The sequence below is a fragment of the Zonotrichia leucophrys genome, chromosome 6, assembly GCF_028769735.1.
Source record: "Zonotrichia leucophrys gambelii isolate GWCS_2022_RI chromosome 6, RI_Zleu_2.0, whole genome shotgun sequence".
NCBI classification, from domain to species: Eukaryota; Metazoa; Chordata; class Aves; order Passeriformes; family Passerellidae; genus Zonotrichia; species Zonotrichia leucophrys.
Genome location: NC_088176.1, coordinates 23244797 through 23366692, shown reverse-complemented (window position 1 = coordinate 23366692; position 121896 = coordinate 23244797). Strand labels below are relative to the sequence as shown.

Sequence of the window (121896 nt, the reverse complement as noted above, 5' to 3'; positions counted from 1 at the left end):
AATGTCTCTCTTGTGTACCCTTTGTGGTGTTCAGAGGACACCATGCTACCCTGGCAGGAAAGCTGCCCCCGCACAGAGTGATGCATTATGACATTGATCTAACACAGATGCAGGGCAGGACAGCAGCTCCGTGCTCCAGCCTGGCCACCAGCCCCGGGGGTCCCAGTCCAGCTGCTGATGTCCTGATGCAGCACACCAGGCCACACAAGATCTCAGCCTGAGGTAATACAGCCACGGGCAGATTTTCTGTGATTGTTTTGTTCCTCACTTCCACCTTCACTTCATGCTGAGAATACTTTCATTTGAGTCACTAACAAAGACTGGCAGACCCCAGAAATCACCTGTTGCAGTTTCTGCTCTGACTTTTCTCAGGGAGGACAAGAAATCCCTTATGGGGTATAGCTCATTGCTCCCCCCTCCTACCCCTTCAAATCTGTAAAACCTCCCTGGATAACTTCCAGCAACTGTCCCATATGTCAGAATAGGCTTTCCTCTTTGTTCCAGAATATGTTGAAAAGAACTGACAACAGCAAATAAAAGAATTAAACAACTAGCAAAGAAACTAGAGAGAGGAAGCAGTTGCTAGTGAAGGATATTGCAAGATGGTCACTAGCTCAAACAAGCAGGCCAAGATCTAGTTAGTCTTCAAAAATTTAAAAGAACTGCTTTACAATACTAATACTTTATGGTCAGTAAAATGATTTCTGGAATAAATAGATAATTTTGAGATACAAGTTATTGTCCTGTCCTTGATTTATTAATTCTCAATAACCAGGAGGTGTGAGCAGGAATGTTATTAAAGCCACCTGAAAGCACGTAACTGAATTTCAATTAGATAATGCTATAATTGTGTACTAATTCAGACAAATGCTTTGTTGACTTGTCTCTGAAACAAGAATAGAAAAAGAATATTTTGTTTAATGTTTTGATATATTTTGTCAGCTCAGTAACTGAGCTCATGTTCCTGCTCTGTATATTATCTAGAGATGAGCATAAAAATAAGTGGACATTCATTTCCATAGGTATTACTACAAAATAGAGTGAGAGAGATTTTTATCACATTAAATAAAGCAACTTTCCCTCTTGCAAGACAAAACAAATCAACAAAACAGTTCAATATTTATAATTTGGAAGAAATATTTCGAGAGGAACCTGTTTTAGAATAAAAAGCAGTTCTGAATTCTTTCTTCCTTAAAGGTCATACCTGCTTTAGTAGGCTAATTTTAAATACATCTGAGACACTATTCTAAGTAATGAGATCAGAGCTAATGGGTTCATTCACCCAATCATGAAAATCTCATTTTTCTGTCCTTAATGCATGCTTGGGGAAAAAAAAAATCAGGGTTTTTGTCATCCAAAGAGGAGCTAACAGTGAGCATGACAGAAAAAGCAGTTTTCACAGAGGAGCAGATAGTTTGATTTGGCCTATCTGACTGCTCAAGGCATGAGACATCCCCTCAGCTAAAGGATGCTGGAGCCTCCACTCATCACATCACTGGCTATCTTCTTTGCATGGGTGGTTAAGTGCCATGTGAGCATTGAACAGCCCAGGCACCCAGCAGGTGTGAAGCCTCAGCACAAGCAGGGGAGCACCCTTTGTGTGTCAGCAGAATCTGCCTGTGCTGCAAAGTGAGAGCAGCTCAGCAAGTGTAAGGCAAAGCTTCTCGGGAAGTTTACACTGGTTACTTCAAAAAGAGCCAGCTGGCCACCATCACTGGAAGCTGAAGCCAACATGCAATTTAAATCAGACCACAGGCAGAGATTTATCTGAGCTCCATCTGTAATGTGGGGATGAGATCGAACTGTGCAACTTTGTGTTTGCAAGGTACCTTGAGACTGGGTGGAAGGCCAAAGGGAGTGCCAAAGATTCTGTTATGATGAAAAGCCATTCAACGATAAGCAAATGTTGATGTTAGCAAAAGCATCAACTTTCAAAGCCTTTTTTAATTCTTCTATGAAGTAAATTAATTTACATATGAAATACCCCAAATGTATTTTCTTTGGTAACGGCAAATTATCTTCCTATCAAGTAAGTACAGATTGCAGAAACCTAATTGGACTTTAACAACTTGTGAAAAATTATGGATGTTGTATTTTTTACATGTAAATGTTTGATTTTGTTTAAAAAACAGTCCCTTACCAAAGGAAAAAAATCAATACATTTCATGTAAATGAAGCTAAACATAAGTGTCCCTATTGTAGCCTCAATTTGTTTATGTAACTCCATTGGCAGCAATGGATGCTGTGTACATATCCAACTGAGTGACATATTGTGTTAGCAAGAATCTCACAATTACAGACAATTACCTTCTTTTTTGCACCTGGTGCTTACAAGCATTCTTTGTTAGCTGGATTTCTTGAAAAAGGAAAGATTTTTATGTAAATCTCTAATGTCTCCTGAAGTTGAATAACCCCCAAACCAACCACCACGACCACCAAAAACCCCAGAACAACCCCAGTAGAACTACAAAATATCACAAACAACTCTTAAAACACCACTATGTGATGATGATGGTTTAAACTACACAAAAGTAAAAAAGCTCTAGGTATAAACAGCTTCTCTGTTCAGAAAGAAACAAAAAAGGAATACTGAAATAATTAGCAGTAGTCTAAGTCTCTGGATTATGCAAACATGTACTGCAAGAAATCCTTTTCCACTCAATCTTCTGCACATGTGCCTCCTGCAGCACTTCATATAAAGTCAAATCTGAGTGCTCAGGTAACACAGGAATTACCCTTGTTCTTCAGAGCATGAAAGAGGAAGGTCTGTCAAGAGGTAGAGACCCTTATTCCCCAGATGCTGTTGCACAGAAACAGCAGCAGTCCCAACACCCAGGCTGAATAATAATTTCTGTTGTTAAAGAAACATATGGCATTTCTGAAAGGTTGTAACTTCCACTACTTAAGGTAAAATGCTGAAAGTTGACAGTGACAAATACCTATGATTAGAGGCATGTTTTTTGCCTAGATATTCCTCTTCCAGTTTGGATAAGTTAACTTCTGAACTTCGCCACTTCCTTTACAGCTTTTGCAATATTCCAGAAATGTTGTGTGCTCAGCCAAAACTCTAACAAACATTACAATGTTAGGCTCATGCCTCTGCCAAAGCATCAGCAGTGCCACATGGACACTGATGCAGCAGAGAGGAATAGAGTGAGAAACAGAGAATGTCTCCTCCCTCCCAGAGCTTCTGCTTACCTCTCTACTCTCTGACACAGCTGAACCTGTGGGCTCTGCTACTGCTAGGATGGAGTTCTCTCTCTCCATCCCTCCAACAAAATGAGAAATTTCCTTTGGATTTCCTCAGGGAGCATCCAACACCCCAATACCAGAAACAAATGGGTCTCTTCAGAATCACAATTTCTTCTGCAAACCAATTTCAGTTTAATTGAACTAATTTCAACTCAATGGAATATTCTCTCTTTGGAAAAGTACAGAACTGCATACACAAATGTATATTTAAAATAACCTTTCTAAAGTAAGTTTAGGTACTTGAAATGCACAGAGTAGCAGATCAGTCTGGCACTTGACCTCAACTCAGCCTTCTTCATGTACAGAGTATGATGCAGTCTTTAATTATATGGTTACATAATTATATTTCCACAGAAACCCAGATTTCTTCGGTGGAGTGGGGTATAGAATGAAAGCATATGGCTTTAAAAATGTATTTATGGTAATTTAAAGAGATTAAAAAACAACCAGTACTGAAAAGATCATTTATCTCAGCAGTAGCAGATGGGGCTCCTGCTGAGATCAGGACTTCATTGTGCTCTGCTCCGTACATGCACATTAGATCAGACAGCAGTTGTTCCAAAGACTTTACAGTCTAAGTAGGGCAGTCAGGCAAAACTACAGGAAAAGGAATTATTTCCTTCATGTTACTGAGGGGGAAGTGGACGTACTGAAGCACAAATAAGTTAAAGCAAGGTCAAGTGAGTGAATTCAGCTTTGCTAAGGTGAAACCAATTTTAACCCATTACTACTGGCCTCCTGATCTTAACTGGTTAGTGCTACTGCTCTATAAGAGGAATATAGTTCTAGACACTCACAGATTTAGAGGTTGGGAAGACTAACCGTGAGCTAGGTTAGTATTAGTAGTTCCCCATTACTCCAGATGTCTCTAAATACCTGAGGGAGGTCTCAGAGATGGAGCCGAGCCCAGCTTGGTGGTGACAAGCAATAAGAGGAAATGGGCAGAAACTGATGCACAGGATATTCCACCTGAGCACGAGGAAGAAATTCTTTACTGTACAGTGACCATGCACAGGAAGAGGGTGCCTGGAGAGGCTGTGGAATTTCCCTCTCTGGAGACATCCAAGAGCTGTCTGAACACAATCCTGTGCCCTGTGCCTGAGCAGAGAGGTGGGACCAGGCTCACCCCCTGTGGTCCTTTCCAACCTGACCCCTTTCCTGATATGCTGCTGTACTTGTTATCAGTGTTGCAACTGTAACACTTTTGCTTTTCCCTTCATAGCCATGACATGCCAAGCTGTTCATTAGCCTTGGCCTAGTAGTTAAATTTGTTATATAAAATTAAAAACTATCAACCAATATTTCCTCTTAAAAGGAAAAGTTCAGAAATGGCTTCACAAAATAAACTAAGATTAGCAGCCTTAGAATTAGTAACTAACAGGGTAAGCATGTTCCACAAGTGTGACTTGTTTTAATTGAACTTACAAGTCCTTTGCAAAAGAGAGGCAAAGCCCTGCTAACAGAGTGCTGAAGGTCAGGACTAGAGATAATTTGTCTCTTCCAGAATCAATAGTGTCTAATAAAAAACATGCAGTGGTCTAGACCTAGTACAGTGGATTCAAGAATTTCAAGATCTGAAAAAAATCTGATGAAAAAGGATCACTAAAGTTTTGCTTATCCAGGAAAAGGTTTGTCAAGGAACAGAGATTTCCTTTAGGCTAGTAAAACCCTTCAGCTGACAACTCCTAGACAGCCTGCCTAAAGATTTCTTAGTTCTCCTTCCTCTGCTTTCTCTCACCCAAATATGCTGCAGAATAGTTTGTTAAAGGAAGTTCTTTGGAAAGGTGCAAGTGGTTTAGGGAAGACTTTGAACAGAAAATCAGTTAATAATGTAATGTTATTTCAAAAGAATACTATGCAGTATTACAGAAATACAGTGTATTTCTTCTTCTTTTAGGAAAGCTGAAGCAAATATATTTTTATTACATGCATGTGCGTATAAACTAGTAAGATACAACACATTATTAAATTAGTATGGTTAAAAAAGTTTTGTAACACAGATCTCACATTTCCTTTACACATATGAATTTCCAAAAAAAATTTCATTTATAAACCAACATGAACAGCTGCAGTGCTTTTCAGGCCTCAATGATATAGGCAATATAGAGAATATAACTAAATTCATTTGCTGAAGCAGAAGAATCAGCCTCTCCTATTCTGCATGCATTCAACCATCTGCATGACATACCTGAAGAAATCTTGCCATTGTAGTATTCTATAATTTGTAAATGTTACTATATATTTAAAAAATGAAAACCTGTTTCAGTGCATAAGGAAAGCCTTTAGTCTGAACAGACTTACTCAGACTTTCTCTAATCGTCCTTATCAGACCTTGACTCAGAAAGAACATTCCTAATACAAATGTCTTAATGAAACTGTTAGGAGATTCAGGGTCAAGCCTTTGAACCTACAAGGTAATCTTGAAGGCCAACTCTTCTTTCTCACAGCTCTTTGCTATAGTTTATGGCAATAGAAGTGGCAATCTTCTCTTACACTTACCCTGAACAGCTCTGAAAATGAGACTAGGTGGTTTAAATAGAATAGGAAATGATGTGGGGAGTGTAGAAATTCCCAGTGTTGGCAAGATCCCAGCATTTATAGGATGGGTATATAAAATTGTTACTTCTGGTGCAAAGTGTTGCAATCAAAAGCAGATTTCTGAAGGCAAGAAAGTGACAAAACAATGTTTGGCATTTTGCAGCTGATACACAAAGTAAGATTAATATATAAGAATCAGAAAAGGCAGAGACAATTATGATGCATAGTATTTCAAAAGACTTCTAAAACTGAGTCATCTTGAAGCAGCATCAAAACAAGCAAAGAAAAAAAACTCTCACCACCAAATTAAGTCCCTTATCTGTTTTTTTATATGTAAAGAAAAATGAGCCTGGAACTCTTGTAGTAAGAGGCCTCCATTGTTACAACACAAGTTGTAACAGTTTTATTTCTTTGTAGAATTGCTGGGCTAGAAATGTCTGTAAAATATTAGAAAATACTGTTCAATTGCTAAGTTACAGAGCATTACAGAATAGTATTGTTATACACAATGCAGTTATATTCTACAAGATATTCTTGAACAAGAGTGGTTGAGCCTCTCCCTCAAAACTGAGTTATCAATGCAAGCTTGAAAAATTTAGCAAGAAAAACATGAACAAAGCCTTCAAGAGAAAAGAGATACACCACTGTCTGAAAAAGTTGGTCACATAATTTTACACAGGTGGTTAATTTCCCATCACACAAACAGAAGAGATAACACATTCTACTTGCAGAGCAGCACAGTGATTGTCTTCAAGTAATTTGGAACTAAATTTAGTTACATGTATATTTACCTATCACAGTGAAACATCATCATGGTACTACTTTGGTTTTTACTCTGAAATTTCTGCTGATTAAAGAACTTGAAAGACTATATTTGTCTTCTCATAGGTTTCTGTCTTTCAGATTAAAAATACAAAATAAAAACTGCTTATGATTCATATGTGTTTGATTCAGAACTATGTTACTCTTCAGCAGGTAATTAGATGTAAAACAATAAAGGCTGCTCATCTGGCTGAAGTGAGGAAAATACTATACTGAAAAAAAGCTTGATGAGCTTCTTGAGTAGCAGTACTGGATATGAGCAGAGAAAGTCAGCTTTGCATAAAGAAGCAGAGACAGTATCATCACAGTTAAATCTTCAGAATAAAGAAATAAAAATGCATAATATATTAGACTGAATATGAATAAAAAAGAACTCTTTTATCCACAGTACAACTTTGGCTGTCTAGATAACCCCCAGCACTGTCTCCTTTACAGTGTATTTAGTCCATATCTGTACCTGTTTGATCGGCCTCTCTACCAGCCAAATGTTTCAGATGGTTTTCAAAGGAACACATCTGCTCATGGACACAAAGTCACATCTCATGCTCTGATGAGGACAGTGGTGCTGTTAGAGCCAGCAAGCAAGTGGCAACCCACAGCTGATGGCAGGAACTCTCTCTTGGGGTAGTCACACCAACTCTCTGAAACAGAGAATTGTTTGTTTTGAGGGAAGTCGGGGAGGTGGGGGGCTGATGCAGCAAACCAGAGAGAAAATGATGTGAGTTCATTTGTGATGCCTTAATCCACATTAACTATGCCAAGGGCATAAAATGAAATGGAGTGAATCTTACTTTTAGAATATCTTTTTTTTGGTCAGTTTTACATCCTGCTCTGTTTGTACTATGGGATTTTATTTACTCAGTAATGTGTTGATAGTTGTGCTGGTTTATATAACTGCTGCCCTGAGCTGTTCCTTGCTGCCCCTGTGTTACCCCTCTCTCATGCCAGCATGATCATTTCTGCAGCTGATTTTCTCAGTTCACTTTACTGTGCAATCTGGCTTATAGTTAGCAAGAGAAAATGTGTTTTTTTCATGAACCAGTTTCCTGAACTTTTTCACTATGAATATGCAAAGAAGGAAAATGCTTCTGAATACCTAAATTCTTCATGACTGCAAAGGGAAAGAAAAGCTTTTCTAGTATTATCCTGAAGGAAATATTCCTTCAGGATATATTCAAAGTAATAGCCAGCCTGCAGGACTGACTCCTGAAGCACTACTACCTTTAACAGGCACACAGAAATTTTGCCCAGTACAAAGCCTGGTAGGGGTAATGGCTATCACACCAGTCACAAGGGGAGCAGAGCCCACTCTGTGGAGGAGAAGAGCAGAGCCTCGGTGGAGCAAGGAGCCATGCCACACAAAATGTGATGGGACACCTCGATTTGTACCAGCTCTGGATCCAAGCCTGTATAAGGGAAGGCAAAGTTTATCCTAGGCTGGTTCTAACTTTTATCTGCATGAGATTTCTCAAGTAGAAGAAGAGCCAGCTAAGCAGTGAAACATGACAAAATGCCTAATTCCAAAGCTAGCACTGCTAACCCACCAGCAGAGCACTAGTGAAAACAATCTGCTACACTTGGCTATGTATTCATCCTAATATTTGGAAGACAGCATGCAGGGGGCCTTCAACAGGAATAAGCTCTTTCTGTTTTTTGCCTGTTTCTCATCCCAAGCCTCAACTCTCAAAGATCTAATTTCTCCTGCTAACGTAGCTTAAAAACATGTCTGCAGTGCTTTCCTTAAACTAAAATTAATTTTAAAAACAATTTTCTGTCTAAAAGTCAAGGTAGATTTATTTTTCTATTGAAAATTAAAGTTTACTTTTGGCAGATGATGAGGGAGAAATGGGTTAGTGGAAAGCAAAGACATATTCTACCCTTGACTTCTTTTGTCCGGTCATCTTTCCTCCATTTGCCAGAAATTACAAAGCTGTTGAGTTCAAAGGCACCACACATTGGGAGTCAGAGACTGGATTTCCAGCATGTTTATGTTGGATTTATTTGCAGAATGGTTGCAGTGAGCTCTGTGGCCCTACACCAGACAGACATGCCTGCACTTCCATAGCAGACTTCCAGCACCTGGGTGAAACAGGAATTCCTTGCTGGGTGGGACTCCCTCACACCCTGCATATTCGGAAGAAAGCACTTTCATACTGGCATAACAGATTCCTCAATAGTGATTTTTCTTAAAACACAAGACCTGGGCCAGGCTCTGGGCTGTTGTCTGTACTCTGAGCCCATATCAGGTGGTGGAGCAGCACGGCCGGTGCAGGCAGGCATGGAGCTCCTGTCCCCAGTCCTGCCACATCTGTGCTGGACAGGCTGATGGAGCTGCAGGGCTCCTGCCCCTATTCCTGCCCCATCAGTGCCAGGACAGGCTGATGGAGCCGTGGAGCTCCTGCCCCATCAGTGCTGGGACAGGCTGATGGAGCCGTGGAGCTCCTGCCCCATCAGTGCCAGGACAGGCTGACGCTGCACACCTCGGCCCAGGATCATCCCAGCTGCTGCCAGGGCCCGGGGGAGCGGTGGGGCAGCAGGACTGTGCCAGCGTGAGATTAAACCAGACTAACAAGGAGCCTTGCCCTGCTCCCCGCCCTTGGCATGTACCTCTGAGCCAAACCTTGCACTCTCTAACCCCACAGTGAACCTGCTCAGAGCACAACACTGGCAGAAAACACCCTACCAAATGAACAAACAAAAACTTGACAATGTTTCTGCCAGATTTCCTCCCTCCACCGCTTCAGCCAAGCACGGGTGCTGCAGCAGCCAGCCAAGGGGCAAGGAATGCAATGTACCATTAGCTGAGTCCCATTCTGATAGCAGCCATCACTGCATCATCTTGGTTAACGTGTCTAATCACATCCTGACAAGACACAGGCGTTCTTAGCCTGCTGTAGGCCTTAACAAGGAGATGGACAAACATAGCCTTGAAAAAGCTGCCCTGGCAAGATTTAAACATATAGAGGACATTCAATCTGGCAGATAAGCTCTGCACTTCCTTTCTAAGCAGGGGAAAACCCAAGTTCTTTTGAATAAGTAAGAGTGTTACAAATAGAGGAGGTGCTCATACATGACAACAGATGCTATGGCAAGGCCATTTTAAAGAAGCTTTCAAATTCTGAATTTTTACAGTTGTATTTGTGGCCCAAGGATGCTTGAGAGAAACAAGAAAAAAACCACAGAGACAAAGAAAGCAATAGTCAGAAGTGCAACCCCAGGGAAGGGCAGGGAGGGAGGGCTCTGTAGCACGAAAGTAGCTGAGGAAGTGAACATGGAAGCTGAGAGCACAAGAGTACCCATTTGGGGCACAAGACACTGTTCTTTAGTTTTGGTCGATGAACAACCCACACAGGAGAGACACATACATTGTGCACACAGAATGCTTCCTCTCTCCATTCAAAAGGCATGCTTAGGTCAGGAGCTCTCTCTGGGCTAATTGCCTGAGCCTGAAATGGCACTGCTGGTGTCTGGGAAACTGTTTCTATTTATTACAAGCCTGTCTGCTCCCCAGGCTGCACCAGCACAGACTCCACAGGCAGGATCAGACCTTTCAGGAAGGGCATGTCATGCTGCAGTGCCGGGCAACCGATGCCACTGCCTCCTCTACTTGTCAGGCTCTTGTTTCAATTATTCTTCATGCAAGCTGCTTGTGCTAACCAGCTGTCATTATTTCAAGTGGAAAATGTGGTGAGTAGAACAGGTTAGCAACTTGTGTTGTCCTGTTTTTAACTGGTATCATGTTATCACATGCTAGTGTCTGCAAATGTGGACACAAAGGCACCTGATGCCAAAACACTGTATTAATATATGAATTCCTGCATGGCAGCAATACTAAAAAACAAAGCTGTTCTGTCTCTTTATAAAAGAAAGAAGGAAAAAGAATCAGTGTGGGTCAAAATCCCCCACCCCTAAGGTTTTTCTTTTCTACCCTGATAATATTTGTGTGTGAACTATAGTAGCTTTTTGTATTGAAAATTGGCCACTCCTAACAGATGATCTCACTGCTGTTTGCATCCTGAAGAGACATTAGGGCAGAAACTCAGCAACAGCAAATCAGTTGCTTCACTGAAGAAAAGTGAACAACAGTGATTTATGTCAGCTAAGAGTCAAGATTCATCCTGCTTAAAGACACAGCTTGTTCCAGTAAGGAACCTCACTCAGGGGAGGGAAGAAGCAGCACTTAACCAGGCCAAAGGGCATGTGGGGAACCACAGATATTTCCAAATATACAGTGAAATAAAAGCCCCACGACTGGACTTGAAAGATGCATAGTAAAGAAATCACTGATTATACCAGTACACTAGTCCTGTAGATTTTTCAGGAGGAGGCTCACACAGGCCAGGGCACATTTGATTACTTCATGTTGCAAGTGCAAAAACACATGTCCAGGAGAAGCAGCAAAGGCACAGCTCCTCAGACAGCAAAATGCCTCCTGGAGTGCCCTGGTACTGGTGGAGTGAGCAGCTCAGGGTGGAGTGACTGCAGATTTCTACATTTACTGAAGAGGTGCAGTGCTTTTTCCCCCGCAGGGGGAAAGGAATAGGTGGCGGCAAACCCTTCTCATACCAGCTGTCTGCTACCCCTCCCCTTTGGAAGTCACACCTTGTTATCAGCTCCATCTCCCCCCTACCCAAAATGCAGATGCTGCAGTTTGTACAGATGCCATGTGGTTCATGGCATAAGACCTTGGGGGAAACAGGAAACAATACATTCCTGTTGTTCACCTGATGTTAACTCTCTGTGCTCATTGAAGTCTAAAAATCCTTTCTTGGATCAGTGATGCCATTACTGCAAATATCAGTAGAACTACAAGAGACTCTCTCATTCCTTCCTGCATTTGAATTTCAGCTTGGATTGATTGGTGCAACTTTTTCCAGGAGGCCACAGCTAGTTCCCATTGTTTTACTCTATACAGTTACATTGGTATTTCTAACTGTTTCAGGACAGCAAAAACTTGTTTGCTTTTATTTCATCCCCCTCTTACTTATGGATGCAGTCATAGGTTTAAATGTGCTATGGCTTACAGTTGACAGCTGTGTAGGTTTCTTTTCCAGTATTCTAAAAATTACAGATTGCCTTTCACAATTTCTACTACATGCCACTCCTACTGCTCAGCTGTTAAGCAACAAAGCACACACACACACAAAAAGAGAGAATTAAAGGGTGTCAATTCAGTTTAAAAGAAAAAAAGGCCATTGAAAAGCCACATCAGTTAATTCTGATTCAGAAAAGATGATGTTCATACCTGTGAACAGGTATGAACATTGCTACAGTGTGCAAGGACTGTGAACCTACACCATAAACCAGTATTTCCCTGCCATGCTTGCAGGGAAATACCACGACATACTGTTAGGCAGTCATGATAAATGTATGTCTTTGAAAAGTTAGTTTCTTTTTGAAAAGTTAGTTTCTTCAGCAAGCAGTTTTCCGCTAAAAAAAAAAAAAGCTAAGAATTTGGCATTTTCCCCCACATTCTAGGAATATTTTGATTTTTTAATTTGACAATTAATTAGTAATTATTCAAGTCTGACATTATGAAAATTAATGTTATTCCATAGTATAAACTATCTTCAGAGGTCAGGTGGGAAAAGAGGATATAATGGTGTCTTTGAAATATACTATTTATCATTCCAAATTAGAAAAAAACCACAACAATTAAAAAAATGAGAGTTCTCTGAGTAACAATTTTGCCTTCTGACTGATAATCTGTTTTTAAGACCTCTGCACTTTTTGCTTTATGAATGATCTGCTGAATGGCCTTGTACAAGTCACTTATCCTCTTTATGCCTCAGAGCAGATACAGCTGAGAGAGATACACACTAGCTATAACCATGTGTCATTATGCTGGGGCAATGCAGTGTGTCAGCCTAACTATTATCTTATGCGCCCTACATGGGGTGCATCCATGCAGATTTTGCTTACCTAGACAAGTCTCCCATTTGCAATTTCTAATAAATGGGGTAAGGAACATATACTGCAACTGCTCAGAGTTTAGAAAAATAACTCCTCTCTCCCTGCCCCAAACAGCAACAATTATTTTCCCCTCAGTCTCTTGTGACTGCAGTTCTTGGAAGCAGAGCTGCATACATGATGCAGCTAAAGGCGATGGGTAGCTGTTTTCAAATATCTGAGGTACTGCTTTCAGCTGCATAAGGTGTTGTGGTCTCCTGTTTCATGACAGCAAGAAAATTCAATGCCTGTTTTTATGCAATGGCAGAGAGATGTGATTGAAATGGCGATACCCTCGAAAAAGAGCAGCCACATCCAAGGAGGGCAGGGGGCACAAGTGTGTGGGCAGCAGCCCTGGGGGTGGGTGTCTGAGGGGCAGGACCATGTAAATAACATTTTCAGATGCATTACTGTCAGCTGCCTCCAAGACTGTCAAGTTGCTACACCTCTGCAGCCAAAATACACCCTGTAGTTATGATGCTGCATGTTTAGAGGAGCTTTCTTGCTTGAGTGAAGACCTTTCCTGCTAACTACAGATCTATATATGTGTTATCAATTGTGCCACCCTGGAAGCACTTAATGTGTTATCAGCAGAGTGCTACAGGATATTACTGCACACAAATGCAAAGTCAGAAAGATTATATTAAGCACACATTAGGATACCTGACATTAACTACAGCATGTTTACATGGTATATCTTCCCACAGCTTATATGCTTTAAATGCCTTTGCTAAAGTGGCAGGTTCCCATTCCACAGTTACCTGAGAGAGATGTGAGTAGGAGGGAACTCTTGAAGCTGCAGCTCTGTGCTAGCCATATGTTACTTGCAGATGCAGAAGACTTTACCTATTGAAATTCAGAGCAGCTGTGTTCAATGATAAAATGATAACTAGTATCAGCTCTTTCTCCAGGGAGCTGAGCCACCATCGTCTGTGTAAGGGAAAAACAGTAAACTGGATGGAAAGTCATGGAAAGCGAATGAAGGGCACAGAATCCCAGGAACTGGTTATGTTTACAGCATTTATTCAGGCCAGCTCATGAGGTGAGAAGTCCTGCACACCCCACAAAATCAGACCTATTCTAGTATATCCTTAGTACTTCCTTCACTCTGTGTGCATGGGAAGCTCCTTTTTAAAGTTGCCATTCCTATTAGAAGCACTTTTTATAATCTTGTCCTTCTAGTTTCAGCCTCAGCTCAGCACTCACTATTTAACTGGCAGCTGATCCTTTATAGCTGTGTGAGCAGCCAACAAAGGTCTTCCCACTTTTTATCTGCTGCTCTTCATTACAACTGGAGCTGAAAAATGAGATGACACATCAAAAGGATTTGGTCTGGATTTCAAATTTCACACTATTCAGGGTTTTGTTGATTCCTTCATTTTGGATTCAGACCACTTTAAAAAGTCAATCACCAATAGCTCATTTCACCTCCAGATATCTAGTTCCCTCACATAAACTCACAGTACATCTGGCTACACAGCCCTAACCTATTTTACTCTGCATTGCCCCTTACATGCTGCCCCTCACCCTGATGACAGGTCTCTGGTACCATTTGACAATGATATCCACTATGTACCCTTACTTTGCTCTCACAATTGCCCTTTCCACAGCTGCCCTTTCTGTGGCAACAAGAGAGTGTTGCATGGGCCAGCTGATCCTTTTGTGCTGGGCTGCATGCCCTCCACACTTCTGATCCATCTTCTTTTGAGTGATATTGTTTTCATTAAGGATTCAAATCCATTAGTGGAAGGAGGCTAGGGACATAATGCATCTTCAATGTTTCTTTTTTTTTTTTTTTTTTTGTGAACACTTCTTTTTCCTTCTCTCTTATAATTCTTACATTTACTTTAATTAAGCCCTGAAACAAAATCACTCAGGCTTACTCAGCAAGTGTGACTGGTGTTCTCAAGATGAGAGTAAAGCACAGCCAGTAAATCTACAAGCATACAGCCCAGTGGACACGTGTCAGCCTCCTGCCAGGGTAGCATGGGCTATAAGGGTTGGAGGAGCAAGCAACAAATTCCTTTTTTCATAGCACTGCACATAGGTGCACTCTTTCCTCTGAGATTTCTGATGATTTTCTTATTTCTGCCCCTTTTGGGCAGTGAGTCCAGGGAGGGGTAGCAAGAAAGCAGAATAAGTTCTCAGACTTACTCCCTGCTTTGGGCACAGCAGTCTACACTGTCCCAGCGCACAGGACACCTCCATTTAGCTTTCTCCAGGATCCAGACTCCGGGTGGGGGAGGTCTCTGCTACTTGTGTCTCACTGTGAGCTCCAGATCCAATGATGCCCTCAATCAGTGCCTGGGATCATTAAGTCACGATCAACATGATTTTGATCAGTGCTTAATCAAGTGCAAATATAAAGTCTTGGAAATGAAAGATTTCCCCCACATGCTGTGCTTTTGCATAAATGCGAAAGGCTTCAAGAAACAGAGCTAGGGATGGATGGCTGCAGCACAGACAAAAGTCTGTTCCCACAGATATATTGTATATGCAGGGCCGCTGCTTTTTAAAATTCCCTTCTCGTGTCAGAATAGGATACTTACAAGCCTTTCTTAATTTAAATATGTGTTGTTGCCACCAGATTTCTAAATGATAACTTAGACCTTTGCCTATTGATAGTAGCATTCCAACCAAAATGTGAAGGTGACACACTATCCTCTGCACCTTTTTATAGAATATTTTTGTTCGTTGGTTTTAGCTGAAAGCTGGTGTGGTCAGGAACCTTGCTTCACTGGCCAGTCAGTATCTGTCAGTGACTGAGAAGTAATTTGTGACTGGGAATAATGACAGTTTTTCTCCATCACGGATTCAGTGGAATTGCAGCATGGTAGGGGCCAGCAAAGATGTTTCAGAGCAAACCACAGCCATCACAAATAGGGGCATGTCAGAAACTCTGCCAGAGCCCCAATGCTATCACAACCACAGGCTCTTAGCAATTCTTACACTTGAAGGCTGTTCAAGCACCCTATGCCAGTTTTGTGCTATAATTTACTAATGTTTTGTTATTATGAAGATCAACAACCTTTCCTTCATATAAATATAGACCCTTAAGCTGTTGTCCACACCTACTAGCCTTACTTTTCTCATGACCTAGGCATCAATTACACTTCTTCACTTTTAACCTGGAGACATCCCTAGTTTTTGTTCTTGTAACTGCTCTCTACAATTTGTTCTGTCCCCTCAGAAGCTTCCAACCTACAGAGTATTTCACTTAACTCCCACCCCCTCCTTGTAAATCTGCCTTTCTTCTGTGGTCTTGTGCCAACACACAACCTGAAAATTCCATGGTTTTTGGTTTTCATAGCAAGTTTTATCACTTCACTCTGCCATTACCAAACAAGCAGTGCAAGAAAATCTTCATTTGTGCCTTGTGAGACAGGGCTCAGTAGTGATGCCTCTACAGAGAGTCTCTCTCAGTACAGACAAGCCAAAAAACAGCAAGACAGAAGGAACCAAAATGTGCAATTAAAATCAGGGGAGGAATGAAAAGGCCAATGGGGTGAATAGTTAAGACTATCTTCTTAGTACAGAATTTGACCAGTTTTTCTATTCAGCATTTGTTTCATGTATGCTTTAAAAAAGTATTAATTTCTATTCATCTGAGAAAATTCTAGTAGCTGTTAAATAGTATGTTCAGAAAGTCTTTTGCCTTGCAAGCTTAGAAATGTTCCCTCCTCCTCTCAACACTGAAATATGAAACCTGAGAAATTGCAGATTTTTAGATGCTACTGAATCACTTCAGAGGCAGAAGCCCAATGCATCTTGCCTCTGAACAAAGTTGTAATAACTACAAGAAACTCCACAGAATTTAAAACTAACATCTGCAAGAGCAGGCCATTTTTATTATGTTAAATGTATGGGAACTGTTGGTTTTGGTTTTGTTGTTGTCATTTTTAAAAGCAGGTTCCATATAGGAGAAATTCATATTTCCTTCTGAGGCACAGCTAATCCAAAAGTTAAACTTAGAGAGCACAGCACACCAAGGAAGATGGGACAGGAGCCTTGCTAAGACCACAGTTACACAGAAGCAAGATGAAAATATGGAGAAAAGGGAAACTCACTGATTATTTCCATTTGCTTTCTCTTTTTCAGGGATAATCATAAAAGATAGTGGTGGAGATGGACACATTTTAAAAATCATAAATGTAAGGTGCAATGAGGCAGCAATCCACAGTTGCAGAACATAATAACACAAAACAAGGAAAACATAAGTATAATATAAATTCCTATGCAACCAGTGAAGATAGAAAATATTAAAACTGTAAATGGGACAAAGAGTGGAAGAACATGGATTACTAAATCATTAATGTGCACTAAAACTAATTTTCATATCAGTTAAAATGAAAGTTGAATTTCTCCAATTGCAATTGATTAGCAGTAGCAATTGCTGCTTTAGAAAACCAAACAAACAGCTCTCCCATCTTCCCCCCCCCAAAAAAAAAAACAAACAAAACAACCAAACCAAAGCACCCAAATAAGCAAATCTCAACAACCAAAACAAAAAACCCCAAAGGCCATCTAACCCTCTCATGTTTTAGCATGATCCCATAAAATAGTTGTTTTATGATTAGAAATGCAGCCGTTAGTTTTGATTATAATTTTTTTCTCTTTCATAAAGTCCACAGAAGACACTTAAATTCTTGGAAAGGAGATAAAAAGAAAAAATCAGCTATTGGTGTTTCAGAGAGCTCTGGATGTAGTCAAAAGATCTTGCAGTTCAGACACAGAAGAGTTTAGAGGTGAACTTTTTGTTTGCTCCTGGAGATAGTCTGGATTGTTTAGGAGCAGAAATTTATTACTGGCAGTGAGGATGCATCTGATTTTCCATTACCTGCTATTACTGGGCAGAGGAAGGGTGACAAGCAAATAAAAGCTTTCTGGTCTGCCACATGTCAGGTGAGTTAACACCAGCCTGAGTACGTGGATTTTCAAGTTTTGAAGAAGACCAATAGCCTTGTGGCCTCCCCTGGCCCTGCATCTCCACTTCCCTGCTTGTGTGACAAGGGCAAAAATGAAACAATGCTTCATTATCACCCAGGGTGAGGAGCAGAGGCTGAGGCTCAGCTACAGGGCAGGAAAGGAGATCCATTTTATGAAACTGGGAAGCCACACACAGTGAGCCCAGGATGCAGCATGAATGATTTTGTTTTCCTTTGAAGAAGCAGCCAAGTTCTTTTATAAAGAACATTTGCACCAGCCAGCAGTAATACACTCCCAGGCCTCAATGCATGGCTGACATTGTCCTTACCCCCTTAAACAATGGGTCCCACTCCAGATCCTCTGAGGAGAGCAGAAGACATTTGGAGAAAGGCACAGGGGCCTGAAGCCACATGACAGAGCCTATAAACACAGCAGTAGGTGCTCAGGCTGCTGACAAGTGTCCAGGCAGCACTGAGAGCTCTGCTCCCTAAATAGACAAATCTAAGTTACAAGTCTGATGTTTGTGTTTGACAGAGCCCTCGATAAATGGGTCTCTCCCAGAAGCAGCACAGCGAAAATCAGAGCACCAGCTGAACACAAAAATTGCTGGTAAGGCAGGAGATTGCAGAGGTTTCTGGGGATATTTTCCAAATGAAATATTTTCATGTCCTCTATGAACCCAGCTCACCTCCCTATCACTGAACATGAAGACTGGCTTTAGTCATCAGTGACTTATGTGGTTTTAAATTGATCCAAAATCAGTGGCCTGGAGCTTTTCCTGAAAGATCATTTAAGTACCACAACTATGTTTTCATCTCTGCCTTTAGTCTTTGCTCATCTCAGACAGTAAAGGCGTTCAGTAAAATGTCTTCTGGGTAATGGGGAAAGGAGGAAATAAGCTCTGCTATCAAGGACAAAATCATCAAGTCATAAAAGCTTTTAGATTGAAAGAACCTTTAAGATGACTGAGTCCAACCATTAACCCAACATTTCCAAGTCCACCACTAACCCATGTCTCTAAGTGCCACATCTACATTTTTAAGTATTTAAAAAATACTTCCAGGGACAGTGCCTCAGTGAGTTTGCCAAGCAGCCTGTTTCAATGTTTGATAAACCTTTCCATACAGAAACTTTCCCAAATATCCAATGCAAACCTCCTCTGGTGCAACTCAAGGCCATTTCCTCTTTCCTTGTGACTTCTTAGCTGAGGGAAGAGGCTGACCTTCACCTGGCTACAACCTCTTTTCAGGTAGTTCTAGAGAGCTATGAGGTTCTCCACTTCCATATAAGCCCATAGTAATTACAGCTGATCTCAATTTGTCCAGCTTAAATTAATGAGCTATGTGCTAAAATGTGAAGTTGAACAATTTTGAGTACACTTGTTTACTGAGACAAGCAAGTCAAAGTCCAATAAAGGTCATAACAACTTTATGTTTTAAATATCGAGTTACAACATTTGCATCCATCATGAATTCCATGTCTGTGTTCAAGTACTCATATAGGGCTAAGATAAAGCTTTTGCATAGGATTTAAAGAAAACCATTTTAAGCTTCCAGACTGTTTCTTAGCTTTCCAGAGAGCTAAGAAAATTCTCTGCCTCACAGTACAACTTGTTATACAATTAATTTGATCTAGGAACAGAGTATTTACAGGGTAATTTGCAATATGTAAACTGTTAAGCACAAAATGGCACTCTTTAAGTCATTAAACACAATTCACCTTCATTACAGGCACAGTTGGGATCCAGGGATTTCTTTTTTTGTGAGTGCTAGCAGAAAAAAAAAAAGGTTGTTGACAGAAGGATGACTTCTGTAGAATTTAATCAGGTCTAATACCAAGTATAAGTGATCAAAATTATGTTTGATCAACACAACTCACAAAATATTTCTTCTCAACAAGACTCTGATATTACGTTTATTAATGCACTCAGGAATTCACCTTTAATGTGCAACTCCAGGAGCACAAAGCAGTTAATGTGATCACAGTCAAATTGCAATTAGGTTTCATCAAGACTGATATAATGGTATTTTCCTTCATGCTAGATAAACTGTTAGTTAAGGGACTATATCATTGTTTCACATGCTTTCTGGTTTTAATAAGCATACAGACTTGAAAAATCCCAATAGTGGCTGCTTTTTAGCATGTTTTAGTCATCCCAGTCATTCCTAAACAGAAGTCTAGGACTACATACAGATTTAACTGTTTCACTGAGTGGTTTTAAAGATTCAAATTCAGTTTTTCTTTCTGTGATTTATACATCTGTAAGGGCAAATAACATTTTCCTAAAGATCCTGGGCCTAAATAAGTAATTCAGGTATAAATTACCTTTTCTCATGTGAAATTCATGCTGATTTCTACCAGCAGAAAGTTTGGGTGCAAGAACCAAACACTACAGTCTTGTCTGTAACTTTAAAAAGATGGCAAATGGGCAGGTTCACTCTTGTGTGCAGTTTCCAAGTGCTCTCCCAAGCTAGATACAGGTAGCCTGGGCATGTGATTGCCCATCTGCATTCACAATCTAAAGAATAAATTCAAAACCACCATTGTTTTGTACAAACAGGAACAACTCCAGTGTCAGTACTTGTGTAGAAAGCAGCTGACCCAAGTCTTACTCATGTGGATAACAAGAAGAAACAGGAAAAGTGTTTCTGACTAAAAGAAACCCTCAAAAACTAAACTAAAGGAAACCCAGGTCAAGTCAGTCTCCTGCAAGAACTCAAGAGACTTTCACGCTGGAGTATAAAAGGTATAATGAAAAAGTAGATTTTTCTTTTCCTGAGAGATGTGAAGCTGGATTCACCATTGTCCTACCATCTTATTTAGAGCAGATATCATCTAGTGAACCTACAGCACACAACTCAGAGAACTGACAACTGCTAGGGACTTTGATTAAGAGAAAGAAATAAGTTATTTCCCAGTATCCAACTGAAATATAAATCTTAGAACCTGGACTTTAAGAAGTGAGAGTAGGTTTCCAATACTCTCCTTGATTATTTTTTAATTTTAGTTGAACTAGATAATGTGTCTTGAGGTGGTATTTCTTAGACTACATGATTATAGCAAGCTTTTAAAAATATTTGTATCCTAGCTCATAGAGTTATTCACCTGTCTAACATTTTTGTTCGATGTATAAAAGATTAATATAATGACCCAGATTTTTTAGAATTCCATGTAAATTAAAATCACAGAAATGCAGGACAGAAAAAGGATCTCAAGAGAGCACTTAGTCAAACTCTCAGCACGAAGGAAGAATCAAGAACACTTAAATCATCCTTACCATAGTTAAACTGTTCTTAAAATTGTTGGTTAAGGAGTTTACTAGAATGTCTCCATGTAAAGCACTGCAATTTCTGAACACACAGAATTCAGAAGTTAAGCACATTTATTTTTGATATCATTGTAGGTCACTAAGCGTAAATATTCACAAATTAAAAATATCTGGCTTGTACATGAAAGTTCAATTTTTTTGGTAAATATTTTACTTTCTGGGATAATTAAGCAGTGTTTACTCTAACTTGCTCATATGCTATGCCTTATATACATCTTATAATTTTTCTATATGTACACACCTTCTGTAGGGTGTGGTGTCCAAAATTATTTACCGGCTGAAGCCTCAGCCATGCTTATCACAGCGATACAGATAATTCTTATTTCTAATGTGACATTTCTGTTAGTACACCCCAAAAAAAGTTCTTTTTTTTGCAACATCATCCCATTCCCTGCTTATAACTTGAACTTTCTACCTGCTGTGTTTCTGACTGCACCTATTGATTTTAGTCTTGTTGACACCAAACCATTGCCTCAATTTATCAAAGCTGTCTTTGAATTACCATTTTGTCTCTCAAAGAGCTCATGGTCAAACCCTTTTGGTGTCACCCCCAAGTCATGTAACTGTATTCTATATTTCATTGTACAAGATACCAGTGAAAATAATATAAGAGCTGAGTGTAGAACTGGTCCCTCTAGATATCCACTTGAAATTTCCTAGTATTTGAGAGAATCTTTTAACAAGCTGTGCATTCCCATTACAGTCATCACATCAGGACTGCCCTTTTCCAATACCCCTTGAGAAAGCAATGTTAGACAACACCAGATTCTTTATGAACGATATATCTTATCTACCATTTTCCTCTGAATCACTTATCACAATCTGATAAAGAAGGGAATTGTATTGCTTTGATATGATTTATTTCCCACATATATATCCACCTATATTTTAATAATACTATTGTCTTCCAAGAAGAAAATAGCTCCTTATAAGTAGGTAATTCTGGAATATTTGTGGAGATTGATTGGTCTATATCACTCATATCTTCACTTTTCCATTTTTTTATTTTTGAAAGGAAGATTCCATATTTACTCTTTCCTAGTCTCTCATAAACTTGCCAGATTACTCAGAGGTTATTTTGGTTTGCTTTCTTAGGTAGTCTAAAATGAACACACTGGTCCCTCACAAACTAGTGATTACAAGAGTGTCTTTCAATTTTCTTGTCTGGTTCTCTCTGGTCCTGTAGAAATTTACAGTGTAAATAAATATGAAATATGAAATTGTTTAATACCTATATAATGATATATATTTACACTAGTGACTTGTGTGACATGGTGCAGCAACTCATGAGGCAAAATTACTCTTCAATTCCTATTTTAGTGATACAACACCACTTGTCTGTGGCTGAGACACAGTTACAAGAAAGGTAAACTAGAAGTCAGGTGTAGATGGTGTGGAACAGAAAATTGTAGATTGTTGTTGCTTTGCACTGCAGTAAGAGCACAATAGAAAATTTAAAACATTACCAGTTTCAAGTCCAGTTATCTGCTACTAATAAAATAGTTTCAGCTGATGCATTTGCCCTAGAATTCCTTGACATGTTTTTGTACTGCAACCACATTTTTTTCTCTCTTTGAAACCAATTTTTTCCTCTGTGGTCCTCCTGTCCCCACCTTGAACCAGAGGGAGTACACTCACTGACTGAACACGGAAGGTAGAAAATGTGGAAAATTTGTCATGCAGCAATTGTACGGAATCTCTTTTTTACCAGCAAGCTAGAAACTTCATTAAAAATTGAAGAACAGAGTTTCTATTCCCATTCCCACTTGCAAAAAATCCCCATGGAAATTGCTGGACTTCTGCTTAAAGGAAAATTATTTTAACTCCTCATACTTTTTGTCCTGGAGATATACCCTTGATAACTGAAAGTTTAGTCTGAATGTTAAAATGTTTCTAAGTGTTACAATGTCCCTTATTAAAAGACAGTTAAAGTGCCAGAATTTCTTCGCCCAATGAGTAGAGTACAAGTGTGCACAGGTAAGAAGTGGACAGTTTTGTACAAAAAAGATTTCTAGAAGGTAGAGTGGAAGGGGGAGGAAAGGCAGGAAAGACTGACGCTACATTGTGCAAATTAAGGAAGATGGACTGACACTGCATTGTGCAAATTGAAAAGAAAAATGCCCTCTTCTTCCTTTCAAAACCAACCCAAAGTAAAACCAAAATTCATGACAAAGAAACACTGCCAGAAGTGTTTACCAGCATTTTTAATACTTGTTTCCCAAAAATTATCTGTTCACTTTTTATATATCTGATTCAAAAATCTCTTCTTATACTGTACACAGTATATGCTGAAATCTAGGTCCATATGTGGGGCCTAATGATATCAATAAAGCTGTGCTTCCTGTGGAATTACAGTTATACTACATAGACAATAAAATTAGGGATGTTTTTTCAAAGTAACCAGAAAATGTAAGCATAAAGTGTTTGGTCACATACTCATGAAGCTTTGAATGGCATGTTCCTGCTTTCAGTCATGTAATCCTCTGTGATTTGACATAAAATAGCAAGTTTGATAAACCTAGAAGTGGATATATTTCAGATGAAGAAAAAAGCTATACAAATATAGCTTTTTTTTATACAAATATAGCTTTTCTAAGAAAAGATGGAATCCTAGGAGTACAGAAAGGGATATCAGCATTAGAAATTATTTCAAGGCCTAACATCGCAATTTTACAGATATTTTAGACACTACAGACTTCATAAATTGTTATAATTTCAAAAACCTCCAAATATTTCATGATTTAAATTGTATAATCTGGCCAACATTTACTGTAAACCAAATAAGTAACTAAGCTGCCCATTAATTCAGAGAGCAGAGTGTGATAATAAAATTGCTCTTAAAAATGGGAGTCGTCATGAATGACTGCTTTTAACGTTTTAATAAGCATCATTAACTTCATATGAAAGGTTTATAAACATTTACTTTGCAAAACTTCTCTACTAGCAATAGGATAGATTTCATTGCTTGTTCTTACAGAGGTTCCTTTCTTAAATCATGAAGTGTAAGCAGGCAATGTGCAGCCCAAAGTTCACTGCAAACCTTCAGACCGTATAAAATATTATAAACCTTCTCCCATTCCTGAGACCTACTTCCAACACATACCATAAGATGGTCACTTATATTCTACAGAGCTCACTTTTCTTTGGATATTTTCCTTCTTTGTCTGTTTCACTTCAGGCAAAACCTCCCTTCTCCCCATATTTAATGGGATAAACCTATTAGCAGTCAATCACTAATTCCTAGGGGCTCAATTCAGTAAAGAAAAAATTACCTCCACAGTTGTCTGCTATGAGATCTCCCGATGGCTGTGCAGATGAAGAGTCTGATCAAAATAGCTTATGTGAAAGGAAGAAAAGGAATACATTGCAGTTACACGGTACTTTCTGACTTAAAAACATTCACATATTAATTAGGAAACTTCACAACATCCATGTGAAGCGGGTAAAGACTGTGAATGCTTCATGAAAGGATAACTGAGGTATAATGAGTTGAACAGTACTTCCAAGGGAAAACAGTAAATTGTTGCTGGATCAGGGATTAAAGTTGCTCAGGAAGTCACTCGGTCTGCATTTCTGCAGGTAAAAGTTTTAACCCCACACAATTCTCTTTTTTCCCCCTCTGCAATGAATGCCAGCTCTTCACTGCTCTTTCCTATGCCCCTCTGTCACCCACGCCCAGCTGAGGGTGCGTGCGTTGCCCCTGATGAGCAGAGGAATGTCACCAAGTGTGCTTGGTACAGAAGTCTAAATATCATACACTCAGCATTTCCTGACCAGTGTTATGGAAACAGGAAATTTCAAAGAACACTGGGTGCTTTCTGTGCTGGGCTGCACTGGAAACAACTAACACAACTAAGTTTACTGTCAGAGAATTTCTAATGAAGTCATTGCTCTTATTTGTTCCTTACAGCATGGTCTGTTACTGCTGGGGAGGCATTTTATCTGCTAATTAAAATTTGGCCCGGAGTGCATTTTTACTGGTAGCAAGGACATGATCCTTAAAGAGATGTAAGAAATACTAGCAAAAGTCTAACTGCAAAAAAACAAATATCAAATTAAAGGCACTTTTGTTGGTATAACTTATTTGCTTACACCACCCAGTACCAACTATACTGTCAAACCCCTTTTCAGCCTGGTTTCTAAGGAAAAGAATAATGAAATCATGCTACCAGCCTGTCTGTCAGCCCTGACCCTAATGATCTTGAACATGCCAGCCAATTTCAGCCACATCTGACAATGCCTTCAGGACACAGGTCTCAAAAATCTCCTCTCCTAGGAGCTTAATGAAAATGGGGCGTTGGTAGAGGAGAGAAAATGGCTGTATTATTCCTTTCTCTGAGGAAAAGACAGAGAGAAAGGAGGCTTTCTTTATTCACTTGGCAGCAGCTAGCTGGGCAGCCGCATGTTGTGTGGACTGCCTGATCAGCACAGCTCGCCAGTCAGCACAAATATCCGCGCTCCGGGTTTGCAGAGCAGAGCCACAATGTAAATAGAGGGAGGGCAGGGAGAGGGTGGGAGTGGCACAGAACTGCAGGGAGCCAAGCAGAAAACGCGTGACATCGCAATAGGGAGCGCTTTTAGGAACAAGGGATGGAGGAGGGGCACGGACAGGGATTTAGGAAATGGGGGGGGTGAGGAGGGGGGCAGATTGTAACCATCTTTGGGAGAGGGGGAGGAAATGGGGCACTGGGTTTGTGGGGGAGACCTGCAGATACTGTAGGCAGGGCTGGCTCACTGAGTGGAAGAGATGTAGGTTAATTAAACCTGCTGCTTCTGGAATCATTTATGAAATTACCTGCAGCTTCTTCACTAGAAAGGTTGCTGCTCTATGCCTGGATAGTATATTGTTTAGGACAGGCCTTACACAGGAGTGGCTTTCAAACACAAGAGGGACATTAAAAGGACTGTGCTTTTTGCTTTTTTCATGGTGGGCAAATAGGCAATGAGTCAGTTCAGCTAAGGGGAATGATTTACTGATTGATCTAAGTGTCAGGTTTGAAATCACTGCTGTAGACTCCTTGAAGTTACAAGGTCATCTCAGCCCTTCATCGTTCCAAGGAAGAAAAATTAAGTGCCACACAGTTACCACATCTGGCCCTGGCCTTTAAAAATGAAAGCCTATTTGTTCTACACAGATTTGAAAGAATCTGAGGAACCTGCTCACATTTTCACACCCCCTAGTGCTATGTAGCAACCTGCATAACACAGATTTGTGTGTTTACCTACATCCAGCTGATAAAGTATATTACAGATAGATAAAATATATACATATATATTACAAAAAGACCTCTAATGCAGATTAAAATATGAATGAGCATACATTTTGCACTGCAAAATCAAAGAATACTATTAATATCAGTGCTAAGCATCATTCTTTGTGAACAGATTTTTAGATGACTGACAATTCACCCCTGCTATGGTACACACATAAAATTATCCTCTTTTCTTACTTTACTCAAAGTAACAGTATAATGCTGAAGCCAAATATAAAAAAAAATATTTTACGACAAGCTCCCTGCCACAACGACAATCATAGAGATTCAGAAGAAGCAAACATGCTCACAGGGCATTTCATTTGAATTTTATCTAGATCCAGATATTTGGGTGTTCATGAACTATCCTGTTCAGGAGAATATCTTGACTGAAAGCACCCAAACAGCACCTCTTCATCAGCTCTGCGCTGACTCTGTGACAGCTGAGTTGCACACTGGCCAAACATGGAGCTGAAACCAGACCCTTACTACCAAAGGTTACCTCGCCACTGTCTGTTCTTACTTCTTGTTTGTTCAGCACACAGTGGGGCCCTCCCCCATGGCTGAGAGTACAATGTGCTGCAGAAACTGCACCTGCACTACAGTACTGATCACAAACACTGGCCTCTGGAACTGTCAGTGCATCAACTTTCCATCTCAGCTGTACATTCACTACTGCCAGATTCTCAGTTTTAGAGAAAGAAGTCAGATTCAACCATTTCACACTGAAAACTAATAAAAAAGAAATAACCCAAAGTGGAAAAATTAATTTCATGCCACTTTTAAAATAAACTTAACAGAACAGAGAGTAAGCCAGGTAATAGCTACTTGTGTTTTCTGTAAGCTACTTTGACAAGAAATCAAATCAAGTCAGGGAAGCATGTTTCTCCAATATTGAGAATGTAGCTATAATAACTGTTACATTAGCTAACACAAATTGAGAAAGCTTCCAAATCTGTGACTTGTCTCCACATGTCAAAAGGAGCATCTGGTCCTGTGATTTGCTGAGAATGAAAAATACAGCTCAGTGTAGGGGGAGGGCTGTAAGTGACTTCTGAACAAAGGACAGCTATCTGAGTGCAGAAGGTGTCTGGTTTAAGTTCAGTTTAATCTTTGCACTTTTGCCTTCTTTGTTTGAATGTATCCCTTCAGATGGGGGAGGGGAAAAAAGTCTAAATGAAAGGAACATCAGGTACTGTTGAAACTCATTTAAAGTGCAATCTGCAATAGGCAGGGACTTAGGCTGCTGACAGAATTATAGTGTCTGAGGGGCCTGGAGAGAGGGGCCTTAGCAAAAATGTGTGTGCTTTCGATCACAGATAAGCCTTGTCTTTTTTCTTACATGGTCTGTGCTCTGTAAGAAGGCCTTGCTCCTGAAAGAGATAAACTCATAATAATGAGTTGGGCAAGGCACAGAGCAGACAAGGAATGTGCAAACTAACCACACACTCAGAGGCCTGCAGGGAACCTGAGCTGCTCCTGCTCCATAGCAGCCCAAAGGCCCACTGAGCTGCCCTGAGCTTCCCAGCTCTCCCTCTTAAGGGAATGGCTGACTTGAGAACTTTCACACACTGTTTTACTCCCGAGTAGAGTAAATGTACTTCAGTGTATTGCCAGTTTATCCACAGTGTACTTATTGTCCCTGGATTTCAAAACTCATCTTGAAGTATCTCTCCGTATTCTTCCCAGTCTTGTATCACTTAAACCCCACATTTTAATATTGGCCTATAATTTCTTTGCATTTATAGGACTCCCATGAATAATGGTTATTGATATCACCCTCTTTTTTCCCACTTATGTGCAAAACACCTTCTCCCCTTCCCATTCCAGACCACTGGGCTAGTTCTCATGTAAAACTTTCCTCTTTGCTTCAACCAAGGCTGATCCTATTCATCATCTTTCCTTTCTCTTTCCTCTAGCTTGCAGAAATCCTGCTTGCTTGCATTTTTTGCTCTTTGAAAACTTATTTTTCTTTCCTCTTCCTTGACTCAACTTTTCTCTTGAGATGTTTCTCTGCTTCTGCAAAGTTGAACTATGATGGGACTAGATCTGCAGAAGCAGTTTAATTCACTCACTCATTTTGTGAAGGAATGAGATCTATGTCCCTTACAAAGTTGGTGGGATAAAAGGTAAAAAACAAGGAACATGTAGAAACACCCCATAAGGAATATAAATGAGGAATTCATCTTTCAAGGAAAAGAAGTCTGGAGTGTCTCTGCCAAGAATTCAGAGTATGTGGAAAGCCCCAGAAAGATGGATGCAGTTGATTTCTTCAATAAAGAACACCTTCAGTTTTACAAACATGGACTCTTCTCATGCTGTTTTCTAAGAGAGGAAAATAAAAAAATGTGGCAAGGTATATAATTACTAATTTTCCAAATCCTCAGCATACCACACAACTCCCTATCCCTGCATTTTCCAGCATATCCAATCTCCTCTAATTCCATGTGTTTTTGACTCAAAGCTAAACTCCAAATAAAACAAATCTATGCAGTCTTTTTCTGCTGCCCTCATCTGGTTATCTGTCCCTTCCCACAGCCTCTTGGAGGTCAGACATCAAGACTTCAAAGTTTAGCTGTAGCTTAGCTTGTGGTGGTAAGTGCAAGGGCTAATACTGAAATGCTTTGAGACTGAGACTTGGAAGATGCCAGAAATCCTTCAGTGATTTGTATGCATTGTTCCACTCAACTTTTCTCCCAATATCCACAATCCTAAACATGCAATTGTTTTTATTAAAAGTGCTTCTGTATTGTTTATCTATGTTGTAATTTCTACTGATTCCAAGTAAGAGATTATAGAAAAAAGGGGAGAGAAAGGAATACACATCAGATCTTGAGCTGGTTTAAATGGCTATTGATTTACTGAACCTTTACTTAAGCTGATGAAGCCAGGCTAATTTACTCCACATCAAGATCTAGACCAAAACTGTGCAGGGCATTCCCCAGCTGAGTGTCACTGAAATCTGTTTCTGGATGTGTTTTGGTATGGACAGGAAAATATTTTATGTGCAGTGAAGATATCACAACTTGAGAAAAAAGCACACATAATGCTTTTAGAGTTTAGATGTAAAACCACTTTGTGGCCTCATTTAGGTAGATTTATTTCAGTGCTGACTCCCTTCCTGCACATTCAGTCTAATACTATAAAAATCCAGCCTGTCTTATGGAAAGATTTGATGTCTGCCAAAAATACCTGAAAAGAAATAAAATTAAAAAGTTCTCCCCTCCTCCTAAAAAAATTAGAAAATTAAGTCTATTTTTAAAGATAATTTTTTACTCAGTTGTAATTATTGTTTCGATAGCATCCCTTGTGAATAGTGAATTTTATAACAGAGGGTTGTTAGCCTGTGTCAGTTTTGAGGGGAAAAGATAGTGCGATCTAACCTCCATTAAGTTAGTAAACATCTTTATGCAGAGAAATAAGACAATCAAAAATAGAAAAATTCACTGGAGTGATGCTTCTTGGTACATTTTGGATACGCATGGTAAATTATGGATATACATTTGGATATTACTTTGTCTATATATTGATAGCCTTGAGCCAGGGGATGAACAATTACCCTGCATCCAAGGCACTGTGAGTAGTTGGTATTCTTACACCAGCATGTTATTAATCTGTCAACATAATTTAGAAATAAGGCTCTTTGTTTGAATATATTCCCTTCTATTTGGTTCTGCCTGGACAAGCAGCTTCTCACCTAAACAAGTGACCTTGAGACCTCTCCAATGAAATGTGCACAAGGCAGGTCCCTCCAGGATGCCACAGGATGCTACATGTGCTGCACAAAGTGCTCTTCTGGCTGGGGACAACTGGCCAGAGAATGGGAATTCAGTACTGAAAAGCATCCAAGTGAGACCTGAGACAGACTATTAGTCCTCACCTCAGCTACTTCAGCCCTATGTTCATCACAGCAATTAGGCAAAGGAGTAAAGTGAAGGTGAAATTAAGGTGGAATGTCTCTCATCTTGAAGCCAGTGTCAGATTTTCCTTTTCTTGAGTAAAGACACAAGGAAATACTTTTTAGCATACTTTTTTCACCACAAAGTATACTAAAAGTTTAATAGATTCTGAAAGAATTTTCTGAGTACTTGCCTTTTTTGGCAAGTGCAAGCCCTGCTTTTTAAATTTTATTTTTTTTTTTTAATTCCCAATAGGGGATCTATTTCTGAAGCCTCAGATTCATGATACTGCTTTTGTCATTTTCTGGAAAGTTCACATTTATCTGGAACATAGCTAGCACTGAGACTAACAAGAAACATCTGAGAAATGCTGCTTTCTTATCACAGTAGAGCCAAAAAACCTTAAACAAAATAAACTAGCTCCTTTTTTGGGTATGGAGTGTCCTCTTTTATAGAAACTGTTTCCCATTTTATGTGTTGAATGGAGTCAGTCAAAAAATCCAAACAGATAATTCATTTGATAATTTGAGAGAGAGCTAGTAACCACTCTCTAAATATGCAAGTAAAAAGCAAATAGATTTCATATGAGTAGGGACTGTAGCTTCCTCATTGCCAGAGCAACAAAATTGATTAAATATCTAAAATAATGGAAGTTAAAGAAAATTAAAAAATCCTATTTCCAATATTTCCACTTACTATTTCCAGCCCACATGTTCCTGTTACCTCTAATCAATTCCTTTATCCTTTAATTCAAATAAAGAGCATTGTGCTGTTCCCATACTATTACACTGCCCAAAGTATTCTTTTAGAACCTTAAGTTCCATTAGAACACATGCTAAAATAATCGTCTTAATCAAGAGTAACCCAGCAGGATCTTGTACCCCAGAGGATGGCCAGGCCTGCAGAGCCTTGCCACACATTTTGGAATGCCTTTGATGGGGCTGGAACACGCCAGTGCAGCAGCTCCCACCTTCCCTGCACACCCTGGCTGGCACAGTGGGGTCTCTGGGCTGCACAGGGAGCAGCCAGGCAGAGGCTCCTGGTGTCCCCAGTCCCTTGCAGGGCCAGGGCTTTCCATGGCTCCTCATTCATTCCCTTCTGCTCCTCACATAGCCAGTAAAACCAGTGAGATCTGTACTTAAAATAATTTCTAAATAGGCTTCAAGACTATTTCAATTAAAAACTTTGTATTTTTATATTGCATTCTTTTGGGGAAAAAACCCTACTTTGGTACTCAAACTGGTTAATGCTAAAACCAGATGAATTTGAAAAAAATCAGTGAGGTGTGCTCTGTAGCTTTCAATGCAAAACCAATTAAGTTCCTACTGAGTTCAGTGGAGATTGTGTCTAGCCTACAAAACTTGTCCCCTGCTAACCAGTCTTCTTTCCAATGTGAGCAAGGTCTGCTTTTTAGAAAAAAAGCAGTCTTTTCTTAACTTTAGAAAATGTCCAATATGTTGAAATAATTTATAGTTTTGTTACACTTCCTATTAAAATTTCATATTTATAACCACCAACCTTTTCACTCCACAGGAGGTTCAAATTTTTCTGTCCCACATTGTACACACACACACGCACATACATATGTATATATCTATGTATGAGCCTAAAAGGTTTCCTTCTGCGCATGGCCTGAGGCCATAGCTGTCTATACAGTGGACTGAAATCAATCAGAGGCTGTGTGATTCTCATTTTTTCAGCAACTGCATTTAATTTCTCTGGAAAATAGCAAATATTTTAATTTTATATCTTCCACTCTCTGCAGCCATTGATTTGTCAGTAGAATGGAATGAAAAACACTATCAAGCTCTGGCAGCAGAACTGCAGTGGTGATGAAAGGTTGCCCTGCTTTTACTCTTTTATTACACCACTCACTACCTTTCCAGTGATGATTTGTCTGCACTATTGTTTTTACTATCTTTGGTGCAAAACAACGAATCCTCTTCTCAGGTCATAGTTAGAATGGAGAAAAAAAAGTAATCCTTTCATTTCCATCAAGGAGTTTCCATAATAAAAATAGTTGAGAAGGAAAATCCTTCCAATTTGACGTCTAATTTCTTCCCTGGCTATACTACACTTAAAATATAAATTACAGCCAATGTTATGGATAAATTAGGCAAGCTGAAAAAAGAAGATGGGGAAAAAAAGCAACTTTTCACCCTGTTCTTATCAATATGTTGTGCCCACAGACCTTGTGACTATCCCTTAAAACTTAATCAATTTTGAATTAAAAAACCTCACATATCCCAAAACACTCTGTGGTACAACATTTGCTTATGTGTATTTTTCATACAACAGTAGCAAGAGAAAGAGTTGGAAAATCATTCAGAGTTTTTGCAAGTAGTCCACGTCCATAGGGATCAGTAATAATCTCCCTGCCTGGAGCTTGAGCCAAAGCTGTTCTTTATTTCACTCTGCATCTCCTCCAAATCAGAGTCTCTTACTGAGCATTTCAGGAATGTAACAAAAACATAGGTTTTGGATTGATTTGTAGACTAAAATTGCTTCCAACTCTGAAAAGGTCTTTATTTCATACTGTATTTATGGACTTTTGGGGAGTGGGCAGGGACATTGTGCTCAGTAGGAGAAGGAGGAGGGGTAAAACCCCCGCTCCACATAGAGATATTAACCAAGCCTGATACTCTGGGTCTGTAGCCTGGGTATTTACTGATGCTGGGAAACAAAAAAAAAAAAAGACTTAAGGTTTAAGGTCTACTAGGCTAACGTAGATAAAGCACTCAGTCATGTCAGGATGAACTCATTGGAAATTGTACTCAAGAGAGCAATCCCAGTGAATGCAGTGGACCTGCTCAGAGGAGTAAAGCAACCACAGCTCTGTTTTTGGGCTCAGACCCACACAGGATTCCCACATAGAATAGCTGATAGGACAAAGGCACACGTGCTCAGCAACAACTGATAGTGCTTAATGAAGACCATGTGTATTAATAGGCCTGAGCACAGGAAATGAGAGATTTCCCCCTGCTCTTCTAATGATGTCTAAGAGCAAGTTCTGTGTAAAGAAATATTTCTTTAGGAAATAGCTGACTGACTGGAATCCTTACGAAAAAAGAGACAGATTTCCATTACTTTTTTTCTTGGATTAGAGTTAGTCTTGGTTTATACTCCCTTCCCAGATTTCTTAAAATTGTTTTCCAGACATTCCCACGGTGCTAATGTCAGACCAACATCTAATAACTTTTTCCTGAACGCTGATATTCTAGCACAGTATCTTTCAGCTCAGAGTGCATAAGCCAATTACGTTACTCTACCAGCCAACACTCAGGACACACAGAAATACCTTCCTGCTTCTGATTAGTAGCAGATATGGTTTTGTAATGGATTGAGACAAAAGTTTCCAAGTGCTAACAAGTTTTCAAGACATGCTACCCATATATATGAGTCAAATAAAAAGTCTGATCCATGCAATTAGTTTATAATGTAAATTCTTGAGCAGTCCAGGTTTAGTACTACAGAAAAATATATTTGTTGTTCTTCGTAGTTAATTATTGAACAGAAGCTGGAATGTTTATTCTTGTACAATTGCCTATTATCACAAGTAAAACTTTAAGTGTAGTCATAATTTTTTACTATTATTTTTTTATTGCTCTATCAACATAACTTGATTTCCTTGAGATGTGTCACTGCACTACCAGGAATTAGGTATAATTATATAAGGAAAAAACCCAGCAAGTTATTCCCAATTGCTTATTTATTAGACAGCACATCAAATTTCACTAGCAAATACGACAACTTATTTTTCTTAAGCAAGGCTGTGCACAATATTTATAATGCCACTTCATATGCAATTTTTATGTACCTGTTAATAGAGAGATCTTGAGGGAATCCAAAATCCTGTGTAGCACATTCTTACATATAAAGTGGCATCTATCTTGGAATACTATTACCTGTATTAAGAAAATCTTATACTTCACACCAGATTAACCAAGATGTGTCTCAGAGTAGTTCTAAGAGGTCCAAGAATTTCATATATAATCCTAGCCTAAATCAGGAGTAATGTGGCTTTCTTCTTCAGACTGTTTTTATGGGTCTTTATACTTTACATGTTTAATACATTGTGAATAGCATGAGGCAATTTCTGTGGAAAATGCTATCTTTTCACAGGACTCTTCATAGACCCAATTGCTCCTTAAAGAAGACGTTTTATGTTATCTTCAGGAGCTAGAAGAGATATAAAATGTATATTGCAAAATGATGGAATACAGTTTATTTTAAAATCTGTTAAAAAGCTACCAACTGTCACAATGAAAAGCTAAATCAAACACGGTGATCTTCAATTTTCTGTTGCCAGCCTTTAGAAAAGCACTTTTGAAGCTACTCCATTCAAGTATTTGGCCATGCCAGCATTAGTCTATATTGTTATGCAAAGTTCCCAATAGCACTTGGCTGATGTGATCGTGATGCTGCCCCAAATAAGTGGTTGCTCATATGTGTTACAGTTCTTAATCTGATTTTTCTTCCCTGCATTAAAAGGAGTATCCAGCCTTTTTTGATACCTTATCCTCTACACTAGCTCCAGATCTGGGCAGGGAAGATATCCAGTTTTCTTCATAAAACTGAACCTTCGGAAGCATGCAGATTTGTCTTTTTCTGGACAAATCATAATAATTTCCTTAGTAATCTCAAAAGAAAATCTTTGGAATGGTCTGTTGAATATTTTTTAAGAAACTGTTTTCTTAAGAAAAGAAAGAATTTTGTCCAAACTTCTGAACAGTGGTCATTTATGGAACTAACTGGAGGACCTCTGCATTTTTACGATGTTTATGCCACTAATAGGAGGATCTCCATGTTTTTAGGGTGTTGCTGCCAGATAAGTTCAGCTGTTGTGGAATTATTCACAAATACGATTCCCAGGTAGATCCTAGAGGAATTATTTTGGAGAGATTTACCAAATATATTCCACGACTTTGAGATCTGTTCCTGGAAGTGAGCAAGGCTGGAATAAGTAAATCCCCAGTTTTCATGGGATGACCTTGTAGCCTGTCCTCATATTTCTACAAGACTTTAAAAGCAGGAAAATGATGCAATAATGTGTCAAAAGGATCAGAGAAGATAACACCTCAAAATACAGGCAATTTTAAATGAAAGTTCAAAAAGAATGAGTTTTCAAGTTTCCTTCTTTTGCAATTCAGTTACAACAAATCTTTTACTGTTTTAAAGATACTTGCATTTTGTATTCTGACCTCCTAAAAAAAAAGTTTTTATGAGGTTGAGATAGATTGATGTGACCTTTATTTCTTATTGTTCCTGCACAGGACAAACCTCTGTGTTTATCTTTTGCAGTGTCCTCATCTATGACTAAGCAGAGCAAGGGAGGGACTCAGGGTCTGAACCCCACAGCCCTGTCACTGCTCTGGACTGCAGGAGCTGGTCCAGGCGTTGTGGGGGCCAGCTGGCCCAAGGTGTTGAAGAAGAACCACCAAAGTTCAGTGGTAGGTGTGGCACATTTTTTCAAATATTTTAGGTGCCAGAGATGTGTGTTTGTGTGTGGGTGTGTGTACATACATGGGACACACTAGAGACAACAAGATAGCACCTGCCCAGAAGCTGAGTCTATGTTGTTTCATTTGCTTTTGCTCAGGAGACCTGGGCTGTTCCTCAAATCCATTGCTGGGTGGAAGGTTAGCCTTCTAGACAAATTCCCTCCAGATGCAGTACAAGCAGGGAGAGATGCACTTCCTTCCATGCATTGACCCCATTTCCCTTGGGAGGAACCGTGCCCCCAGAGAGATTCTGCAGAGTCTGTGTCTGACCCCCTCCAAAACCCTTCATCTCATGATGATTTTACTGCAGGAATGCCCAAATAATCTTGAAATGGTAGCAATTCAAAATTACCTCACAGCCTCATCTCAAGTACACCTTTGCAGTTAGCAAAGGAAACTTACAGTCACTTACTGGTCTCTAAATGAGAAAATACATGGTATGCTAAAACATCCAGCAGGCTGAAATCAATTTGTACTTCTGCAGTGTAAGTGGAAAAAAGCCATCCTCAGATCACCACCTCCATGGGCAATAGAGCTCACGCAAAGCCTGGGGCAGACAAATGCTGCTATTGCATGGACGCAGCAAGGAAGGGCCTCAGGACACCAGGTGCCAGGGAGAATGATTTTCAAGTTTAGATTTCAAGAAATCAGCCACTCTGTTTTAAGTGGATGACACTGTCCAGCCTGAAGAATTAAGAAATGTGTCATTCACTGGAAAAAGGTAGTAGAATATAGAACTAATGAGAAATAATATGAATAATAATATGACTGTGAACTGTGCCATGCACTTGACACGGAACCACTGGGATAAGATCACTTAAAACTGTAGGCAACAGCTTGCTTTCTTACCACCAAGGGTTTGCAGCAGAAAGGAAAGGTAAAGGAAGGGCAAAGGAAGAGTAAAGAGCTGACAGGTTAGAGAGGAACATAACCCCAATGAATGCCCTAGCATAGGGCAGTTTTGGGGCTGGCTTTTGGGTTCTGCCTCCCACTGTCGACACCCACTTCCAGCAGAATGACTAACTGAAGGAAAGAGGCTTTTTGCTGCTTTATACTTCTGAAAAAACTGAAGAATCAAAGTTGAGTGGACAAAGTTTTAATTAATTCCTCCCACTGTGCAGAAGTTTCTCCTGAGATGCCAGTCAACTGGGCTGGCTCTGGGTGATGGCAGAGGGAGGGGCAGAGGAACCTTGCAGCTGGCTCCAGTTGTTTGGAATTGCTGAAAATGCTCACTGCATTTTCACGACATTTTCCAGGCAGGGCTGCAGCAGGAGGAAAGAAAGCAGAACATGTGCCTGCACAAGTGCCACTGCAAAACTCAGCAGCTCCTCAGCATTAGCCTGCCTCAAGCCAGCACTTTCAGCTAAGGCCCTGAACTTCCCATTAAAGAGTTAAAGTACAAGCACTAAATTCCTTCTGCTGAAAGGAAGAGGAAGTATCGGGTAGAGAGGCAGACTATAAAACAGAGGTCAATAGACCTTAAAGTTCATTGGCAAGATCTCTCAAAGTGTACTGCCAGACCTAAGGCTAGTCAGACAACAACAAGACATGGAGCTACATAAAATTCACCTCTAGCATGTTATTTGTACACTCACTGCATTAATTAAAAAGACAACCCTGCCTCTAGTAGGATGTAATGCTTGGAATTAAAACAGGAATATATATCATGGTTTCACCTTACAATCGGTTATGGTTCTAAACTAATTAATTAGGCTTCTTACCACAAAGATAAATATTCTCAATGATGTTTTAGATAGTCTGTTTATAAGTGGGCCCAAAAGATAGCTTGACTTTACTTTTTTTGCCAGTAGCTATTAAATGTATAAACTGGCATCCTAGAGACTGGCCTGCAAGTGACTCTGCCTGTACAGCTAAATGGAAAGTATTATTTGTTCTAACTGCTGCTTGCAGATGCTTTCTTTGTGGTTTCACAGCTTGGTCGTAAGGCAAACCTTTTTAATTTTTATTTTTTATTTTTACAGCTGTTTAATTGGGATAGTCCTGCTCTGGTATTTATTTGTGATGTTTATTTACACAGAAGGCTTTGCAAAGGCCGAGTTTTCTGGGAAGGGCCAGGTACAGTGTTTGTGCAGCTGGTCACCAGGTAACCCTCCCAAACACTGCTGGAGACCACTGGAATCAAGCACAAGGATTGGAATGGTGCTCTCCCCAGGATTGCTTTCATTGCAGCACAAGCTCTGATGTTTGCTCAGTTTTGTTTGATATCATGCAGACCCATAATTCTACTTTGAAAAGATAAAAACTGTGAAGCAGCAATTAACTTTCTTCAATAAGCACATTTTAAGCAGAAAAAAATTAACAGTTTTATTACTGAATGTGTCTTGGGAAAACCATGATGGCTTATTAACAAAATTTCAATACATGGTTAAACTGATGCAGTCAAAAATCCCAAATTAGACCTAGATGCTTAAAAAATAAAAAGTAAAAAAAAAAATCACATTCATTCTCAAATAATGAATTTTCAAACTTGACTTTTACGTGATATTAGAGAATTTAGGCTTAGATTACAACATGTGTTTGAGTTTTTGTCTCTCTGGTTGAGGCAGTAAAGAACGTGGGCCTGATTCTCAGCACTAGATTTGTTTCCTGTCCCCAGGATTAGGCACAGCACGTGTGCAATTAGCAGCCAGCCCCGCATGAGAAGTGAGCCCCTACTGTAAAGCAAGACCTGGGGGTGCTGGCAGTGCTGGAGGAGCCTTTCTGGAGGGCATTGTTTTAGTTTAAGTACCACTGGCTGTTGATAAAGGTCTCTAAAGCTGGCAGCTCTGCAAACCTATGTGGAGCACTAACAAAAAGGTTTGAAGTTTGTACCAAAGAATTAGAAAACATCTAGAGAAAACAAACAAACAAACCAAAAACCCCACAACCAATTACCAAACACAGTTGAACACAATTTAATCTGGTTATGACTGTTCCCAGCTGGACGTTCATGGCCCTGGACTGTAGTAAAACTCATAAAAGCAACATCCTATACCTTCATGAGTAGTAATATAAATAGTCTATAATGTAATTATGAAATCCTCTCTTTTCTCCCTCCTTTGAGCCTGTTAGAAGACATTCCCTCCCAGAATTACTTGGGTAGTTTGGGTGCATACTGTCGAATAAAACTTGTTCAGATTTTCAGACAGTCACAGGCTTTCAAAAGCTAAAAGTTTAGAAGACCATTTCTCACCCTGGTCACCTTTAAATAGGCTTGAAATCAGTTAAGTAACTGATTTATTTGGAACCACTGGGAAGCAAAATAAATAATAAATAATATTTTCTTTTGTACCTTGTAACAATGAAGAAGACAGTACAATGCACATTTATCAGGCCTCATATTTTTAATTTTGTTAATGTCCTGAATTTCATTGTGCTTGACATGTTTACATTTTATAGTGCATCTGTAGCATTTGTGGTCATCCCTCTCTGAAACCTGAATTGTCACAATCCCACTGCAATTCTGCACTAAGTGCAGGACAGGCAGTCTGCAGATGGAAAACTGGCTTAGAACAGAACTTACCCTATTGAACATGTCTGTGGGCACATGTGAGACGACAAAGGAGCAGGAAGGCCCTGTCCTTAAGGAATATGTCAGCCACACCCCTCACCCTGAACAACCTAGATGGTGAAAGTTACTTGGTGTAAATTTCTATTTTCTTTTGCCTGGATCAATCACTGTGAGCCTTTTTCCTTTTTATTTTATAGTCACCTTCTGTCTTTTCATCCAGATACAACTTCAAATAATAGATTCCAGGGATTCCACCAGGGATTTTTTCCTGTCTCCTTTTCAACATTGAGGAGGAAGTAAAACAAGGAAAAAAGGTTCAGAGCAAATCAATGAAGCTGAGGTTAGTGGCTTTAAAAACAAAACCCCTATAGTACTCATACTAGTGGGTAATAGTAATTTACCAATCTGTTTCCATTCCCATGGTAACTAATCTTAGTACTATGGTAACAAACCTAAACAAACATAAATATTATCTTTCCTCTGGTCTCAAAATTTTTACATTTAATGCTGTTTGATAAATAGCTGCACTAGCAGTTCTTCAACTATTGTTCACAATGACATAGTACAGTAAATAGTCTCTCATCGTGCCTACCAGAATCTGCAAGCAGTTGTACTGCTTAATAAATAATAGGTGATTATACATGCAGAACTGAAGTTTTTAGGTGAAGGTAACAGTGAGTAGCCATATGTCAATGAAACAGCATTTTAAGTAAGACAGGCTTCATGAACTTAGTGGCATGGTTTATCAGTTTGTTTGACAGTCTGCAAAACTAAAGCTATTTTCCATGTTCATAATGTCTTTCATAAATATATTATGTGATTAACTTATGATTGTAAGGAGAATAGATGCCTTTAAAATTATTATTCTAGTGGAAATTCATCTCAGAGTTCACATAGGCATTTGGCTATTTTCTTCTTGCTCTGTTTCTCAATGTTCTATACACTATTATTTACCACAATTCAATTTTTGTTTGGTAGCTTGATCGTATCAAATCTGAACTTTCTAATACAAATATACCCTGCTGCTCTCTTCCAAGTGAGCTTTCCAGTACACACATCCTGGAGACTTTGCAGGCAGCTGCCTGAGGAAGCCCTTCCTGTGTCCTGCAGGGACCAACGAGCCCTGCCTGCCCTGCTGTGGCCCAGCCTCGGGCTGCTCGTGCAGGTGAGCTGGCTCCAAGCAGCGCCTCACCTGCGCGCGCTGCACTGCCCTTTCCACACTCCTGGATCAGCACTGCCAGCTTCACACAGCTGCCAGCACGCTACAGACACAGCTCATCTGGCATGCAAGTTTCTGCACAGGATTCTGATCACACAGCTTGGGTTTTAAGAAGAGAGAAGACAGCCCAAAATAGTGACTCCTAGAAAAGCCGTTGAAATGCAATAGTTCTCTCACTCATCTTTCCCTCAGAAATGCAGAAAGTTTGACTGTGTTTAAGAAGACATGGATACACCCTCTTTATGAGGGAATATCTCCATCATGAAATAGTAAAAGTGGTTTCCAGAGCTGGGAAGCTCTTGCCCTTTTGTCATTCTGCCATCACATGGGCCTGCTCAGCACCGCAAAGCAAGCACAGACATGACCCAAATGCTCAATCTTGTTGAGAAGAAATGTCTTCCCATAAAAATCTCTTTTTCAAGGTAAGAGCTTGCCTTTAACTTGATTTCAGTGTTAGTCATCAATCAGCGCTATGATTTTTCTGTCTCTGGCTTTCAGTATTCCATCACAGAATTCCAACCAGAGTATGAAGAGTTCAAGATTCATGGTGGAGTGTGGAATTTGTTTAAAACTCCTGCAGAGACCTTGTAGGCTCAGGCAGATTCACATTGCTTGAAGAAAATCCTAACCTGGCCAAAGGGAAAGGGCAAAAAACACCAACTGAAGTACCTAAGTGCAGGCTCACGTCTGCAATGTTTCCACTAGGATTGCTGAAACTACACTAAACACACCAGCCCTTGATCCTGGGCTTGTTTGGGTTGGAGGTCTAATGCAAAATCTGTTCGCAGCTCTAGTCAGCTGCTCCTTGGCTTTGGGCATGACCACAGTTTTGCATTACCTCATTTTATCTGGAAAACACTTTGGGTTCTACACAAATACAGTTAGTCTTAAAATGACAGATTTCCTGCTTTAGATTTATATATTTTTCTGCAATGTCTGGTTCACCAAATGTCAGCAGGGAAAACTGATCACCAGGAAAACTGATCTTGTTGCCTGTCTTTCTTGAGCCAGTTCATAGCTATTGGAGTTGCAATGGAAAATACATTTCCAATGAGGCAAACTGTTATTTTTGCATAATGTGAGCTGATAGTCAATGACTGATAGTCAACTCTCAGTGGTGCTCACAGGCACAAGAAGAGGCAATGGGCAAAACTTGAGACATGAATTTCCATCTCAATGAAAAACCCAAAATCACAACTTGAGTATAGAATAGGTTGTCTAGAGAGGTTGCAGAGTCTTCATCCCTGGAGATACTCAAAACCTGACTGGTCACAGTCCCTGCTGTGATTAGGTGACCCTGCTTGAACTGGGGGGCTGGACCAAAACTGGATCTCAGAAAGTCCCTGCCAATCTCAAATGTTCAGTGATCTCTGTTTCTGGGGCAAGTACTGTGCAAAGGTAAACCAGGAAAGGAGTACTCAAACCTCAGTGAGGCTTTATCTCTTCAATTTTCTGTAGTCAATAGTGATATGAATCATACTATAGCATTTCTCAATCCTATTCTTAATGTGTTGATAGAGAACTCAAAATCCGCTGGGACTTCCAAGACAGATGCTTGCACTGAAGACCATATGAGTGTCTCAAGACAACTATTTTCTTTCAAAAAGTTTCTAAATTCCCTGACCTATAATACAGGTATAGTCACCTAAAGACATCTGTTCTTTGCAGATGTTTTCAGACTTAGACCCAGAAGTATGTCTGGAATGTAAAAATTTCTCAATAGTGGATTGCATCTCAGAGGGACACAACTGGAGACTGTTTGCTTTTCTTTGAAGCAGAAAGCTTGGTTACTTCAACAATACAACTTAGATTGGGAAACTTTCCCTTGGTTTGCCATCTTTTATTTTTATTAGCATTTTTCTTTGCTGCTCTTTGTTGGCTAACACCTCAAAATGTTTCAACATCCAAACATAAGATTTAGCCTTTTCTCAAATCCAAGTTAATAGCTGCAAAGATAAAATCCTAGGCAGACCAACAGATAGTTGATGAACAATCCATATAAGGTATTTCAATAATTTGCAATCCTTTTTCCCCTTTAATTTGGAAATCTAAAAAAAATATTTTTAAGTGGTCTAATCTTCAGATATTTGGTAGAAAAATGCATATGCTCGATTTGTCTCTAACACAAGCAGTCCTGTTTTTCTGTACATGCACAAGAGTGTGCTCTGATGAGCTTGCAGACAGGAAGTGAGGTATTTGCTTACCAAAATGCTTTAAAACAAACCAGAAAATCTGACACACATGTACAAAAGTTTGTTCTACAAGCATATTGTTCAGGCTCTTAAAAAATAAAACTATCATTACATAGGTATTTAAGTGTCACTACCTGCAGTTTGAGGAAAATAGAAACATCTTTTATGGAGTGAGACACTGTAAAGAACTAAAACTATTTGATTTCTTAAAAAAAATATTATAAACAATCCATACTTTACACAACTTGCCATAAGGAATTAATTTTTACTAAATTATCAACTGCAATTCAGTGCAGTTTATTCAGATGATTTTTTTACAGTCACTAAGTTGCTAGTACAATTATGAAACGAAAAACCTGATCTGAAAAACTTCCCATCAGCTGATGTTAGCAGACAGCAGCAATTGCAACAACTACTGCTTAATTTTACAAAAATCTGACCAAATTCACATTCTTTTGAGCAAGTAAGAAGCAGAAACTCCAGTTCCACCCAGGCTGCAAGTAACTGATGAATAGAAAACAGCCACACAGTTCTAAAGCACTGCAGTGTGAACACAGAACTAACAGTAACCCTGTAATTCCCAATGTGTCAGATTCTCTTTCTTAATAGCCTAGTGAACATATTAGAGCTAGTTCTGAGCAATATACACCACCATTTACTACCTCTGTGCTGCCTTTTGCTCTACACAGATCTATTAGCCATTAATATTTTTACCTAAACTACATGATACCTGAAAAATCAATAACCAGCCTCAAAAATAGTAATAAATGCAAAACTGAGAAGTAATTAGCAAATTTGATTTCCTATGAAGGCTGGGTATTAAAGAATTAAGGCATTTTGAACAAAGAAAACCTGAGAATAAGTAAGGAAAAAAAGTGTTAGAAACAGCACTACTAATAATGTAGTCGTCTTGCAGACTTACAGAGAAATTAAAACTATTCTCCCAGCCAGAACTCCTATGACAGAAATTTACTGCAAGAAGGAATTTTTTATGATGGTATTTCAAGGTATGCTCTTTCTTGAAATTCCTAGCTCTGATATTTTTATTTTCAGTCTCCTAGTTTCTAAAGTTCAACTTAAACAAAGTAGCTTTTCCTATGCACTATTATTGTCATTAACTATGGATTTCTATCCATTATCAGGAAATCTGAACCCTGAAAAAAGAGAGGAGGACCCGCACTCTGGCAGTAGAATTTGTCTCCTGCCTCATGGAACTGTGGGTTCTGGTTTTTCATTCCTCTGTTCTGGGGTTTCTCTTATTGCATAGCTCCTTTCTGTTGCTAGAGCAAGAATGAACAACACTGAAAAGAATCAGTCATTCATTATTTATCTCTTCACCCGTCCCTTTTGGCATTAGCATGATATGATACTATGAGGTTTTGGTGAGGGTCCACTGACACAAAGATGCAACACATTGTTTGGAATGGTGGTTTGTATTTTATGTACACATATTGCCAGAGGTGGTTTTGTCTTTATGCCCACCACACCATTGAAAACAAAAAGGACTGTACTCTCTCTTAAGGACTGGATGTATAAAAATATAATGTCCTGTTAGTGGGAGCCTGTGGCACTGAAGTGTTTCTGCTGACAAGGTACAAGGTATTACAGCCTGACTCCCCACAGAAATGCATTTCCACAGCAAATACCCAAATTGTTTACAATGGCAGTGATAAAGAATTTCATGCTTCTCTTCTGTCTTCCTGCTTAGGCCAGAAGCCAAAAAAAAGGCTGAGACCCCTGGATATTTCACTAACCTGGGAAAAAATGACCATAGGAGGCAGAGGTCCACTTAATTAAACTGAGTCAAAGGCTACGTTGGACACTTTTGCCCTTGTCAAGCTTGCACTTCTTAATAGTTTGTACATTTTGTTTATTCCAGCAAGTGTTTATTTCTGGTGATTACTGAAGTGACTGCACTTGGTGCTGCTGGAGAGGACAGAAACCATCAGCCACTTGAGCCTAATTCCCTGCAGGCGGCACAGGGTAAGAGCAAGCTCAGCCTCAGAGATCGGAGCAGGCAGGTGTGGGAATGAAGAACACTGAAGCACAGAGGAATACAGCCCCATGCCTCTGGTGAGCCAAACACAGAGCCTTGCAAGGAGTAAATAAGAAAATGGACAATATAAGCCCTGGCACTCAGGGCTCTCTCTCTCTGCTGCTCAGCCAGCAGCCGCAGATCTACATTGCTCAATACTTGAATGAAGGCAAAGGAAAAAGCAGTTTTCATAATTATGAGGCAAACTCTCCCAATTCAGCTAGCTGCCTCCTCTCATCCTGGCTTGGTACCCCAACTTATCACACCCATAAACACAAGAAAATGGAACAGCAGTTGTAGCTGAACATGTTCATATATATTGGTATATTGGAAACTTTCAGCTTTGCTTCTTTTTTTTTTTCTATTTCACATTGCTGCAACAACCCACATCCCTGCTGGGCTTTGATTGCAGCTTTAGCTAATTATATTAGTTGAGACATTTTGTCATACAGTGAATCAGATCCTCAGATCCTCAACTGATCTAAATGAATGCAGCTGCACTGATGTTAGTGGAGATTTTCCTGTTCATACCAATTATTCATTATCTCCCCAAAAATGAAATGCAAACTGCCATACTCTAAAACACATTTTTTAAAGCAAAGGGGCATACCTTTAGTAGGTCTTTGCAATTTATTTCCTAGAACACTTTGGGAACACTATTTGCACTCTGGAAAGCAGCAGAATAGCATGCTGGCTAACAAATAGGAATGAACTATGCCTTCAGTACATTCTCCTGATGTATTTTCCCATAGAAATAAAACTTTAAGATTATTACAACATCCAAATGTATTACATATATCCAAGAAATCAACAAGCATGGAAGTCTACTAGATGGCTATTTTTATACAGAGTACAGGAGAAACCAGAATAGGGAAGACTGCCTCACAGTTTTCCTCCTGATATGGATTGTCACATAGGGACAACCATAAAAATATTATTTATCTTACACCAGTTCTCTTTGGTCTGAAAATGGTTTCTGGCATGTCAAAGCTAATGAATAAATCCACCTAGGAGCACACTAGCTTTGAAAGGCTCCAGTGTTCTGCAGCTATTGGCATTTAGGGCACTGGATTTGCTTTTTCAAACGGTGTGGCATGAGATAAAAGCAGATTACTTTCCTCCATCAGCTACAGATTTTCTCAGGTTTTTTTGCACAGATGACTGTACACACTCTTCAGCTATCAGCACCTAAGCATTCAAATTCTTCCTGGCAACGTGAACTCTAGGTAAATTTCAGCTGTCATCCTGCCTTGTCCCCGATACCTAGAGACACATCTCTATAGACCCACTAATTTTCCATAGCCTTAAACCTTCTGGAAAAAAAGAACCTACTCAAAACAAGCAAACAAAAAAGGCAGTCTAACAGAGGTTTACTTCTGCTTTGGCATGTAGCTTAAGCTTCATCTATCAGCTATTGAATGGCTTGTTTTCCCCGGCGCTGCTGGCAGCCGCTGTGCCGCCTGTGTTAGCGCAGGGGCTGCTCCGTGCTGGCAGGGCTGCGGGAGGCGGCACACGGCTCTGCAGGGCAGCGCAGCCGGGCCCGCCCTTGGCATGAGCGCAGGCTCAGCGTGTGTGTTCCCCGCCGGGAAGGCAGAGACAGCCTGCAGGGCTGCTGCGGCTTTTGCAGCCGCGGAGCTGACATGCGGTACATGGGCTGCTGCTGCCGGCAGCCCGCGGTGCCCGGAGAGCCCGGCAGAGGAGCCGGGCCCCGCTGCGGGGCGGGGAGCGGAGCGGCGGCACCTGCGGCAGCAGCTCCTGCTCGTTAGCGCAAGGAACCCTCCGTGCTCGGGAACGGAGCCTGCCGCCTGTGCTGGCTCTGGCACTGGCTAGATACAAATAAAAAAACTGCTCATTGTTCACGTGACTGGTGCATTTCCCCCCTTCTCCTTTCAATTTTGTCAGTCCTACTGGTCCAAGTGCTTCTCAGGCATAACAAATAAATTAATGACAATCCATAATAATCGTCTATGCCTTGTCCATTTCTCAAGGGAAACCCTTGAACACAATCCTTCCTGCTATACGTAAACTGAGAAAATGCTTTCCTCTATTCTTTCCTCTGACATTGTTACACTCCACCCCCACTGAGAAAGTCTATATTTATGAGACCACTATTCTTAAATTGGCGATTTTGTTGACTTTTCCATCATAAATGCAGATGATTTTAAACAGTGCAGTGTTCAATTGCTTGATTGCAAAACTCTGATGTTAACAGGATTATTCATGCAAGCACTCTCTATATTACGCAACAATTGCATAATCGCTGCCTGAAAATTGCCTTAGGTTCCAGCTCCAGATTCTACAAAATCTCATCCTCCCACCCTGCTACAAGTTTTTATGCTGCATGCAGCTATGACAAAAACTCCCTCCAGTAAGTATGAAGATAAAGCCCTTAAATTTGGATTCCTTCAGCTTTCTAATGCACATCTTAACTCTACAGCTCTGGAGAAGGCTTGATGAGATTTGGAGGATTTTTTCATTTGATTCTGTGTCTGACATTTTTTTGTCCGTTGTTGTTTGCTGAAAGGAACAGAAATGGCAAAGACAAAACAGTTTTCCCCAGTTTCTTCCTACAAGTGAAACAGTTTTGTTTTATAGCAAACACAAATGGAAGTGCAGCTGTTCAAAAAAGATTTCTAGACTTTGCCATTCTGAAATGGAAAGAGGAAAGCTAGGTGATCATTGCTGCTTTTTCTCAGCCTTTCACATTTAGACTTAAAATTTTACTACTCTTCTAATAATTACATTGTTTCTATGTGGTCAAAAGGTGGATAAAAGCATTCAGCATTTAGAAGGCACATTGCCCTGTAGGGACCAAAGCTCATCATCCATTCTAGAAACAGTGGTAAAATTAGAGACCATCTGGCCTATTTACCTGCTGATGGAGAAGCCACAGGCCCCAGGCCAGCTGGAGCTGTGTTTGCCAACATTTTGGAAGTCCCCAAAGCTGAAATTAATGACCAGATGTTAGTGGAAGCACAGCACCACCACCTCCACTTCAAACATCCTACTCCTTTCAGTCACAGTTTCAGTTGCCTTTGGGTGCAGAGAGCATGGAAAAGCTGGGCTTAGAGCCTCTGAGCCCTGCTTTGAGGATAAGTAAGCTGATTGTGCATAGCAGTAGGGAAGGGATGGTGTGTGCCAATCTGTCCTGGGTTTGGCTGGGACAGAGTTAAATTTCTTCCTAGTAGCTGGTACAGTGTCATGTTTTGGATTCAGCAGGAGAATGCTGATAACATACCTTTTTTTTTTTTTTTTTGTTGGCACTACTTGGCACTGACCCTCAGTGAAGGACTTTCCAGTTTCCCCTGCCTTGCCAGTGAGGAGGTACTGCAGAAGCTGGGAGGCAGCAGAGCGAGGACAGAGGAGCTGAACTGGCCAAAGGGATATTCCATACTACAGAGCATCGTACCCAGTGTATAAACTGAGACAGTTGTTTGAGAGGTGCCAGTCTTTGCCCAGGGTTGGGTTGAACACTGCTCAGAGAGTCATGAGCACTTTCATTATGCGTTGCCTGTCTTTCTTTCCTTTTATTCATTTCTGGTTTTGTTCCCTCCATTTCCATTATGATTATTTTATTTAAATTAATAAATTGTTTCTATCTCAACCCACAGGTTTTACTTTTTTTCCTATTCTCTTCCCTGCCACCCTGGTGCATGAGCAAGTGGCTGCATGGTCCTCAGTTGCCAGCTGGGGTTAAACCACACCACCATGAAACAATGTCTGTGACAGTAAATCTAGTCTGAGCCTCATAAATATGCTTGCTACTTTGAGAGCTGCATGTATGAAAAGCTGATCAAAATTCAAATGCTGTATACTCCCAGGCTCTATCTGTACTAACATATTTTCAGTTTTTCTGCACAGTATCATTAGCAAGTGCCCTGAGTCTAGGCTCTCTGGTTTCTTTATACTTTTATGTCTGTTTTTCCCCCCCACCCCTTCTGTCATTATATCACAGAGCTAGGAAAATACAGATCATTTCTGTGTGTGCAGTCAGTATGTGCTGGCTCAGTGACACAGATTCCTTCAAAAGACAATATTATCAAATTTATTTGTGAATGCACTTGGCATGCAGTACAAGCTGTTGAGATATGGAACTTGAAAGATGCTGAAGCCAAATCCCTCAAATCTGCTGATCTTTGGGGAACAGGATGGCAATTGTTGTCTGATATCAGGAAGCTGAAACCACCAAACAGTTATGGGCAATCTCAACGGCACAGGAAGAACTGGAAGCAGGGTGGCCACATTGCCTTCCCCCAGCAAGACTTTTCTGCCATCTGACATCCAAGTAAAGGTTGGGGAAAACTGAACTGCAGACAATAACAGAGACTGCAGATTAACACTACAGAGGTTCTCCATATTATTTTCTGAACAAACTAGATTTCAAATATTCAGTTATGCTGATTTCACATCTGTGCAGATTTTTTTTCCCCCCTTCTATCAAGGGCACTTCTATTAAAGTCAGGATAGGGAGACATCCACTTCTCTACTAGTCCACAGAACCACTTATTTCATCCCAAGCAAGCCTGCAGATTGTTCAGGCACAGTTTGTTCTTGTCAATCTATTCGGGCTGCTCCCAAGCATCATCTTGTCCTAGATGGAACTGAAGATGGAAAATACAAAGTGGCATGCTGGTGACAGCCCACACAGATTCCTGAAGACCACACATAATTATTACAATGGCAAGAGTAAATGTGACAAATGCAAGACATGAAATCACAAGTATAACAATACAAGTGACCCAACACTCCAGTTCCAGGAAGCTGTCAGAATTCAGGCCTATTTTGTATATGTAGGATAGCTCAGAGGATCCTACATTTTCTATAGCAACCACTGTTTGTTAGAGTAATACATTCCCAATCTCAGAAATTCCAACCTAATATAAACCAGACAATATCAGCAAAAGCCAACAGAAACCCCTCCCTCTCCCCAGTTCAATTGCTACCAAATGTGTATGGTTTATCTGAAGGGACATGGGGCATCTCCGCATCTCCTCATGTGGGTAGTACTTGTGTGAGAAAAATATGAAATGCTGGCAGCTACATAATTTTATTAGGAAAAACACATTAGTAACTGAAAAGCAGCTTGTCTGTGTTTAAACCTTGCCTTCACTCCTTTCTTGGTGCTTACAGCTTCCTTTGCTCAGGCACACTCCCTGTTAGATTAAGCATGAGAAATTTCAGAAGCTGGCCAGTAACTCAACGAATTGGAAAGCATTCCATGTGACAAGTCATGTTACCCTTTCTCTCCATAACCAACCTAAGGCACTCTTAAAAATATTACAGCTCGTATTTGTGCCTACCTAAGGACTGTCCTAGATTTCTTAGGAATCAGTGGCAAGGATTCCATCAACTGGCGCTGGACTAAACCCCTTCTGTGCATCACAGGATTTAGACACACCCCAACTGTGTACATTAAAGGAATGTGTGCAAAACCTTCAGCTGGCTAAAAGAGAGAGGTCCCATGGAAGGCAAGTCTATAACAGGGTAGATGAATGACTTTGCCCATCTTCTACGCACAACTCCAGAAAAAAAAATCCCTATAAAGAAATGTGGGTTTTATTCTCTGTGTGTTAAGAAGCTCTTGAGGGTGTTTTATTCTCGTACTCGTTTTTGACTCCTGGAAATATTCCTCTCTATACTTGGTCAAAGGGGACTCTGTTCTAAAGAGACTTCAGTTCTGGGGAAAAAAACAGCGTGCTGAGGTGGAAAAGCAAAGGAGGACAGCAAAAATTATGCAGAAAAAAATAATTAAAAAAAATCATGCTTATAGCTGTAAGGGAAACTAGTCAAAAAGTACTTTACCATTCCCAGGAACTATGCCTGCTCTAGAGTTCAGGTTTGGACAAATTTGAGTTGACAGCAAGACATTGTCAAACCCACATTTTTTCCACAGAAAATAACTTCTCAGGACCCTGCATCTGCACTGACTGACTCATTTTCTGTGAGCCTTACAATTCTCAAAACTGATGGATTCTGGACAGACCTGCTGGGAGTGCAGCCCTGGAGTCACAGGACAGCTATTCCCATGCTTTCACCCAATTCTTCAGCCGTGCTTCGCAGCAGGAAGTGGCAGAAGGGCAGAGCCAGGGCTCCAGCTGGATGTGCCACCAGATGCTGCTGCGGGGCCACCCTGCTGGGGCTGCTGTGGGGGCTCCCTCCTCAGGACACAACTCACAGTTTCTGCCACAACCTCCGAGACAAATTTTGCAGGACTGTGCCCAGCTCTGGGGTGACTTGCTTAGGCTCTACACTTGCCTTCACTCCTGGGGCAAATCTCAGGACAGCCAGTTTCCCCAAGCTAAGTATCAAGTCTTTTCAAGGTTGCTGGTCCTGAATAAACCAAATAGGGCACCTCAGCTTCTGTGGTCCTTACTTTGGAAAGGTTTTGTTAGATGCAGAAACAACTGGGCAACCTTTGTGAACACGAGGAGTGTTTGAGTTTCCACAAACTGCCTTTTGGCATTTTTACATAAAAGAAAATTCATTTGCCTGAAAGACATTCAGCTTTAGTTCCTAACTTCCTTCATGGGCCAGGTATTCACAAGCTAAAGCTTTACCCACAGTCCTTGTCAACTGATGGATCCCAAACAAAAACTACATGCAACTAATTTAAGATCTGTTCCATTAGTTCTAGTACAATTATTTAGTCTTTTACTTATGTATTGTACTGCATTTATATTAAATTTCTTTCATTTCATGAAATGAATTCGTGAGGCATCTACTGCTCCCAAGATTTAATTAAGACCTGATCAGATAAGCAGGTTGTACCTTCCACACAAATATAACTACAGACCAGCAACCTAATTTATGAATATAAATGCCTCTTTCTACCAAAATATGTCCTAACAGGTCTCTCAAAGCCAGTTAATAAATATGCCATGAGATGCTATCTCCACTTTACACATACAAGTTTGTGACAGTACTCTTGTGTGTTAGTAGCAAAGCCATAAAAAGGAAAGCATTGGAAAGTTTATACATATATGAAATGCTTTGCCAGGAACACATGGGGAAATGGAATCAGAAGGAAAGTTTTCAGTAAAAACAAAATACTTAAAGGAAGAAAAAGTCATGTGAAATGTTGAATTATTTTTTCCAAAAAAATATTTGGTCTTGTGCAAAATATAGTATGTATTGTAACTAGTAATTTCAAAGTACAGAAACCTGTTGTTTCTCAAAATTTCATCTCTGATGCTTTTTACTTATTTAGTTCACACCAAAACCCATGATGAATTTTCCAAAGGGGAAACCTTAACTTCTGTCTCACTGTGATATTCCATTCCTTTAATAAATCCAAGCACAAAACTTCTATAGGCTATAAAGGCTTTAATGAAGCTACTGCAGTGCCATCATGCTTTTTCACAGACAACACAGAGATATTCTCTAACTAAACAAAGATGAAACATGGATGAAAAATACTAGAAGCCTTCAAAAATACTAGAAGCCTTCAAAAATACTAGAAGCCTTCTGCTTTACTGAAGTGACCAAGAAACCCCACAACTGCACAACTATTTTCCATAGTACATTGCAAAAAACTTGCAATGATTCTGATAGGTACTGTGTGACTAGAAGCTCCCCTTATCACAAAAAGCCCGAGTTTGTTCTTAGTTTATTTTTAAAATAAATTAGTTTAGTTTCTTTAAAATATAAAATACCACAAAATTAACACACAAAAAAAAAAGAAAAACAAAAGAAGTAAAATTATTCCTCTCCATTGATTTTCAATTAATTTTTTGCTAATAAATGTTCTTTTTTTCAGGACTGCATAAACCAGAACCCATAAAACAGCCACAGATACTTCTCAGTCTCTGCAACAGAGTGGAGAGCACAGAGTGGAAACATGAAATACCCCAGTGCTGAGGCTGATGGCACACCCCACTTACAAGTAGTTTCATAACTGCTTTAACTGCACTGCTGGAAGGATTTGCCTGCCTCCTAACAGCATAGAGCTGAGAAGTGGTGAACAGCACTGAATATCTCAGAAGATTCAATCTATCCCCTTTTTTTGTGCATAAAGCATCTAGAGAATCTAATCCATTGTCTTTCCACTGCAAAAATCAATTTTAATTGGTAGCTCTTCTGCCATACCTAAACCCCACAGTTTTACACTTCAATTTATAATTTTGACTAGATATTTTAGTTTTCCCTAGTTTGAAAGCTCTAGGACAGAAACAGTAGTTCCAGATCTGCCTCTCTTTAACTATCAAACTAGCTAAACCATCAGCTAGTGGTGCAGCTTAGGAGTTTGACACATTTCCAGTGTAGACAGTAGTTAAAAATGGATTTAAATTCAGCTTAGCAATATAGACTATCATGCACTCCTCAGTTTATATCTAAATAAGAATAAAATGGTCAGAGAAAAGCCTGATGTGGTTTGGTTTGAGAATGTAGACATATATCCAAAATGCATACCTATATGCAGAATGCACCATTAGTCCCAGTGCCTGAAAGTTGTGGCTTATACTGTGTATTATCTTAGAAAGTAGCCAGTTTGGAGAAGAAAGTTTATTTCTTTAAGTACATAAATAGGAAAACAGTGGATTGACCTCAGCACAACTGAGCCATAATATACAGTCATCTGCACAAAGTTAGTGAACCTGGTAAATGTTTGGTCACTAAGAGGATGGACATTAAAAATTGAACCATATGGACAAAATGAAATAAAAAAGCTTTTACTTTTAATGGAATACCCTTTTGTCAATTATATAAGCAAGGTCAGCATGTAATGGGATAAAACCCTAGATACACAGGAAAGAATAAAATTTTTTACCATCAGGATAACAGTTATGCACTACAATTTAGCAAAATTGAATGAGTGCTTAAAGTCTAATTCCAGCCTTCTTAGGGTGTAGCCACTACTGACTTCATCTCACAAAATTTGGCTTGTAAAGGCCTTCTTCCTTCACAAACACCTGCTGTTGCTGTGTGAGACTGCAGTGACATACTGCAGATGCTACTACAGCATTAGCCATGGATTGTGCAACTGCACTGGGATCACTGTTTTCTCTGTGGCAGGCTACTCAGAAAATGACTTTTTCTCTTGCATATTCCAGGTGTTTGCTGCTATTCATGCAGTGATTGACATTCAGATATTCAGGTAAATTACCTGACTCAGTGGTATAATTTAGTAAGTCTTTTCCCAAAACAAAATAAAAACCAAGAAAGATTAAAAAAAAAAAAAAGGAACACACCCCTAGGTATCCCCCCAAAAATACATTTTCTGCTCTTCTCTGTTCATGAAGGTTTTATTCTGCTCCAGTACTATTACAATTAATTGTACTATTTACCATCTCTAAAAGAAGTGTCTAAACCTTTCTGTTTAGATAACCATGGGAAAGATCCATATATTTTTCAGTTTGTAAAGTTGGAATGATTGGTTTGAGGTTGAAATGTTTTATATCCTCTATCATTTGCATTTTCTGGACCTTAAACAGAAAAATCTCCATTTCATCTAGGTCATTTCAAAGAGTGAAAGAGGAACCTCATCACATTTATATGTTTAACCTCCTTGCTTTAAAGTAACGTGGAATCCTTCCTTGGGATTTGTTACAAGCACTATGCACAAAGGCATGTTAATTATCTGATCTAAGTTTACATTTGCTTTATCTTCCTTTTGTGCAGATTGTAGCATATTAATTTCATGCTGCCTTCTTAAAAATGGTTATTAGAGCAGCAATTGGAATTCAACCCAGCTCAAGGCAGCTTTATACTGGACATGTGCCTTAACAGCACAGCACTGTCCACCACACTCACATGAAAGAAAGATGAGCCCTGTGATGAACAAGAAAGAAATCAAGTCATCTGATGTTGAAGATTTCTTTGACTGTAATTCCTAATATTTGTCTGCAGTAATTTTCCAAGGAGAAAATTTTCTACTGAGTACAAATGTTGTTGATTTTCACTAAGATCTTTGTGCATGGCTCCCTGGGGTGTTTTGCAAATTATTCATTTCAGTGTCAGTAAAAAACCTTGTACCTTTTCTGTTAGCCGAAATAGTAAACTTTGTTTAAAGGGGTAATGGGCTTAATAGAAACTTAAAGCGATCATCCTTGTACTCCCAGTGTCCAGACATTACAGTGCCAAGTGCAGAAGGTAAGTGGCCTTGTCAGCAGGTTTTCAGGTATTAGTCTACCTCTGAGAAAAATTATTGCATTGCAGGACACTAGAGACAGCTGTGAATGTTTTCCTTCATATGAGGTAAGGACAACTGAGGCAAATGGATGAGATTTTTCTTCATTTCTGTCAAATTCCATACACAGAGAAAACATTTCATTTCTGAACAGGGTATGAAGCAACCTGACTAAAATAAACAAGTATAGCTTAAAAAAAAAAAATCAGGTATGAGATGGCAAGGACTGCTGCCAGTATCTATAAGAAATGATTCCATAGAGTGGGGTAAGGTACATCTGAAATGACAGGACAAGATAAATATAGCTGTGTGTTACCAACTTCCAGTGACTCACAGAATATAAAATCTAAGAGTAATGGTTTCTTCTGCTGCAGTTGGTCTAAAACAAGGCCTTCTATGATCAAATATTTAGAGGAAAAGGCTAGGAAAAACATGTAATTCTACTGTGAATAAGTCACTTGTTTTTCAACCTTGGTGATCTCAATTAAAATTCCTGCCTTATGAATGAGGTAATTGTTTTAACTTTCATGACCAAAATACCAAACCTCCACCTTAAGATTTCTAAAGCAAGGAACACTTATTTCAGGGTTAATGGAAAATACACACAAAAACAAGTACCCTCACACATCAGGAGGGCAGCAGATTCCTTCTAGGAATCCTTGGTGTGCTGTTGCATATAGGTGCTGCCCCATGAAACCAGTGTTTTTGTGGCAGCTGGACTTCCTGTTCTGACAATGCCAAACGTTTTGCACATTTTTAACAGAGATGCACATCAAAATTCCAACAGCTGTGATCTGGAACTTTGCAGCTCAAAAGCAATCCTTAAGCACAAAATCTAGTTTTAGGGTAGTGAACCATCTTAGCTAAAAGCTTGCTGATAGTGATGCCTTAAGTTTTAGCTTTCCTATTTTCCAGATTCTGCACTGCATTAGTGTGTAACTCTGAACTTCATATGGAGTGTTAGCAAGTTCTCCTCACAGTTTTCTTAGACAAAACAATCCTTTTCCAGCCTGGGAGCCAAGGACACCACTGCAGCTTCAGGCCTCAAAAATAGAAACAACAGCGAATTGAGGAGAGCAATCTAGGGACTTCATAACCCAAAGCTGCAATTGGACAATTAACCGCAATATGTAAATGGAAAAAACTTACAAAAGTGTGAAAACTCAGGACGCCTCATCCATTTTGGGTGGGGCCATGGCTGGCCTCTTGTACTGCCCAAGGTGTCTCCTTTGAAGGCCTTTTAATAAATCCCTGCTTTATTCCTTTAACACTGTCTAGCCTCTGTTCCAGGTAGCCTCTCAAGGCAGCAGTAGCACAGTGGAATTCATGTCTGTTTGCTTATGCTACAGCCACATGTAAAGAGCTTATGAAAAGGAAAAAGCCTGATAATTATAGAAGCATTATGGTCTTGCAACAATTGTATTGTCTATTTTAAAGACTATACCAGAAATTTCTGTGAAAATGAGCTGAAGTTTCAGCTCTCAAGGAATTTCTAGGTGGAATGGAATTTCCACAGCTCTTGGAATTCCAGACTTAATTAAGCAGGGAGCTTAGAAACCTGAAAAGTTAACTACATTGGCTAAGTACCTACACAGATAAAAGTCTCTGAGGCAACAAACAAAAGCACAATAAAATCTACTGCAAAACATCCTGGAGGCAGAGTTCCATTTGTGTTGAAATAGCACAGGTTTCCCCTACAGGTAGCAAAACCAAGGAGTGCTGAAAGATATCCCAAAATGGATAAGGTTGCAAGAGACCAATGTGCCTGCTCAAGCAGGCCCATCTCAATCACACAGCACAGGATTGTGTCCAGACAATTTTGGTGTATCTCCAGGGAGGGAGACTCTACAACATCTCTGGACAACCTGTTCCAGTGCTTGGCCACCCCCAAAGTAAACTTCTTCCTCATCTTCAGATGGAACTTCCTGCACATCAGGTTCTGTCTGTAACATGAGAATCTTCTAACAGCACCACACCAGCCTTAGACTAGCAACAACAACTGGAAAGCAATGCTACAATTTAAGGCCCTTTTCTACATAGCAATTTAAGAAACAGCTCAATCCCTATTTATTCCAAACTTGAGGATGATTTGCTTTGTACAAGAGTTGCCCTGAAGTCTGGGGAGTGTGTGAACAAGTTGTTTGAAAGAGCACAATGATTAGAGGGGACAGCTCACATCTGGGGAACAAATTACAAGGATCTGCAGAGAAATTGTTCCATGAGCAGTGGAGCTAACTACATCTGGTTTCCACTGGACAAGTGACTTCTTGTTGATTAACTTTTAACTGAATGTGTGAGGTCACCCTAACTAAAGATCCAGTAGGTATTAGATGGAAAAAATAAATCTTTTTCTGTTGCTTTGTGCTTGAAAACTGGTAATTCACACAGGAAAGTAGTTTTCATTGAGGAGGGGACTCTCTAATGTCTGGAACAGAAAACACTCCAAAAGCTGCTTTTTTTTTCAAGCAGCTAAGCATCAATTACATACTATTCCATGTAGGTTTTTTCGCTTCAGCAAGGATTTTAGTGATTCTTATTTTTCACCCTTTCCAATGGACATATTAAAAAGATATTTGCTTTCCAGGAGAAGTATTTGTTTAGTTATTAGGAATTTAATGTGATTAAGAACTTTATTCACAAATATGTCTGATTGAAAATGCAAGATAGGTAAAGATGTTCTCATAAATTTTATTTCCTTAGGAAATCAGGATTCAAATAAATCAGAGATGCAGAGAGGGGGAAACAGCCTAGTGGACTGGGTAACTAGGAATTCATAGTGGTTTCCCTATTGATTAGTAAATCTTATTCGACATTCCTCACAGTGGAAGAACAAATGTCCTGGGAAAACCCTATCACTTCTGTGATTACCAGACCTCCATCTACTCCTGAAGGAGTCTGATCCGTGCCAAGAAAGGAGGGAACAGTTTTGCTGTTTTACAAACAGGAAAGCCTTTGCTGTTGCAATTTATGATATTGATTTCTTTGCATGTTCAGGGACATGTATCTGAATCTCAGAGTTTGGATTTCCACACTGCCATTCCAAGGCCTTGAGCACAGACCTGCTTATGCTCCTGGACACACTCAGGGATACACAAACTCTTCCATATGAGTAATCTCAGTGGGAAAGGAGAGGTCTGTGCAGTAGGACATTGTGTCAGGCAGGCTGCCAGCAAACCCAGCACTGCTGATTCTGGATGTAATTTATAAAAGGGAACTTAGGCTGCCTCATTAGGTTCCAGATTTTTCTCATTATGGAGTGCAACAAAATAGAGAGACTAAGCAAAGACATTGCTACAGAAGATCAGGAATATTGGGTGACAGATAAAAGGCTCAGACACTCCTTGCATGCTTGAAACAGTGCTCCACTACCTTGATAATGACAGGGAAAAACCATGGAAGGAAAAATTTGCTATATTCACATTTTAATTTATGGAACTGTCAACAAAATTAACTTAAGGCTTTACTATGGGCATATTCAGAAGAGTAGTAATGTGTTTTTCTTTTTTTTTTTTTTTAAATATGTGGCAACTACTGGGATCTATTTCAGAGAAACAGTCGGTTTGGAGATAAACTGAGAGCATGTTTCTAACTGCTGCCCTTCTCTTCAAGTAAAAGCCCCTCTTAGCACCAACTCCTGGCCACATAGCATTTCCACTATACTTGGGTTCCAACTTACAAGTGATTTTGTTTCTTTTAAAATGATTTTGTGATTTTGTTTCTTTTAAAACAAGTGATAAATCTATTATGAAACTACAAAGCCTACTACAAAGCCTACTGAAAGGCTTGCATTTATTTAACAGGGAACCAAATTAGACCCTACTTGGCTACCAGGCAAAATGTACTTTACTATTTACACTACAGAATACAAATAAAAATGAACTAACCACTAGAAAAAAGAGAAAAGTTTCCTGTCCTGCCTTTAACACAGTCAGAGAATGCGTAAACAAAAGAAAAAGGAAGGTGTTACCCGATTCAGAATGGAAAAAAGGCAGAATAATCCCAGGGTGCCTCCACTAATTATCTGCTTCAAAAGGAGTGGGAATTATGTAGCCTTAGGAAGTTTCCAAGGTATGAGCTCCAGAAAAAGCAGTAGTTCATTTGCCAATCCTATAGGCTGGAACCAAGAACCTCTAAATTTAAAGTTAAGGACTGATTTTGTTGCTTCTCTCTTTTCATCACTTAACTGCATTAACATTAACCTGTTTGCAAGCAAACATGTCCTAAAAATGTATGGTGGCCTCAATGGCTCCTAAATGCTCTATCCCAGCACAGAGCACCTCAAAGACAACAGGCAGCTGGACACTGACTACCTCTATCCTTCAAATGCTGTGCATCCTGCCTTAAGGCACAGGGAAGAAGAAAAAGTAATTTGGTAACTCTCCTGAAAGCTTGACAGGCAGCTTTGGAGATTAGAGACAATACTGGATGTCTGCTTGGAACTACTGCCTGGGTGATGGTGAGGAAACATTTCACTAATCACAAGCACAGCCCAACTGCATGGAACACTGCAGTCCCTCACCTTCACTCACGGGGGGTAAGCTGCTTTCCAGGGCACTGAGCAAGAGCAAAGGCAGTCCTTTGTTTCCCAGTGCTGCTGTTGTGATTCAAAGCAAGAAACTTATTATTACAATGTAATATCAATTACGTGGAGCACTTGCCCACGTTGAAGAACAAGAGCTCTAAATAGCATAGAGAGCAAGGAACACTTAGGGCAGCCCTGATCATATTGTAATTTCTACTCAATGTTTCCTCATTGAAAAAGGGCTTTCTTAGTTCCAGTTCTAGGCAGAATGAATAATATTTTTTGTAAAAAATATTTTTATGAAGAGATAGCACATTCAAATGCTACTTCCAGGTCCTTAAATGCATTGCTCTGTAATGGGAAAGAGTGAAATCAGGCAGTTGGCCCTATAAGGACCACCATGGGAGACTGCAAAGCAAAAATGAAAAAACCCCTTTACCTGCTTTTCCCATTTCTGAAGTCACATTGGCCATTTTCCATCACATTAGTAACAGCAAGAGGTGATGTCATTTTGCACTGCCTCCACCCTATCCTACTTCTCAGGGAGGATGCTCTGCCACTGAGAATTCAGATCAGTTTTAGAAGCTGCCACCCCCAAGAACTAAATCCCACAACATTCTGTGTTTATCTCTTTTTTTGTCTGGAAGAGGAGAAAGATTCATATGCCTTCAGTATTTAAAGATGCCTTTCCATGCAGTCTGCCAAAACTCCTCTAAGGATTCCCCCCTCTCTGACACAAATAACTTTCATAGGTCCAGAAAAAAGTTGATGCACATTTTCTGTCTGTTCCACACAATCCTTGTAACAACTGCTGCTTTTCAGTGGAAACAAAAGGGCTGTAGGTATCACTCACTAAAATAGACAGGGAAATCCCAGAGCCCATCTTCAACAAGACATTTAACACAGCGCTGATTTTGCTCTCTGGAAGCTATATAAGCAAGTAAATATGTACAAAACAACAGGCTGAGCATTCGATCCTCTTTCCATACTTCTGCTTTTACACATTTTAGGCAAAACTCCAGAAAGTATCTGTGGGAGTCACAGTCTTGAATCCTTTCTATGTTCCTGTGACAGTATATTGGTTTTGAGTCTGTTTTTACTCAGTTTTAGAGGATCCTAAAAGAAATTGCAATCAAATGATGCCACTATGGAATGAGGAGACAATACAGTGGCACTTGGTCCAGCTATGAGTGTATGAAGTGACGTGGCAAACTTATTTAAATCCTCTAATGGAAGTTCTCTTTCTGCAGTCACACCTAGAATATTTTATTTCTGTAAGTGAACTGTTCTGGGACAGAGTTGTGCATAAAGGCATCCATTTTTATGCCTGACTGAAACGCTGGCTGTCCTTTTTAAATATCATCTCATTCCTGCCTCAGGACAAGTGCCACCTACTGACAGCCAGAGCTGCTTCTGCTTGCTTAACTAAATTCATCAAGAATTCTAACCATAGCTCCTGTTGTTTTGGCCAGCTTTGCTTCAAGTCCCAATGGTGAACAGAGGCCTCCAAGATGAAGGAATATTTCAAAAATCTGGAATGGTATGTGCCTGATTCCATTTAAAACCTGCCTGTCCAAGACAGTGATGACTGATAAAGAATTTTCTAACAGCACCATCACCAGTCACTCTACCAAAAACAAAAAAGCAAATCTAACAAAAACATTCATGTTCTACAGATTACAAAGTATTTATTCAAAGGGCAAATCAGAAGAGCCAAAATCAGTAGAAATACATATCTAAACCCAGACAAAGACAACAAAGCTCTATGGAAAGGAGACTGAGTACTACAAGAATAATAAAAATACTGCTGCATAGTAAAAATCAGCTGCATGGCTTCATTTAAAAGTCTTCTGGAAAAAATTTGCTATCAATTACGCCTCTCCTCTACATACAAGCTTCATAAATGAAGTATGGGGTTTTAAGAGACGTTTTCTCTTTCTTTTGTCAGGTCTGGAGTCATTAAACAGAGATTAGCTGGATAAATAGAGGAAGTGATTTTTAAACTGTTTGCAAACTTAATGTGAAGAGCCCAGCCTTGCAAATTATCACATCTAATCAGAGATGCACGCTTCACTGCTCCAGTAATTGTACTAGTATTAGTCAAATTCTTGTTGTCTCCTCATTAGCCATGAAAAGGAGACTCAAGATGTACTTCATTAGAGTATCCTGAATATAAATTTTTAGTGTAAGGAGGAAGAGATGTGTTACATACTGTACTTTATATAGGAAGAAAAAATATTAAGAACATAAACCATGTTGAATCATTTTGGTTTTTGACTGAATATATGTCTTTAACAACCAAACCCCTCTTTTCTCTTTTCATTTTTACTGTCTTGATCCCTTCTTTTATTTGCAGTGAGACTATAGCACTTGAAAATGTAATTTACAACCAATGTCATGAAAATATATTAAGAAATGTGCTGTATTATGCAGCCCTTCCCATTTCCATAGCCAGAAGAACACAGCTTAATCACAAGCTGTCTCTAGTAGAGACTTTCAGTAAATTCTTGACTACTGGATAGGTGATCTAACTTGCATTAAATGTAGATCAAATCAAAAGGTTTGCTCCTTTGATCAGCAAAGCATTTAAGTACATGCTCATGCCCTTCTTTATTTAGCAATGCCCTTAAGTATATGACACTAAATCAAGAGAATTTAAACACATGCCTAACACGTGAAGCATGTGCTTAAGGGAATTGGGGTTTAAAACATTCAGCTTGAATAGGATTTCCAAACAGGTCTATTAGAAGTCTAAAAGCAAAAACATTCCCAAGAATTTCAGTAGAAGGAGAGGCAATGCAAATTTTCACATTTGTTTTTTCACAGCTATTTTTTTTGGTGCAAATCCCAGTCTGAAATATTTCTATTACTCAACAACAGTTAAGGGAAGCTGAAAAGGAACTAGGCAGGTCACCAAATGCTACCAAGAGATGTTTTCTACCTCTCTGCTTTATGACAATTAAAAAGAACCAGAAAGCAAATAACATGCAAAAATGTACCCTTTCACCCCTGGAACTACTGCCCTAGATCACCAAAAAGTCAGATTTGCGCAAACTCGAATCTAAGCCAAATATGGTGCAGCATTTATTTTTGTGGAACACTAGGAATTAGGACTGGAACAATTCCAAAGGGGAGGTAAATCCATAATGCATTGCCCAGCAACTCCGTGTACTGCAAGAAAGTGAACTGGATGTGGAACTTCTAGGCCTGAGGTCTTGCTCTCCAAGTTGTCTCTTGTCAGAACACAGCAATAGCCTCACCCAACTTCAGCTCTATCTCTCAATAAAGTTCTAGAAAATTCAGTGCATTATTATTTACAAATTTATACAGCATGCAGGAACTCATCATGGAAAGGGTGATGCTTACTTGGTCAAAGTATCCTGGACTTGAAAAAAAAACAAACTGAAATACTTCCAGGTGCCTCTTTGAACAATATTAAAACACTTCAGAAACCTTTCATTCAGAATTAATTAACATAAAAAACAGTCTCCACAATACGGCAGAGCCCTAAAGTGGTTTGTGGAATTTAATTAGACTAACCTTCTTTTTACTACACTGGTACCACTCTATAAGAAGTGCAAATCATTATTAAATCCTTTGGTGTTCACTGTAATAACATGAAACATGAACTCTTTTAGTAGTAAAGTGTATGTAGTACGTGAGTCTATAATTTAGCATTAATGTGAAATTAATTTATAAAATATACTATTTGTCACCATACACTGAACACTTGAAAAAATTCTTCCTCACCCTAGTATTAGGATAACAGGATGATATTGAAGATTCCCATCCAACCTAAACTATTCTGTGATATGGTTCTATGAATAGTTCAGTAATTTGTAATTTTGGAAAGATGAGGCATGTCAGTGCAGCAAAAAAAATCAAAGCAAGGTCAAGTCCAGTCAGAGTGACTGTTGGTACTGGACCCCCGAGAGATCTGTGATACAGAGGGTTCTTTGGTCTAACCCCGGTTGAAAGAAACTGAAGGAAAAATTGTTACCAGTTTTTCTGGTTTCTCTGGAATTTGAAATAAATCCAAAATGTTTGTATTTTTAAAGAAACAATTTACTGTCAGAAAACTTCACCTGCTCATCAATTGCATCATTGTGTGAAAAACACAGCACAGACTTTGAAACTCAGGAAAAAGAAAGAAAAAGAGGCAGATACAAAGCACAAGAGCTTGTCAAGTGACATATCTTGTCACTAGAAATGGTTAAATGATAAAGTTTAAGATGATATCAGACACCAAACATATACAAACATCCTCAGTGAATGATACTAATGGAAAACAGTTTTGTCTTTCCACAGATGATTTGTTTTCATCACTGGACAATGCAAAATCTTGTATTAAAAATTCACAAAGGATGCATTTGGAATCCTTTTATCTGTCTGTCTAAAGTATTTCTAAGGTGCCAATCACTACTTTATCTCAACACATTAACAGAATGGCTGGATTTTACTAAATACAAAAAAAGACTCCAAAAGAATTCAAGATGAAAACACCTTATCCAGCTACAGAGAGCCCTTCTTGTTGCTGGGAAAGGCTCTGAGGCTGTGCCTTTGGCCGAGTGAGGACACGAGCAGCACTGCACCCCACGTGCAGGGCCCAGAAGCTGATGAGAACACATTTACTCCCACAGCCTACAGCTCTGAATTCCTTCTGAAATGATGGATATTGCAGCTTTGGGACTATGCTATAGCTGACATAAACTGTGCGAGGGTGGAGCAATAGCACATGGAAGCATATTCTGGGAGTGGGAATGAATTTTAGCATGTGTTTGCACACTTGGCTGAACCACACTCCTCACCACTTGGGCAGACCTTCAGTGGATTTTGCATCAGCATTGCCTCAGCAGTTGCCTCTCCCTTAAATTGGTACAAGTGAGATATGTCCCATAATTTGGGGTGTTGAGAAGTATTTCCCACCTTATATAAAAGAATACTTCACATATATTTTACTCTATGTGATTACTTTCCCAAAACACTAGGTTTACATAAAAAATGATTTTTTAAACAATTTCTTCCAGCCTTCTATTTAAAACTGTACTTTGCTCTTAAAAAGTATTAAGCTAATTCACACAAAGGAAGACTCTTTGGAAAAAGTCAAGGATCCTTTGCCTCACCTATTTCCTTCCATGATTTAATGATAGATAAAATAGACCAGAAGGATCACATCTCCCAGTATAAATAGTTAGCTGCAGACCTTACATAATAAATACATTCCTCTTTTATATAATTGGTAATGTTAATTACAGGAGATCCTGTAAAGAAGATCAGCCATGATCCTGTGGTACAGCCTGCACTAAGCTTCCTATTTAAAATGTACATTCAGCTATTTAGTAACACACAAAAATTCAGTTCATCTGCCCCCAAATCATAACATTTTTGTACGCAGAAAAAATTTAATAATTTATATATTAATATCCAAATGACTTACATTTAAGAAGTCTCCTCAGACCCAGTGCTTAAAGTTGGAACTTGACTGAAGTCCATTTGTGTTCCATGTCAGTGATAATTCACTCTGTGCTGCAAAGGAAAAAAACAACAATAGGAAAAACTATATTCTTTTCCTTTTATATTTGGTATTACAAGTGTGTTCCTAGTCATGCTGGAGAGCTCTTCCTCATTCTGCCTTTTTCTGTGTGCTTCTCTCACCGAGTCTGGAATTTACCCATCAGAATTGGAGAGGGACAAATTTCAATTAGCCTGTCCCTCATTACAAGAGCTGTCAGGGCCCTTTCGTGAACTGCCACAGTCCAGCACTGGCCTAATTCCAGCACTGCTTCAATACTCTTTCTCCTCCTGACTCTGCTCTTTTTCTTAATCTTACTCTCCATTTTTTGATATGCTGTTTTCTGCCTCATTTTCCTTTCCCCAATGCACATTGTTTTTATATCCTTCCTCTATCCTTCTCTTTCCTCAATCCAGTATCTAGCCTTCAAAACTCAAACACTTGCCCTTCATTTTCTTTTCTCTTCCTTCAAGTTTTCCCCTTTGATGAAGGCCCCTCTTGTCTTCCAATCATCATTTTGAAAAGAATTCCCAGCAAATTTGCTCTCTGTACAAACTGAGACTTTCTCTAAAGAGACCATTTTTTTCACAACTCAAAACACACTTCTGCTGATACTACAACTTCACTCAACTCAACGTCATAAAAAGTAGCTTATATATTTTACCAGCCTAGTGATTTCAAGTGTTTATTCTCAACATTTGTGAGCCTGAATTAAAATTTCCAGCACACACCAGAAGTCACAGGTATTGCTCCAAACAAATTACTACTCAAATGACTTCATGACACTGTCATTCCAGGAAAGGTATCCTAGATATTCTATTGAAGCCTGAGCCAAGCACCATTTAGAGACCTACATGCAATATTTATGCACTCTATAAAGTTCCTGTCATCCCCAAGTGTTCTTTTATTTTTTATGAACTATCCCTATGTAGATGTCTCAGGTCTGTGTTTGTTGGACAAAAGTATCCCAAGAAGTTTTAGTAAAGTATACAGGGTTAGATTCTTATAGAACACAAGGTGTAGAATGTCTGATATTTCTGGAATAAACAGAAATCTTGGGACTAGAAAGCTTAGTAGAAAAATACCATATTGCTTGCTTGAAAACTTGACAATTGTATAATGGGAGAATAAAAGAATACAGATTATTTAGGACTTTTTTAAAAGAAAAGACTCCTTGAAAGTGTTCTCAGCAATTGGCTGTGATTTAAAACATCCTTTTGTGTGTGGAATTGACATGCAGAGAAAAAAGCTAAGTCAATTAACTACACACAGAAATTGGGCCAGGTAACATTCATGCCACAATCTCTTTGCATAACACAGAACTCTGGTGAACATGAAAGAAACAGGAAGTCTTCCCAAAATTATTATATCAAATTCTTGGCTGGAATAAATGAGCACAGCTCTTTTGTGCCTCAAAAGTGGGAGGAATTTATATGGCTAAATTGTTATTTAATCATTGATTAATAACAAGAATCATGTCTCAGCAATAAGATTTTATAGTCCTGTCTAATAAGCCCCTGCAGGTTTTAGCTCTGCCTTCAAAAGCAGAGGTTATCCAGCCATTTGGTAGAGCTTCTACCTCTCTTCCATGTTCAGAAGCAGCAGACTCTCCACACAACACAAGGCATTTTAGCTGGAGCCATTTATTTCCCTGGGATAAAAGGTACTTAGATGCTCCCACACCAATAAAATACCACAAGGAGCTCCTTGCCTCCTTTTCCCCATCACACAGCAGAGGGACAACTAGGGTCTGCATTAGCCCAGTGGTCAGAGCATGGTGCTAATAGTGCCAAGGTTGAGAGTGTGACCCATGTGCAGGCCATTCACTTAAGAGTCAGAGTCAATGAGCCTTGTGGGTTCTTTCCAATTCAGAATATTTGGTGTGAGTCAGTGGTTTTCTCTACTCAAGCATCAGTTCCTCTTCTCCAAGGTCAAGGGGGCAATTGCAAAGCTCTGCCCCTATGTAAAACTGGCTCTGTTCTCCAGAGCAATGCAGTCCTTCAGCAAAGTGACTCAGTGCTTTTTGTGCCCAGGACATGCTTCCCACAGCAGACTGTGCCCCACCTGCCCTGCTAGAAAAGCTTGCCTGCAATTTGCAGTTACTGCTGGCAGGGTAAACACTCCTGCCAGTAAGTCTGCATGGTGTGACTTGGTAAGCACAGACTGCTCCCTGCTCTTCAACAACCTAGGGATGTTTTTTACAGACCTCTGTGATTCTGTGCCTAAGCTTCCTTGAGCATTACATATACTAATTCATTAGCAGCATTTTCAGGTAATCCCCATCTAAATACACGTTCCCAGCTACACCAAAAGGAAATTTCGCATGCTGTTAGCTAAAAATCATCTAAAAAAGTAAATGGATTGCTTTCAGTGGCAGGGAGATGAGGGAGGGGGAACATTAGGAAGGGGTTTGGTAGTGATCTTTGCTCATCTTCTAATAATAAACTAACTCAAATAGTGAATATACTGAGATTAGAGATGAAGCTGGAGTAGCTGGTGAGTAGCAAAGATCAATGCAAGTCACTTTGATGCTGTCAACTCACATCTTCTAAAGAACTGTGATGAAACCAAGGGCATAGAGCTACTTGCTGTTCACTCATGCAAAACCAGCTCAAAACCTCATGGATGCTGCACAGGTCCCCTGGTGATGACTTTTGGAGGTGGGAATCAAACTGAAAAAGAAGCTTCACCTCTATTCTAGTGAAACACCACCCACATCTATAAAGTTCATGGCAAGTCTACTGTGCCTCTATGACACAATGAGGAGAATATCAACCTCTTCCATCAGAAAACCCTTCTTCTAAAGGCTGGAGGTGATTGACAGAATCTGGTGCTGCCTTACTGGAGAGAAGGCTGACTGTGCCCTTCCATTAAATATGTTTGTTGCATCAAAGGATATTAAATCATGATTTTATCTACTTTTTTTAGGCTGCTTCTGAGGATGAAGCTAAGAGTTTACTGCATTTTTCAGTCATTTAAGTGAATACTGCAACCCTTAGCAGCTTCAAGGAAATAGTCTTGAAAGGAAGATGTGTTATTTGTTGTTTTGGGCTCACATAAAGTCACAGGATCTCAAGACACCTCTGTGAACTAAGCCAAAGTTCAGATGTGATTGTGTTTCTCACAATTAAAGAAAAAACCGCTCACTTCTCCCAGCCTCACCACATTCCTGGCAAATTCCAGCTCCCTCTCATGCTACTGTTACAGAGAAGCTACTCAGAAATGCAGGCATTTGAGCAGTGGTTGTGATGATAACTTATCTTGTGCATTCAAATCACTCTTCCCTCTTTCTTTACAGGCATATATAACCTTACTTACAGAAATTTTTAAAGCTTAACACACAGTCAGCTTGCCATCAGTACTGAATATATTAGAGAAAATATGCTGGGTACAAACTGGCCTTTCTTGGATATGTAGGAATGGGCAAGATAGAAATTGCCAGAGCAGCTCTGGCCAATACAGCAGCTGCCACTTCCAGCATATCATGAAAATCATCATTTTTCCTCCTTTGTGATTACTCCTACTTCCAGTCATGAAAGAAGGGAGCTACACTAACCAAGTACCAGGTCTCACTAAGGAAAGCAAGGAACAATCTGGAATCAATACAAGCCAACAGCATGAGAAATTATATGAAAAACATTTAGAACTTGAATCCATGTTACAAATAAGCCAACTAACTAACAAAAAAAAAAAAAAAAAAAAACCACAAAAATCCCAGAACAAAAAGAAACAAACCAAAGAGCTAGAAAAAACTTCTCAGAGGCTGCTGCTTACCTGAATTCTGAAGTTATGAGCAGCTGGTTTACCCTTTTGCCAGCTTTTATAACCTCTTCTAACAGCTCAGCACAGGTGTTGGGCATTCCCATTTCAACCTGCTCAGCACAGGTGTTCAGCATTCCCATTTTAACCTGCTCAGCACAGGTGTTGAGCATTCCCATTTCAGCACAGGTGTTCAGCGTTCCCATTTCAGCACAGGTGTGAATCCTTACAAAAGGCTCAGACAAGGAACTCGTGAGGGAAGGTTTCTTGGCTCCAGGAGAGCCCTCAATTTCTTTCTAGGAAGTCTTTGCACTTAAGCAGTCCCAATGTAGCTCAGAGAGCCTAACTCAGCAGGCATGTTGCTCAGACTAGAACCTCAGTTCTGAACTCATGATACAAATGATGTGGAGGAAATGAAAAGAAACTTCATAATCTCACAGAACTGTTGAAATTACTGACAGATTTATTCTATTTTTTTCAAAGAAGAAACACCAAAAGATCTCCTCATAAAAGAGCAGTTATTTCTTTGCAGCCACTATTAGGCACTTGCAGAATAACAGCATTACTAATCCAAACATTGAGTTGGATGCCAGAGAAAGGACTAAGGAAAGGGACTCAGTGAAAATTGTGTCAGTTTGTCTTTGTTTAAGTTGCACCTTCTGAACTCCTCATTGCTGAGGATTTCCCAGCCCCTGGGTTTGTTGATTATTTTTACCCTCTGCTATCCCCTGCCCTACCTGTCTTGGTGGCAGCAGTCCCACAGCCCCACCTGCCATCCTGGCCTTCCCTTCTAAAGCTGCATGCTTCTCTCCCCACTCTGCAGCTAGCCTGAGCAGCACTGTAGGAATCAAGTCCAGCATAATAAATAATCTCATCTAGTGGGTAAAAAGTTTATCTTAAAATCATTAAACCCTCAGCTTAGTTATTTATATTACGTATTTTTGAACAGGGAAGAGAAGACAAAGGAAGATGTTTTGCTAATTTTGTTGCAGGTTTTTTTTTCTTCCAGTACAATGCTTTTGACAAATTATTTTCCACAGGAAAAAAAATACAAAAAACAAACCCAAAAGACAACATAACAACCCTACAGTAAAATTATGGGCAATGTCTTTCTTTTTAATCATCTAAATTATTGCCAGCTGACTGATGAATCCACTCTGGGCAACATGACACAGTTTACAACCTTAAGGATTACAGTAGTCCAGATGCTATCATCTTAATTGGAAAAGCACAGTATTGCCAACTGTCTATGTTAGAAAATGGAAGATTGCATTATTATTATTTTTCCTTCACATTCCCCTGCTTTCCTTTCCTCTATACAGCCAAGAACTATTAGATCTTTTGTATGGTTTTCTTTATTGAAGTCTTTTTATCAGTGTATAAAGACAGCATTTTTTGAGACAGCATAAGTCCCACTGCATGAGAGCTCAGCATTTCCATTCCCTACACTCTCATTTTCCTATCAAGAAGGGGAAGATGGAGGAAAGCCTTTTCAAACATCAAGTTCACCCCAAGAAAGTGCCTGTTCTTAAGCTCTATGTCAATAACACAGTAATTCCATCATATGCAATAGGTCACAATCAGTAATTACAGTCAGAGAGAGAAGAGGGATAACTAAGTTGTTATGGTAATCATCCAAAGTCAGGAACTTCCTGGTCTTACTTCTCTTGTTCTCCTCCTAGCTGTGTGCCAGAACAACAGTTTAGAGCACTTCTAAACATTTTATGCAGTTACCTCATGCTACTGTGAAAAAATATAATTATCTATTTAAGGCACACAGGGACTTTCAGAAACATCTGACAAGGTCCTGATCTAAATTGGCAAGGCTCAGGCTAATGCCCATTGTTCCTTTTCTCTGTCCTTGGGAGAACGACTAAAATCACACAGTGTCTGAATTTCCCATCTCCAAAAAGCCCTGTGAGACTGCAGACTATGTGTCACCAGGTTAGCTCCTTTTGTGAGTGGGGAAGGTGCAGTCACAATGCTTAGTTGCATAATGTAAAATAATTCCAGTTGCATCTATGCATGTGAAGTAGCTGGTGAAAACCTTCTTTAGGTCTGTCCTCCTTCAAAGTATCCAGAAATATTCCCTTGTGAGATGGCCAGTTTGGGAAGGAACAGGGAGGAGGAAGAAGAGGCTTGAGCCAATCTTTTGATGCAGGCAGTAATTTAAGGGGGATTGTTCAAATAGTTCTCTTCTGCACAATTGCTAGGCAGAACAACACATTCCTACTGTTGGGGTGTGCTTATAATCCTTCTAGGACAAGCTTTGAGGATGGGAGTTTCAGAAACATCCAAGGGAGTTAAGGACAAACCTCTTAGATGTCTTAGTCAGATTTCTGCTCCTGAATTCCACAGATACCGTTAAAAACCCCTTTGCTTTATATTTTTTACTCCTTTTAGAGTCTGAGGAAGAAGGGTTGCTTCTAGTACATTTTTTTTTGTGAGATCAGAATCATCTCACAGTAATTCCTAAAGGAAAATCTGTCATTGGCAACTGCCTTATTCCAGCAAATTGAATCATACAAGTTTCTTTGTAGAGAAGGTGGTAAGAGTAGGGACAAACAGTGAGATGCTCTGGGGTGATGGGATCTTTAAGGACTGATGAGATATTTACTACTTTTGAAAGGAAAAAAGGGAGACAAAGCTCTCAGTGCTGGAGGCACTCTGGAGCTCTGCCTGTAGGATAAAATGAGTGGAAAATATACATGGAAATAGTAAAAAAAACCCCACTAAAGTAATTAGAATAATATATGAGATATTAGAAAAAGGCTTAGTTTAGACAGCATTAAATTACATAGATAGCACAGCATGAAAAAAACAAATAAAAAAACAAATTAACAAGTCCAAGATGTTACACTCTGTGGGTTTATTCCAGGAGTCCTAACACCAGTTAACCAATGCCTATGGCAACCCTCATGCCTGATTTCATATTACAGTTATTATATTTTGTATGTAATGTATTACCATGCATGTAAAATAAGTCACCTAGTCACTCTTTCTAACCTTTCAAATTCTCAGCTCCTCATCTCAACACCAGACACAGAGCAGAACTGAAAAAGAGAGAAAGATCATTTAAGGGGTGGAATGGTTTTCATACATGTAATGACTACAGCTCTTCAACCTGGAAGGAAGACAGCTGAGTGGGTGTATGATAGAGATGTTTAGAACATGAGTGGAATGAAGACAGTAAATACAGAATCAGTATTCATTGTTTTTTCCCAAAACAAGGGCTACAGTGTGTCAAATGAAACTAGCAGGTAGGAATTTTAGAAGAGAAGCTATTACTGTGCTCTGCATCATAGTTGTGCAAGTCATAACAGGGCATTAAAGGAGCTACAATTTACATTTGTTCAACAACTGATAAAGTCATAGCAGAAAAATCCACAAAGGGCTATTGAATGGGAAAGTAATACATTTAATTTTGGAAAGACTGAACTGCAAATTGCTGAAGGCTGTGAAAGTGTGTGGACAATATTTTCCTGTTCTGTTCTTAGGAACTTCTGTGGGTGCTAATGGTGTTGCGGGAGACACCTGTAAATCCTACCTAGTTCTGGCTCATATTGTTTCTCAGCATGGCTCCTCTCAGGTCTGAGGTTTCAGCCTAGGAATTCATTTGCTTCCCCAGAGTCAGCAGTGATGGGTTCTGTTTGTTCTGGTTTGCTGACTGGAGAGGAATCCTTTGGCCCTGGTGCAGTCCTGCCTTCAGCTCAGCCCAGTGCTGTGGCCCATCCTTCCCGTGGGCTCGGTCCCACTGGTCTGCAGCCAGGGTGCTGAGCTGCTCCAGTCTCACATGAAACACAAACAGAATCTCTGAGATTCAACAGAAATGCTGTCTGTGTACAGAAGTGTGCTTTGGGCTAGAAGGATGAGCAATTAAGCTACAGAACCAAATGTCTGTATAGAATACATTTTCTAATATGAATTAAAGATGAATATTATAGATGATTATGCTCTATTCTTCTTCTTACTGAGGGACTTCAAAGTGAGTAAACTCTACTATTTCTTAATATTTCCAGAAGTCGAAATGTAGCTAATGTTATTCAAGCTTTCATGGTTTTTTTTCTTTAATTCTTCTCACCCTTCCAACATATGGTCAAAAAAAAAAAAAGTGGGTGTTCTAATTAACCTTTTGCTTAATCAGTAAAAACATAATATTTCACCCTTGCTGACACTACAGGATTGGTCAGAGAGGTCACTGGGTTATTGTGCTGAACACAAGGAGTCAGTGTGAGATGGAATGGGGGACAAATGGGAGAAAGATGAATTTGTGATAACACAATCATTGCAGTGTGACTGTTTAGCTAGGAGGTACATCCAGAGCCACTGTCTATCCTACAGCCAAACAATTTTCCCTTTTTTTGCTGTACTCTGTTGCCAGCTAAATCCTACTACAGTATGTTGGTTCTCTTCACAAGATGTCTGACATCTGTGAATGCATTAAAGATGCCAGCTTGGTTTTCCGTGAATATGAAAAGCCACAATAAATCCAACACTTTACACCTTTGCTTGATGAATGTTGTATAACTACATGGATTTCCTTCACTTTATTATAAAGTACTATAAGGGAAACTAGAAAAAAAGATCAGAGCTTCTTTGTACCAATTTAAAATGAACGCCACAACTTTAATTTGAGATTGGTAGATGATTATGAAGACCAATCAGAGGTCAAATACTTGTTTTGTCATGAGCTGAAATGGGAAATATTATAATTAAAACTTATAGTAGAAAGCTTTTTTGCAACTTTTCAAAGTTCAGTAGGCTTGGGATTTTATGAAGTGCTTAATAATGAAAAAAATCTATGGAGAATTTTAAGGCAAGGAAGAAGAAAGATGACATTTCTTAATTAGTCTGTAGCCTGTTTCCCCATTGGGCAACCACGCCTCTCAAAGCATTTTAAGTAAAGCAATCTGCAAGCAGCTGCTCCTGCGACAGACACGTCCTTGCATATTCTCTGGATGGGTGTTTGATTTGGCATTTCAAAACCAGTCAGATTCAAGACAAGGAGGAAGAAGTCACCCAACAGTATTAAACCATATGAATACCCAGCAGATATTTTAATTTTATTACAGCAGTAAACATAACCAAATAGCCTTTGATTCATCTGCAGTGTTTGGTAAGACATTCACCACCTACTGAGAGATGAATATTCAAAGCTCTTACTATTATTTTCAAAGTTGAGCTGTACAAACCTTTTCACCTGGACCTCACCACCCTAAAGTGTAAAGATTTTCTTCCTAGTAAAGGAAGAAAAGTAAAGATTTTCTTCCTAGTACATCTAAATCTACACTTTTTCAGTTTGGAGCCATTACCCTTTGTGCTGTCACTTTGTCAAAAGTACCTGTCCAGGTTCCCTGTAGGATCCCTTTAGGCACTCAAAGGTGTTAGGAGCTCTGCTGGAACCTTCTGTTCTCCGGGTTGAACAGCTCCAATCGTCTCAGCCTGCCTGCATAGGAGAGGATAAATAAAAACTTCAGCACATAAAGACCTCAGAGCTTAGACCCTTTTAAATTTCCTTACACTTAAGAGCAGGTCTCCAGCTTCTGTAAAATGTGTGCTTTAGTGAATTCCATATAGTGTTTAGAAGATGCATGGAGGAAGAAATCTGTGGTACAGGAAACCTTATTCTACAAGAAACTGGAATGATGACATATATTCTTCAATGCCATCTGCTGGCACTTCATTTAATAGTGAATTTTTCAAAAATGTCTACACTTAACATGCTTGTAAAAACAGGAGTCTGAAGTTTCATATTGTTTAGATTTCAACACCTAGTCAAAGAGAAACATGAATCTGGATTGCTCATGACCGCTGCTCCACTTCCCTGGTTACCTTCTATAAGGATATTTCATGGATTTTTATAGTGGCAGGAATGATTGAACTATTAAAGGGCCTATTTAATCTTTAACTATTTTCAGATCTTAATTCTGTTAGCTATTTCGTACAGTAACAATACTGAATAATTTTTTTTAACCGATAAGGAAACTAAATTTACAGGGGATTTCCTAAATCTATATAAAAATATATAATCTATATTGATATATAAAAATAATGAGAGCACTAATAATTACAACTAATGTGCTTTCAGTCAATGTTTCACCCTCAGCCACTAACTGGAGCTTTTCCTTCCTCTTTTCTGAGCCTGTAGGCTCAGTGCACAGAGCAAAGAGTGACGTTCCAAAGCAGAGATATATTTATAACAGGACCAACAGCTGAAAAATCAGAAGACTTGTAAGAAGCTTAATGTGCAAAAGAGCTTGATGCTGGGGTGAAAGGGAGGGCACTGGGACAACCAGTGCTTCTGATCTCTGCCTAGTCTCCTTTTAACATAATGACAAATGATCCTCAATGATTTCTACATTATGGACTCCTGATTATACTTAAATTATTTTGAAAGCTTAGATTTATGGTAAATTAACTCTTTCTCATGATTTCTAGAATAAGGCTGTCCAGTGCTGTCACAGACTGTAAAGGAGCTTTTGCAGTATTCAGCGTTAGTCTTGAGTGGTCCAAATTCTGTAAGACATTTATCAAGTAGTCATGCAATTAAGATTGTTTTCATACTTCTTCCATTTGAGAGGAGCAGCAAGGTGGTTACTTAAGTTTATTGGCACTTATTGTATTCACCCTTTTGTGTGGTATTTTAATTATTCCAGGACCAACATATTTCAGAAGACCTTCAAAAGTAATCAGATTATAAATCAATGGAAATTATTAACCTATTAATATTTTAAATTTTATGGAAACACTTCAAACACCACATATCAAATTCTGCATTCACTAACTGTCCCTGCAGAGTTAATCCAGGAGGAAAAAGTGGCCCCATGTCACAAGGGACACAACCAGACTAAAATTACTTGAATAGCACAAGAAGATTGAAATGGTTTGTGACATGTAGCATGTCATTCCCCATTGTCTTGCACCTTTTGTAGTCATTTATATCAATACATTTATAGCAATGTCTGTAAATGGCACACACATACATGATTGTATTCCCAGGAAACCCAAAGACACCAGACCCCATTTTACAGATAATGCACAAAGAAATGGACTACAGTTTATACCCTGTTATTCATCCATGAAAGACTAATTTAAGGTTTTGATCTACACAATATTCATATCCTTTTAAATTATGTGAAAGCTACTCCTTTTTAATAATGGTGCCTCTTACCCATATTAATACAGAAAAAATCACTTGCATTTAAAAAATTCGACTTGGTCTTTCTGTGCAATTACTTCCTTAATTTTGTGGAGATGCATTGACTCTTTAATTTCTGAGTTCAGTATGAAACTAATGGATAAATCTTTTCAGGATATAGGCAGGTTAAGAAGCCAAAGAGGTTCTGTAAGCCAAAATGTAGAGGCAATCATTCAGCTCCAAAAAGAAAAAAAGAAACAAAAAAAAGAAAATAAATTTGAAGATAAAATCAAATGCTTGTCAGCTTACCTCTGACCCCATTCTTATTACATTTTAGAAGCTCAACTCCTCCAATTAAAAGAAATTTAAAAAATACAGAAAATATATTTAATGAATGCATTGAATATATTTTTTGTGCTCTCACCAGTAAGATCTGTAGGAGTGAAGTTACTGAGTTTCAGAAGAATTAGCATGGGCACTTGTTTGGAAAGACTGACATTTATACACAAAGGTTTGTATAATGGGAAAGCGATCAGGTTTTGGTGCAGTGCTCATTGGTGTAAGTCACATTTTTTCCAGGAAGACCTGATCCAAATTGTGGTACAGCTATTAATTAAAAAATGAGGACTGAAAAACTGTTGATCTGGTTTTCTGATAAGCTCAAAATTAAATCAATCATATTTCAAACGATTGGAAAAGTAACTTCTTTTTACCAACCTCTAATTTAAAAACTTATCCAAAGATTTTTGGCATAAAGTTTTCAAGAGGGAGAAAGGAATGGTGTGTCCTACCCTAATGATAGTCACAAAAGATGAACCAGGGCTGACAAATCTCCTGACAGAACCAGGAAGCGAAAGTACCAGATGTGACCACAGGTAGTGTCTATGATCTGGCACAGTGCTGTGTCATCAACAGTTTGGCACAACTATATCTTGTTCTGTCAAACACTCTTTGTGATGGCAAGTGAATTGTTCTCCTAGAGTTTAGAGCTAGGAAAGTAAAGGGGAGAAGGAAGGAATGTTCCTCATGACTAAAGCAATAAACCAATATACTCTAAAAACACAAAGACTGAAATCTGCTCTTTGTATAAATCCATATGATTTAATTCAAGAATGAATTCAGGGTGAACATTGCTACCTAGCCTCAAATTAGAATAAAGATTTTTAAAAATAGAATGCACAACAGCCTCATCTCCCTTCATGAAGCTACAGAGATTTACATGCACCTATCATTTATTCCCTTCTCTTGATTAAAAACTAATTTTTTTGTGTCATCCCAAACTCACTTGGGTTTTGCAGTTCAGGAGATGAACTAAAATGTGTGCACTGATTTTGCAAAGATGAAAAAATAAAAAAAATAGGACTCTAAAAACAAAGAAAGCATCTAGGAAAAGTAAAACCAATCCAGTAATTATGTAAAAAAATAGACTGAGGCATTAGGATAGGAGAAAGAGCATACCTTCCTTCTGGGCCCAGCTTCACCTTCTCAGGAGACGGAGTCCCTAGTAAATGCATACTTCCTTTCTCCTTTTCTTTTTTTTTTTTTACACTGAAAATGTAATGTCTGTGACATAAACAGCTGGAATTAATGACAGCTAGAGTCACTAAAAAGCTACTCTGAAGTGCATCTTTCACAAAAAGCTTGATCTTTTGGTTTTGATCAAAACTATCAGTATTTTTATCAAGCTGGTAAAATATTTTGAACTCTCCTATTCTTTGTGTTGACAAACAAAGGAAATATGACATCACAAGCAAATTCCTTTTTGAGAATTAAAAAAATGCCAATAGATCACTCAAAGATAAAAAGTGCTTATGTTACCAGTCAGAGAATCTCTTGAACTAAATGACAAAGAGAACCCTGCCCAGAGGGATTATTCTGTTGAGAACAGTGGTACCACGCATCAGAGAAAAAAAAGAACTCCTTTTCCACAGTCAGGAAAGGGATAGGGGGTATTTCCAAAAGTACTCACTATGTGCATTAAGTCCTTTCTCACTAACATCAATCAAAACTTCCAGCAGGATTAAATTTTTTAGCCTTCTAAAATGGAAACTTGTAATACTCAGAATATTCTGCAAAATCTGTGAGGGGAAAAAAAACCAAAAAGAAATCAAGACTGAGGGAAGGCTTTTGGAGAACCACAGTATGGAGGGCTCTAGGATTACTAATTGGATTTCAAAATCTCCATTAATTTGATCTAGCACCATGAAAAGTGACAAAAGTTGGTACAGGTGGGTTGGAAGTAGTACCTTAATATTGTGATATTGCAATAAGAATCACTGCCCTAGAAGGAAGCACTGCATCTCTACAGCATCACATCTTGCAAGAGGAAAACAATTTTCAAAGTTTTCAAATTGCTTAAGATATTGTTTGGGTTCATGAATATTAGGGGAAAAAAACCCCAACAGCAGGATTTCCTAGCCTATAAGACAATCTCTTAAGAGAAGTAAAGGAATCTACTATGATTTCCTAATTTAGGAAGGATAGGACAAAGTGCTGGAAAATATCCTGTAGTGAACAATATAACATTTGCCAGTGAGTTGCACAAGATGACCTAATTTGCCTTTTGCACAAGTTGTTGATTTAGCCAGATGATCTAATTAAAAATATTCATCTGAGGGTGACCGATTGATAAGCAGAGCTGCACATTTTTGGAAAATCTGTCCCATGAAAAGTCCTATTTTTTAAAAAGAAATGTAGAGCCCAGTGAGTGGACCAAGCAAAAAAATCAAATCTACTGGAGATATTATAAGCAGGGAAAAAAACCCCAAAAACCAGAACAATTAGTTGTTAGGTAATACACTTTTTCCTTTTCTTGAAAATGCTTCAAATTTCTTTCCAGTGTCCCAGTAAAGGGAAGTACCTGGGATCTGTTCTTGCCCCTAGGTGTCTGCTCACTGTTACACTTGAAAACTAGTTTTAAATTATTGTCTAGAGGAGAGAAAAAGTTTTCCTCATGAACTATAGGGGAGGGATAGTAAAATTATACAAAACTATAGATAAATTGAGATAGTGCCTACCTCAGCATCCCTATATCACAAAGTTCTGTTGCTGATGCATGGATCTCTCTCTTATATATTATATTTGGAATCCATTAGTAAGAGTAGGTATGCACTTTGTACCACAGGTACCCAAACTGTTCTAAGCTTTACTACTGCACTGACATGAAGTTTCTAGCAAAAATGTATCCCACTGCTCTAAAAACCACAGCTTGGATGTGTCAGGCAGCCTTCTCCAAATGCACCATTTCACAGGCTCAATTTTTTTATGTGCCGTTGCTAAATCTGAAACACAAAAGTTGGTTTGCTCAAAGCAGATATTTGAGTTTTCAGTCAGGAACACACACTTCTATCACCTGCCCAGAAAAGCCTGGATTAATTTACTTTTCAAGCATTTTTGATCTCTTAACTCCATTTGTCCAAGCAGAAAGCTTAGAGTATTTAGGTGAAGTCATGTGTTTGAAGCAAAGGTTAGAAGTGCCTTCAAATTGATTTGCCTTTATCATTTTTTATTGTTTAATTAAGTGGGGCTACTTCCAGAGATTACCTGCAGGTACATTTTCCACACAGCAAACATTATTATATAGAGAGAAAGTGCAACAAATACAGTGTTGTGGTTTAACCCCAGCCAGCAACTCAGCTCCAGGCAGCTGTTCAATCACTCCCCCCTGGTGGGACAGAGGGAATCAGAAGAGCAAAAGTGAGAAAATCTGTGTGTTGAAATAAAGATAGTTTAATAGGGAAAACAGAGCAAGGAATTTATTCTCCACTTCCCATGGGCAGGCAGGTGTTCAGCCATCCCCCGGAGAGCAGGCTCCATCGCACATAACAGTGACTTGGGAAGACAAATGCCAGCACTCTGAGCCTTCCCCCTTCTTTGCACAGCTTTATATGCTGAGCACAATGTCATATGGTCTAGACTATCCCTTAGGTCACCTGGGGCCAGCTGTCCTGGCCTTGTCTCCTCCCCACTCCTTGTGCACTCCCAGCCTCTTCCCCAGTGGGTGAGGAGCAGAAAAAGGCTTTGGCTCTGTTTAATGCTGCTCAGCAGTAAGGAAAACACTCTAAATTATCAGCACTGCTTCATACCCAAAACACATACCCAAAACACAGCCCATGCCAGCTACTAGAAGAGAATTAGCCACCCCAGCCAAAGCCAGCACAATGCCATGCCAGGGCACAGGGACAGGGCTGTCACCGTGGCCATGTGGGGCCACCTCCTGCCCACAGGCCAGGCTGGGAGCTCTTCTGAACTAGCCAAGCCTCACAACTGAGCCAAAATGCCAGGGAAAGGCTGTGGGGCCTGGAGGGTGATGTTCAGCAAGACAAATGTAGAATTCTTCAAGCAGCTGAGAGAGATATCACTATAAATAATTTGATGGAATTGGAAAAGGGGAAATTTCAGTGTAATATTTTGACGCTCTCATCAGTGTCACCAGGACTGGTGAGACTTGTTCAACTGTGTAATAATTATTCAGGAAAACAGATGAAATTTTGTCACAAGAAAAATGGAATAAAAAAAATAAATAATTTGACACATCATTCAGATGTATACTTTCTGAAGGAGTTCTGTACCAGCAGCTAGATAGGATGGACCAGCTTTTTTCTAGGTCTGGGGCCAACTTCTTATCAGTATCTCTTCTCTGAAATTAGGAAAGCAATCCTGCCTTACATCTGACAACTTGACATTGAATTTCTGTGAGGCTTAATGTCTCCCTACAAAACACCTCCACTGAAGTCTCATAGGGATTTTGACTCTGCAATAATGTGACATGAAAATTTCCAAATTGATAATAGAAAACTCAAATATATCACAGGAATAAGTGGTTATTTCTTGCTAAAACATCTCTATGACAGTGCAAGAGACCTGATGTCTATGACAATTCCATGCCAGCAGTGGCAGGAAGAACACAATCTGTTACTTCATGGATGAGGAGGCATGTTTAAAAAAATGTTTAAACATCCCTTGTTTTAAATGCAAAGCAGTTATCAGAAAAAAAATCTGCTGCTTCCCATTTCAAGTATTTAATCTGTAAGTTGCATCTTTTTCTTTTTAAGAGAATAGACAGCTCTGCAAAAGGAGTCGATATTAGGATACTCATTAGAGGGCAATTATAGTCTACAGCAAAAGCAGTCCTGGAACTTCCATAAAATTCTTCTGCCCCTTTTCCACTGGTCATAGATCACATTTTCCAGGCTCAGACATCAGAAAACTCTTAAGTGAGTGATCCTTAAAGAGTTTGCCTTCATCTTTTGCAACCTGCAGGGAAAGGTTTTCTCTGAGATCCAAAAGCTCACTGATGGTAAATGGTTCAGGTGAGACCATTTTCTCCAGCAGTTTTATCCTTACTGAAGTTAAACCCACTGCACTGAGTACTCAGTTGCTGTTCTGCACTGAGTACTCAGTTGCTGTTTGAAGAGGAAAGGAAGAAAGAAAAGGAATGAAACCTAGTCTTTCTCCAGCTCAATCCAAATGCCTTTTCTGTAGACCTCAGAAACTGATTGCAATTTCAGCCAAAGGAGCTTATCTAGTGGGGGCTACCATTTTCTCACAAAGCCCCCTGGCCAAGGAATTGTGTACAAAATGCATCCCAGGAGGATTAAATCTGAGTGGGAGGCTCATTTCTCTCTGTCACTTCATTTGCTCCAGCATGGGAGGGAGTAGTATGTTATCAGCAAGGGCAGGAGCCATGATCTTAAACCCTTGCTTTGTCTGGACTGTGAGAAGTGAGACCTGAGACTGGAACAGTCACCACTTCCCTGCCTAGGCATGAGCTTGACAGCTCAGTCAAATGTTTCAGCCATGGCATTTCATCAAAGCTCCCACATTCCCCACAACTCCAAACACACACACAACCATCCAGAGAGGAGGAAATATTTAGGAAATAACAGCAGAGTGCTGACAAATGTTCATTGTGAAGGGTGCTGTCATAGCAGCAAAGGCCTTCCTAAATCCACACAAATGGTTCCCATTAGCAAGATCTGATGATACTTGCTCACAGGTGGCAAAATTGCCATTTATGAAAGACAGACAAAGGAAAAAAATGAGACCATGGTTAGACTATTACAATATATTTATGTATTTGGGTAAATTGTATTTGCATCACTTTTTTTCCTCTTGACTATGGAAGAAAGGAGACTGACATCTGCCAGTCTTTACATTGTACTTTTCTAACAGCAGGGCTTGTGGAATAAAATCTGTTTATTGGCCACTCATTTATCACCTCAACTAGAATTGGTACTACTGATGAATGGTACTCATATTGCAGGAGTGGATTAAATTATCCACATCCCTCAGAAGAGATGTGTGAACCTGGACTTTTCCCCAGCACTGAGCTCTCTGGAGCAGCTCTCAGTCAGGAGCTGCAGGTGGCACACCTGCATGGAAGGATGAAACACCTCAGCCAGGGCCAGAGGAGGCATTTTCAGCCTGCTGCACATTTTCAGCCTGTCTCCCATGTGCAGGATGGGGAGCTGGAGCACACACCCTAAATGAAGGACCAAATGTATGAATTTCAGCTGCTTCCTTTCCTAGATTCCTGCAGACAGATCTCAAAGGACAGCTTGGTATAGATTTAAACAGCTCTTCTAGAAATTCAGAGAAAATAAGAAGAAAATAATGCCAGGCTGCTCCTTGCAGGGTCCAGGACACTTGTTTGGCTGGACAATGGGTGCAATCGTTCCTTTACAATGTATGTTCTGATAGGTACTTCAATGTATGCCCTCCCACTGCTAGGGGAGACAACTCCTTGATTTTTGTTTCATTGTAAACAGAACAAATAACATTTTTTGTCATTCATTAACTCTCTAATATTTTCTTAATTTAATCTCTTCCACTTTCAATTATGAAAGCCTTTGAGATTTGAGTTGTTAGTCAGGCAAGGGGGTGCTTAATTTAAGGGCTTTTTGCAATGGTTTAATTAGCAATCAGAGGCTTGTCTGCTTTGCTCAGAAGTAATAGTGATCCTTTGATATTAAATTTGGAGAAGTAGATTTCTGCTGATGTTTGATGAACTGGGACAGTTCTGATTATTTTTGCTTTCTCTATTCTCAACACCACTATCATAAATATGTCCATTTTCTAGTTGTAATCCAGGCAGGTATTCCTTCTCTAACCTTGGATAAGCAGAATTTGAAATTTTCACAATTTAAACAGCAAAATTATTAAATTCTTGAGATGAAGGATGACCAATACAATGCTGGATGAGACATTCACGGTCAGGTCTTTATAAAAAATATGTTGCAAACTGGCATGGCAGTGAGCAGAGATACTTTGTGTAGTCCTACAGCATCAATCAGTTGCTTAGATGCTTGAGATCACCTGCACATGCCAATTAACTGCACAGGCATTTTCTGCCTCAATTTCCAAATAGATTATGAACCTGATGCACTTTAAAGCACCTTTTCTTTAGTTAGAAAAACCAGTTTTCATTATGTAATGATTTTTCCATTTCAAATCCTTAATTTCAACACATAAAACCCTTCCCCTGTGGAAGAATAGGCATCAGAATTCACAGTATATCCACACTGGATGCAGTTGCTTTATTTTAATGCATTTGGTGTTATCGAGGGAGAGCTGGCAGCATAGATCTCTGCTGAATACTGTAGATTTTAATACAGGCTACATTTTGAATTTTAAACAAGACTGTGCATACTATGAAATTGTAATTCATCAAGCTACCTAATTAATGCTTAGATTAGCTGAAAAAATAAGGGCTAGCTTATTTCCTGCAGTAATTTTGACATTCAGAATTATTTTTTGTACTGGGTTTTTAGCACAAAGGTATAATATGAAAGGGTGTTAAGAAATGTTTTAAGACAATTCTAGAAAGATGTTAATGAGATGTTTTGAATTACCTCATTGCAACATTTAGTTTCTGTATTTTCATCAGAAATATAATTGATTTTTTCTCATAGAAAACTGTATCTTTTATTATATTCTGCCGTGAAAACTGACTAAAATATTTTAAACTATGTTATTTCTGGTTATTTAAAATTTACATGGGCTACAGATGCTGTGAAATATCATATATAGAGCAGATAAAAATGTATAGCTTTAAGGCCTTTTCTCCATGTACTACTAAAGCTGTTAAAAACTGATTTATTTCACTGGAAGTGGAGCCTCTGGGATAGCACACTGTTCTGTGCCTAAGTGGCCCGGAGGGAATTGTCACTAGGATTTCAGATGGAGTTAAGATAGCTTAAGGCCATTGCAGGTCACTTTCCGGGCTAGGCCAGGATGCTTTCAATGTCTGGAGCATCATGTGAAGTATTCCAGGTACTGCAGCAGCCCTGCCTTGCCTTGGCTGCTCTGGCTGGAGAAGGGATGAGAGGGCAAAGGAGGTGCTGCACTGGCTCCCTTCCTTCCATCTTGGCAGCTGGGGAGGAGACTCTGGCTGGAGTGCCAGTTATTTCCCTAAGGACATTTTGCTAAAGAGGGGGGTAAATGAAGTGGGAAATACCTACACGATGGCCGGACACTCAGCTTCAGGACATGAGACTGCTCCTAGTGAAATCTGAATTACTCTGAGGATGCCAGCTGAGTACCCATATTCCTTTGGTCTGGGTAGCTGTAGAAAGCTTGATTGATGGATCTAAAAGACATTATCAGAGCAAGAGTAGAAGAGAGTGGCAGTGATTAAAACCCCAATGATCCACATTATGCCTCATGTTTTAGATAGGGTGAGCAAAGTCATAAAGTTTAAGAACCTTTGGTCTATAAAACAGAAAAAAGTTTTAAGGCAGCACTACAGAATTCCACAGGAACAGCCCTCTCAGACTTGGGAGAAATACAAGCAACCTAAAAGGCACTGGTCATGATTATATCTATTACTGCAATTGAATCTTTGGACTTAGAGGAGTGGCAATGATGATCAATTACTGATTTATATTCCAGAAATATGCTGTCAATGATTTTTTAAAAAGTATTTTTAATATATATTAAAATATTATATGTTTATTACCTATAAGGCCTCAGCATTATGTAGAAGTATTTTAAAAATAAATTATGCTGACAGAATTGCAGAAGAGGTTAATATAAATAGCTCTTCTAATGGAAACAAAGTGAATATCTGGGCATCTGAGCTAGATTATAGCTGGCTACTGTGTGTGCATGTGTGAATGTGTGTGCCTAAAACGACCAGTTTCCCCTGCAGAATGCACCACTGGGGAGAGAATGATACAGGGAATGGCTTATGGCCTGTGTGTCTGATGGTAAAAATCAATGACTTGCCTTATTGAAAGGTGCCCTCAGGGGCAAAAAGCAGTGAATAGCTTATTAGTTTGTGTGTGCATGCTGGCAGATGATAAAGCAGCATTGAAATCAGTCATAGACCATAATAAAGTACCATCCCCATCTTAAAGCCAGTGTGTACTTCTGTCTCAGGGGAGAATGCCTCCATTAACCCAAACTGTGCAGTAACTCATCTTTAACCACAGAACAAATATGCAGTAGAAGAGGAACCAATAACAATTTCTTATGGTTACTGATGCAAAAAAATATAGCAGATAAATTACTGATGTGTAGGGCAAGATTTCTTTGGTGTAATATTCCATAATTCTATTTTACTGCTATTTGGAATGGTATGGAAGAGTTCCACTGTGGATCTGGCCTGACACCAAAAATATTTTACTCATTTTCAAAACAATAGAGGAAAACATACAGTGATGCAACAAAGAGTAGATGCAAGAGACTGAATGTTCTGACCTTTTTATCCTGTCAGCGAACTCTGCTTTGGAGTATATTCAAATCATCCTCTCAGATACATAAACCCACAGACAACTATGTTGTCACGGAAGTATTTACTGACTTTAAGATGTTGTCATCCTAGCCATGATATGCATTTGTTGGCATACATCTGATCAATGCCAATAATGCCTTCAGCAAACAAAGGTGTCATTAAATGTGAAGCTTTCCCATAAGATCACAAGGGTAGATCTGGCCTAAGAAGCAGAGGTGATGATTTCTCCTGGTTGCAAGGTAAAAGTACCAACTTCTGTAAGTATTTCATACTTTAATTATTTCCTAAGAGATGCTGAGGGCATCTGGGCTCGCACCCATGGATATAATAAACTAATATAAACTGCGTCTTTTTTAAAGGACTTGGCCCTGCAAAAATGCAATATTTTGCCTTGAAATATGTCATAGTGATGTCTGTATGGGGCAGAATAAATCCCTCAGCTGGAGCAACTCGTGTAGTGTTTATTAAGTAGATGGATAGATACGTGTACACTCACACAGATCTGCTAACATTATGATAGCTGTGGCACTCCCTGAAGGATGTGCCTCTGGAAACCACAGGCAGAAATCCTGTCATCATATTGTTATATAGAAAGGTGCTAATGGCTTCCATAACTGAGCTTTGAATGAAATGCTACAGGAAAAGAGTTCAGCATGGAGCAGTGGCATCCAGAGAGTCAGTAGGACTCTCGCACTGCTTAACCACATGTTCCTGTCTTAGACATTTCTGAACTTCCCGCTGCTGCAGCTGCTGAAGGAACAGTGATTGGGCTGTCTTTGCAACCCTGCTTATCCCAAAGGAGCCTTGTAGCAGGGAGTTTCTCAGGTGTAAATTCAAGGGAAACAAGAGGGAAAGTCTGACTAAGCAGCTGGCTTCCACTGAGATTTGTGCCTTGGAAAGAAGTAGTGGAAGGATTGGTGAATAGGATAGAGATACCCAAGTAGAGAAATCTACAACTAGAAGTTGTCCCTTCTTCTTAAGGAAGCAGTCCTTATCAGGCACAAAACATGTTCCTCTTGGATTTAAAATAATTTTTCACACTTCGTCACAGTGTAAAAGACTACTCCCTTTCTACTGTGGCAGATGTATATGGATTTACTGACTCCACAGAGTAATTCAAAAGAAAAACAAGAAACAGAAACAAAAAATCCCCATCAACTGGATACAAGTGTTTGTTTGTTTGTTTGTTTGACCGCTATACATAATACTGGGCAGTAAGTGGCCAAGAGAGAGAGCACTTGCGCTCTTCTCTGTCTTCTTCAGAAAAAGTCATGTGTAATATTAGGCTGTAAACATTTTCAGTTACTAATTTCTTCATTCCACCATATCAGGCACTATTTTGAGGGTGGTCTACATATGGGAACTTGGAAAAGCCAGTCCTTGTGTGGTATTTTCCCACCAACTGTGTAGGGCAAAAGCACTTAGAGTGGTAGCATGATGAACTGATTGTGAAGAAAGATTGTGAGATGGCAAAATCTTTGGTAATATGGAGAACATATGTATCTAAGACAGATTAATATTGGCATGCTTTATGTGATATATTATATAAAATGTGTTTGAAATTTGTCAACACGGCACTGGTCCATTACGGATCAATCTTTTCCTTATCATTGCATTTTAGGCTTTCAACACAATCATGAAAGACATAACACAGAGAATCTGCATGCCAACAGAAATGAAAGAATGGGAATTGCACTTAGAAAAGGAAGTGGGTCTTTCTGTAAAGAAGACTGTCTTTTATCTCCTCACAGGCCATATGCTGAGGAGGGCAAGCTATTCCCCAGATAAATGTGCAGGAAGGAAAAGCAGATAGAAAGATAAAAATGAATACATTATTACTGCTAATTTTAAGAGAGGAAAGACAGCCTTCCTTGTACAGGGCTCCCCTAGTTCTTCAGAAGATACAGAGTAGTTTTGGACTTGTTGCACTGCACAAAGAGAGAGAGAATCAAAATGCCTGTGCTGCCGGTATGAACAATTTCCAAGACGTTTTCTCCCAACAAAGAGTAACTTGCAACAAGACCGTGCACTTGATATTATACTTCCTCCTCAGAAAATACACACTAGTAACTTCACCTGCTGGGTACCTCACTCTCCTAACTCAATTCTCTCAAAAAGAAAAGCACAACTGACAGCCTTATCAGAGGACTGATCCCAAATCTGCTGCATTCTATGTCTGTATTCATGTTTGTGTTTTGGATGAGACAAGGCTTGTCCTAGAAAAAAATTCTCCACTTTTCCCCATTTACTGGGATTTGGTTTGCTTTTGGAGAGCACTGGATTCTGTTTAAATGAAACTAAATGGGAAATGCACTCCAGGATCATCCCTACGCATGCCAGCTCATGGCAGGTCAGTCCGTGAAAAACTAGACAAGAACTCAAGTAACCCTCCATTCCCAAACACACACCCTGTAGGTGCCTTAGCAGCCACTCTTTCAAGCTTCAGATGCGCTTCTCTTGTGCCGTCCTCCTTGAGAGTAAAGATAGAGCTGAAGAAATTCCTTTCTGGACAACTGACACATCCACAGCCTGACAAAACTGAAGAGAACTCTGCACAAACAAAGGGGAAGATTGGGCAGCATATTAAGTCATGACACAGATTACCAGCCAAAATGGGAAAGTACATTTTGTTTTTCTGTAATTTGACCTTTCTTCAGGAACTGCAATTTTGCACACAGCAAAGAAAATAAATGCAAAAATTACTGAATTGCTGTGGACAGTAACTTTTTTTTTTTGTGCTTTCCTTGTAACCTTATGATAAGACTATCCTAATTCCCCAAGGAGGTAAATTTGATATTTCTCCAGTGAGAATCCAGACCCCTTCTGGATATTAATCCACTTCACAAAGTCATTACGAATAATTTAGCATAAAAGCAGCCTTTTTTCTCACAAGACAAAGCATAGAGACTGAAGCATTTGTAGAGCAGTGTGAAAAACATACTGTAACTGCCTTGGCTCCATTTGGATGGAGTATAAACAAAGATTTTGGCTGCAAATCCTGTCAGTCTCTTAGTGTTATTTAGGACAAATATTCAAGAAAAACAATGATAATATAATTTGGCTTGCCTTTTTTTTCCCCTTTTTTATTTTCGTAGTGCTAAGTCAGTGCATAATTACTGGAAAGAATTTCTGACTGAATTTTAGATGAGCATTTTGATAAAATATAATATTGGAAACAATCTTTATCAAACATTCATGTGTAGTGTGAGAGATAAAAACAGGAATCCATAATTCATATGGCAGAATGTATTACCAAGTGTGAATAAGAGGCTGAATTTAAATGAGGGGGTCTGAACAATATTTTCTGTGAGGCATCTGCTTTAATCATTTACATTATTCACTAGGTTCTCCAGAACTGTAAATCTTAAATATATATTTGTGTTAGTGAGAATGTGTATGTAAATACACACATATATGCACCCATACACAAAGCATTATACACAGCCACACATTAGCACATATTCACACAGATACAGAAATGTGTTTGTATACAGAGACACAACAGCTCAGGGCCTTATTACAAATCATTCTACATGAATGAGAAGACTCCTATTGACAATGATGGATTTTGGGATCAAGACCTTAGTTTCTCACCTCACCCTGAGTTTGCAGTGAGATGAATCAGATTAAGGTTAAAGGAAAGATAAGCCTTTATTTACCTTAAAATAATGGAAACATTTACTTGTTTGACACACATTATAGGAAAGAGAAAAACCCACAGAAAAACCCTACCCTGAGATGAAATCCTTGAGACCTTCATGTCAAATGTTATATCCAACTGATCTCCTCACCCAAGTTTCCAGTACTGGCTCTCTGTCCTTGGGGGTGCAATGACAAGAAAGACCTTGTCTAACTGTCCAGGGCTTGATCAAAGTCTGCTTGGGGCCCAGGCTTCCTTTACCTCACTGACCCACCTTAACTCACGTGGAAGGAATTTTAATCCTCCTCCCAGTGGTTTTCTCTGCCTGGTTCATGTGTATACGTTAATATGTTATGTTTATATGAGTTTATACATTAGTTCTTGCCAAAGTAGCAAAAGGAGTCACTTAAGGATTGCTGGGTGCCTCACTAAGCCCTAGACAGATTTTTGATCCTTCACGATTAACCAGGCCCTCTTCTCATTGTACTTTCAAATACCAGAGAGGCTTTATTTTGTTTTTGGTGGGTTTTTTTTTTGGTTTTGTTTTTTGTTTGCTTGTTATTTTTTTTACAACATAATAATGCCTAGATTTCAAATAAACATCTACTTGCTAGCAATACTTAATGCTTTCATACAGGTATGCTTTATGTATAAGCAACTTCTGGCTCAGTTTTCACTTGTGTGAAGTCAAGTGAGGCTGGTAATGATTTTGAGAGCCTACTGCTCCCCACCCCTCTTCTGGAGGGACACCAAGATAGTCTGTCTTTTCCCAGTTGTGGTTACTGTGTACAGTTCAGCCCTCTTACCGAGAATTCCTTTTCAGGGACTTCCTTAGGACAGTGTAGAACCAAAGGAAGATTCATGATGGCAAATAACAAAAGACAAAGGCCAGCAGTAACCCAGACTCAGGGTCCGATGCTCACATATTCATTCTGACATTATATCCCACATAAGGAGCATCCGCCGTGCCAGCTTCTGTGTAACTATGTCACCTGCATAACTAATCCCTTTATTTCCATGTCCCAGTTTAGTGCCTGGTAAAGCAATGTCACAAAGCAGTAGCTGTCACTTTGTTTCAAGAGAAGGGCAGAGGACTAGAAATGGCTGAGTTCTACTGCACCTCTTCTGACAGGGCACAGGAATTGCCTGTTTAAAGAAATCAGTCTCTGCTCCTTCCATTACTGTTCATTTGCTACAAACAACCCACTTCCCCCCCCCCCCCGCTTTTTTTTTTCCGTTGGAACTCTGTGTGCTTTTCACTTCTCACTCCCTTCTATTTAATAATGTGTTTCTTGATTCTAGCAGATCTGTTTGTCAGGTCAGGAACAGCTGGTATTGTTGCACAGGAGGTTGTCTTACTCTGGCATCTATGTGCTTACTTCAATAATTTTTGCTTTCTTGGAGGGTAACAGTGAACAAATGATAGAAAAAAAAGACTCAAACACTGCAAATCTTTCTTAATACAGCATTCACTGAGTTATATAGGGCATATTAAAAAAATCACATTTTTAAATTATGTACTACAGACAAGTGGATGAAGAATCATGCATGAGATCCAGGCACTCTGAGGACCCATGAAAAGGAATTTCACCTCTTTTTATGAAGCTGAGACCAAGTGATTAAAATGATTGTATCCTATCATTTTAATTCTCTTTCCTCTAAGCTTTATTTAATGGTGCCCTCGTCCTCTGCTTAACCAAAATGATGAATTAATCCAGTTTCTCCCCTGTGGGGCAGAAGAAAAGCAATACTCACACATCCCATTCTGCCTATACTTCATTCACAAGGCACATTACGTTTACCCATTTTTTCCCTCCTTGATTGTTTTATATTGTTATCCTGAGGAATAGACACAGATCATAGAATTTGTGACTGTGAGACATTCTGATAAGACAAGAAATCAGATGCAATGCAAAACTGTGCAATGTAATTTGGAACAAAGCACTGCTGAGAGGATGGGGAGGAGGGACAGACATGTATTTCTAGAAGATAAAAAGGGGCTGGCTTGCCCAGGATGTGTTGAAGCAGTTACACAGCACTTACAGCTCTGTGGCCTTTAGCTGGCCACTTGGGAGTTCTGACACTGCTCACTAAAGTGAGCTGGGAACCTGGACTCTGGCTGTGCCCCAGCCAACCCCTTAGGGCACTTGTGAGGGTATCCTCAAAGCCAAATGCTCTAACCTCTACCTAGTCTGCCCTAACCACACCTAGCTCTTCAGGGCTCTTGTATTTCCTTGCTGGAAGTTCAGGAAGTGTAACTCAGGGCCTTTGAACAATATTCCAGGGCTTGGATGAACCATTATCCCAAAGTGTCCCTGGTGAAGATTGCCTGAATCTACCAGTTTGTGTCCCACAGGGCATTGTGGCATAACTCTTCATACCAGGCCTCACAAAAAGTCCTGTCACTCCAAAGGACACTGTGTCTCCCCAATGGCTCTATGGCACATCCAAAACATTTAACCTTTCCACACACCTGATCCTCACATCAGCATCTAAATCCATTGTCAGCTTCTTGTCCAATGGATAGGAGACAGTTTGGAAGTGGGAGGTGGTGTAAGTACTCCTCTTCAACATTGTGCATTACTCCTAAGATATTTTGAAAGGCCTTTCTGAAGCAGCACTTTCATTCACAGATCAACTAGGTTTAGTGCCTTAGATGAAAAGAAATTTTGTATCAGATTTATAAACAGAGTAGAATTGAAAATAAGACTGTGACAGTCTCTCCTACTTAGATTTAGATGCATTCCTGCCTCAAGAATGAGCAACCACTGTAGATATTGGCAGGGAAGTTGCTGTAGAGTTTATACATTATCCCAAAAGAGGAAGGCAGGGATCCAGTATTTTCACCCTAATAGTTGCAGAGAAGAAAAATCTGGTTTACAGATGTGCCTGTGGGCCTTCTCCAGCCAAAGAATGGCCACCAGCCCAAAGCAAGTTTTTGATGGCCTGGCCCATGCACAGTTTAGGCAGTCTGTGTTGTGCATCTGTGTCTGCTGAGGCTGATCACAAACCTCACTCCAGTAAGAGTTGTTATTTAGGGCTGTGTACTTGGCCAATGGGTCCTTTCATCAGTGATTCTCTGCTCCATCTAATGATCTTGACTTCAGTGATGGAAATAGGTCATCTCAGAAGATGCCATCCTGTCTTGAGTCTGAGTGACAGCTGGCTGCTCTGAGCTGGAAGTCTTGATTAAGACTTTTTTGGTGTATCTTCTCTGAGTAATATTTCCCTAGTGGGAAGCTCCTTCCATCTTCTTGGATAAACCTTAGTGATAAATAAGGAGTAATGCAGGATGTCAGTGAATTTTCTGGGTTATTCTGCTCACAAAAAGGGAAAGACTGGAAGTGGAGTTATGTATTGAACGAAATCTTTGTTACAGGAATGCGAGTAGGGTGAGAGACCTCTGTATTTGGGTCCAAACTTCAGGATCATCCATTATCCAGACTCTTGGCACAGGGCAAAATATTTTCACTCGATGAAGCCTTTGTCATGGTAATTGATTACTATATTGTCACATCTTTTATTTTAATCACATCTTTTCAGACACTGCCAAGGTCTGGGTTGATTGCAGTGGGGTCATGAAAGTTATCATTCAGGGAGAGAATAGATTGTGACAGTAACACAGGGCACCCAGATGTTCCTGAAAAACATCTGTTTGAGCATCCCTTTCAGGAGGCTAAAACAGTGCAGAAAATGAAGGCTAGAAGTGGCCAAGGACTTCTAGATGGCACAGAGTGAGTATTGGGCAGATCAGTGAGGTGAAGGCAAATACCAGAAGGGCCTTGCTCAGGGAGCTTAAAGAACCACCTCTGAACGGTTTGAAGGTTTGTCTAACCATGTGATATGGAGATGTGATTCATTACTGTAAGTAGTTGTCCTAAAAGTCTGAATTTGCAATGTGTAGCTCAGGCAATATCACTGGTGGAGACCCCCCTTCCAGTGTCAGCAAAACCATTAGCACTAAATGATGACCCAAAAACTTGAGATAGCCAGCAGACCTCTTTCACTGACCTGTCACTTTTACCTTGGAGATGAGAGGTTGTTTGAGGCCAGTAAGAAAATCTTCCTTTTATACTTCAGGGCTCAGTAGGCAACACGAAAATAAAGAAAGTGAACAATGCCTTCATAGGTTGACCAACAAAACAAAGGAGATGCCCTTAAATGTATTTTCCAGCCTTAACAATAGCACCTTAAAAGGAAGCAATTTTAATGCTTAGAGCAATTGAAAAATGACCCAGAACAACTAAATCCATAGCAGCAAAGATTAAAGAAAGCACATACCACCTTTTTTGTATGGTCAATTTCTCGTTAAGGAAGATAACTCAAGCCTATGTATACATTCATGAAAGAGCAGATTTAGATGAAATATTGAGCTGCAACTTGAACAAGAGCAATGTTAAAAGGTAGTTTTCTAATAAAGATTCCATCCACATAAATAATGGCATTCTGCAGCCTAATAAAGCTACCCCTCCTACATAATTATGTAGGAAGCGTAATACTGTGCTGCCCTGGTCCAACAGTCTCCTCCCCGTCACACACTCACACACAAATTCCATTTGTAATTAACAGGAAAATTCTCTGTATTAGTTTTCTTTGCACTTTATAGAATAACAGAGAGATTAATTAAGAGGTCTGTATTTCTATTTCAAGGTTCAAGTATTTTCATTGAGCACATTGTGCTTTCAAAATCTGTAGTGTCAGCAGAAATCCTTACTTCAAAACACAGACATTTCTCTTCCTTAAGTTTTACTTTTATATATGCATTAAATGACTGTGAGTAGTTAGGAGGCCCAAATCACACTGTCACCTGTTATGTATCTAAGCTGTGCTGTAGATGTGTACAACATAAACACAGAAAAAAAAGTTTCAATGATGCTCATGACTTACTGCTGTCTTTAAATATCGCCTTTCATTAGCAAACCAGCTAAATGAATAGAGAAACACTGTTTTCCCTCTAATTATTATCTTCTGTGACATGTTTTTTCTACTTTTTCTTTTTTTCCAGTGGGTGAACCATCCCATTGAGAGGACTATTTATGTAGCTGGTAATCCTAAAAAATATTTACTTTTGTGACTAATTTCCCTACAGGAGCACTGCCTCTAGGTGTGAGAGTTAGTTTGGACAACAAGGGCTGTGGTATAAACCACTCAGTCCTGTTCAGCAGAAATCTTTGAGTTTTGCTCACTAAGTTTACAGCTCTCCTTAAAGATGAAGAGAGATTTAAATGACCACCCTGAAGAGGAGTCTTGGTGTCTGCAAGTGAATATACAAAAATCAGGAAACAGTAAAATTGTACTCTCTTCCACTTGTGCCCAGAAAAACACTTCTCTGCTGTTGTGCCATAACTGGAGCTCTGTGAAACAGGACGGAATTCTCTGGAATGAGAGAAATGTTATCTCATGACAGAACTGGATAGAGATCTGGGGCCTGACTTCTGCTTGTTTAGCTCCTAAGCAGCTGAGCATTTTCAGTGACTCCCACGGAGATCTGCAGGCATCAAGAACACTCACTCACTAATAAGGCACTGCCAATCAGGCATGAAGGGGCAGTGCTTTTCTGTGGACCTTTGTAACCAAGAATCTAAACTCAAGGTCAGTGTTAAAATGAAGAAAGGAAGGGAACAATTTTCCTGCAAGGCAGGGGCCAAGGAGTTGCACTTTGAAGCTGCAGTAATTCTTTTATGAAGACTTTATTGTTGACACCATCAACACACAGAATTCTTGTGAGTGAGAAAAACACTATCATTAAAACAAGAGGAGTTCCACGGGCAACTGATCATTCTGGGATGTGCTTGCAAGGGCACTCTTTTTTTCCATCAGAGTTAGCTAGGCTTACTTTATATGATCCTGCATAATTTTTTATATATAGGTATCATAAAGAAAAATACTAAGCACCAAATAATAACTAACAGACATAGATCCAACAATTTACATTCTAATTTGTCGCTGAAAAATTATTGAGAAATAAGGTATGCTTATATTTTTTAAAGTGATTGTAGTGAAGTGCAACAAATTCAATATAAACTGTGAAGACAGTTGTAGCTGATCTGCAGCATATAAAAACATCTGGGACCAGACTCTGAGATGACTTCAGTACCTACTCCCTTTCTCTTCATAACCAAGAACAGCATTGCTTAAAGACTAAGAAAAGGAATGGGATTTACATGTATTAGCAAATATGTTCTAAATATGTTTTAAAGGCCTAAGGCAACTGAGTGCATCATAAAATATTCACTGAGTGCTCCACATTAGTGAAATGCTGGAATATACTGATTAACAGATCATAACACCACTGTTTTAGACAAAGCCTGGATGGTAAAGACAATCCAAAAGTCTAGGTCTTATTCAGAAAATGCAGTGGATGCCACTTCCCAATAATTTGGATGCAGCTAAAATTTTTGAGCATTTTTAAAGTTCTGTACACCAGAAAATTAAGACATGCCTTAAATCAAAGCAAATATAAGAATCACAGAAATGAGGCATTGTGGAAGAAAAGTCTTGCCTCTGTGCCAGCAGCAGTCACAACACTGACAGGATCCACTCTTGCTCAGCCCCTGGGCTGCATCACCACCATCAGTCTCAGGCAGACTTGAGCATTCATGGGTGATACATTTCAGTCAGACAGTCCAACTCAGAGAGGAGAACAGCAAAATAAAGTAAACAAGCTAGAAATATCTCTTTTTTTTGAAGGATGGATAGATTTTTGTGTGATAAAAGACCTTTTTTTTCCTGGAATATTTTTTGAAATAATTTGCAATGCTAAATAATTTTTGAAATAAAAAAAAAAGTTGTAACATTTTTATCTGATATACATTGGAAAATCTTGATTATTCTATCAAGAAGTATTCTGTTTGAAGCTTGCTTGCACTGCCTGAGAAAGTTCCCAATGAGATAATGTTCTGCAGGCCTTTTTCCAATTTCTAGTTGTCTTCTCAAAAATCAGAGAGCCACTTGGCAGTGCTTGCCCTCATTATTGAGAGAGAGATTTGAAAAGCATTGTTATGAAAACATTCTTTTTATAAATAAGTATTCCCATTGTTCAGGTTGATTGACTTTAGATAAACATATTGAGATAAGATTGTATGCCCACACCAAAGAACTGAAACAACATATATAATTTACAGACAATTATTCATAATAATTTAATTAGCTCTTTGTTTCCCCTTGATTCACCACTGAACTGTAAGACATTTTGTCATGAATCTGCAGAGAATGAAAAAAATCAGAAAAGTAGTGAAGCATGTATTTCAGAAAGTAATGAAATTTTTACACTTTCTAAGTAGTCTTTAACAGCCTGTCATCCAAGGGAAAATCCCCACGGGTCTTCTAATCCCAAACAATATTTTTGGAAAATCCTGTCATCTCTTCCTACTACAGCCTTCTATAATTGAGACTGAGAAAAGGATTCAGTTAATCTTTGGGTCCACCTAAGTATTTATCACCCTTCAAGTCTGCCTTTCAAGGTGCCTATGTAAAGCTCACTGTTTTTTGAAGAGTAGACTGCTAAATCATGCTGTGCTGAAGATTTCTTTATGCAAACAAGATCTGTCTTAAAAATTGAAAAAAACAGAAAGCAGAACTATTTATTCCAAGCAAGGGAAACTCCATCTGCCTTCAATCAGTACATGGACAACAAAGAGATAGTACAGATTTTCAGACATATACTTTTGCACAGATGTGTGAGCCAGCGATTGTGGGTGTGTAAGACACAGGCTGATACACATCCTTGCGCATAAGTTTATGCCCATCCCCATAAATGACAGACGGACACATGCAGAATTGCCCTTCCTCACCAGTGTGTGTCCACAGGTTTGCACAGCCATTAGAATTTTTTTGTTTAAGTCAGAGTTATTCAGGGATATCTCATAAAAGAAAAAAAAAATTAGAAAATTGTTTCATGTTCTTTTTTTAGGATGACTGAGGGGAAAAGAGAATCTTTTAAAAAGCCATTGACAGTGACAATAGTTATGAGGTTAACCTCTACTAACATGACCTCAATCTGAGAAACCTTTTCATCACCAGCTCAGATAGTAGAAAACAAAAATCATTATAGATCAGGTAGTTGTTCAGAAATCTAAGAGGGCATGAACGGAGTACCTCGATCTATTTCTTAGTGGATAAATATGGATTCGCAGTATGCAAATGCTTCTCATGCTGTCAAAAGTCACTAAATTAGCTGTGATCAAGGGCTGACTAGGAATCATAAAGGATATTCATATTTTTTTCTCATTAAAAAAAACACTCTCTACAGAATAGGGCAGAACTTCAAGGATGGTGGTGGCTCCTTTATATGTCCATAGAGTTCCACAAAACGTGGGCCTGTACCTAAGGCTGTTGTATCTGGCATCTTTCTCATAGCTGCTTTTGTACTTCAGTAAAACTTTGTAAATTTATGTGTGTTAAACCATATCTGGTTGGAGCTCACATTTAACCAAACCTTGTTCCTGAAACAGATTTAGTATAAGAGAAGGAAACTTTTTGTTTCCTGCAGCAATGTCATCACTCTCTTGCAGGCCCACACTCTCTGCTCATCATCACCTGGTGGGGTAAGGAAACACATCCCAGCCATGAAACCCCCTGCACTGATCTCCCTGCTCCTTCTCCCTTTCCCTCAGCCCTCCTGAACTCTGCTCCTTCAGGAACATGCCTGGTTTGCTCTGTAGCTCTAGAATAATTTAGTTACAGTACTAACCTGTAACAGTATGAATGCTGTTCTGCAGAATTCCACCAAATTAATTTATTTTTAAACCATGTATTTTAACTGTTATATTCAGCACATTTTTTAATGAGGAGAGTGGGCAAGAGAGCAGTGGTCTTAAAATATTTTCCTTTGGTGTTCCAAAGGAAAATAGGAAGGAGGTAGGAAAATAGCATCATTTGTTTGTTTTTTTGTTGGAGGAATGGAAAAAGGAACAGATCACCCAGTTTACTTCTGCTGTATCCTTGGGGACTGTGCCTAGCATATCTGCACAATGCTCAATTAACATATTTCATGTTGTAGGAGGCATAAAGTTCCACCCCATGGGATGCATGGCCCTAATAAGCCCAGTGAGATGTGGCCAGATATGTCATGTTAGTGGACTTTCAGAAAACAGTGCTAAATTCATTGCCTTTTTCCTGTAAACCTGATTCTAACTCAGGTCTCAAGCTGAGAGGCTGCTGAATTAACCTAATGTGCCTACTTGACTCTCTCCTAAGTATCATGATAGATTTCTTTTAATCTGCTGCAGAAAATAAATTGCTGAAGAAAAAAAATAAAGATTTGTACTCTTTAAAGACTAATCACTTTCAGGCACTGTATGGCAAACAGCAAGATTCAGAATGAATCCTTTCACTGCATTACTCATGACAGCTTACAACCCAGACTATTAAACATTCATCAATAAAAATTTAACATCCCATCTTCCCTTTGATATCCTCAACTGCTCCCTACATAAGACAACAAGAAGGCTTTCCACAGCTCAGTGTGATGGCAGGACATCAAAGCAGCCTCCACAGCCAGCCTGCTTCGAACAGTGTCTTGTATTTAGAAAGCAGAGTTGTCACATGGGAGGGGAAAAAGCAATGCAGGAGATTCTCTCTGGTTTGAATATATATAATCCCTCCCAAGGGGTGCATTATGGCCATGTTGTGGCTAAGCAGCAAGTTGCAATTCACTTTTCTTCTTATAAGGATATGACAGACCACACAAAAGCAAAAAGAAGAGCTGGATATTTTCCTTTGTTAAGCAATGAGCACTGCTCATTCCTTTAACTGCAGGAAAAAAAGAACAGGCTTTTGCTTAAAAAATTACCAGGTTTTATTATATCCTGGATTGACAAATTTGTTGTAGCTACTGTTTGCTAGAGAAGTGAAGACTGTAAACAAATAAATCTCTTTGCTTTTCTGCCACCTACAGAAGATTTGTGCTTGCCATTGAAAAGCCAAGCAGGGAATTTTCAGTGGGCAAATTCAGTTCAGCTGAACAACTTCCATTTTTAGCTACTTAACAGAAAAGAGCTGGAAAATTAGACCCTGACATAACCCTCTTCCAACAACTGCTGGGCCTGTTGTACTTACTGTCCTGAACCTGACTCAAATCCCATTGTAAGAGCTCTGTGATGCAGGTAGGTTTTGGGTTGGATGCTAAACTGCTCAGCCTTAGGGCCGGCAAGCTTAGGCTTGTTCCATCTGCCTTTCTCCTGCTCCTACATCCTAACACTGGACATTTTTGCTGCCTGCTGTCCACCTGCAATGGCCTGGGGTTTCAGCAATGCTCCTGGCCAAAGCCTGCCTGTTTTAGGAAGAATGAAGGGCCAGGAGCTGGAGAATAAATCCCACATCGTACATTGTTTCAGTTGTTGTGTTCAGTCAGAGCTTTGCTATGAGGAGGAATGTATAAGGGTAAAAAGGAAGAAAGCAAAAGTTAGAAAGCAAGGATTTCATGGTGGTAGTAATTCCTAGGTTTGTGAATAATTTGATTGGAAACTTCCAGTAGCTCAGCATAGATTTTGGTAGCATGTTACAGTATCAGTTGAAAAAATAAATTGAATTTATGTTAGCAAAGGACATGGAAAGAAGAGCAAGTACAATTATGTCTGATTAACCTGGTTTTGCTTAGTCTTTAGTGACCTGTTTAGCAGGTGGAGTACTGCTAAGAAATCTTAGAAAGGACATGTTCCTTGTTGGCCTCTCTGTCATCCTGTGTTATCATCAGAGAACAGAAGTTGTTTCGATTGCACATGAGTTGCAACCACACCTGCTATGAGTGTTTGCTGTGGCCATCTCCTCACTTCGTTTGTCTCACTCAAAATCCTTTGAGCTCTGTTCAATTATAGCACTAAAATGTTTGCAGAACAACAAGCTAAGTTAAAAAATGCAAGAGATGTGATATGTGCAGGGGTTTTTTTCTGTTCTTAGATTTAAAATAAATTTATAGTAAAAAATTTCTATAGCAATAGCAGCAGCAACCAATATCTTTTACTGAACCAAAAAATTGTCTGTCATAAAGTCACAATTAGAGGTCTAAAAATTAGTGGAAATGAATACATTTTCCTATTTGTTTCCCCCCTTTAAGAAGCAGATTTCAATGTTTAGTTTGGGTTTTCTTTTCAGTTTGGAAATGATTCTGTATTCAGCAACTTGGGATCTCTCTGTAATCTGCTTAAGGGCTTTCTATTGACTTTCAAGCTCTAGCAGTGAAATAAAATGGGGTGAGAGAATGAAATTATCTGGGTGAGACAAGAGATTTCATTTGATTTTGAGTCAAGAAGAACCAGGGAAGGAAAATCACACCTCTTTATGTTGCTTCAGAGATGTAAAATCATGTCAATACCACCAGGGCAGGCACTGTGCTGAAATCCTACAACTGGTAGTGCAATCAGTTGTGCAACCACTGGCTATTTCAAAATGGCACAGTGCCTTCTATGTCTCAGACCACAATTTCATTTTTGTTTCAATGCCAGTTCATTCTGCGCTAGGATTGCCTTTGCAATGAACAGATGCCGCAGAATCAGTCCTGAAATAATAAAATGGTTTGGATTGGAAGGGACCTTAAAGATGATGTAGTTCCAAAATCCTTGCCACGAGCAGAGAGCCTTCCACTAGATTAGGTTGCTCAGAGTTCCATTCAACCTGGCCTTGGACATATCTGGGAATGAGGCAGCTATAACTTCTCTGGACAATCTGTTCCAGTGCCTCACCACCCTCACAGGGGAGAGTTTCTTCCTATTCTCTAATCTAATCTAATCTAATCTAATCTAATCTAGAACTACTCTCAGTTTAAACCCATGCCCCCTTGTGCTGTCAATACATGCTCCTGTAAATAGTCTCTCCATCTTTCTTGTAGGCCCCATGTGGGTACTGGAAGGCCACAACTAGGCCATCCAGAAACCTTCTCTTCTCCAGACTGAAAAATCCAAATTCTGTTAGCTTTGTCTCATAGGAGAGATGCTCCATCCCTCAAATTGTCTTGGTGCCTCCTCTGGACTGAATCCAACAGGTCCATGTCCTTCCATCCACCAGCACCCCCAAGTCCTCCTCAGCAGGGCTGCTCTGGATCTGTTCACTCCCTGGATTGTTACTGGGGCTGGCCCCAACCCTGCACTTGGTCTTGTTAAACCCCATGAGTTTCCCAAGGGCCCAATGCCTGAGCTTGTCCAGGTCCCTCTGGATGACAGCCTGTCTTTCAGGTGTGGCAAAAGCACCACTCAGTTTGGTGTCATCTGAAAATTTGCTGAGGGTGCACTCGATGCCTCTGTCTGTGTCATTAATGAAGGTATTAAATAACACTGGTCCCAATATAGAACCCTGAAGGACACCACTCATATCTCAGCAAAGATTATTGAGACTGAAAATTACATTTCTGAAATTAATTTTCTGAAAATTTTGGATATTTCCCAGAATTTGTTGTGTTTTCATGAAAGTGATATGATTAAGCATACATTCCCTTCTGAGATCCTTTTCAAGAGAAATTTAAACAGGTAGGACATGATTCACAAATGTGATTTTGCCAGGATAGTGAGAATAGAACTTTTCTTTTCTCAGAAGTTCCAAATGAATTTTAAACCCAGCATCCTTTGAAGCAGTCTTTCTTTGCTCTTTCACCTAGTTTCCATTACATTCCTGAGCAAACCCAGTGCAAATACACACCATGGTTTTTGGTTCTTCAAATATGCTAATACTCTCTGCTAATGGGGGTGTGCTATGCAGGTTCAAGTCATGTGGATTTGATTAGTGAAACTTAATTGACTGAAAATTGTATTATAAACATGCTTATTAATAATGACTTTTATTCTTTACCACTAAAATTGGAGCAGAAGGCATTTCTAATTTTAAACAGGACAAATTCTTAATATAAAAAGCACATGATATGCAGAATAAGGCTTTGCTGCAGGGCAGAACTGCATCTGTTACCTCAAATATGTAAGCTGTGACTATCATTTTAAAAGCAAAATTATCTCACTTTAATACCTATGCATACAATTTTCATTCTCCTTAAGTAGATTCCAACTAACTGCAAAGCAATTTGAGGAAATTCTCAGCATTTTGGTCGAAATTCACACCTGTGCAGAGAGACTGCAGAGACCATCTTGTCATTCAAGTCCCACTCCCATTCAGTGAATCTTGCCTCTACTCATTTTCTAAAAGTTGATGAAAGGGGAAGGTGCTCAGCATGTCAGAAAAGCAGGCACATTTTTTGTAATAGTGGGCATTCAGTGTTTTCAAGTGGCTGAGGTAGGTGTTTTGCACAGCAATGAAAGAATTCTCTGGTTTAAAGCCATGTCTAGTTAGTTGTAATTCTACATGGAAGCAATTTTAGCTCTAAATTTTTAGAATGCTCTAAAATTCACACGATCTTTTCAAATTTGCACCCAGATGGAAGAATCAGGGGAAGTAAATTGTACCAGTACCATTAGTATTTTTAAGTGGCTTGAGGAATACAACAACAACAGTGGAACTGTAAGCTGTAACAGTATTAATGCACAAGTCAGTCAAAACTGACTTTGACATTTGTGCAGTAGAAACAGAATATAAAAATAACTCATGACAGTAGCATAATAAAAACATCAGTGATACTAACACAGCTGGTAGATTTCACCACAGTGAAAAAATTCTGCAGGCAACAGGGGCAAAAGAAGCATCTCAATACAGCGGACCTCCTTTTCCTGCTGGTAAAAGAAATTTAGGGTCAAGCAGTCTCTCTAACATCAACCATCTATCTATACCTGAATGTTGTGGTGAAAAAGTCCTGTGTGTATAACAAATGCTCTTGTAAACTTCTTTACTCTTGCATACTGCAAATCTGAACTAAAAAGAAAATGCAAAGTATAAAATTTTTCCACTCAACCACTTTATTCTAACAGCTGATAATCAAAACCACATTAGCTGCTGTCAGTCACCATGACAATTTTATAATATTGATATCTGTATAGCAGGAATTTAATCAACATATCAACTCATTTCACATATCTAAACACACAGAAGCTGATTCAGTCATGATAACCCTTACTATCCTAGAGATTTTCAAATAACTCAATTTTTACTCCTCCAGCTTCCACTGAAATATATTATGAATGAGAGAATTTAAAATAATTGAAATAAAATCCTCAGTGTATAGATAGTGGAGTAAAAGCACAAGCTTTTGTGGAATGAAATGTATCACACTGAGAAAACCACAAATATCTAATTTTCAGTGCTTCCCCCAGGGGCAAAGGAGACCAGAGAGTTCAGGGCTGACACCTAAACCACTGCAGATCAGTGAAGTCAGTGTGGACCAACAGCACTGATGAAATGCAGTTCTCTCAAAAAATGTTCTCTCAGATAACTCTGGAGCTGAAACTCCTAACACACAGCCCTCCCTAAGATAACAGAGGTTTAGTTTAATTACAGCAGTGGTCCCACAAAGCCCTGCTTGCAGGAACCATTGGTTTGAAACTAGTCTGCCCAGGAGCAATCACTGGAGTGATCCAACAACCCATAACTTATCCTGAATTACAGCTGACCACCAGAGTGATACCAACAGCACCCGTGCAGAGTCCTGAGCCAACTCTGCATTCCTCAGAGTTTGAATATTTCTGTGTGTTTGTTTCAATCTCAGACAAACTGCTTGAGATTCAAAAGTCTCTGTTAAGGAGTTGCAGCACAGTTGCTTAACTCTGTATTTGAGCTCATCATTCATTCACAGGCTTCTCCTCCCAGGGTAAATTTGGCACAAAATGTGCTGGTCCAGGGATTTCTCACTGCTCCCACTGTTCACATACAGACTTTTCACACTGAAGCACTTGGCTGGAGTTGAGCTCTAGACTGCCATGAGTGCCACTGAACTTACTGGGATGCAAACATGCCAATGAGGGAGAAATTCTGAAAGCAGAAATGAAAAGCTGGCAGGCATTTAACACAAAATACCTGACCAGCACATGTTTATATACAATGAGCTGTCAGCAATAAAAGTAAAAGTGGGCAATATAATGTTGAACTGGTAATTTTTCACTTAGTTTTTCACTTATTTCATTTAGTGCAAAACAGTTGTTTTGAAGGAACTGTCAGTAAACCACTGCTTTGATATTTTACAAATATAACCAAGGAACAAAACCACAAAGCCTTCTGCTATGAATGTTGCCCATTATTTGTTGAAGTGTTATTCCCCATACAGCTGGAAGTGGGGAAGAGAGAAAGTACTATCATAAACAATGATATTAAGGCACAAAATCACAAAGAGTCACAGCTCTATATCTAGGGTGACACTGGTCTTAGAGATACCATCAATAGAAGAGAGTCCACAGGCCAGAGCTTAAAGTCAGAACTTGAAACACAAGTTGGTTACACTTAATGTTAAAAATCCGTTTTAAATTGTTTATAGAGGGTTAATATGTGGTTAATAGATATTTAACACATATTGTAAGCTCATGTAGCTTTTTTGGTGATTATACATGGCTGCAGATGTTCCATGTACATCAGCAGAAAGTGATGGATGGTTATGAGTCACATTTGACCCTCCTATAAACAACCTATAATTATTTATTAAACACCCACTAATCTTTTATGAACTTTTCACACACTACATATGGATTTCTTGGTTCCAGAGCTGACTAGCTGTCATTTCTCAGAACACTCAACTTCCACAATTATCAAACAAAGATGAGAAAATTTGAAGTTATAGACCTTATAAAAATGCTAACTAAAGTTAAGGTTCTGTGGTATGAGTTGTACAAGTCAATTTGAGCTACACAGTTCATGCCTCCTCCTTATAACAATTCAATAATATTTATCACAGAAGAGCTCCATGATACTTAGTTTTTGTGAAATAAATTCACAATTCTGGTTAAAGGCTCACAGCCTTATTTGGTATAAAATATCCACACAACAGTCTTTACAAATCCAGAACTAAGAAAAAAAATTATATCTCCTTTATGTATGTGGAGACATGCAAAGATAAAGGACCACATTTTCCTGGGAGATCTTTGCCTTCACCTGCAGCTCATACTTTGTATACACTGAGGAAAATGCCTGGGTTCATTTTTAAGATAAGGAATGCAGTGTAAAATCCAGTGCTCCAGTTTCCCAGCGCTATGGGATATAGTTGTGCTTTTACAACAGGATCATCCTGTCACTACTTGTGAATATCAGACATATATTTAGATAAAGTCATCAAAAATTCAGGGCTGAGGACACCTGGGATATATATAATCCCATTCTCTTTGTGTGGGATCTTTGTAGGTCTGCCAATCCCAACTCAAAATAATAAAAAATGTGAGCCAGGCCTCACTTTATTTTTTTACTTCAGTTTTTCTTTTTGAACCACCTTAAAAACCTATTAGCTTTTATCAATAAATAAACTCATTTTCCAAGCTTTGCAATCAGGTCTTCCAAGTATAGGAGTTAGAACCTTGATTTGCAAGCTTTTAAATGGAAGCTAAATTACTTCTGAGAAAACCAGTAGCCTCAAGACTTGCTAGAAAACCAAAGGAGGTGGAAATACTGTATTTTTTACCACTTCTGAACATAAAATTTTCTTCCCAGTTAAACCAGACATTCTGCTTAGCAGGTAAATAAATTTGAATTATGCCCAACTCCAAGGAAATCCAGGGACCACACAGTACAGATTTTCTTGAGTCAATGAAAGTTAATGTAATTTCCACAAATTTCTGTATGCCATCAAGACCCATCCTAGCATTTTCATAATTTTTATTTTTGGTTCAAAGAAGAATATAAAAAAAGAAAAGAAGCTGAACTGTTTTTAACTCAAATTAACTGATTTTGGTTGAAAGACTGGGCAAAGCTCCAGTGGTGAAGTGTGTGTTTTATACAATGCAGACTGCTTTGCCCTTTCCTTCACGTAATGCTAATGAGTCACTTGAAAATCTGAGCAGTGAGGTGTGCTATCATTTGGGTTAGTCTATTCCAGTTTTAAGAAGGATTACGGATTGGGAACTACAGCTCTGCTGAGGTGTGGAGCTGCATTAATGGGTTTATATGTAATACTAAATCACTAGACCTGTTCCTGCCATTCTTAAGTATCAGACTGCATTTGATTCCCTTCTCAAATAATTAGCCCAAGAATCTACAGTGCAGCAGAACAGAAAAGAGCAAAGGGGAGTCATCAGGTGTTAAGCAAGAAAATGCCTGTACACTCTGCCTATACCATGTAAACAACCTGATTTTTGCAAGCCATCCAAGAAGGAAATCAAGGCTGAGTACATTTCTTATATCCTTATGAGCAAAACAATATTTTTATCTCTTGTCTTCAGGGGAAAGTAGTTAACACAATTGTTTGGAATAATTTTGCATGGAGATGCTATATTAAAAATTTATAATATTCTGGAGTAACTCTTCAAAGATGACAGTGATCCTGACTTTGGAACAGGAAGGCTGCACAGTTAGCTCTTCCAGAACAGTTATTCTCCAGTAGCTAAACTGCTATGTTTCCTCATGTAAACATGGACACTAATGGATTCTCTTCAGATGATTAATCCTATTTATGCTACTTTTATCCAAGGGAACAGTTTCATTCTCAACTAAAACTGATCTGAGTCCATGCTTCTGTCAAAAGGGATGGTCCCTTCTCATCCTTCAGTTACATATGCCTGCTACTTTTCTCTTGTAAACATTTGTGTTTGTATGATTGCCCAGGGGCATCCAAAGGAAAGAAGAAAATTAATCCAAGTCTCAAAAGGGATATTTTTCATCAGGATCAATATCTGATCTTCCTGTGCACAAAGTTCTCTAAGATGCATGCTGGCAGAATAAAAGATATTGCAAGTACAATAAAAGTGGGGATATCCCATTTAGTATCTGTCTGAATTTGTATCAGTTGAAAGTAATAATGACAGTGTACCCTGGCATAATTTCTCTTTTTTTCTTTCCTTAAGATATGTCTTTCTCTTGAAATTATAACATAAAATATTATAAAAAATATAAAACATAAAAGTTATAAAACAAACAATTTACATAGGAACATAGTATTCAGGTGACTTTTTTCTTTTCCCCATGAGTAGAAACTTTTTGCTACCAAGATGAATTTTTGTAAAATTCAAAGCTTGATTTATACATTAGGTCCAAAATGTAGGTCATTTAATGTTGGCAAGACAAATGATGACAGCTGGGTTACATAATGCCAATAACTTCATTTAGCAAGGGACACTTACTGAGTGACTGGCTGCTGTCAGGGCTTCATTGTCTGTCAGCTAAATAAAACTTGAGGTGCCATGCCTGGAAAATTGTGTCAGGCAGGGAATGTTCATAGCACTTCACTTTAGGCTCCTAACTCAGGTGAGGAAGTAAGAAATTATTATCTGGATCCTATAAATATGCACTAGAGAGACAGTAGCTTCTCTGGAGCTCTAGTCAAAGCTTGATGAGGGTACTGTAAATGACCAGAGAAATCTCTCCTTTTTACTTGTGACTCTGCAGAGCAAGACTTGACTTAAAGGGGAAAAAAATAAAGTTTGAATTTATCATGTTAATAAAAAGAATGAATGATGTATCTTAGACCTTATTGGAAAGAGTTATATAGTCCCAGGTTTCACACTTGATTTGTTTGAAGAGACTGGGTGGAAATGCAATAAGACAGAGCGAGTGAAACTCGTAAATCATAGGAATTAAGGATAAGGAGGAGAAGCTTTGCTTTTCAATTCCACAAGCTCTATAAAGGAAAATGGAATTTTCAGAAATCCAAGACCAAATCACCTTTGAACAAAGTAATCATTTTGTCAAGGAGGATTCTTCCCTAGTCTTCTGCCAAGGTCTCTCTATCAAAAGAAGACCACCAAGAGCGCTGCACCAGCATTTTCTGGCTTCTTGATATGTTCTAGATCATCAGGAATCTTGAGGTTACAATCATGAAAGTTGCTGTTACTCTCCCTCTTTTTTTTCATTTTTTTCCTTGTGGTTTTAATTAGCTGAAAGATGGAAAAGGCTTTTATCCTTTGATTATAGAGTGTGAAAGTGTATTGTATGTACATGAATCTCTATGATCCTGTAACATTTACACAAGGAAGACATCAAACAAGCATTTGTGAAATAATCTCATAAATATACACCAATATTGAGTTCTAAACTAATATTGAGATGAGCTCATTGATTTCTTCACAGTCTGATTTGCATAATTTTGGAAAATGTTAATTTTGTGGTTATGAACAGTAGCCTATCACAGGTGACAGCATTTTCTAAGTGTTAGTTTTAAAAATACTTTTAGTATAATGCATAAAAGGGAGTCTGTGTTTCTTTGATCAGCAATGTGCTTCAGGGATCTTTCAGAGTCCATCTAGTCATAAGCAGGTTGACCTGAAAGCCCTGAGCAGGCATGGACTCACACAGAATTCACATCCATTCCCATGTGCTGATTACATCTTCACAACTGGCCTTGTAGCTGATGCAGCATGATAAACAGACTTGTTTTCCTGCAGAGAACGCACCTGAACTTTATTTTCTCTTGGTTACACTGGCCCCACACCAAGCATTACCCCATAAACTTCAGATATACATTCAATGCAAGTAAAAATATACATTTAATCCATGTGCAGCTAAAAAAATGAAGCCATGAGTGCCAGCAGCATACAACCAGTTGCCTCAGGCCACTAGAGGCTACTGTAGCCTAGTAGTAATACTCATTTTCTAGACTATTCTGCCATATATTGTTTAAAATGAGAGGGCATGGAAACAAGCAGGGAATAACACACTTGATAGAATGAAGTAACTTGAAAAAAATAAAGAAAATTAAGTACCTCTACAAAGAACATTTTTGCCCACTCCAAAAGATTTCTACCAAGAATCTGAACAGTGGCATTAATTAAAAACAGAAATTGTTTTTTACCACATAAATTAATCAGTCTTTGAATTATCTTACACTCAAAGTATTAGAGAAAAATTCAGAATTTCTCTTTCCTAACCCTCAAAACCTCACAATGCATCCTGTTTTGTTCTCAAACAGGTTTCTAAAAAAACACAGTAGGAACAACCCACTGTTGCCGTAGGCTTTGGTGAATCCTTTAAACCAAGGTAAATTATATTAGATTCAGTTTAGAACCCCTCATGTCTATTTTATATTCTCTCTCATTTTCATAGAGATCAGAGAGACTCTAAGGCTGATAAGTTCTCTATTTGCTTTATATTTTTTTTGCTCTGTTTTCCTTCAGATGCAATAGCACACCTTTTTAGTTACAAAGAAAAAGTGCATCTACGTGAAGCAAACTTATCTGGACCCAGAGAAGTTATGTGCATTTCTAGTACACAGTGGCTCCAGCACTCATTTCTCAGAGCTCAACAGTTTCTTATAGCAAAAAGGAAGTGAGAAAACACCTCTAACAGTTTGCATAGTTTATCTTCTTATCCAGGCTAAGATTTCGGGCATCTGACAAGGGAGTAAAAAGCATGATATAAAAGTAATCATTAGCAGCATTATGTAGAACTTTTTATGAACATATTTAACATTATCTCCCAAGGGAGATTTTTAAAATGAGAGATGAACTGCTGCTAAGGGAATATAAAGGGCACAAGGCAAAAAAGGAATTAGGAACTCTAAAGCTAATGAATTAACATCAAATTGTTGCTGCAAGTTTACTTATAATTCAATTCTTAAAGAATTTGCACAGATTCACCTACTAAACCAGTTCTAGGACATTAACCATATTCTATGTATTTTAATGCTGACATTAGTGGTCGCTCCAAACCCCTATTTTCCCCTGCATTGTGTTTGTACAGTAGCCAGCACGACAGAGACCTGCTCATGGGCTGGGCCTTCGAACACTAGTGTCTTGCAAGTGAATAATTCAGGGAAGATGATAGTGCAAGGGCACTAGTACAGGGAAAATTCATTCATGTTTTTCAAACTCTTAGGTCACCAGTCCAACTGGCAGCAGTTACCAGATTTTATTCACAATATTTTTAAAAGCTACCTGCTCTCAGTTAGCTGCTGTTTCAGAGGTTTCCAATTACACTGTCTGAAGCAAGTGTATTTTCCCTCCAAGATGGTTTTATCTTATCTTGTTTTAAGCCCTGTTTTCCAAATAGGCTGTGAAGATAGCACTGCCAAAATAATCATGATAATGTACTTTAATGTATAGGGGTTATCAACATCACAATATGGATCAGAAGAGAAACTGGACCACAACTTGTGCAGGGATTTATCACCAGCTGGTCCGTTAGCAATGATGACTTCAGAGACACATCTCAGTCCTGGCAAATTCCTGCTAGGGCAGGGCACTGCAAACCTCAGCCTGACCTGGGGCCCATGCCCAGCTCTGCTGCAGCAGGCGCTGCCTTGGCCCCTGCCCACTTTGGGCTGCAGCAGGGGACAGGTGCAGAGAGGTGGGCACTGTGCTGTTGGCAGCTTCTGTCTGGAGAAGGTCCAGAGCCAGCGGCTGGCTGAGCTCTCAGAATCCAGATGGAAAATCAGAACAGACATTAGAGGTGTGGGAGGCTCTAAACAAAGGCTACCTCTGAATCTAAGTCAAGTTTTGAATTACACATGCTCTGATTAGGACAATAATGAGTTGTCAGACTCAAGGGCAAAAAAAACTAACCCTGGATTTTTGGATCCAGTAACTGGTTTTGAGTTACTCATTAATGGATATTTTAGGATGCTTCAAGAACATTGTGGGCCAAAATGTCTGTTCCTATGAATAAAAAAAACACCAAAGGAAAAGGAGCTGCATGACATTTTACTAGTAGTAAGTTTGGCTTTAAAACATCATTAACATAAATTACTGCCACAAGTTTCATAAGGGCTTTCTAGGCCTTGACACTACCTCAGAGCAAAGAGATGAACATAATGTTAATATCTCTCATTCTCAGGATATAATACTGGCAGTTTGCAACTCTTTTGGGGCTCCCACTCCTGAAGTTTTTGGTGACCTATGCTGGCCTGGGCTGAAGCACTTTGACAAAGATGGACAAACTTAAGCATATGACTAACCAATTATTCAAATTTGGATAGACTCAAATGTAATCTGCTATAGCTCCCTGAAGGCTAATTTGTACTAAATTTGAGAGAGAATATTCATATTATAAATAGAAAACAGACCTAACTCAAAAATTCAGTGACAGTTTAGCCTTTGGGGTGTAGTGTCAAAATAGGATAATTATAATAGGCAAAACTGGAGAACTGCTGATGAAACTAATTTCTATTTCTTGTTGAACTTCAGTCTCAGAATATGATACCCTAGTTCTTACTAGAATATATGCCTGTGGTAAGAAAATCATCAGTGTTGGCACTGGAGTTTTCAGTTGATGATCACATAAAGGATGGTAGTAATAACTCTGATTTCAAGCATCTTAATAACCAAATCTCATAGACTCTTATAATGATTCCTTCTAGGATCTCAATAGGGAGGAAAAAAATGGAAGTAAAACACCTTAATCATAAGTCATTCAAATGACAAATGTGAAACAGATTTAAAACCTTATATCCATTTCTTTTTGGTGTTATGTGAAGAGTCTTCTAATCTGGAGAGGTTCCTGGTACTGGGGCTGTAACTGTGTAAACCATGGACATATTGATAACTATAACTGCATAGTCAGCCATTAGGAGCAGCTCATATTTTAAGAGGTGTCAAAATAAGTTTGAGTGCCTCAGTATTCACAAAAAGGATGCTTCTTAAACCACTAACTTTTTAAAATGCAGATGGGTAATTATAACCCGTTTATAGCCAGTCATACTAATACAGTTAAAATTTAGAATATATTTATGCACACAAGATTGTCTGAAAAGGTGTGTGAACTAATTTTTAGTGAGAGATAACAACTAGACATTTGCATTTTGAAATTATTTCATTTTCACCCACATGTGTGTAGCTTTAAGTGGCTATTTCAAGAAATCTTATCCATCACTTACAAAGCCCACCACACTCTTTGATGACTCTTTAATCCCTGAGAGGAGCAAGGAGTAAAGCTTTTAACTACATAATACAACGAAAGGAAAACAAAGAGTTTTTAAAATTCTTCCACGTTCTAAAGACATGGGAGAAACAATCCTGCTGAGATGGTGGCTCCCAATTCACTCTGGTTTTTCAATGTTATTCCCCTCTACCCCTTTGCAACTGGTTTTCAGACTTCCCTGCTGCTAAGTTTGGTCTCACTACTGTCAGTTAGTGATTTTTACCTTGCTGCTACATTTTTAATGAAAACAATGTCAAAATCCATTGTTGTCTTTAGGGAAGATCTTCACATGGTATTAATGTCTATCACCTTTAAAAGTCAGTACTTCTCACCGTGCAAGTGCTAACTATGTATATCCCCACAGCTAATCTTCAGGATCTGAAAGGATTAAAACAAACAGGGCTAAGAACCAACCTGTTATAACTTTCACTGACAAAATCCCATGTTTTCATTAATTCTAAAGAAAAATATGAATAAAATGCAATGGGCCAGAATAGCATTAGAGGAAAGTGCAATGGCATTAACGCTTTTGGTTTTCATTAAAATCTGAGGACTGAAGAAACTGAAATGTCTTCTTCAATAAAACCCCTTGGCTAAGTCAAAATTCATTGAGAGACAAAGAATTTAAAATAATGTACTGTTGTAACAGAAAACATATAGTGATGATTTAAAGCAACCTCTTGTTAACCTATTTACATACTTGATGAACATAAAAGCATCATTTTTAACCTGTATGAACATGTCCTCTGTATCATTAGGTTTCAGAGACAGTTTTCAACCTAACAGAAAGAGTGAAACTAATCACAGTAGGCTGAGTTCAGCCCAATGCAGGAGGAACACTTCACAATTAATTCTCTTGGCCCAGACACAGATGCCTGGAAAATACATTAAATAAGTCTGCTAAAATATTATTTGCCCTTATTAATGCTGAAGTCCAATATCTCCCACAGACTAAATTAGATTATTAAAGTTCTTATATACCTTTAAATATCTCATCTTAGTTCTTCAAACTAATTTTACTTCCTCAGACCAAACCTCTCCCTCTCATTGCTGAGAAATTCACCGTGTCCAAAATTTCTCCTACTCTAAAACTTTGTTTACTTAGTCCAATGTCAAGAATGTATTTTATTACTTCCTGATTTCCTTCAAATAACAATAAATAGTGAATGCCCATAGTCAATTTTGAAATATCATTATTGTTTATACAAAATTTAACAAAAAAAATCAAAGGATTCCACAGCTGAATTCATGAAACCAAACATACAAATCTAAGCCCTGTTCCTGAATAATCACACAGAGAAGTTAATACAGAACACCTTTTCCCCTCTAACTACCTCACTCTAATGCCTCTTATTCTAGGGTTTCTTTTAAAAAGGAAATCTGTGACAAGCAGTATTTTCCAGAAAGAGTAGTTGTTGCATACCCACAGCAATTGCAGGCAGCCACATTCAAACACTCTGTAGCTGTAATGTCCACTTGATTTCTACACCTTTCCTCAAGGACTCACTGTCTGCATGGCAAATAAGAACAGGTTCTTGTATTTTCATTTCATTTGTAATGATAATCAAGAGGCAAAGAGCAAGGACTAACCTATCACAAGTGTTATGATTACTGTGTAATTACTGAGTTTCTAATAAACAGACTTCAGATTTACTCTATTGAAATAAAAAAGAATTATTTTAATAAACAAACAGAAAAAAATTCTATTAACGGGTATAAAAGGAGCATATTCTCTCAGCCTCACACTTGACTGATGCATTCCACAATGAAATCAACATAACAAGGCTTTTGTTTTCTTTGTGTCTGTCATTTTACAGCTTTGACAAGTAAACATTGTTTAAGGAAAGAAATGTAAATATAAAGAGGTCTGGTTTAGCTATCAAGGCTGGAAAATCAGACTGACTAAAACAGGATGCAATCACAGAGACTACCTTGCATGCTGGCTGCACTCTAGGCCTTGGAAATGGCAATGGCTGCTCTGATTAAAAGTGTCACTTGTTCACTGAGAAAAATCATGCCTGCCAACACAAGGGCTACCCAGAGAGAGGCATAAGAATGTGGCAGTGCAGCAGAGACAGTAAGCTGAGAGCCAGCAGGGCCCACACAAAGGGAGATTTTACAAGTGGGAGAGTGATGAGAGAGCAGTTACACAACCGGGATTTGCATACTGCCCCAAAAGAAGTGAGAGAGACTAGAAAGTAGCTCTCACACTGAAGGAAAGCCAGTGTAGCCAGCAGCTAAAATAAAGCTCTTATTGCACAGTGTTGGAATGGAAAGACAATGCAAAATCTCAAAGTTGGATGGGGGCAACCTTATCGAGTTTTAATAACACTACAGAGGAGAAGGAGGGGGTAACAAAGCAGCAGGATAGCCCAGTGGTAGCCATGTGGGCTCCAGGAAAACACTCCTGGACCTCTGGAACAGCCTGTTTAGCAGCAGCTCGTTACAGCCCTGGGGGATATGCTTGTAATGTGTCACTGCTTGACACTGCAGCCTGTCAGATACAAGGACAATGTGCCTCCCTCCCTCTCCAGGCCTTTCTGGGACTCTAACATGGCTGTTCTCTCCAGCCTGGGTCAGCTCCTCTTTGGGCATATCTGTGTAAAAGAGGTACAGCTCTGTGTATGCCAGGCTCAAGTGGAAGAAAGAAATACTTTCTTAAATATTCATTTTATTTTGTGTTCAAATGTCCCCTGCATTATCACAAGCCAGTCACATGCACCAACACCAAAGAGACCCTGGGAGGACACCAAATTATTCAGTGACATCAGCACTGTAGCCATTTACCATTCTCAGCTGATCCTCACTTCAACACTGAGAACTTTTTGAACCTACTTTCATAAAAATATGATGAGATTATGTTCATTTTTAATGGACAAAGCAAATAGGTCTCACATTTTTTATTTTCTTTTTATTTTGTTACTCTTTTAATGTCATTCCACAATGTAGTGACGTCACAAAATGCTTTATAACTGCTGCTATAATGAAGGAAGATTTGGAAAACTGGTATTTCATACTGAAACAGTTATGCTTTTTCCAGACTCAAGGGTTTTGTTGTTTTGTTTTCTTTAATTAGTTCAGCATTTTCTTAATAAAAATTTTGACTTGTATGATAAAGTAAAAATCAATTAAAATATTTAATGTAAAATTCTATTTTTCTGATAATTTATATTTTTCTGAAAATCTGTATGTCTTTATCCAAATTGAAACTTTAAAAGGGTGTTATTTCTTGTACAATTAAATGCTGATATTTTGGTTAGCTTTACACTTCCATTTATTGAAGAATGTCACAGTAACTTAATGGGGCAGTCACTGACATACAGGAGTGACATCCACTCGAATGTGAGTTTTGTGGCAGTCCCTGCAAAGCGTGCTGGCTGTTTCAGCTCAGCTCATGCATATATCCATAATTCTGGTCTGAATTAATGTCAGTGCCAGGGGTTAGATCTGCACTTGTAGCAAGGAAGGAGGAAAGTGACACCTGGTTCATGCCTCTAATTTGGATTTCGGAATGACAGTGAACAGCTGGTAAACCTACTGGCTTTCCTTAATATGGCACTATCAAGGCTTTCTAAAAATGTGGTATCATGTGTGGGTCAGGCTTTTTTCTTCTCTATTTCTATCACCAAATTGCTTTTGTACATATTTCCATATTCTAGACTGTGTTAATTATGCATTATGTAGTTTCTGTGAACAATTCCTGGTAGCTGAGCCACGGTTCATTTTGACTTGACATATGGGTCACAAGCATCCTTGATTAAGTAACCATGTCAGTAAGCATCAGCTACTCAGAATAAATATAACTCTGAATTAGGAATTCGCCCTCCATCTTCTGTGATACCTCTTTCAAAACTGTAGAAACAATAAAGGCACTTATTCCAGAAAACAAAAACTGGGAAATCCTTGGAAGTTGAAGTTTCTCATACTGAAACAAGCAAGCAGCCAAGAGAAACAATGAAGCATTCCTACCACACTGTGTTCATACCATTCCCATGCTTATAAGCATTTGTCTAGAGTTCAGAATTCTAATTTTTGTTGCATACAAATAATGTCAGATTCTGAGGGGGTTTTCCTATATGAAAACAGATTTAGAAACAAAAATGTTGGAATAATGAAAACATCTGATATGTGGTAAGCATTAAATAGTGTGCCACAAAATTTTATATGACATGCTGAATTTTGAAAAATTTTGGATGATTACTGATAGCTTCTAGATTTTCACCTCTTTTTTTTACTTGCAAAGAGTTTCTAATGGCTCAGTATCTTTGGATATCTTATCACAGCCTTTATTTGATTTTTACTGCCAATAACAAGGTCACAGAGCTACATGATAAAAGAATGATATAAAAAAATATGTATGCCACACAAGACAAAAAAAGAGAGACATTACAGAGCAGTATTCAGAAAGAGAATGGTGGTGCTGCATACATGAATGATACTGGGCTTGGTGAGGCACAAAGGTAAGAGCAGCCCTCCCCTTGCTGCATGGAACGATGACTGGAATTGACCCTGATCCAAGATTAGCAGTCAGGCGTGTCATTGGAAACTTTTACATAACCATATGACAGATGTCACAGAGCATGCACGGGATGAATGCATCCTAAGAGTCAGGATAAGCTGCACTTAAAACTGATGTGCAGTCCTTATGCTTCCTGGGATTAAGTGAGACGAGTTACAGGGTGTGCTCAGTCACTGCAGCACACATTTGAACTGATTCTCTCATCTTGTCCTTTCAAGCAGTTTAGCACTGGTGTTCTTACTGTATGTACTTCCAATTGGGGGAAAACCAGTTGAAGGGTTTTTCAGATTATAAATTTGTTTCTTTTTTTTGATTGATTTACTTTGATTTTTTTGCTACAGAACACCAATGTATCAGGGAATCAGTCACCTGCAATAAAATATTGCCATCTCCAGGAAGCAGTTATTCTGCACCTGCAAGGCACTTTACATTTAAAAAAAAAAAACCAAAAAGCTGATAAATTTGGCAACATAAGAAGTAGTTATATAGACAAGGTTCCAGAATTTTGTTCTATATAATGAGAAATGCTTGAAAATCTTTCACAAATTAGGATTGTTTTATCATTTATGCAAAATTAAAGCATTTTCTAAACACACTTCAAATATAAAACTTGTGGATGAGATTAGGATTAATGTAGACTCAATAACAAGGTAGAATTTGCTTTTACCCCCATAAATATCAAGCTGATCAAGAACTTCAAATTAAAATTGAACTTCAAATTAAAATTCCAAAATTAAATGGCCAGTCATTTGATTGGCCAGTGATTTAACCTGCATTACCACTCAGATATCTTTTTGGAGAAAATTTTAGTCATTCACAGTAGGAACAAATAAGAACAGGCAGTGACAATACAGGAGCACAGAACTGGCTGCTTGTAGAAGCAGCGCTTAAGAAACCACAGAAGGTGTGCACATGAAACTTAAGACTTGTCTTAGTCTAGTACTTCTATTTCATGTCATATCAGAGATTTTAAATTCAATGTTGTGTTTCACAAGGGAGTTGTGGACTTTTTGACTTTGCAAGAAAAGTGAGACTTGATTTACTTTTGCCATTTAAATGGCTCACAATATAAAGTGTCAACTAAAATTTCCATATTTGTATTCCATGTAGACTCTTTCCCACACCCAGTAATAGACATATAATAGTATGAACAAATGGAGAACTGTAAGGAGACCAATCCTTATACAAAACAGGAATTTGATATTTTAAATACGTGGATTTATGCCAGTGCAAAACAAATTTTTCAAGTACTACATCAACTCAACCTCCTACTTGGCAAATGAAATTTTAATTATATAATAAGACCATAAACAAAGTTTTGTGTTATACCCTTAGCATAACAATCATAATTTCTTCTCTGAAAACAAAATATTTAAATTGCTTCTGCTATTCCTTTGGTAAAGGAGATGTGACATGTAATATGCAATACAAGAAAAAGCTAAGCTTCTCTGAATCAGCTGAATCAGCCCTGCTGACCAAATCAGGGAACAGAAAACTTGGAGTGCTGATAACAACTGCAACTTTGATGGCTTAGGAAGGAAGGAGAGGGAATCCCTTACAAAGTCTCTCAGGAAAGGTTTGTGTGAATGTAAAGAAAGCACTTTAAAAGCAGCATCTACCTTCCCATCCACACAACCTCATCACAAGTTAGGAAGCAGATGTCTCTGCAGGAGCCTCGACTGAGCAAACAAGAGAACATCCATAGTCTGTTTTATATTTCTAAATCACTTGTTTGTTTGATAGTACTGACTGATCCCTCAGACTAATTTAAAGTCCTTGGATAAAAACTTCAATTACAAGGAGAGCAAAATGTAAACAGAACTTGAGATACCTATTAAACTATTTAAGTATAATGTAACATTACAGAGTACAAAAGCATCAACAATCTTTCACTGACAAATCAATTTTCAACTAAGAAAAAAAATTCCTTTAAAGCTGTAAACAATGAATTTTATTTGAGATTATAGAAATCCCCTATTTCCAAGTCTTGGAAACATGGAGTAAGTCTAAGAAATTGTCCCACTGACAGCTGTTTTTTAAGACTCCCAAAGATTCAGACCCATGCAACACCCTTGGAAAACAATAAGTAATATTTCTGAAACTTTCATGCAGGGGGCATACGGATTTCACTGTGTGAAAATCTAAGTTTCATGGTAAGAGTGATACAGAGTTAGCTTAAGTAAATACTCCTGTTTGTGCTGTATTGCACTGAGATCTCAGTGGTTTCAATTAAAGTCATAGAACTCACAGACAGGTAGGATTATAGGAAACAAATATGTCTTTCTTTGGCTAAAAGTTACAGGTTTAACATGGACTGAAATACCATAAGTTTTCAAATTCTGGCCAGGCCTTGTGCTTGCAGTTCTCTGGGTTACTGCAGATAGAACATATTTCTCCACTTACACTCCTGTTACAGTCAGTGGTTATGGCTCATAATCATCAATACCTACTGCAGATAACAGATCTAAAACAATCAGCAAGAACACTTATATTTTCATCACTCTTCCAACAATTATAACTATAAACAGAGCAGGTCCTAAGTTTGTGTCAGAGCTGAAACTAAACTTACGGTATTTGCACCTTTTCCATCCCCCTGTGCTACATCAGGAAGCTTCAAATTAGACTTCTAACCCTCCCATCCCATTCATAAAGATGCTGAGCAGCCTGCAGCTCTCTCATTACCACAACCCCATGCTTACATGTTCTCTGTCACACAGCAGGAGACAGACTGAACTGTTGCATAGGTCCCCAACAGCAGCCTTATTTCAGGCATCCTCTATTTGGCAAATGATGTTTATTAGGCTTGTGGGCTGCAACAATATCTAAAGCCTTAAATGCCCTTGAGAAACATGGAACAGAGACTATCTTCTTGTGAAAGTGATATTACATGAAAATAAGTATGAGTGAGCCATTTGAAATCCAAAGGAGTTGTGCTATCTGCTTCAGTGGAGCTGGACTTCAGCAAGAGCCTATGAATGTAAATCTCACAAACTGTAATACACCCAGGCCATACGCTCTCCCTCTGTGCAGACACTCATGGTGGAGGCAAAGCAACACTGAATCACTCAGGGCTCTTCCTTTTTTACCAAACATGGGCACATCCCTCCCTGTGAGCCTTGCCCACCAAGGGAAGAAAGAAATCAGTGTTGTGCATGTGGCCTTATAGATATAATCCCTCAGTGCTTTGGTGATCAAAGACACATCAAACTCTGATCCTCCTGGGCCGTACTACTCCCTTGACTTGGCGTCATTACTGTCACAGGAGCTGCATGGAATTCTTTATGCCTTCACAGATATTTGTCTTGTACTGCATGGAACCATGCAAACAGCTGAAAGAAACTTCTTTTGGACTACAACTTTGCCTCCCAAAAGAGACAAGGGCCTCATAAGGAAAGTCCTTGATCTTGGGGGAGAAAGGATAATTTTAATGTACTAATCTAAATGTCAAAAACCACAGGGGTAGATTTGCTTCCTTATCTGTGAAGATAAAGATTAGATGAGATGAACTTGCCTTTGCATCTCTTACATATTTTAAGGCACTTACCCTCAGCCTTCATGTGGATTACTATTCCCAACAGAGTGTTGTGAAACTATTCAGATGAAATACTTCAAAGTGTAGAATTGGCAATTTTTTATTGCCAGGTATGAAACCGTTATTTAGGTTCTACCTTTTATTAAACTCCAGGGTTCTCCTATTGTCCCTGATGACATTATACTGCATCAAAATTAAGGCAAAGCTTTTTACTGGGAGCTGTGCTATTTCTCATTACTTGGTAGTGCTAATGTTTAAATTCTAAGTCCTCTTATTGCTGATTAAACCTCCAAAGACTACAGGAAAATTTCTGCTTCACTGCTAGGAAAGAAGAAATCCAGCACAGTTTGTACCAAAGAGATCACTTGAAGAATGTACGTAAGGTTACTGCACTAATGAATAAAGCAAAGCATTATCATTTTTAATAGGAATTAAACAGCTAGAGGGAGAAGTAGGGCAATGCTGTGATCAGTGCAAAGAAAAACAATCTAACCATTTTAATTAACTGTATTTTAATAGCTTTAGTTATAATTGAATAATTTAAATACCAAGGGAAATAGTTAAATCTCCTAAAAGCGTTCTTTTTATTTACATTTTAAATACAGTTCATGGAGAAGGGGTGGCACTGTGAAGGCTTAAAATAAATGGGTGGGGAAAACCTTACTAATTTCTGCAGCTGCTGGACCAACAGGAAATATTTATGGGATCTTAGTCATTGCTCTCTGCAAGAGCTCCAGTCCAAACCCTAATATATTTTCTGTTTTTCTCTCCAGTTCCTCAAAATATTACACAGTCCCTGGTGCTTCTACCCTTGACTGTTATAGCCATAAAATGCACAGAAAGATAAATGTGAAGCAAGGATCATCTAATCCAATTTTTTTAAGTAGGCATTGGTGAAGAGGATCACTGCAGAAAATAAAGCTGTTGGTCAATGAGGAGTTTCACTTAGATTTAGACAGAATAAAGATATTTAGACAGAATAAACTGACACACACATTTGTCTTTTATAAAAAGCCCAATACCAGTCATAAACAGAGCCCTTCCCTATGATACTTTTTGTGTGCCTGTAAGGATGATCACTGACTTCTGTGCTGGTTTTCAGAGTCAATCTCTTATCAGGCTCATGCTCCCTCTCACACAGACTTTACCTTTTCATGGTTTCACTGACTGTTCCATTACAGCAGTTCAAGTGAGAGGGGCAGGGTTCCAGCCCTGTCACTCCATCCAGCCTCTGAGATGTACCCTGCCTTGCACTGAGCCCACTGCCCTGCCTGCCACAGCACCCAAAATGCCAAACATGCCTTTGCAGCTAGACACACAGTCTATCTCTCTGTGATACAATCTTTTGGCACCCAGAAATTTTTTGCAGTTTGCAGACTTTCCCAGATAGAGGAAATATTTCTGTGTTTGAGTAACACAAACCAGAGTTTCTTTCCAGTAGTATCTCTACATGAATTTTTAAAATGGTGTAAACTTTTCATGTCCAAAGTGTCCTATGGTGAAGCCTCTCTGCCGTGCATTGCCTTCTGCTCTTTTGACCCTGCCATTACTCAAGGCCAATTAGCTTTACTCTCCAAATTTACACTAAAGATAATTTTCCAATCACTTTTGCTGGCTGGTTTGGGATTCAATAGACCTCTGTCACATTCCCCCTGACTGGTTTATTTTCCAAACTGAAGAACCCTAGTCTATTTAATCTTTTTTTTGTAAAGTTCTTCCAAATCTTCCATGTGCCCTTTCACACACCTCCACCTCTCTAAATCTCCTAAAACCTTTTCAAAACCAGAGAAACTGTGAACGAAGACAGTATTCCGTTCACACATTTTTACCTTCAACAAAAGCATATTTCTGGCTTTTTTCCTCTGTTTCTCTTTTATAAGATTTTAAGTAAAATGTGGAAAGTATTATGGATGTACAGCATTCCACAAAGAATAGAGGCAAAAGTGTCAGTAACTCTGATACATGGAAATAATTAATACAAATGCATAAATTAAAATATCTGTACACAATTCATGAAAATATGTAAACCCAAATACAACTAAGGAACAGCTCTTACTATTTTTATTTACCAGGTGTTAATAATGACATTATTAACTGAATAGAATTTTGTCAGAATAATGTGGGTTTTAATGGA

At 39.0% G+C, this 121896-nt stretch overlaps 1 long non-coding RNA gene across 3 annotated transcripts; it reads right to left on the bottom strand.

The window, feature by feature from the left end:
- Window positions 1-6944: 6944 nt before the first annotated feature.
- LOC135449589 (uncharacterized) lies at window positions 6945-68447 on the bottom strand. Of its 3 annotated transcripts, XR_010440776.1 has the most exons (5): window positions 68359-68447; window positions 64510-64598; window positions 14716-14865; window positions 13323-13407; window positions 6945-7253 (listed from the first exon to the last, which is right to left on the bottom strand). It is a non-coding gene; the product is annotated as an uncharacterized LOC135449589 (long non-coding RNA). The 3 variants fall into 3 exon arrangements; XR_010440775.1 differs by lacking the exon at window positions 13323-13407; XR_010440777.1 differs by lacking the exons at window positions 13323-13407; window positions 14716-14865.
- Between the last annotated feature and the right edge of the window lie 53449 nt (window positions 68448-121896).